The 102,467-nt window shown below is 34.6% G+C and overlaps 1 protein-coding gene across 1 annotated transcript; it reads right to left on the bottom strand.

The window, feature by feature from the left end:
- Positions 1-14,406: 14,406 nt before the first annotated feature.
- LOC136040344 (major facilitator superfamily domain-containing protein 6-A-like) lies at positions 14,407-83,924 on the bottom strand. Its single transcript, XM_065724583.1, has 8 exons — positions 83,771-83,924; positions 74,348-74,470; positions 71,200-71,670; positions 59,754-59,996; positions 53,541-53,940; positions 38,923-39,074; positions 26,768-26,932; positions 14,407-14,581 (listed from the first exon to the last, which is right to left on the bottom strand). Exons 1-8 carry the CDS (start codon positions 83,847-83,849, stop codon positions 14,472-14,474), a joined length of 1,743 nt encoding a protein of 580 aa, XP_065580655.1. The 5' UTR covers positions 83,850-83,924; the 3' UTR covers positions 14,407-14,471.
- Positions 83,925-102,467: the final 18,543 nt, after the last annotated feature.

Raw genomic sequence — 102,467 nt, 5'->3', positions numbered from 1 at the left:
AAGGAAATTGGTAAGTTCCAAAACCCATTCAAAGGTTGAAACAGATTTCAGGGCAATTGCTTCCCTTATGCTACCCTCCTCCTATGACTCCCGTAATATCAAATCAAAACTTTGAGAAAACCATTTTGGTTCAGAAATTATGACAGGTCTAATAATTATGTGCCTTCAGGGTCAAAGTATCCCCATAGCCTATGGGGCCTAACTAAATATAGGAACTAAGCCTATGGGGACTCTAATTTATATAAATTTAGCCTTTGATTACAGACACACTTTAGCAGTAATATCCATCCTGTTTATTTGGTGTTGGTTGTCTAATCAGCCAGAAGCTCTTGGAAATTCTTATCTAGGCCATAAATTCCATAGTATCTCAAAATATCCACAGAAACAACACGGGGCCCATTGGTAAATCAAAAGACACTATGCGCAGCGAAGTTTTCAGGTTATCTGCAAGATTTTGTGAATGTTCTCGGGGATGGAACTGAAACTTTTAGATGGTGCTGAGGGCTGCAATTTATCTGATGTTTTGACTTAGGGGAAGATGGGTCTAAAGAAACTATTTGTATTCACGCTATCATAATAGTAAATCTGCAACGTTCCAGGGACGGCTTAGATGATACATTTCCAACTTCTAGGGTGTGTAGGGGGGAAAAGGACTTCAAATTTTTGTTAATCGGTAGTGTTTGTCTAGCTAGTGAGGTAAATCAGAAGGTGCTACCTGGGAAATACATATTGGAATACATACAAAAACCTGATATCCACTGTACCCCTCAGCACATCTAGAGGTTTCATCTTTTGGTAAAATCTTCTGATTTACCACACCAACTAGACAAACACTCCCGATTAACAAGAAATTTGAAGTCCTTTTACCCCTACACAACCTAAAAGTTTCAAATGTATCATCTAAGCCGCTCCTGGAATGGTTTAGGTTTACTATTATGATAGCCTGAATACGAATAGTTTCTTTAGTCCCATCTTCCCCTTAAGACGGTATTTGATATGATGTTATCAAAATAGTCTCTGCAATAGATCTAGAACAGCTTGGGGTATGAAGTTGAAAGCTTGAAGGAATGTTAGGAGTGGGGGTCTAGTAGACTTCAAATTTGATCCTGGAGGGATGGTAGAAGGCTGAAAACATTTTTTTTAATAAAACTAAATCGGTTCCACTAAAAGCTCGTATGTTATCTATAGTCTGTTCGAGGTTGAGTAGCAAAGTGAATCCAAAGACAATATTGTGTTGCCGGGCGATCAAACAGGGTAGATGGAATATCATGAGAAAAGCTTTGGGAACAAGTCGAAGCCTTCAGGACATTTTTTTGGAGGTAAGGGTGGGTCAAATGGAAACCATGTCTTGATTTTGGAGGAAGGGAAGGGTGCAAAGATGCTGGTCTCTAGTCGGTTTTAAAATTTACTACGAGCCTCTGTTTGACAAGGATTTAGCCCTGGTGAAGTAGCGATGTAGACCTAAGTAAATTATATAAGCCTAGCTTCCCTAAACAGCAGATCTGCTTTATCTCAGGAACAGCCTTGGCTGTTATGATTAAAACTCTAGGGGGTGCTCGGGGACCAGGTTAGACGTATAATTTTGACCTGGGGGTTGGTTAAAATAACCCGAAACATACTTGATTTGTTTGTACAAAACAAAATAGCTTGATTACAGAAATTAAATCATGGACAGTCCAGAAATACTCACCTCTAAATAACCAAGCTCTAGTTTATTAGCAGCGTAATGGTTGCAGTAGTAGCTGCGACCTTGTAAAGAGGGAACCGCGTCCTATAGCACCCAAGAAGTTTAAAAGCGCGTTAAAAAAAGCGTGCATTGAAAGAAAAATTGCTTTTTGTAGTTGCTTCAGGAACGATAACTGTTATTTCGATAAATTTCAATATAATAGTAAAATGTTATTATGAAAACAGATTTTTAGGAATTTAGAAGCCCGGGACTCCTCAAAAATGACGCTGAAGAAGTACACTATTGGAATTACCATGGTCGAAAATCCATGTACTGTAGTTGTCAGCAAGGGTCCTACGTATGAAAGGAGGGAGACGCCCCTTCCTCAGTGTTTTTAGCCAGTCGACAAAAACTCAGGTTGGTAAAATAGTGACGAAAAACACAACTATTTCACTGGCCTTAATTTTTCTTGTTATTGCAAATGGGCTGATGACGTAAAATCCCTGAAAGAATATCAGCCTCGGTTGGTAAAGAACAAAAACAGAGGTAATTTTTGTAGCAATATTACCCGAATCAATCGGTAAAAATAACCAGCCACTTGGTAAAATCCATCACCCTCCAATCCCGAAAATTTTGGTCGTTGAAACTTATTGTCGGTAGTAGACCATGTCCACGGTAAGTAGTTAGGCTACCGGTACTTTTTGTTCCCAGCCTGTTGTCTTTGGGTCATCATAGGGTAACTCTTCCATAGTTACCACTAGTTTTATATTTCCAAATAGCTTTCTTCACCTTTTCTCTTACCATGCTAGGATAAGTCAACCCCCAAAACAAGAAAAAAAGAGTTGAAATAAATAGAAACGTAACAATTTATACTCTCGGATGTTCTACACCATACATTTTGCCTATAAATTTGAACATAGGTAGAATATTACTAAATTCCATCTTCTGTTCTTTATTTTCATTTGTAATATGCTCTCTTTTGTTGCTCAATTTTGTATGTTGAGGAAGTTTTCCGCGAGGAAGAATTCTCCACGGTGGAATTTTCCGGGGAGAGTATCCGAAGGGGCGAATTTTCTGGGGGAACACGCCCAGCCTCAGTCATTTGCATTTGTTTTAAATGATAATGCTTTCAGTTTAAATATTTTCGGAGTGATTCAGAAACAAAGTGTATACAAACACCAACTGGCTGTATTTTTGCATTCAAAATGATACAAGTTAAGCACTCATAAAACTCTAGATTAAAGAGAAGGCGCTGAGAGGGAGGGGCAAAAATCTTAATATACAAAGTATTCTTTTGATTTTGAAATTTAATGACACTCTTTTCTTTGCAATGGCAAATTTTTATTTGATATTTTGAAAATCCCTCTTTGCTTACCCTTTACTACCATCAAAATGTTGGTTATGTCTATGATCTAACTAGGCTTGCAATTAGATCTTTAATCGCTGTGGTAATAACAGAAATCTGTTATGAAGAATTTTACTCAAATTTACATTATTTCATATATTTATAAATGCTAATTACGTAACTGAAAGTTGCAGCCAAAGCAATCTGAGTCATTCAGAAGGAACAATTACGAAACTAATGCAAACTAAATAATACATGACTTTACATTTGGGCCAAAAATTCGCATGGCTTTCAGTTAGTATTAAATAAAAAAAAACTAATTTTTTTAGCTGAAAGTAAAGAGCAACATTAAAACTTAAAACGAACAGAAATTACTCCGTATATGAAATGGGTTGTCCCCTCCGCAATCCCTCGCTCTTTACGCTAAAGCTTTTAATTGTTTTAAAAAGTAGAATTGTGGCAAAAACTCAAACTTTAGCGTAAAGAGCGAGGGATTGTGGAGGGGACAACCCATTTCATATACGGAGTAATTTCTGTTCGTTTTAAGTTTTAATGTCGCTCCTTACTTTCAGCTAAAAAAATTAGTTTTTTTTTATTTAATTTCTGAACGTTTTTGAATTAATGCATGTTTGGTTTTGGCTCTCCGCACATAAATTATTAAAATGAAATTTGCATATTAATTCCTTTTTTGGCTAAATGGCTTTATCTTAGTTTTGATCAGATGATTTTGAGAAATAAGGGGTGAAGAAGGAGGCCTAGTTGCCCTGTAATTTTTCGGTTACTTAAAAAGGCAACTAGAACTTTTAATTTTAACGAAAGTTTTTATTAGTAAAAAATATGCGTAACTTAAGAATTAACTTACGTAACAAACTTTCATAACCTTATATTTTTATTATGTATACGAGGGGGTTTGTACCCTCGTTAATACCCTGCTCTTTACACTAAATCGTAAGTTTTGTCCCAATTCTTTAAGAATGACCCCTGAATCAGAAAGGCCGTAGAATAAATAGTTGAAATTACTAAAAATACTTTGGCATAAAGAGCAAGGTATTTATCTCCTCCTAAATACCTCGCTCTTTATGCTAAAGTATTTTTAGAACCCCTCATATGCGTAGTAATCTCTGTTCATTTTAAGTTTCAATGCTACTTCTTCCTTTCATTTGAAAAAACATTTTCATGTTTATTTTTCATTGTTTTCTTATAGTAATGCTAGAGAATCCTGCGTCCTTTTCATTGAATTTTTCTTCCCCCATGACAGATTCCTCCAAGGAAAAATCCTCCAACATAGCCCCCTCTCCTCAGCCCCACCCCCAAATAAAATAAAATCCCCCTGAAAACGTCTGTACACTTCTCAATAACCATTACTATATGTAAACACTGGTCAAAGTTTGTAACTTGCAGCCCCTCCCCCAGGGATTGTGGGGGAGTAAGTCATCCCCAAAGACATAGTTATTATGATTTTCGACTATGCTGAACAAAATGGCTATCTCAAAATTTTGATCCGTTCACTTTGGGAAAAAAATGAGCGTGGGAGGGGGCCTAGATGCCCTCCAATTTTTTTGGTCACTTAAAAAGGGCACTAGAACTTTTCATTTCCGTTAGAATGAGCCCTCTTGCGACATTCTAGGACCAATTGGTCGATACGATGACCCCTGGGAAAAAAAAACAAAAAAAAACAAAAAAACAAACAAATAAACACGCACCCGTGATTTGTCTTCTGGCAAAAAATACAAAATTCCACATTTTTGTAGATAGGAGCTTCAAACTTCTACAGTAGGGTTCTCTGATACGCTGAATCTGATGGTGTCATTTTCGTTAAGATCCTACGACTTTTAGGGGGTGTTTCCCCCTATTTTCATAAATAAGGCAAATTTTCTCAGGCTCGTAACTTTTGATGGGTAGGACTAAACTTGATGAAACCTATATATTTAAAATCAGCATTAAAATGCGATTCTTTTGATGTAGCTATTGATATCAAAATTCAATTCTTTAGAGTTTTGGTTACTATTGAGCCGGGTCGCTCCTTACTACAGTTCGTTACCACGAACTGTTTGAACAAACAAATAGTTCGATCAACAAGATTATATTATCATAAAAGTATTAATTTAAGAGGAAAACCAACAAATAAAATGATTTAGATAAATCAAGCTTAAATAAAACAATAAATGTCTTAGTAACAAAATGTATTTCTCACAGTCGACGGAAAGAAAACATGACATTTTTAAATACAGTGATTACAGCAACATTTAGAGATCAAACTAAAAGATAAACTGCTTAAAACCGCGTTGGAATGGTTTAATAATAATATAGTAATAGATATTTCAGTAACAGACGAAAGGGGGCGGGGCGGCGCTGGACTCAAATCTCTAGAAATACTGAATAGTTTCTTATACCACACCGCTTTTCCATTTACACAATTTATTAAAGGAAAATAAAGACTAAAAAACAAGTAATTCTTCACCAGTTTCTGGACACTTCTTATTCAAATTGTCAAAAAAATGTTTGTTGCCTTTCTACCCCCTTAGCGGAAAAAAATTCTGCATACGTGCTTGAATGATTCAATTTTTTGAATTTCATGTTTCGGGAGGGTAAAATAAATTTTTATTTTACAGAACCTCTTAAGTGTGTTTGAAATTTAATAATACAAAAAAACTAATTTTTAGTGTTCTTTAATTTTTAAGGAGTACTAACCCAAAATTATTTGCTGTTAGCGCTAAAGGTATATAAGGAGAGTTAGTGAAGATATTTTGAGAAACATATATGCTGGCAATAACTATGCAAAAAGCATGGAGTCCACAAGTCACTGTAACAGGGAAAAAATTGACATTCGTTATGAAAAAACTACAATGCACACATTTAAAGAAAGGGAGATAAGAGTTAGATAGAAATGGACGTTGAACGAGGATAGACTTTTGGTGAAAAGGGGAAGTTGTTGTTACACGAAAGAGTTTAGCGTAAAGATGGGGACGTAGCTATCGCAAGATTAAGAATAAGCCTGAACATGATGCAAAAATCAACAAAATTAAATAAAATCAGGTTTGTTTCAATTAAAAGTAAAAAGCGACATCAAAATTTAAATGACATCAATTATCAGAGGCAACTCTCTAGCGCTACCGATTTTAAAGAGAGTTCCCTCATTATATATTTATTTATTTATTTCATAAAAATATATATAGCGTGGAGTAAATACAAGCAAAAATCAATAATAACATTACAAAAAAAAAAACAAAAACAAATATAGAACAAACAAACAGCAATAAATCACCAAAAGTAACTAAACGACAATGACATTAAATCAATAATTTTAATGAAAAAAATAAATTAAGCCATGATGAGGCGACAATCACCGATACGCTGCTTCCAAAACTTATTTTGTGTAAATTAGTCAACTTTTCACTAATATCCGAAAGGTGAAACTTATTTATTATTTTCTATTCCTATACCAATTAGGAAAATAAAGAAGATATTTACTAAAACTGAAATAGGCCACCTGAATATCACTAAAATCCTTATTCCTAAGTATAGGATAAAGCCCAAAAAGGTAAAGAACAAAACCATCTGAAAAAGTAGAATACAGCTTTCCAAGGGCAATGCGATTATGGTTATCTCGATTAGCCACAATTTTAGAGTAACCAGCCTGGATCTTCTTTTTAGCATCCCAGAGTTCACGAAAAGTTTTAGATTTTTGGTAAGTGTAATAACCAACCACCGCATTAAATCTACATGAGGGATGGAAAATACCTTAGAGCTCAGAGATTTAGGAGGGGATGGAGAATTGAAAGAAAGATACTCACATTTACCAACGATAAGCGAAATACCGATATTAATAAAAGAATAAGAAACTCTATTTACCATCTGCGATAGTCTGAGTTTAGACCAGATAATAAGAAAAATATCATCAGCATAAACAAGGTATGAAATATCAGTTAACCCAACAAAACAAATAGAAGATATATTCTCAAGAATACTAGAAATACAAAATTTAAAATTACTTGGAGATAATACTCTGCCCTGCCGCACACCCCGACGAGCAAGGACAATAAAAGAAGAAAGGGTACCATTAGTTTTAATTCGAAGATTGGATTTACCATACCAGAACTTAAGAAGAAAAATCAGCGAAAGGTTAGTGCCATGACTATAAAGAGAATACAGAGCCTGGCTGTGTACAATTCTATCGAAAGCCTTAGAAAGATCAAGGGCACAAATGTGAAGACCATACCCTTCAGCAGAAGCATCTTTAGAAAGGCAAGCCATAGCACGGTGAGCGTGCTGGCAACCGATGCCAGATTAAAAACCGAGCTGATTCTCTCCAAAATTGACATTCAAATTTATGAAAGGAAGTAGGATATATTCAAGGATTTTCCTAAGATTACAATTAACCGTAATTGGCCTGTAAAAAGGACAATCCAATGGACTCTTATCTCGCTTAAGAACGGAAGTGACAGTTCCGCACAAAAAGCTATCAGGAACAAGAGAACAACGTATACACATTTGGAAAAGCAACTGTAAATGGCAAAACAAAGACGGGCGATTTACTTTAAGATGATAAAAACTAATTCCGTCAGCATCAACCGAGATTGATTTCAATTTCTGAACAGAATCACCCCATCAACAGAAACGGGTAGAACTTGTGCCTGAGTCAAGGAAGACGGGAGAACTGAATCAAGAAACTTTGAGTAAAATGCGTGCACTACATGACTAACTAAAAATATAACTGAATAATGGCTAGACCACGCAGCTGGCAAGATGGGGCAATTAAGATTTGCTGAATTATCTAATTTAGATGAATTAATCGCTTCGCCCCATTTATTCTTGTTGGTAGGGCAATCTAACCCTTTATATCGGCTTGATTGCAGACGTTTTTTAAACACACGCTTAGTTTTTTGTTTTATTTCAAATGCATTTCCAGATTGTGGTCGACCATTATCAATACATCTGCAGACACAATTTGGCTTTATTTTTTATGATTCTCAGTTCAGGGTCACACGACCATATAGGTTTCCTTGTACTTCTTCTCACTCGCTCCTGAGGGGCAAAAACCTCCTCAGCATGCTTTAAACACCACAGAATTTGGTTGTAGTACTAATTCAGTTCATAAATGCTTTTTCTAGAACGAACATTTAGCTGGAGTAAACGAAAGAGTACACGTAAGGAACCAAGGAGTATGGCTAGGGTTGAAATATATAGTGATATATTAGCATTTTTCCATTTACTCCGAACAAACCATTTAGAGGCAGGGGAATCTGCCTGGGCTGTACTATTTGTTCTAATCGAAAAGTAGAGTGATAATGGAAGGTGATCAACATCCTGCTCATCTTTGTGGACGTGCACTGTTGAAGATGTAATAAATGGAAAACAAATCATATGACCAAATATCCGATAGGCTGCCAGAATTATGGACGTACGAAAAAGATAGATCTTTCGTAATTGTGCTGTATTTAGGATGACTGTCAAGAAGGTTCATGGAACGCACAGAATCAAGCTTTATTTCAGTGCTCATATTGAAGTTCAGTGACGGTCAGTGCAGCAAAGACTTATATATTATCCAACAGCGTGTAGATAGCTTGACCAGGTCAATTTAATCCCTAGGTTAGATACTATTTATGAATTACTATTATGTATTTCGAGTGAATTGAGTGAGTCCGAGTAAATTGATCTACCTCAAATATCTCTTAGTTGATTACTCTTGGAATATTTAAGACGAGGGAAAAAATTTCTGTTCAAAGTTTAATGCTTTTTATGAGTCGGTGAAAGCGTCTATATCTGTTGTATGTGCTTCAACCCTTTCTACTTCTGTGTCAATAAGGTTTATTCCTCTTAACCCGGAAATGACCTCTAGCCTTTTTAGGAGTTGGAACAAAAAAAAATCTTTATAAAACTGAAAAGTCAGTAAAGCCATTTATGAGTGCAGCACGTCTTCAGTGATTTAAAGTCTAAAGGGATTTTTAACTCTTTGCGTTGAATGCCCAATCTCTTTATTATTATAAAAAAAATTCAGAGCAGGAAGAATATCCAAAAGACCTGGTAGGCTAATCTACTCCTTATACCTTTTTCTCGACCCATTTCTCTCCCTCCAAGTCTCACAGTTAATAGTGTGGATGTTGAGAATGTTGAGGATGTTGAGGATCTGTTTAAGATCAAATAAATAAAAACAATTTTTTAAAACTGAAAGTAAGGAGCAGCATTAAAACTCGAAAGGAATAGGAATTATCCCATATATGAAGAATTGCCCCTCCTCAAAACCTTGCTCTTTACGCTAAAGCCGCTCCTGAGCTAGGTCGAGTGAAAGTGTAGTTGAATTTGGTGTGCCCCAGAGTTCTGTTATAGGCCCCCTTTTATTCCTAGTATATATCAATGCCTTGAGCTTTTATGTAATTAATTTAATTAATCATTTTCAAAGTTTATATCCCAATTCTAAGGTCATCCTTCCAGTTTTTATGATGATACCCATTTTTACTATGGCAGCAAAGACTTCAGCTCATTTAATAGAATTAATGAAAAAGGGTATACTTTGCATAGATAAGTGGATGAGGGTAGATAAAAAAAATTTAAATCATAAGAAATCAGGATTTCTTATGTAAGGTATGTCTTCTAATTAGTACCCTTGGATCACTAATATACAAATAGATAATTATGCAGTCAAGCCTACCAGTACTAGCATCTTAATCAAGAACAAGATAGGAGAATTCAGGCGTTTGTAAACATGTACCTACGTAGACTTCTCGGCATCCATTGGACCCAGAAGGTAACGAACGAGCACACTAGAAACATCACAGGTCAACTGTCCCTCATCGAGACCATACGAAGGCGCAGGTAGAGCTACCTCGGACATGTGCTGCGCATGGACGATTCCAGAATTCCCAATTCTACTTTTTTCTGGTTAACCGAAGGCACCCGCCACAGAGGAAGACCCGAAAATACGCTCCATCGTACCTAAAACAACGACCTGCGGCACCTTCACGCCTCAATACAGCCAGAGTGGGAAGTCGTCGTCGCAACCACAAATTTCAGAGACGACTGGAGACTCTTCTTGGACGCCCTGGGCACCTCTGGAGGCACAGGAGGATCTAAGGGTAAGGTCTACCAGTAAGATAAAATACTTTGGTGTTATTGTTGATAAGCGCCTTAGTTTTATAAATCATATATCTTTTATTAGTAGCAAAATTGCAAGAAATCTCGGAATGATGAGAAAGTTAAAGAATATATTCCCAAATTATTTAATTGCAATAATTTATTTCTCTTTAGAACTGTATTTGGTTTTTGTGGTAGTATATGGTCTAATACGTTTTCAGTCCACCTGAAGCAACTACGTGTCTTGCAATTGCAGAACGTTGTGTTGAAATGCAGGCACTCCGAGTGACGACTGGAAATAGCAAAGAAACATCAGTTTAATTTCTATATATACGATTAAATATTATCCTCCTGTCAGGTTTAGCAAAGTGCTTATCATGCATTATTCATGTATAAGAATTATCCCAAATTAGTTCCTAAGTGTTTACTAAATGTATTTACTTCTGGTGGATGAAATACACAATAATCTTGCACGATATGCAAATAAAGTGAGGTAACCTCAAGTCTCTAGAACTTGATTTTTATTTTCAATACGTCACATTGGACCAAATGTTTGGAATATTTTTGCCCAAATTTTTGAAAAAGTTGGCAAGTGTGTTAGATTTATGTTGATATCTTAAAACAGTTTGTTTCCAGCTGTATGATTTTTGAAGAGAAGTTAAATTGAATTTCTTTCGCTCTCAAGTTCCTACCAAAAAAAAAACATTTAATGGAAATAAATTGTCTATTTTTTGTTGGATTGAAACAGTTTTGTTTAGTGTATTGGTAGGTTATAAGGTTTGTTGTCGCCAGGAATAGGGCAAATGCAGATTAAAAAAATCTTATTTTTTGAAATTGTATTCCTATGTTTAAGGGTTTACTACAAACAGGCGAAAGCTTACGGAGGGTTAATTTTTGTTGTATTGTTTTTTTTAGTGTTTTCTTTATGTATATTGTTGTGTACTTTCTTCAATAAACCTCGTTATCAAATCGAATGAAATCGAATGTCGATCAGTCTCCATGAAATTTACCTGCCCCTAACCCCTCACAGGAAGCTCCTCCGTAAATTTTATTAAACGTGAAGTACACCCCCCTCACCATCAAGTTCCCTCTATATAGTTCCATCCTCGCTAAAAAATCCCCTCCCCGTAAAATTTCTTGCGGACGATTTAGCCTGAAGAATTATCCTTAGCACACTTTCATTTGAAAAAGAATTTAATCTTTAATTTGCTTCTCGATCCCTCCGGAAATGCCTCCTTCCGTTGAACGTTTTTTTCTGAAATTTAAAACACGCAGAAAATAGCCCCCGATGATTCCCCCAAAACATCTCTACATGCAAAATTGAGCTGGAAAAGATAATGTAAGATAATTAACACGAATTTTGTATAGGAATTCTGTCAAATCCCCCCAATGTAAAATTTTCTCTGGAAAATAGCCCCCTGGAAATTTCTCTTCCCAAGAAAGATTACCTCAACAGAAATCCATCCTAAGCACAAAATCTCCTCTCAAAGCATGTCTGTATACTTCCCAATAACAAATGCTATACATAAACAACGGGCAACTTTCATAACATTCAGGCCTCTCACCACGGACTGTTGGGGCCCGTTTTACCCCTAAAGATATAGGTATTCAGTCTTTCAAATATACTCGGCAAAGAGTCTTTCAATAGTCCTTGAATTTCAAACCCAAGATTCCATGAATTTTAGGGGGTGTTTCCTCTATTTCAAAAATCAAGAAACTTTCTCAGTCTCGTAACTTTTGGTCGGTAAGACTAAACTTGATTGATCTTATATATTTGGAATTAGCATAACAGACCTCTTTTTTTTATTTGCCTATTGATATCAAGATTCCAATTTTTAAAGTTTCTGTTACTTTTGAGCCGAGTAGATCCCTACTTAAAGTTCGCTACCACGAACTGTTTGAAACGCTTACTTCATATTTTTTCAATGTTGGAAAAGGTGCTGCTTTTTTAGTCAGGTTTTCAACGTAGAACCTGATTACAAATTTTATCAAGTTCTGCTTTGTCTCACGTCATGGCACTGAATCCTGCTTCTAATGTTAAAATAATCAGAGTTTTCAGTCACTTGGAAGATTTTTCATCGTCTGGCCTTGATTGTATTCTTAATAAGGTAGTTACGTTCACCATTCCTCCAATTATTTCTCCATTGATGAAGCTTATAAAACTAACTTTTAAAAACTGAATTTTCTCCAATTCATTCAGGCGAGCTGGAGTCATTAATTTTTTTAAAGGTAAGCCGCGGAATGATCCAGTTAATTAAGGACCTATACCTTTGCTGTCTGTTTTTAGCAAAGGTTTTTAAAAGGCTATTCTTTTCCGTCTAGTTTGGTTTCTAGAGGCAAAAGGTTTTTTCCTTGGTTTTCAGTTTTGTTTAAAATCCAAGCAATTAACTTGACATTATAGATCTTCTTAACAAAGGTATTGGTATACAAAAATAGTGCAAATTTTGAAAATGGAGACAAAAAATCCAAAAGAGCGGTGTAATATTTATCGAAACTGTACGATACAACAGAACATGCATGGAAATCTTAAAACTACAAAGTTATGGAACCTCTTTTTTGCGGTGAAGGAGGGTGACTTGTGTGGGTCCATTTTGCTAAGGGATATGGTCCTCATCGTTTTGAATTCTCTACGCCACAAAAACCAAAAGAAAAATCTGAGAAAATTGCGGTTCAAAAAGGTCGTGGTAAAAAAAACTGAAAGTATGGAGCAACCCGGCTCTGTAGTAACCGAAACTCTAAAAAACGTTTAAAAAAAGGATTTTGATACTAATAGATATGTTAAAAGAATTGGCTACTCGTGTTGATTTCAAATATATAAAATTTATTTAGTTTAGTCTTACCCACCAAAGGTTACGAGCCTGAGAAAATTTTTCTAATTTTCCAAACAAAAGGAAGAAACACCCCCTCAAATTTAAGTGATCTCAATGAAAATCACACCATGATATTCAGCGTATCCGAGAACCCTACTGTAGATGTTCCAACCACCTATCTGTAAAGACGTGGAATTTTGTATTTTTGCCAGAAGAAAGATCTCGGATGTGTGTTTATTTATTTTATATATATTTTTTCCCCAGGGGTGATCGTGTCAACCCTGGGGTCCTAGAATCTCAGAAGATGGATCATTCGAACGGAAATCAAAAGTTCTAGTGTCCTTTTTAATTGACGAAAAAATGGAGGATAACTAGACCACCTTCCCCGCCACTTTTTCCCAAATCATCCGATCAAAATGTTGAGATAGCCATTTGGTTCATCATAGTTGAAAGACCCAATAACTATGTCTTTTGGAATAACATGATCCCCATAGCCCCAGAGAAAAGGTCCTTAAGTTAAAAAAAATTTACCCATTGTTTACGCACAGTGTTTGTTATTAGGATGCATGCATACATTATAAGGTGGGGTTACAAATTTTCTACTGAGTGTTCTTCTGCTGGGGGATTTTCTATGGAGAGGAAAGTTATCAGGGAGTGAGCTTTTCAGGGAAAACCATACACTGCGGGAATTTTCAGAATTCTTATTCAGAACTCTATTTTAATGTCTTACTTTCTCTTTTCCGTCTCAATTCAACGCGCGGAGTGGTTAAGTGTAATTGTCCGGGGTAAATTCTCAACGAGATTGAATTGTCTAGAGGATATTTCCATGGTGAGGGGGTTGTTCCATGGAGACAGGGTCAGATTTCCTGGCATTGTTTAAAAAATGATCAGAAATTAAATTAAAAAAAACAAGTTTTCTCTACTGAAAGTAAGGAGCGACATTAGAACTTAAAACGAATAGAAATTATTCCGTATATGAAAGGGGCTGTCCCCTTCTCCGTGACCCGCTCTTTACGCTAAAGTTTGACTCTTTCTCACAACTTTACTTTTTAAAACAATAAAAACTTTAGCGAGAAGAGCGAGGTGTTGAAGAGGAGACAGCCCCTTTTATATACGGAATAATTTCTGTTCGTTTTAAGTTTTAATGTCGGTCCTTACTTTCAGTAGAAGAAACTGTTTTGTCTTTTTTTTACTTAATCAATTAAAGAGGGCAGGACAATATCTGTTTGCATTTAAATTTATACTGAGCCTTTCAAATTGAAATACAAATAGAAGAGAAACAACCAAAATTATTGTGGTAGTTTTTTACGTCAATATTCCTCAAGTCTTCTTCTCTTTTACCTTCCATGAGATATAAAGAAATAAGTAAGAAATATTCTGGTATTTTTTTTTCTTTTGCAATTTTTTCTTTAGCTGCCGCACGTGAAATATAAGCAAATAAAATAAAAATGTATAAAAAAATTTGAAACAAAAGATAATAATACGGAGCGACAAGTACATTCAGGATAAAAAAATTACTTAATAAAGTGTAATATAAAAACACAAATTCAGATAATATAAAAATATGAAAATTCAGTTTTTATTTAAGTTGATTACTTTGAACATAATTTGGATCCCAAATGGTTGAGTATTGGATTTCATCTCTGTCATCTATTTTCTGGTTTTTTCTGTCAAATACAGTCGTCATTTCTAGAAGAAAAAGCAGTTAATATATCCCAGTTTCTCAAAATATAAAAAAGAAAGACTACCTCCTATCATAATACTATGAAATACCAGCGCTATTAACCCTCTTTTTATGCAAAACACACATCGTTAAACGTTTGTTTGCTGTGGACTAAATAGTCACGGACACTCTTGAGTATGCGTTATAAAAGGTTCAAGCTTCAGAGGATTTTTGTTTACGCCCACCTCATTTAATTTTAGGCTCTAATTTCTATCAAAAAGTATGGAAATCTTATAAAATTAGAACTGACTTAGGCTAACATTGAAAAAAAAACTCTCCAACATCAACTATAGTTTGGGGATTTTGTTTATTTTTCAGCCTATTCTGCTATTGTGTAATTGTCTTTTAAGGTGCTTTAGAACAAAATCAGAATGAAGAAAGCAGAATTTTTGTATTTATTCACTTACCAGATTATTCTCAACGAGCCTACCTGACCTGAGAAGATTGTATCAGGCCTACTTGCGTCTACTTTGTATAGACTAGATTTTGACAAACTAGATTATTGAAAATTCAAAAAAAAAAAAAATATATTGATTATCACTTTCAGATAAGTTTCAGCTTTAATCTCTGTAAAATTAATTACAATAATTACATTAATTACAATAATTATACAATTTATTTGAGATTTTGTTTTACAAACAAGTAGCCAGACGCAGAGGCGGATACAGAATTAATGCATGGAGGGGGAATCAACATAAATTAGTCTCTTATATTTTTATTTTTTTCTAATCTGCCCCTCCATTGAGAGAAATTTTCAATCTTCTGCGGGGTGGGCAAAAGTGCCCCTAAAACCATTCCCTGGATCAACCCCTGGCCAGAAGGTACACTATAAGTGGGGATAGTAGTTTTTAATCGTTTTTTTATTGTTTTTCTCTGCCTTTCCGTCCTTTGTATATCTATATTGAATATCTCTCAGTTAAATCACCGAAAATTCATCTCTAATATAATAATAAAATAAGAAGAGAAATCACCAGTGCAACAGCACAAATACATAAAAAAACAAGACAGAAGGAGAAAAGGAAGACTGTTTTCCTACATTAGTGATTATATAGATCAGCGCTTGAATCAGGCCTTAACCCTACTCATCCATACAATCACATAGGTCAAACACCATAGCCATACACAATCAACCATAAAGAATAATCCATGGACAGGCAGCCGTGTCGTCAGTAAGTATAAGTCGTCATTTACCAAACATAAAAAAAAGACAAGAATAATTCAGAGGCAACAACCTAACACAAGGGCTCATCAGGAGAATACACACTTGCCTATAGGGTTTCGACACTTTAAATTCTCTACCCAGGCAAGTGGCGTGCCTACCATAAATTCCCCATGGTATCCCCGTGTTAGGTATCACCCCCAAACATATGCCTATGAAAAAACAAGCAAATGTAAAACAACCGAGTAGCAGCAAAACAAGCTTATCCTACCTTAGTTCTGGCTCTCATGTATTTAAGTTTCTCAATCTATATTTCACAATCTATATTAAAACTAAACCAAATGTGATATAATGTGTAATGTGATATGAATTGAAATGGACCGAAAATCCATTTCAGTTCACATTTAGCAGTCAATGGATAAACTTGTCTCACTACTTTTGCCCGAATACAACGGTTGCTATGCTATGTTGTAGACTTAGTGAATAATATCGTGATAAGTGCTTGAATTAATTGTTACAATATAATCTTGGATACAAAGGAGTGAGTTCTACGTTCGAGATAGTTCCTGAGGAATCCGAATGGGGGTGTTAGCCGTGCCCTTTTAACGGTTTATGCAAACTGCATGCTGTAAACTAGCATGGGTAAAAATAAGTTTTTGTAAAGGTAGGTGACTTATATTATTTTGATAAAGTCAGAATGGAGAATGGGAAAGAAAGCCAGACCCTGGCACGTATGCAGGGGGGGGGTGTAGAGCCTTCGGGCCCAGTGCCCCCCTGGAATTTTAAGAAATGTATAATTTCCCCATGGTTTCTTGGGATTTCTGGCAAAAATAGGACATTTATTAAGAATCTAGACACATGTGTGAAGCCTGAGCCTAAAACTTACTTTTGAGGCTTCAGTCTTCCTTCCCCCATCCGCTACAATACTACAGATTAAAGTTATTCTGTATTTTCCGATATACGTGCTTTTTGCATTACTAAATAAAAAAAGTGCTACTTTATAACTGCTGTTTCGAAGGTTTTGCCCCCCCCCGAAAAAATTCCTGCGTAAGTGCCTGGCCAGACCCAAACGCAACTGGACAGAATCTAAGTTAGCGGATCCGGTTATGAATTCTACTTGTAATTCGGATACGAGTCTTAATGCGGAATGCCAGAAAACGAATGCACTTATGCAGAGAATATCTTTAAAATTTTGGAAATGGTCCAATCTATAAATGTGAACATGGAAACCCTAAAGAAGAGTGTACATGAAATTCAGAATGATTTGGGTACAGTTAACAGCCGTGTTATGGTGCTAGAAAATAAAAGTAGTCCAACGGACAATGAAATTGCAACAGTGAAATCGGAGCTTCTAGCTCTGCAAAGTTGTGTAAAAGTCCAGTCACAGCTGATTAAGAAATGCAATGAGGAAATGAATGTGGCTGTGTCCTGGTCTCTTGTTGATGAAAATCGGGATAAGTTGCACAATTCGCTGTTTTGGGGCCTTAATGATGCCCCCTTGAATGAGGCTGCATCTCGGGTTTCCGAGGTGATTGTAAATGGGTTTGTCACTCCCAACTGACAAGTTGCCAGCATTCACTGGGGTTCAATGTTCCAAAATTTTTGTTAAAATTAAGGTTGACAGTGTCCAGGCGCGTTTCTTGATTCTAAGCAATGCGAATATACTAAAAGGGAAAGAGTTCGGTGTCTATAAGTCTGTTTTTATTAGTGATGTCACACCGCGTGCACGGGTTTTGCGTAAAAAATTACTTGGGTTACGTAAGCGTTTCGTGGATAAAATTGTGGAATACTGGGTACCTCCTACCCTACCACCCAGAATCTCTGTTAAAAAGGAGAACCATGTTATTAAAGTGCCTTGGTACAATGCTAAGAGTTTGTTGGATTCTTAAATTTTGTTTACTGCTATTAAAATTAGTGAGTGTTTATTTGTTACTGAAAAAATTAATTAAAAAACTAATAAGAAATCAATAAAAAATAAAACTTGCTATTTTGTCGCGTTAATTATGGTTGTGTGATTATGGAAATTAGTAGCCGTTGTATTTGGTGACTTGTATATGGATTCGTTATGGGCAAACCAAAAACGGCCTGTTTCTTTTTTTGTTTGTTTTTTTCTGAGATGGAAAGTGTCACTCTTTTGTTATATTCTATTTTGTTCTTGTTTAGTTGTTGTTTTGTTCTTTTTGTTTTTGTTTTGTTGTGGAGATGAGGCCATATTACTTTGTTGTAAAACTGTATGTGTATGAATATGGTTGATGGTGATCGTGGCACCCCGGGCAACAGCCGTCTTAAAAATTTGGAAGCTTCATATGTGGATTTTGGTAGTATATTTGCGGAGCAGCTCCACCGGAATTATGATATTGAAATTGCTGGTCAATATGTTTCTTGTAATTCGAAGTACCTATTTAAAGATGGTTTGAGGTCCGGGTATAGTGGTTGTGATTCTGAAGATCTCAGAATTTTCCACCTTAACTGCCAGGGTTTGAATTCATCTTTTAATTTTTTTAAGCGAGATGTGTGAACTTTCCATCTTTCAGATTATTGGTCTCACAGAAACATGGCTAAATGAGCATAATATTGCTCTCTTGGATATTCCATGGTATACGCTTTATCTTAGGAATCGTCAATTTCGACAACATGGAGGAATTGGAGCTTATATACGGAGCGATATCGAGGTTTGGGTTAGAACTGATCAAGTGCTGTATCACGAGATGTTATTTGAGCCACTTATCCTTCAGCTCAGGCTTATGCCAAAAGATGTTTATGTTGTCGTACCATATAGACCACCATCTGGGTCTATACCGGCCTGTATGGATATTTTGGAGGAACAGTTGGATAAATTACCTACTGGTTCGCACCCACTCTCTATGCTTGGTGACTTCAATATTGACCTTAACGATATGAATTCAAATACTTCTATGGACTTCCTTCAGCTTTGCATGTCATATAGTTTGTTTTTGACTATTAATATTTGTACGCGTGTTACCACTTTAATGGCAAAGCTACTTGATAATATTTTTTCTAATTCAAAATTTCCAGATCAAAGGGATTAATGTTACTGATGTTTCTGACCATTTTGGGATTTCGGCAAGTTTTAAAGTTTTTATCCCGAGGCAGTAAGGCCCTAGACTGAAAATGAGTATGTTACCTGTGCTCGACCAGAGTAACCTAAAAAAGTTTAAATAAGAGATTTCTAATGTTGATTGGAATAATGTGGTTGAAAATCTAGATGATATAAATATTAGTTTTCAGAGATTTTATGATACATTGATCTCTATTTTGAGTAAAACTTGTATAATGAATGTGACAAGGTCAGGGAAAAAGATATCCAAAAAGCCGTGGTTGTCACCTAGTCTTCTGCGGTGCATAAAAAAGAAACACCAGTTATATAGGGATTCAATAAGGAATAAAAATGATCCAGTTTGCACTAGAATTTATAGAAAATATTGAAATGCTCTTGATAAACTTTTGAGAAATGCGAGAAAAAATATTTAGAGTGGAAATTTAAAGATGCTTGTGGTAACTCAGCTAAAACATGGAAAATTATTAAAGGCGTTATATCTTCAACCAATCAAGCTCTACCTGATGAAGTTACTACAAGTGATGGGTTGAAACCGAATGAGCCTGAAGTAATATTAAATAAAAAAAACTATTTTTTTTTTAACTGAAAGTAAGGAGCGACATTAAAACTTAAAACGAACAGAAATTACTCCGTATATTAAATGGGTTACACCCCCCACAATCCCTTGCTCTTTACACTAAAGCTTTTAATTGTTTTAAAAAGTAGAGTTGTGGCAAAGAGTCAAACTTTAGCGTAAAGAGTGAGGGATTGCGGAGGGGACAACCCATTTCATATACGGAGTGATTTCTGTTCATTTTAAGTTTTAATCTCGCTCCTTACTTTCAGTTAAAAAAAATAGTTTTTTTATTTAATTTCTGAGTGTTTTTGAATTAATGCATGTTTGATTTTGGCTCTCCGCACATAAATTATTAAAATGAAATTTGTATATTAATTCTTTTTTTGGCTAAATGGCTTTCTCTTAGTTTTGATCAGATGATTTTGGGAAATAAGGGGTGGGGAAAGAGGCCCAGTTGCCCTCCAATTTTTCGGTTACTTAAGAAGGCAACTAGAACTTTTAATTTTTAACGAACGTTTTTATTAGTAAGAAATATGCGTTACTTAAGAATTAACTTACGTAACAAACTTTTATATTCTTATATTTTTATTATGCATACGAGGGGGTTTGTACCCTCGTTAATACCTTGCTCTTTACACTAAATTGTAAGTTTTGTCCATGACCCCTGAATCAAAAAGGCCGTAGAATAAATAGTTGAAATTACTAAAAATACTTTAGCATAAAGAGCGAGGTATTTATCTCCTCCTAAATACCTCGCTCCTTATGCTAAAGTATTTTTAGAACCCCTCATATGCGTAATAATCTCGGTCCGTTTTAAGTTTCAGTGCTACTCCTTACTTTCAATTGAAAAAAACTTTTTCATGTTTGTTTTTTCATTGATTTTTTATAGTAATACTAGAAAATCCTGCACCCTTTTCATTGAATTTCTGTTCCCCCATGACATATTCCTCTAAGGAAAGATCCTCTCACAGAGCCCCATCCCTTCAACCCCACCCCCAAACCAAAAAATCCCCCTGAAAACGTCTGTACACTTCCCAATAACCATTACTATATGTAAACACTGGTCAAAGTTTGTAACTTGCAGCCCCTCCCCCAGGGATTGTGGGGGAGTAAGTCATTCCCAAAGACATAGTTGCTATGGTTTTCGAATATGTGGAACAAAATGACTATCTCAAAATTTTGATCCGTTGACTTTGGGAAAAAATGAGCGTAGGACACTTTTTTTGGTCACTTAAAAAGGGCACTAGAAATTTTCGTTTCCTTTAGAATGAGCCCTCTTGCGACACTCTAGGACCACTTGGTCGATACGATGACCCCTGAAAAAAAAAAACAAACAAATAAACACGCACCCGTGATTTGTGTTCAGGCAAAAAATAAGAAATTCCACATTTTTGTAGATAGGAGCTTGAAATTTTTGCTATAAGGTTCTCTGATACGCTGAATGCGATGGTGTGATTTTTGTTAAGATTCTATGACTTTAAGGGGATTTTTCCCCCTATTTTCCAAAATAAGGCAAATTTTCTCAGGCTCGTAACTTTTGATGACAAAGACTAAATTTAATGAAACTTATATATTTAAAATCAGCATAAAAATTCGATTCTTTTGATGTATCTTTTAGCATCAAAATTCTGTTTTTTAGAGTTTCGTTTACTTTTGAGCCGGGTCGCTCCTTACTACAGTTTGTTACCACGAACTGTTTGATGTAATGCACTTTTGGAACATTTTGCAACTATTGGGGCTCGATTTTCTCGTACTACAGTAGCTTCAGAAAATGATCCTCCGCTTGAGACTTTTATGGGTACTTTTGTCGATGTATCAATGTATCTAAAACCTGTCACTGATGATGAAATTCGTAAAATTATCTTTGAGATGAAAAGTTCTTCGGCTTGGAGTGATTCCATTAACCTTTTTGTTTTAAAAACCGCGTTTCCGAGCATTTCACATATATTTACGTTCTTCATTAATGCTTGTTTTAAGCAAGGGAAGTTTCCCAATTGTCTTAAAATCGCAAGGATAACTCCTGTGCTTAAGGGCGGTAACGAGAATGATTTGGGGAACTATAGACCCATTTCATTGTTACCTGTTGTTTCATGAGTTTTAGAAAAATATATTAATATTAGAATTTATGAGAATTTGGGACGTCATAAACTTCTACTTCCAAATTGGTTTGGTCAAACAGTCCGTGGTAACGAACTGTAGTAAGGAGCGACCCGGCTCAATAGTAAACGAAACACTAAAAAACGGAATTTTGATGCTAAGATATACATCAAAAGAATTATATTTTCATGCTAATTTTAAATATATAAGTTTCATCAAATTTAGTCTTTGTCATCAAAAGTTACGAGCCTTAAAAATTTTGCCTTATCTTAGACAATAGGAGAAAACACCCCCTAAAAGTCATAGAATCTTAACAGAAATCATACCATCGCTTTCGGCGTATCAGAAAACCCTACAGCGAAATTTTTAAGCTCCTATCTACAAAAATGTGGAATTTCGTATTTTTTGCCACAAGACAAATCACGTGTGCGTGTTTATTTGTTTGTTTGCTTTTTTTCTTTTCCCCAGGGGTCATCGTATCGACCAAGTGGTCCTAGAATGTCGCAAGAGGGCTCATTCTAACAGAAATGAAAAGTTCTAGTGCCCTTTTTAAGTGACCAAAAAATTGGAGGGCATCTAGGCCCCCTCCCGCGCTCATTTTTTTCTCTAAAGCCAACAGATCAAAATTTGGAGATAGCTATATTGTTCCGCATAGTCAAAAACTATAGTAACTATTTCAGTATAAAGAGCGAGGTATTTAGGAGGAGATAAATACCTCGCTCTCTATGCTATAGTATTTTTAGTAATTTCAACTATTTATTCTACGGCCTTTCTGATTCAGGGGTCATTCTTAAAGAATTGGGACAAAACTTACGATTTAGTGTAAAGAACGAGGTATTAACGAGGGTACAAACCCATGCATTAATTCAAAAACGTTCAGAAATTACATAAAACAAACTAGTTTTTTTAACTGAAAGTAAGGAGCGACATTGAAACTTAAAACGAACAGACATTACTCCGTATATGAAATGGGTTGTCCCCTCCGCAATCCCTCGCTCTTTACGCTTAAGTTTGACTCTTTGCCACAATTCTACTTTTTAAAACAATTAAAAGCTTTAGCGTAAAAAGCGAGGGATTGCGGAGGGGACAACCCATTTCATATACGGAGAAATTTCTGTTCGTTTTAAGTTTTAATGTCGCTCCTTGCTTTCAGTTAAAAAAACTAGTTTTTTTATGTAATTTCAGGAAGGGTAGAACAACAGAAATGGCGATTTCATTTGTTACTACTATAATTAATGATACTCTTGATAAAAAGATTAGAATAGCTGGTATATTTTTGGACTTAATTAAGACGTTTGACACTGTTCGTTTGACCATCGAATATTATTCAAAATGTGAATTTTATGGATTAAGGGGTGCTACATTGGGTTTGCTTTGCAGTTATCTTCAAAATAGACAGCAGTATGTCAATTTACAAGGAATTTTTTTTTGGTAAGAATGTTATTAATTGAGGGGTTCCCCAAGGATCCTTACAGGGTCCGACTCTGTTTTCAATGATCTGCCGCATATTGTCAAAGCTCTGCCGAGAATTGACGAATTTAATGATGACGATCCGAGTACGACCCAGGTTACTATGCGCTTATTTGCTGATGATACAACCTTGATGTGTGTTGCCCCTACGGAACAACTGATTATGTCAACGATAAATGCGGCAATGAGCAAGATATGTACATGGTTTTAAAAAAAGCACCTTGACCTGAATAAAGATAAGTCAAATTTTGTTATTTTTCTCAATCTCCGAATTTTTACCCTTGGTTTACGGAAACGATTTCGGAGCGGGGAATTATTAAACAAACAAGGTTCACCAAATACCTCGGAATCAATGTTGATACAACCCTATCATTTAAAGATCATGTGAAGTCAGTTTCGAAAATATTGACACGTAACTTAGGTATCATGCGCAAATTAAAACATATTTTCCCCCAACTGTTCTAAGATTGGTTCACTTTTCCCTGATTCACCCTTACATTTTGTATTGCTGGTCGATTTGACTTGGTACTTTCCCTTCGATAGTGTGCCCAGCCCGTGTAATCCAGAATAATACTATCCGAGATTTTTGTCGTGTTGGGAACCAGGAGTCTTTGAGGTCCGTGTATAGAAATTTAAATATAATGCCTGCAGCTGGATTACATGATTTTTATGCGCTGATTTTTATATATAAGTATTACGGTGAGAGCCTTCCTGATTGTTTTACAGGAATATTTTGTGAAAGGTCTGATGTTCACCACCACGTTGCTCGGATACGAGGAAATACTGAGGTTTTTCGACTAGTTTTGAATAGGTCTTCTTTTTCACTTAGTTACAGAGCTTCGAAACTTTGGAATAAACTTAGTATTGACATTAAGGAAATAGGTAGCTTTGGCCAGTTTAAGTCTGATTTACATGTGGAGTTGCTCGGTAGGTATACTTTTGAAACAGAATTTTAAACCGATTTTTCTATAGGTTATTCATTTGTAAAAAATTTTTGTTTGTTATTTTTTGTTTTCTTGGGGTCACGCAAGGTAATGTATTGTTTATATTTTTTTTTTATTGTTGTTGGTTCGGCATATGGTCTCATTCATTTTTAGCCCTGCCTAGCAAGCTTTCTCTTATGATCTGCTATTGATTAAGAAATATTTATTTCTAATAAAATTGTTCTACGAAAAAATAAAATAAAAATAAGTCACCAATCTCTTTAAAGTCTCTTCCTTTTCTTAGCTTAGGCAAAAATAATAAACGGTGAAATGATCAACAATTTACCAAGACGAGAAATCAAAATACAAAGCAAATATTATAAAGCAAAAAGGTACAGTAGAAGTGGATTTATGTGTAATTCAATCTTGGGTATGTTAAGTTTTTTAACATGCTACTTTATTAATAATTATACGAATCATTTTTGGAGATAATGGTTAAAACTTTTAAAAGTACACTGTTTTTTTTTCTTTTTTTTTGCATAGCAAGGGTAGTGGATTCTCTTTGACCTAAGAGATAAAGCTAAATTTTCTCATTACTTGTTTGTACAGGATTTTCTTTTCCTTTTCTTTCTTATCATTTTTTTCTTAAACATCCGTTCGTGACAATTTTGATGACTGGGACGACTTAAGCCGTACCCTGTAAGTATCGTAATACAATAAAGTAAGTATATAGTAACACACTACAGCAGTTAATCAGACAAAACACAGAGGAATTGTCCCTAGAATATTTCCCAAGAGAACTTGTGCCCAAGGAAAAAGTAACCCCAGAAAAGTAGCCCCAAAAAAGCTCTAAATTATTTCATTACTTTAAAGAGCCTCACTGTTTGCGCTAAAACAACATCAATACATTATACAACATCATTATGATTACACATCAATAAAAAAAATTACTGAGTCAGTTACTAATACAAGTAGTTGCTCTCAAATGTTAAAATTTCCAGGGAATAACCCATAGTTTCTGGCTGAATAAACCACTATAATCTCTAATTTTTATTATTACTCTCACTCAATTGGACTACCTCATGAACTATCTTGGATTATCTATGTTTATATATAGATAAGGTCGAAGACCACACTGCCTTTCTATCACGAAAGTATAACAGTTCAATATAGAGATGAAACCTTTTAATCGACAATGAACAAACATAAAATTTTTTAACTGGATATTTTAAACGCATATTCAGTGTTAATCATCAGCAGTAAAACATCAGCAGTTTTACAGCTGACGATGAACACTGTATATGTGTTCGAAATATCCAGCTAAGAATTTGTATATATGTTCACTGTCGATTTAAAGGTTTCATCCCTATTTTGATCTGTTATACTTTCATCTGTGTTTATGTTTTTTCTGGGTATGACGATCGTGAAAAAGGGCAAAAAAGCTCCAGTAAAGTCTATAAAATTACCAGAATTTTCCCTGGAAACACTTTTTACCTCATTTTCTACTCGCTAAGGCCAGCTGTTTCATGTTTAGGTAATGAATTGTCAAGTATAATCACTGACTTCACTTGGATATATAATTTAGATTTTGGACTTGATAAGTTGGTATTTATTATGAATTTCTTTATTTCGAAAAATAACAAAAGACTGTGTGAATACTACACAAGCATAATCTGCTCTCATTCCAAGAGGGGTGGTTAGCCTCTTTTCACTTTTGTGCCTCTTCCACCCGTAGTTGCCACCCTATACTCTTTTTCAACGTAGGACATTAGTTAGCAATCCATTGGTCAAACTTTATACAATTCGTTAAAAACATAACAACCTTATCTTATTTGTTTTTAGGTTAGTAGTTGGCTTTTAGTTAGTGTATTCGTTAACCCAAACCTGACTGAAATCGATAACTAAAATTTGTAGCTTTACAGCTTCTGCTACCTCTGCAACTTCTGCTATTTTTAATATATAAATTTTTTTTAGCACATGTCGTATAAATGTAAATAAAGATCGCACACAAGCAACTTCCAATCACGCCAATAAGGACCGTCTGTTGTTTTGTAGTTTTGTACCTGGGCCCTAAATATTGACTGTTTCCCACGCCTTATTTGTTTTCACGTACAATTTTGGTCTATAATTCGTAATCAAGCCTTCTTTTGCTTGTTGACCACCCAAGACATGTTTTTCTTAATACCCCCTCTCCTCTCGGTAGTACTGATATTAATATATTTAAAAACCAACCGTTGCATTTACAAACTAAGTATAAAAGCGATTAAATTTGAAATCAATTTTAAAGCAGTTATAAAATAAAGCTGGGATAATAATCCACATAATAATAACATTGTACTGTTCTTAAGCTGATGGCTTTTGATCAGTGCCAGTCCACAAATTTTTTTATAAACTAATGTTCTAGATTCTAGAGCATTAGTTCTAGAATCTTCTAGAATCAAAGCTCTAGAATCAAAGTACACACCAAGAAATTCTTTATTGTTTATGAGCTGCCAGGCAGATCAGTAATAAATTTACACTAAATAAAAAAAAAATAATCCGAGATTCAGTTTTCTGTGTTCAATCTTATACCAGTCAAAAAATACAACAATGTTTGAAACGAAGACACCTATTGGGTGCAAGAGAAGTGGAATTACCCCCATAGATTTTCAAAAATAATATTTTGAAATTTACTTTGGAAAAACAAAATAATTGCCTCCCCTCTAGCTTTAAAGAAAGAAACTTTTTTTGAATATTCATTTTTTTTGATGAAGAACCCTTGCCTCTCCCATAAATTTTTGTGAATTGTCAAACACGCTCTAAAACCAGATTTTTTTTTATACAATTTAATATGCACCCTAAAAGAAACTAAAATTTCTAATAGTTTACCTGTTTCATTATTTCTTCTCCTTTCAAATTTTCGTAAGCAAGAGAAATGAAGAGCGGCATACGTTATTCCGGCTATTGCTGAAATGGTGCCCATGTATTGAAAAGACAATCTTAATCCAAAAATCGAAATGAAATATCCGCCAAGGTAGCTCCCTGTTCCTCTTCCTATGTTAGGAGAAATATATTAAATTTTGTTGGTTTAATTTTTATTAAACTCACTCCCCTTTTTCACGATATTTATTCGCTTTTTCTAAAATCAGGCAAATTATGGAAAGTTCATAACTTTTGTTGGATAAATTTTAACTAAACGAATTGTGTATATTTGAGACAATAAAAAGGAAATTTAGCATCACAAGTTTACATCCTAAATTAGAAAAATAGATTGCTACATGTGCGTATTTCCGCCGGTATGTACATATTTTATTATTTTCTTTTTTATATTAGATCACCAGAAGATTCATATTTAGATAATTATAATGTAAATCTATAGTTTTGTTGTATAGTAATTTATACTTCCAAAGCTTTTTGGTACAAATATGATGAATATTACAAAACCTATATCTAAAATTGATAACACCTTGGGTTTTGAACCCTGAAAAACGGGTAACTCTTTTAAATGATGCATTTTGGTTTTCTTTAGCTATCTACAAATTATACGAGTTAGTCATTTGTTATAAAAAGTTCGTTATTCATATTTCTAAATGAATGCACAGATACGATAGAGAGAGAGAGAGAGAATTCATTAAAAAAAAAACAGAAAATTAAAAAAAAGAAAAATATTGCAAAAAGACTTATGGCTTGTGCGACCATTCTCGAAACTACAAAATAATTTATTTAGCAATGGATTCCCCTAAAAATCAAAAAACAAAACAAAAACAAGCAAAAAAAAGTCACCACTTGATACTACACTAACCTAATACAACAACACTTTTATGCAAAATTTTCCTACTTTCTATGTAAAAATATCATAAATCATAAGTATCAAAACAATGATCCCATAGCGCCCCGTCTGGTCCAAAATTAGAAGCAAAATGGAACTTATTTTAACAGAATACTAAGCAGTCAAATACATGCTATCTAATGCATAACTAGCTATTTGAGATACATCGATAACACTATCACTAATGTAGGAAAACAGTCTTCCTTTTCTCATTCTGTCTTCTTTTTTTTATGTGTTTGTGCTGTTGCATTGGTGATTTCTTTTTTCATTTTATATTATAGCTGCAAAAGGTTCAACTTTCAGAGCGTTAATATCTTAGTTTTTCATGAGGGAGGAAGCTTTAAGAATTTCCTATATTCTATTTATATTATATTTATATTATAATTCGCGCAAAAAAATTTCTTAGCAAATTTTGACGTTTTCTTACAAGATTTACTTTCGCACTGATGCTTGAGAAGGAAGAAGTTCCTGCTTGTAGGTTTCAGAAAATTTGCTATTTAGTAGTTGAAACTGTGTGTTCATTTTAATTCAATATTAAAAAATGACCAAGGTGTTGCAAAATATATATAGAATAACAAAGACGGACAGACAATAGATCAAAAACGTCATTGTATGAAGAAATTTACAGTAATTGGTGACCATCCCATAACCAGTGTAAACGTCGTTCTCAAATTAAAAGACCCAACGTACTAGTTTCACAGCACAATGATTCAAATTTCATAAACTCAAAAACCTGTAGGTGGTGATTCGGCAGTTAAGGCAGCTTAACTGCCGAAAAAGGCATTTTTTATTCTTAAATTGTGTATCATAAGTCTGTATGGCTTAAACTTGCATTTCCGATAAAAAAAAAACGAATAAATAAAAAAAGGTCAACGGACTGGGTAGAATTGAAAAACGCCTGAACACCAACCATTTTAAATAGTACCCTGGTTCAAATGTAGGCCAATCGTAAACAATCTTGCTGAAAAATTTCATGACAAAAAAAGCTTGTCAAAGTGATAAAATTATGCCGTTTATGATACACTGGTGGTTAGCCCAACTACAGTCTGATTGTCAAAGATGTAAAACGCTAAATTGACAAAGCTAACCAGTGGTTGTCGACTGGGGAAAAATGAGAAAAAGGCCTAACAGAAAGAAAATAATGAGTGGGAAAGTATCAGCTTTACATTCAAGATCATGCTCAATGCCTGACACACTTTAAAAGCCAGTCAAATTTCCTCTTCAATACCCCTCCTGGAATTTCCTCAATGCCCAAATTTCTTCCTGGAAGTTGACTTTAATTTTGGCAGAATGGAACGAACAGTACCCATGCTGAGACTAGGGAGTCGCACACAATTAAGAAAATAAGAACAAATACAAGAGAAAAAAAATTCATAATTTTGCTGCATTGATAAACTATGTTAATCCCAAATTAAGTAGCATTGAGATCGCTGTGAATACTGTTCAATTTAGTTCTAGAGCCATTTTTAAACGATCAGAAAAATTTCAGGGTCAATAGGACCCCTCCATGGCTCATTTTTTCCCAAAGTTTCCCGATCAAAATTTTGAGATAACCATTTTATCTAGGATAGTTGAAAAATCTAATAGCTATGTCTTTGAGGATGACTTAACGGCTCACGGTCCCTAGGGGAAGGGCTGCAAGTTATGAAATTTGCCCATTGTTTACATATAGTATTGGCTATTGGGAAATATACGGACGTTTTAAGGAGGGATATTTTTCTTGGTAGAGGGGTCAGGGATGTTAACTTACGCTGGAGGATCTTTCCATGGAGGAATTTCTTGTGTGGGTTGGAATACCCATCATTATTTAAAAAACGGTCAGAAATTAAATAGAAAAACAAGTTTTAGCAACTGAAAGTAAGGAGCAACACTAAAACTTAAAACGAACAGAAATTATTACGGCGAGGGGTTGGCGAGGGGTTTCGCCCCCTCGCCAATGCCTTGCCTTTTACGCTAAATTTTTTTAGTACTTTCAAAAGAGATATTTATTCTAATAAAACGGTCTTTATGATTCATGGATCATTTTCAAAGAATTGGAACAAAATTAAAAATTTCAATTGCGAAAACTTATTTTTTGAATGCTGTCAATGGTGACATCAAAAGCTCTGTCAAATAAACAGCAGAAGAAGTAACTACATATTAGTAAAGACTGGAGTGTGCCAAGGGAAAGTTGCAGCACCAGAACGTTTTCAATTAAGTTATAACCCAAGTGATGAAAGCGACCCTACATGACAATATTTTACACTAAATCTTTGAGAAGAGTGCTTTGTGATATAGAATCTATGTAATATATTGCCATTGTGGACAACTTAGTTAAACTCGGGGTAGTAGATTGCTAACACCGGGACCAAAAGGTATCCAAGATCGGGATAGCAGATTGTAAATTTTAGTATACTTTAAAAACAAATAAATAAAATAGATGACATTAAAATGTACCCTGCATATAAGTCATCCTAGCTGAGTGGTTAGCACGCTACACTTGAATCCCTCGTCCGTAAGGACAGGAGTTCGAATCCTGGTGTAGATGATTATCTGGTTTGGAAAGGGATTCAGTAGCGTGACTCTGTAAGCTCAGCTAGGGTTCATTCTCTTCTAAACGGCTCTCAGTAGAAATCTGGGGAAGGTAAACAGGAAAGGTGTGCGAAAGAACAGGATGGTTGGCTCCCAAACCCCAATTGCACTTCCTGAATGAAGGACCACGAAACAGAGGTCACTACCGCCGGTTTGGACTATAAGCCCCTTGCTGTATTATTTGCCTGTTTTTTACCTGCATAAAAGGTAAAGCAGCCCTCGATTACTTTTCAGCAGGAATAAATATTTAACTCTTTTTACTTTGTATTCTGACTCCTGGGGGGAGGAGCAGAAGATATTAATCAATGTTTATTGATTTTCTTGTTTCTTCTATAACGTCCATATTCGTTATGTTTATATGCTGGCAGTAATAGTTTAACCAATTAGCAAGCTGCTATCCTGACTTTATGTCTAAGCAGCCCCGGGTGACAAAAACTGGCTTGTGTTTTACCACACAAACGTCACTCTAACATTTTGGATGTTTAAGGACAGTAACATCACCCTTAATTGTGGTTAATTTGCGTCATTTTCTAGTTTGTTGTGATTTTTCATTTTAGTTTCTGCCGGTTTTGACTTTTCTTTCTTCACTTATATTAATTTTTTCTCACTTTAATTGACCCCTTATTAATGGTTATTTCTGATTCAGTCAAGGTGAAATCCCCTCCTTTATAAAAAAAACAAAATTTATTTTAATGTGAGGGGAACGTTATTGGTAAGATTGTTTACTCCCTAACAGTTCTAATGTGCAGGTTGCTTTAGAAACGATTGTCGGAATAGCACAGGTCTAAATACTTATCACCAAAAAAAATAAAAACGTTAGATGAGCACAAAGACTTAGGCTTTGATCAAGTGACACTCAGGCCCTTAAACCTGCGCTAATGCAACCTCAAAAGATCTATTTTTTCCAGTGGCGCCATTTCAGAAAACCTTAGGGGGGGGGCCAAAAATCGATTTTGGGCCCCCATCCAGCCTAAAATTTTTTAAAATTTTCGAACATGCCTTTAGGTACCGTACTACCTTTGGGGTTCGCATTTTACAGCTTATTTAGGGACCAAAAACAGTACCAAAATAGAACATTTACTGTATAAATCAGAAACTTACGTACAGTTACTTCAGCAATGGATATCTTCTTTGCTTCATTTTTGCGAAGTCGTCGACAAGCTTCTCAAAATTGAGCTCCTTCACTGCAGCTTTCTCAGAGAATATAAGCAGCAAATGCGAGAGTCGCTCGTTTTCCATCGTTGTCCGGAGGTAGTCCTTCATAAACGTCAACACAGAGAAAAAACGTTCATTTGAGCACGTTGTGAGCGGGAGTGTGAGGACTACCCTGACGACCTTAAAAAGCTCAGAATAAGCTTCTTTCAATCCTCCGAGGCGTTCAAAGACATCTAAAGCGTTTGCCGGTTTCTGTGGAAGCTGCGACACAAATGCACGAGCTATTAAAGCTTGACACTTCAGCTGCATAGTATCGATTCCTGCCTGATCGAAGTATGTCGCGATCACAAGAAATAAATCTGAGTCCATAAAATCTTTGGATTTGGGGTTAAGGCAACGTGTGGCTTCTAGCACTGGCAGCTGGACAGAAAAACGCTCTTCAAACTCATTTAACACTCTGTCCAAAACCTCGTAGAACTCTCTCCGCATTTTGCCATTTTGTTTAAATATATTTACATTTTGTTTAACAGCCATTTTGTTTAATATATTTGAAAAATCTAATAAATATGTCTTTAAAGATGTCTTAATTGTCCAAAGTCTCTGGGGGAAGGTGTTCAATTTGTGGACTTTGCCCTTTTTTATAAATAGTATAGGTAATTGCGAAGTATACAGACGTTTTCAGTTTTTTTCTGGTGGGGGGGGGGCAGCTTGAGCAGAGGAGGTTATGTAGGAGGATCTTTCCATGGAGAAACTTTTCATAGGGGAGCTGAATTTTCAATCAAGGGGGCACTGGATTTTCAAGCATTATTAAAAAAAGAATAAGAAATTAAATGAAAAAAAAGTTTCTTCAACTCAAAGTAAGGAGCAGGATTGAAACTTAAAACGAAAAGAAATTATTACATATGAGAAGGTTCACCCTTTCGTCAATACCTCGCTCTTTACGCTAAAGTTTTTTTTTTTAGTACTTTCAAAAGAGATATTTATTCTAATCAAACGGCCTTTGAGATTCAGGAGTCATTCTTAAAGAATTAGAACCAAATTTGAACAGCGTAAAGAGCGAGTATTGACAAGGGGGTGAACCCCTTCATATACTTAAAAATTGCTATCCGTTTTGAGCTTTAATGTTTCTTCTTACATTCAGTTGAAAAAACATGTCTTTTTTATTTCATTCAATTAAGTCCAATGTGCTATTCAATTTTATGTTTTGTAGGTTTTTATAGGTTTTATAGGTTTCTGTGATACACTTCTTTATTTATTTTTTTGTTTATGTAGGATTACCTTGCAAAGCTATCATTCCCTTGATTCTATATTTTAACCTAGAATCAATAAACACAAAATATGATGCACGAGTACTGCTGTCGGGTGATTAAACACTTTTTGAAGCAAGGTAAACTGAAGCTAGCCATAGTAATTCATGCGGACGAAAACTTATTAGGTTTGAAATTTCTTATCTTTGTCGCTTTTTGTTCTATCTTTCCTCTTCAAAAGAAGAAACTCAACAAGATTTGTCTGAGCATTATCTTATAAACAGTTCTTGGTAACGAGCTGTAAGTAAGGAGCGACCCGACTCAATAGAAACCGAAACTCTAAAAAACGGAATTTGATACCAATAGATACGTCAAAAGAACTAAACTTTTATGCTGATTTTAAATACATTTTGTTAAGTTTAGTCTTACCCTTCAAAGGTTACAAGCCTGAGAAATGTGCCTGATTTTCAAAAAATGGCTGAAACACCCTTAGAACTCATATAATCATAATAAAATCATACCATCAGATTCAGCGTATTAAGAGAACCCTATTGTAGAAGCTCCAAGCTCCTATCTGCAAAAATGTGGAATTTTGTACTTCATATTAGAAGAAAGATCACGGATGCGTGTTTATTTATTTATTTTTTTTTGCCCAGGGGTGATCATATCGAACCAGTGGGCCAAGACATCGGGAGAGGGCTTATTCTAACGGAAATTCAAAGTTCTAGTGCCCTTTTTAAGTTACCAAAAAAATTGGAGGGCAACTAGGCCCCCTCCCACGCCATTTTTCCCCAAATTCCCCTGACCAAAAATCTGAGATAGCTATTTTGTTCAACATCGTTGAAAGGCCTAATAATAATGTCTTGGGAGATAACATGAAACCCCAAAGCTCTTTGGAAAAGTTCTTCAAGTTAAAAAATGTGACCATTGTTTACATATAGTATTTCTTATTCGGAAGCATGCATACATTTCTAGGGTGGGAAGGGGAGGACGATTTTTTTGGCTGGGGCTCGGGGAGAATTTTCTATGGAAAATGAATTTTCTAGGGGATGAACTTTTCAGGGGAAATTGTGTACTGGAAAAATTTTCCAGAATTCCTATACAAAATTTCTTTATATATCTTGCTTTCTATTTACTGGCTCAATTTCACGCTTGGAAGTGTTAAGGGTAATTGTCCCAGTAAATTTTAACCAGGATTGTATTGTTCAGAGGATGTTTCCAAGGGGGATTTCTCCGTGGAGGTGAAGCCAGATTTCCTGGCTTTATTTAAAAAATGATCAGAAATTAAATAGAAAAACACTCGTAACAAGTGCCATATGAGCTCGTAGCTTTGTTTCTGGTTCGTTCAGTAAGATTGGTCGACGAAACAAAATTTAAAATGTGGTAGATTTACTTACAGTCGGTTTGAAAAACGAAGCCAATCGTCGTTGCATCTTTATTTCTTCTTCTTTCCTTTGGGCTTTTATTTTCCTTTTTTTTGCACCACTCGCACCGGATGAACTCATGTTTCAATAATCCGATTTGAACTTGAACACAACTCAACTCTGTTTCACGGTTCTTTATTTGATGAAGGGTAACGAGAAACTAAATACAAAACTGGAATGACACCCTGGTCTGGATACCCTCTTTTCCAGATGTTAGCCTACACATAAATGTGCCGACTGACGGGATTCATTAATCACTGGAGAGACTTCAATGTCACAGAAGTACTCCGAGCCCAGAAAGGACTTTACAGACCCCTGCCAAAAGGGTGACCATAAATTAATTAGGGAGAACGGCAAAAACAGGATACTTTCTTGAAATGCAATAATCATCGAGTATCTTGAATTTGCTATTTAGTAATAATTCACAGTAGAAATACGGTAAAAAAAAGAGAAAAAAGTAGAACAAGGACGAATAAACAAAGAATTACGTGGTTGAAATTGGGCCCCTCCAGAAATCAGGGGGGGGGGCATGCCCCCCCTGCCCCCCCAAATGGCGCCACTGTTTTTTCTTCCCTTATGGAGCTGCATATTTGCATAAAAAAAATACATTAGGTAATGCTTACCACCAGTCTCTTGTTTTTCAAATGAATCGTATTAATAAAAAATGCATTTTGTAGCAATACAAAGAGCATCAGTAACAAAAGAAAGGTGGTATGAAGAGAAATCCCTCCTCCCAGACTAATCCAAGGGACTTTTTGGAAATTTAGGAAATTTGGCTCTGGTGCGTGTTGTTTCACTGTTTGACTCCTTTCTAAAAAAAAATTCACTGGTTTTGATTCTCTATTAGGTAAAGTAAACATAATAGTTACTGATACGGTTTTTTATTGTTAACATAAAAAACGCGCATTTTGCTAGAGATTGTAAAAAAAACCATGTGCTCCAGTTTTGGTCCCCAATTAGCTAAAATGCGTGATTCGTAGAAATTGGTGTTGATCTAAATCTGCTAAGCTTCGTTTCGCAATGTTTATCAAGTTAAGGTCAGGTGTCCCAATATATATTTATTTCCTGTGCTTTAACAAGCTTCTTATCTTGTTGTTATGCTAATTAGGAAAGCTAAGTGTATAAACCTTTAGACAAAACTAAACAACTTAACCACTTAATTACGGGGTAAATTTACACAGAAAACTTGATTTACCAGAATGAAGAATTGCCTTTCTAAATATCTACGAGCCTTTATTTTGAAGAAGCTGTATAACTGATTGTTAGTAAAAATACATTTCTTTACTTAAGAAAAACTCAACAAAGTTATGACTTTAGCAGAATCTGAACTGAAAATCTCTTTACATAATTTCCATTCAAATTGTAATACGAACCCAAATTAGACCCCATCCCTAGCTCTGGATAGAGCCACTTGAAGAAAATTGACAGTACTGTCAACCCGTTCCATATACACAAGCTAGCCTACTGAGCAAGATCATTCAGTCAATAAAGTCATTACGCAAAATGTGCTTCAGAGAAGAAAGGTAGTATTCAGACAGTTTGAAACTCAGGGAAGGTTGGTGAAATTGACCACATATCTCACTCACTCTGAAACTGTCTTTGACGGAGGATTCGAGTATTTTTTTTAAACTGAATGTCTAGTTCAGTTGAGGCACTTAATCTAAAGCCCGACTGAAAGTTTTTACTGACAAATACAGACCCCTCATGTTTCTTACTGTCAATTAAATAAAAAAACTACTTTTTTTTAACTGAAAGTAAGGAGCGACATTAAAACTTGAAACGAACAGAAATTGCTCCGTATATAAAATGGGTTGTCCCCTCCACAATCCCTCGCTCTTTACGCTAAAGCTTTTAATTTTTTTTTAAAAGTAGAATTGTGGCAAAGAGTTAAACTTTAGCGTAAAGAGCAAGGGATTGCGGAGGGGACAACCCATTTCATATGAAATGGGTTGTCCTTCGAACCAGCAGAAAGTCCTTCGAACCACCTTCGAAACAGCAAATATAAAGTAACACTTTTTTATTTAGTAGTGCAAAAAGCAGGTATATCGGATAATACAGATCCTGTAGTATTGTAGCGGATGGGGGAGGGGGAGTAAGAAGACTGAAGCCTCAACAGTATGGTTTAGGCTCAGGTTATGTTCATAGCGATTTAGAATCAGTGATTAATCTATTATCCCACTGAAAGGGAAATTTTAGGGTTAACAGTGCAATATGGATTCTCTGGGGGGTAGTTCTTTTATTGCAAAAACGTAGATTTTGATGAAAAATGATAGTTTCCAAAATTGACGCATTAAAAGCTGTACTTTATCCTGAAAGGGGGGGGGGGGTAAACGCCCTAATATACAGGATAATTCTATTTTGCTGTGGAAAGCAAACTCTCTTTACAAAAAAAAATAACAGCACAATTTCTAATTACTTCAAAGAGGGTAAAAAGTAAGACAGAAAATGAGTTAATAATTGGGCAGTGACTTGACCGGATAATTGTATGCTGTAAAATCCCCCAAAAAAGGCTTCATGCATGTATCTAGATTCTTAATAAATGTCCTACTTTTGCCAGAAATCCCAAGAAACCATGGGGAAATTAAACATTTCACAAAGTTTTGGGGGGGCCAGGCCCGAAGGCCCCCACCCTGCGTACGTGCCAGCTTACGTAACACACTTTTATATTCTTATATTTTTATTATGTATACGAAGGGGTTTGTACCCTCGTCAATACCTCGCTCTTTACACTAAATCGTAAGTTTTGTTCCAATTCTTTAAGAATGACCCCTGAATAAGAAAGGCCGTAGAATAAATAGTTGAAATTACTAAAAATACTTTAGCATAAAGAGTGAGGTATTTATCTCCTTCTAAATACCTTTGTCTTTAGGCTAAAGTATTTTTAGAACCCCTCATATGCGTAATGATCTCTGTTCGTTTAACGTTTCAATGCTACTCCTTACTTTCAATTGAAAAAACGTTTTCATGTTTATTTTTTCTTTGTTTTTTTTTATAGTAATGTTAGAAAATCCTGCGCCCTTTTCATTGAATTTTTCTTCCTCCATGACATATTTCTCGAAGGAAAGATTCTCCCACGTAGCCCCTTCTCCTCAACCCTACCCCCCAAACCAAAAAAGCCCCCTGAAAACGTCTATATACTTCCCAATAACTATTACTGTATGTAAACACTGGTCAAAGTTTGTAACTTGCAGCCCCTCCCCCAGGTATTATGGGGAGTAAGTCATTACTAAAGACATAGTTGTTATGGTTTTCGACTATGTGGAACAAAATGGCTATCTCAAAATTTTGATGCGTTGACTTTGGGAAACAAATGAGCGTGGAAGGGGGCCTAGGTGCCCACAAATTTTTTTGGTCACTTAAAAAGGGCACTAGAACTTTTCTTATCCGTTAGAATGAGCCCTCTTGCGACATTCTAGGACCACTTGGTCGATACGATGACCAAGGGAAAAAAACAAATAAACACGCACCCGTGATTTGTCTTCTGGCAAAAAATACGAAATTCTACATTTTTTAGAGAGGAGCTTGAAATTTTCGCTATAGGGTTCTCTGATACGCTGAATGCGATGGTGTGATTTTCGATTCTATGACTCTATGATTCATAGACTATTAAGATTCTATGACTTTTAGGGGGTGTTTCCCCCTTTCTTCCAAAATAAGGCCAATTTTTTCAGGCTCGTAACTTTTGATGACAAATACTAAATTTGATGAAACTTATATATTTAGAATCAGCATAAAAATCTGATTCTTTTGATGTATCTCTTAGCATTTTTTTTTAGAGGTAGCATGTTTTTTAGAGTTTCGTTTACTATTGAGCCGGGTCGCTCCTTACTACAGTTCGTTACCACGAACTGTTTGAACAGTATATATGTCAGCTTTTCATATATTTTTGACCACTTTTTAATGATTACAGCAATGCTAGAAACCTCGTTAAAGAAACTAATTGTTCAGGAGTTATCATTTTATTTCATTTCGAATCGCTATATACTTTTTAGTGTGCATGTTTTACTTTTTATCAGCATAAAGGTGAATTCTCCCAGACTTAAGTTTTACTCGTCTTTTTTTTATATCTGATCGAAAAAATTAACATCCTTATAATACAAAAGGAAATATATATTCAAATTCATTTGACTCGTTCTATACTTTAATCCTGCAACGGCGAGTCATGCTGTGGGGAACAAGAAGCCTGAATCATCTTGGTGCTGCTCTTTTAGAAAAAAGAATCGTTGAAAGTTTCTGGTTTCTTAGAAGTTATTTCTGTTTCTTCTTTTCACTTTTTTTGCGCAGGATTCATCGGAATCTTTTTAATCTATTCAATTTATATAATCTATTTCATTTCATTTCTTGTGCTCCATATTTTTTTCTCTCTGTTAATAATTAGTATCTTTGAAGTGTCTAATAATCTTTGAATAAGAGACTCGTATATCTCCCCCCTACTATAGAGGATTAGTATGATATGTCACTGTATAAGAAATAAGCGAGCATCCTGAGAATAGAAATGAGACGCCTCTAAACTCTGGCGACACTATGATAAAGTTTAACAATCTTGGAAAGTAATCTCAAAAGACATTTACCGAAATTGATAAGTTTGGAGAGAGAGAGGGGGGATCCCTAAATCTTCAATACTGATAATCTAGAAAAAAAAAAATAGAAAAGTAACAAGTGAAAGATGGCACCTATATTGTAATGAGCTCCTCCAACAAAGGAGAGCTCGGAGAGCTAAGCTTGGAGAGAGAGAGAGAGGGAGGAATCCCTAAATCTTCAATATTGATAATCTAGAAAAAAGGAGTAAGAAAAGTAAAAACAAGTGAAATATGGCACCTATATTGTAATGTGCTCCTCCAACTAGTCCTGTCAATGTTGCAAGAAGTCCAACAGGAGCAGCGGCAGCACAGTATGTTGCGCTGGCAGTTGCCATCAAGTGTTGCGTAATAATCTCCATAATCTCAAATGGAAAACAGAGCCATGGATTGCTGAAAATTAGAGTTCAGATGTATTATAATCTACGTATAGTTGTTTCATAGTGCCAAATAAAGACAATTTGAGCAAAAAGCACAAACAACAGCTACTTTTATATATAGCCTAAAACTATATCTAGACTAGTTAAGAGGGGGGATTAGGCGCTATTACGATGGCAGTGATGGTTATATTTGGAGAGAAAATTAGAGACGACTCGAATAGTATTTTTTTCTAACTGGTGTTTTAGTTTTATAAACAAAAAAAAAATGTGAAAGAAGGTGTAAGTTTAAGTTTCCTTTTAAGATAAAAAAAATGGGATTCATAATTATAACAGTTTTTGTATTTGGAAAGAACGGTTAAAAAACGCATCGAGCGATAAGTTCATCTTGTAACAAGTGCCCTGCATCTTCGATCTTGTTCACTGCATATTTGAAGCCTAATCTTTCTTCAAAAACTACTATATCCTAATAACAGTAAAAAATTGCAGACCATTTTGCTCAGTTATTCACACTCCTTTAATATATTTGTTGATATAAGATACCATAAAAACAAATTTCTGTCCTTCCGTTTGAAATTAAAAGAATAAAAACACAGAAAAGCGGGTATAATATCAAACAGTTCGTGGTAACGAATTGTAGTAAGGGGCGACCCGGCTCAATAGTAAACAAAACTCTAAAAAACGGAATTTCGATGCTAAAAGATATATCAAAAGAATCAGATTTTTATGCTGATTTTAAATATATAAGTTTCATCAAATTTAGTCTTTGTCATCAAAAGTTACGAGCCTGAGAAAATTTGCCTTATTTTGGAAAATAGGGGGTAACACCCCCTAAAAGTCATAGGATCTAAACGAAAATCGCACCATCGCATTCAGCGTATCAGAGAACCCTATAGAAACAATTTCAAGGTCCAATCTACAAAAATGTGGAATTTCGTATTTTTTGCCAGAAGACAAATCACGGGTGTGTGTTTATTTGTTTTTTTGTTTGTTTGTTTTTTTTTCCCAGGGGTCATCGTATCGACCAAGTGGTCCTAGAGTGTTGCAAGAGGGCTCATTCTAACGGAAATAAAAAGTTCTAGTGCCCTTTTTAAGTGACCAAAATATTGGAGGGCACCTAGGCCCCCTCCCACGCTCATTTTTTTCCCAAAGTCAACGGATCAAAATTTCGAGATAGCCATTTTGTTCCGCATAGTCGAAAACCATAATAACTATGTCTTTGGGGATGACTTACCCCCACAGTCCCTGGGAGAGGGGCTGCAAGTTACAAACTTTGACCAATGTTTACATACAGTAATAGTTACTGGGAAGTGTACCGACGTTATCAGGGGGATTTTTTTGGTTTGGGTGTGGGGTTCAGGGAGGGGGCTATATGGTAGGATCTTTCCTTGGAGGAATATTTCATGGGGGAAGAGAAGTTCAATGAAAAGGGGGCATGACTTTCTAGCATTACTATAAAAAAAACAAACAATGAAAATATAAACATAAAAAGTTTTTTCAATTGAAAGTAAGGAGAAGCATTAAAACTTAAAACGAACAGAGATTATTACGCATATGAGGGGTTCTAAAAATACTTTAGCATAAAGAGCGAGGTATTTAGGAGGAGATAAATACTTCGCTCTTTATGCAAAAATTTTTTAAGTAATTTCAGCTATTTATTCTACGGCCTTTCTGATTCAGGGGTCATTTTTAAAGAATTGGGACAAAACAAGATTTAGTGTGAAGAGCAAGGTATTAACGAGGGGACCAACCCTCTCATATATATAATCAAAAATATAAGAATATAAAAGTTTGTTACGTATGTTAATTCTAAAGTTATGTATTTTTTTTACTAATAAAACGTTCGTTAAAAATTAAAAGATCTAGTTGCCTTTTTAAGTAACCGAAAAATTGGAGGGCAACGAGGCCTCCTTCTCCACCCCTTATTTCTCAAAATCGTCTGATCAAACTAAGAGAAAGCCATTTAGCCAAAAAAAAGAATTAATATGTAAATTGCATTTTAATAGTTTATGTACGGAGAGCCAAAATCAGACATGCATTAATTCAAAAACTTTCTGAAATTAAATAAAAAAACAAGTTTTTTGAAATGAAAGTAAGGAGTGACATTAAAATTTAAAACGAACAGAAATTACTCCGTATATGAAAGGGGCTTTTCCTCCTCGACACCCCGCTCCTTGCGCTAAAGTTTGATTCTTTCTCGCAACTCTACTTTTTAAAACAATAAAAACTTTAGCGTAAGGAGCGGGGTGTCGAGGAGGAAAAGCCCCTTTTATATACGGAGTAATTTCTGTTCGTTTTAAGTTTTAACGTCGCTCCTTACTTTCATTTCAAAAAACTTGTTTTTTTTATTTAATTTTTGCTAAGACAGTGGACAAACTAGGAAAAACATACCCTAATAAAAGAACATTCAAATGTAGCTTGGTTCTGCTAACGAAAAAAGGAAGGTAAACAAGGCGAAACTTTAGTCGTCCTTTTAAGGGCCCAAAATGGAATTCGCAACGATAACATTTATTGTATTTGGAGAGAACGCTAAAAAGTACAGCGAACAATAACTTCTATTTTCAACAAGCAAATTACTTGAAACGTCAAAACATTAACCAAGTTAAGAATTTGTTACGTAACAAATAAAGCAGTTAGGCAGACTATACATCTATCATAATCAAAATGCTACTAAAATTCAACAATAAAAACTTAAGTAAAGTTTAAGCTGTTAAAATGGAAAATCTGTTAATTTGAACAGACTAGAGGAAATAAAAAAAAACACCTTTAGTAAATAAGACTTAGTTTTTATTATGTGGAGCTACTAAAAAGGAAGTAAAGAGCAAAGTCACGTGGCAGTATTAATCCAATTAACGGCCCAACTGAAATTTGAAAGAAACCATACCTTAATTACTTTTATTATTTTATCAGAATCATTATAAATTAGATTAAAAATTAACTTTTCCAAGAACTAATTTACTTTTCCGTATAACAAGCCAGATAGTAATGAACGTTGTTGGTTCGAGATTTGATGAGTGAAAATGATACCCCAACCTCCATTAGGTGCACATTTAAAAGCATCACTTGTTCCATATAACAAGCCAGATAGAAAAAAAACTTCGTTGGTTTGAGATTTAACGATTAAAAAGGGATACCCAACCATCAACTTTGTGCACGTTTAAAAGCGTCACTTGCTCCACGATACGCATCCCGCTTTCACCGCTTCGCGCTTAATCGAATAAACCGTGACTCAGTGGCAAAACACGTGGCACGTGCCACATGCCTCATACAATTTCTTAAATTTTGCATTCTGGTGCACGAGTCATAAAATCAAAATGTCCCAGGATTTTAGACATTTGTTTAGTTTGAGAAGTGCTTACAGAATCACCCGAAATTTTTATTTGAATTTGTATGAGCAATAAGTCGGTCGGCTCTACTAATTAAAAAAATTTTATGTACGTTTTTTAAATAACGTTCCACTTCTCAAAAAAGTTCCGAACAAAAATTTTTCCATTTTTCCTTCCCATTCGGGTTTAAGAATATGCCTAGATAATTAGTTTTTTTTACCTATTTACATGAAAATCTTTTTCACTGTATCTTTGTAGTCTAATCTTTTTTTAAGAACAACTGTTTCCTAGTAAGAGTAAAAAAAGGAGGAAAATTAACTCCCGATATTTTACTCAATTTCCCCAAAGTCCTCTAAGGTTTATGTTGCTGTAACATACCATAAATACTTTCTTAGACCACATAGTCTTTCCATTTACAAAATAAATGTCAATACAGAAAACAAATATTATATTTTAACTAAGACAGTAGACGAAACAAGAGGAAACAAACAAACATTTAATAAAAAACAAATTCTCAAATATTTTGCATTAACGATCGGAAACCTTTTAAACAAAAAATAGAAAACTAAAATAAATTAAAAGGAACACATAAATAAAATAAAAAGCAAAAGGAGTATCTTATTTTTAAATTAATCCATTTGGTTTAATTTGGAAATTTTTTTTAGATAATTTCCCTATATGTTTCTATTTCATGCCAAAAACTCACAGAAGAATTAAAAAAAAACTATATAAAAACTGTTTTTAAATGCCAACTACCAAGGAATCTTTACTAAATAGTGGAAAAGATGAGATTCGAAAAACGTAGAAAGCAGGGTATACAGAATCTCTTTTTTTGGGAAATTTTTATGTTAGCAGAACACACTAAAATTTAGAAAATGGATAACAACAGCAAAAAATTGCAATAGATTATTCCTTATAATATAATAAATACCAGAGACACTTGAATCAGCAGTAGCAGAGCATTTGTTTGAATTTACACACCATAGTATACTATTTGATCAATTAAAATAACTGATACTCCTCCTGGACTCTTTCTAAGTTTTTGAGAAATAATAGAAATAGAAATAAAAAATAAATATTGATGGCAGCATTATCATAAATAGAGATGAAGGAGGAGAAATATTAGTTGAATCAATTTTATCATAAGCTAATTAAAAGAAAGGTTAAAATTTCAAGTACCTTAGTCAATGATATGTTGCATAATCGGCCCCGAGCAAGTTTTACCTTTATTAAGAAAGGACAAAACGATAAAAAAGAAAACTCTGGAACGAGTTAACATTCTTCAACTAGAATAGCAAATGAAAAGAATAGCAATTGAAAGAAAAAATATAGAATAGCCAATGAATAGCAATAGCAAATGAAAAGAATAGCAAATTGAAATAGAAAAGATTTATTATAATAGCAAATGAGCTAGAATAGCAAATGAAAAGATCCAATATGATACGCAATGAAGTATTCATGACCTGTATTCAATTATAGCTAATGGCATCAGCATCGAAATTTTTATATAAAATTACTTTTTCATGCTATTAGATCTTATTTACATATAAAAAAGAAACAATGTCTCTGCTGCTAGTTATCGGGATTTTGTTCGTTTCTCGTACTATCTAAAACGACGAATAGTTGACAAATCGGATGTGATTAGTATGGGAGTTTTTTTGGTTTTCGCCTGTGTTTATTTTTTTCTTTTTCTTTTTATTTTACTTATATGTTTTGATTAATTTAGTTTAGCTGTTTTTTATGCTTTTTGTGCTAAAAGTGGCTTCCAGAAGGGAAGTCATCAGACTAAGACCTGTTTCTATTTTTATTTATTTTTTTTTATTATTACAGGCTTCGTTACTACATCAGATCTGATGACGTGCCGCTAGTCCTGGTTATTACCTCATTCTCCACTATTGAGGTATCTGTTATACCACTCTTGAACGTGTCAAGGGAAGGATTTTTCGAGATTACCTCTGCCGGCAATCTATTCCATGTGGCAACCGGTCGCTAGGTGAAACTCGTTTTCAGGTATTCTGGGCGGGGAGAACCCTGCTCAAGCCTGGCAAGCTGTACTTCAGCGAATTGATCATAAGGGCTTTGCTCCAGCAGGGACGAGCTTCGATAGCTCCCCTGAAGGAGGGCTATACATTTACTTTTAGAAAACCGACATGGACGCCACGTCAAAGCGTTCCTGGATCAACTGTGGGGTTTTAGCTTTCGTGTTGTCAGAAATTGCTGTACGAACTCCAAGATTATGAATTTGTTGGAATGGAGCGATTTGGCCTTTTGTTGCAACAGCGAAGAGAGGACATGCATATTCCATGACAGGTCTGGTGCACGAAATGAAAAGCGGCAGAATAGACTCATCAGGGAGGATACTTTCTTTGTTCAGAAGTAAGACAAGAACTCGATTTTCTTGTTCTTTTAATATAAAACAATTCGTAGTAACGAACTGTAAGTAAGAAGCGACCCGGCTTAATAGCAGCCGAAAATATAAAAAAAAACGCCTGAGAAAATTTGGCTGAGTTTTGAAAAAAGGGGAATGTACCCTTTAAAAGTCATAGAATATTTATGAAAATCACATCGTCAGAATCAGCGTATCAGAGAACCCTATTGTAGCGGTTTCAAGGTCTTTTCTGCAGAAATGTGAGATATTGTATTTTTTGGCGGAAGAGAGATTACTGATGCGTGTTTATTTGTTTTGTATTTTTTAGTTTTTTCTCTCAAGGGTGATCGTTTCGACCAAGGAGCTCTTGAATGTCGGGTGAGAGCTCATTCAAACGAAAATTAAAAGTTCTTGCACCTCTTTTAAACGACCCGAAAATTGGAAGGCAACTAGACCCACTCCGTATTTTCGACGTAACACCTTAAAATGGGTATTCTTTCCTTAGACAACCCTGCCGTTCTATGACAAACAATAAAATTTTCAAATGGGGATAAATTCATCCATTTAGACTGTGAAAAAAATTGCTGTATACGTGATCGAAATATCTGGACTTCTGTACCTGCTTTTTTAACTGCCTCAATAAATGGATTTATCCCCATTTGAAAAATTTATTTGTTCGTCATAGAAGGGCAGAGTAGTCTAAGAAAAAAATAAAATCGACATTTCGTTTGCAAGACACGGAAAACTTTTCAGTGAACTCTTTCTGAATATAATACAGTGAATAATCTGGAAATTCATTATTTTGTAAAATACCCGTAACGTTATTTATTTGTTTTGTGCATAAATATGCTAATTTCAATTATATTATTATAGTAATTCTATAGATGACGATCACCGTATAGGTGATAAAAATTTTTGGACTTCTGTACCTGTTTTTTTTTTTTTCAGTGTCTAAAGCAATGGATTTATCCCTATTAGAAAATTTCTTTGTTAGACCCCCTTCCACGCCCCTTTTTTCTGAAAATCGTTCGATTAGAATCTTTAGATAGTCATTTTATTCAGCATAGTTGAAAGGCTGATCAACAATATGTCTGGAGATATCAAGACACCCCCCAGGCCCTGGGGAAGGGTTCTTAAGTTTTAAAATTTTCCCAACGTTTACGTATAGTAATTGTTATTGGGAAGTATGCATATCTTTCTTGGGTTTGGAGGGGGAATTTTCTACAGATGGGATTTTTCATGGGGATAATTTTCCATGGGGAGGGGAGTTTCCAGGGGTGAATTAATCTAGGGAAATTTTGCACTGGGGAAATTTGCCAGAATTCCTATATGAAATTCTTCTTATGTCTTGCTTTCTCTTTGCAGACTCAAAATCTGCCGACATAAGTTTGAATTCTGTTCCAATTCTTTAAGAACAACTCCTGAAGCACTATATTCGTTTAATTAGAACAATAAGAAGCTTTTGTAAAAAGTATTTAAAACTTTAACATAAATAGTGAGCAGCCCTTCTCATATATGTAATAATTCATTTTATTTTTTTATTTTTTTCATTTTAATTTTTAACGTTACTACTTACTTTCAGTTGAATTTTTTTTATTTGCTATTAAAATTCTATTTTTAGAACCATCACTTTTGATGAACTTTGATCTAATTTTTCTTGTGAACCCTCACCTTTGTGAATTTTAATCAAATTTAAAACTAAATTTATGTAAAATTATGTTTAAAGTTATTTTAAATATTAATTAAATCCAAAATTAAATATATATTAGGATTTGATCAAGCGCTGTGATATTATAGCCTAAATCGCAATTATCTTCTTTTCAATTGGGAGACTTTTTGAAAAGTAGTCTGCCTTTTAGGACTTCATTACTAGCTTCACTACTAACTTCTCCCTCGATTTGTTTCCAATTAATAACAACTTCCATGATAATCAACTGGCTAGGTGGTTCCTAAGCTTGTTAATACTATTAGAAAATAAGTTCCATTTTATAATTAATTGATTATTTATTATAAACAAAATTCTGAGGTGTTTAAGATATAATTAAGTTTCTAAGCATTAGAGCAGAGTAGGCTATACGTGCAGATGACAGTTTGGTCACATGTCCTCTACTCCAACGATCTCCAAATTATCACAATATTCCTTATGTCTCTTGTTTTCCATAAGGTTATGCTATATTTAGATGTTTTTCACAATATCGGCCCTCCTACAAGTGCCCCATTTCCTCTAAAACAAAGCCTATGTGCACCTAATTAGAGCATAAGATTTCAAAACAGTCTAGGAGACTAGTATACCATATAAAGGATTCAGTTTTTTTCTGTTTCGGCGAATTCGCCCACTCCCTTAAAGAATCAACAGTTCGTGGTAACGAACTGTAGTAAGGAGCGACCCGGCTCAATAGTAACCAAAACTCTAAAAAATGGAATTTTGATACCAATAGCTACATCAAAAGAATCGCATTTTAATGCTGGTTTTAAATATATAAGTTTCATCCAGTTTAGTCTTACCTATCAAAAGTTACTAGGGGGAAAATAGGGGGAAACACCCCCTTAAAAGTCATAGAATCTTAACGAAAATCACACCATCAGATTCAGCGTATCAGAGAACCCTACTGTAGAAGTTTCGAGCTCCTATCTACAAAAATGTGGAATTTTGCATTTTTTGCCAGAAGGCAGATCATGGATGCGTGTTCATGATCACGGAAGAGGCTGCTTCCTCATCAGCGCCCTGCTCTTTACGCTAAAGTTTTTTAATGTTTTAAAAAGAAGAATTGAGAGAAAGAGTCAAACTTTAGCGTAAAGAACGGGGCGTTGATGAGCCAGCAGCCTCTTTCATATACGAAGTAATTTCTGTGCGTTTTAATGTCGCTCTTTACTTTCAGTTAAAAAAACTTGTTTTTTTAATTTAATCCCATGAAAATAGTAAGCTTTATTATTGCAGAAGATGACTTCCCCCTAATCAAATCTAGATGCAAGGAAATAAATTACCCTTTTTAAGTGAAAAATAAAATTTGGATTGATATTTGTACAACCTGGTATAGCTAGTTCGAAACTTAAATCAAGTTTTTGCTAGTTTCTTAGAAAAGTCATGTTCATTCAAAAAATAAAACTTGTATCGTGATGGAACTTAATCAACTGGTACTATCTTTCTTTGGAAATCAACAATATTTCTTATATCTTATGAGTATATGGACGTAGATTGTGTAGAATCAACGTGGATTTTACGCACGTAGATACTGGTGGGGGTGTTGGCCTAAAAATTGTTATAGAACAATTTTTAAGTTATTTTTCGAGTATGTTTCGTATTTTGGAAAAAATACATTTCCTGCAACTTTTATATAACTTGCTCCCTTTTGGTGTTCAGGCAGTTAGCCCTTCCCAACCTAACATTCGTGGTAACAAAGTCCAAGCAAGGAGTGAATTGCGATTATTGTAACTGAAATTCAAAAAGAAAGTTTGATAATAATACATACGTACAACGAGAACGACTTTATGGTGATTTTAAGTAAATTAAGAAAAAACAAGTTTTTTCACTGAAAGTAGGAAGCAGCATTAAGAATTGTGACGAACAAAAGATATCACGTATATGAGGATTGTTGCTCCCTCCTCAATTCCTGGCTCTTTACGCTAAAGTTTGAGTTTTGTTTCCAATTATTTAAGAATGACTTCTGAAACACTAGGGCTGCTAAATTAGAATAAAAAGGTTTTTTAAAAGTTCAAAAAAAAGTATAGCTAATGGAGCGAGGTTATGAAGAGGAGGCAACCCCCCTTATACACGTAATACCTTCTGTTATTTAAGTTATGTAAGTTATGTTCATTTTAAGTTTTAACATTTTTTTTCTTTCAGTTGAAAAAAAAACTTGTTTTTATTTAATTTCTAATCGTTTTTTTAACGCATGCTGGGAAGTTCAGCTCCCCTCCATGGAAAATAACTTTCCCCCACAAAAATCCTTGCACGGAAAAAGACTCCCTTATAAACCCCTCTCTCCCTTAAGAAAATACAAGTTTATAGCTTGCACACCTTCCTCTGGGAGCTCAATTCATCCTTAAAGACATTATAAATAGATCTCTTGAGTTTAAGGAAAAAATGAATGTTTTAATGTTTTGGGGTCGTTTTTTCCCGTTTTCTGAAACTGGACAAATTTTTCACAGGCTTGCAACTTTTGATGGGTTCATTAGACCTGATCAATTTTCTTTATTTTTTGAATAAGCATCAAAGTTTGGTTCTTTTGATGCGTCCATTATTATTGAGCCTTTCTTTCTTAGAGTTTCGGTTACTATTGAACCACATCACTCCTTACTTATAGTTCATTACCACGAACTGCTTTATGAAATTCCCTCAATTTCAAAACCACTAACCAAAAACTAAGATTCTGAGAAACTTTTCCTAGTTTTGGAAAAAGAGGGATAAAAGGGAATCGGGGTTAGGGAGAATTAATACCCCATCAAATTCATGAGATCAAAGAGCCTCATTACATAGGTTTCAAACTCTCATTATAAAAAAAAATAAGGCATTTCATTTTTTGGACTATGACGATAATGGGTACGAATTTATTCTAACGGAAATTAAAAGCTCTAGTTCCCTTTTTAAGTGATCAAAAAATTTGGATTGCCCCTAGGCCCCCTCCCACGCTCATTTTTTCCCCAAATTCACCAGATCAAAATTACGAGATAGCCATTTTATTCACCGTAGTCGAAAAACCTAATAACTATGTCTTTGGGGACGACTTACTCCCCCAAAGTCCCCGTGGGAGGGGCTGCAAGTTACAAACTTTGACCGTTGTTTACATCTACTAATAGCTAATGGGAAGTGTACAGACGTTTTCAGGGGTATTTGTTTGGTTTGAGGGGGAGGGGAGAAGCTGATGGGGGCTGTACGTGGGAGGATCTTTTCATGGAAGAATTTATCATCGGGGAAGAGAATTTCAATGAAGGGGGCGCAGGACTTTCTAGTATTTAAAAAAAAACAATGAAAAATAAATAAATGAAAAGTTTCTTCAACTGAAAGTAAGGAGCAGAATTAAAACTTAAGACGAACAGAAATTATTACACATATAAGTGGTTCGCCTCCTCGGAATACCTTGCTCTTTACGCTAAAGTATTTTTAGTAATTAAACTATTTATTCTTCGGCCTTTGTGATTCAAGGGTAATTCTTAAGGAATTGGGACAAAAATCAAAGTTTTAGTGCAATGACCGAGGTATTGACGAGGGGGTGAACCCCCTCATATATATAATAAAAACGTACGATAGAAGTTCTTTACATAAGTTAACCCGTAAGCTACGTATACCACTTACTAATGAAAACGTTCGTAAAAAATTAAAAGTTTTAGTTGCCTTTTTAAGCATTAAAAAACTTGGAGGGCAACTAGGCCTCCTCCCCCACTCCTTTTTTTCAAAATCTTCCGATTAAAACTATGACAAAGCCATATAACCAAAAAATAATAATGTGCAAATTTCGTTTTAATTATTTATGTGCGGAGAGCCAAAATCAAAACATGCATTAATTCAAAAACGTTCAGAAATTAAATAAAAATAAAACGAGTTTTTTTTTTACTGAAAGTAAGGAGCGACATTAAACTTAAAACGAACAGAAATTACTCCGTATATGAAAGGGGCTTCCCCTCTTCAATGCCCCACTCTTTACGCTAAAGTTTTTTACTGTTTTAAAATGTAGAGTTAAGAGAAAGAGTCAAACTTTAGCGTAAAGAGTGGGGTGTATTATGACAGCTTAGATGTAGAGGGTGCCAAATTATTATGAAGTGGCTACTTCATAGTGGCTACTTAATACTAAATTGCTTCTAAATTGCTATTAAATTAACTACTAAATTGCTTGAAGTGGCTTCTTAGACAGATAATAAATTTAACAGAATTGAAAAATGTATTTCCCCTTTCCGGTTTCAAAAACCAGAATGAAACCGTGAGGTTGAAGAAAAAACCCATGGTTTTGTGAGGTTGAGGCAAAGAAGCACTATACAACTTTTATTTTCAATCTTCATTTCACTCTTCATGAAATTATCAAACAGTTCGTGGTAACGAACTGTAGTAAGGAGCGACCCGGCTCAATAGTAACCGAAACTCTAAAAAATGGAATTTTGATACCAATAGTTACATCAAAAAAATTACATTTTAATTCTGATTTTAAATATATAGCTTTCATCAAGATTAGTCTTATCTATCAAAAGTTACGAGCCTGAGAATATTTGCCTGATTTTAGAAAATAGGGGAAAACACCCCCCTAAAAGTCATACAATCTTAACGAAAATCACACCATCATATTCAGCGTATCAGAGAACCTTATTTTAGAAGTTTCAAGCTCCTATCTACAAAAATGTGGAATTTGGCATTTTTTGCCAGAATACAAATCACGGATGCGTGTTTATTTGTTTGTTGTTTTTTTTGTTTTTTTTTTTCAGGGGTGATCGTATCGACCCAGTCGTCCTAGAATGTCGTTAGAGGGCTCATTCTAAAGGAAATGAAAAGTTCTAGTGCCCTTTTTAAGTGACCAAAAAAATTGGAGGGCACCTAGGCCACCTCCCACGCTCATTTTTCCCAAAAGTTACCGCCTCAAAATTCTGAGACAGCCATTTTATTCACCATATCCGAAAAATCTAATAACTATGTCTTTGGGGATGACTTACTACCCCGCAGTCCCCGTGGGAGGGGTTGCAAGTTACAAACTTTGACCTGTGTTTACATATAGTAATGGTTACTGGGAAGCGTACGGACGTTTTCTGAGTTTTTTTTTGGTTTGGGAGGGAGAGTTGAGGTGGGGGGGGGGGGGGTTTACGTGGGAGGATCTTTCCATGGAAAAACTTCTCACGGGGGAAGAGACTTTAAATGAAGGGGGCGCAGGATTTTTTTGCATTATTTAAAAAAAACAATGAAAAAATAAATATGAAAAGCTTTTTTCTACTGAAAGTCAGGAGCAGCATTAAAACTTAAAACGAGCAGAAATTATTGCGCATATGAGGGGCTTACCTCTTCGTAATACCTCGCTCTTTACGCTAAAGTATTTTTAATGATTTCAACTATTTATTCTACAGCGTTTGTGATTCAAGGATCATTCTTAAGGATTTGGGACAGAATTTAAGCTTTAGTGTAAAGAGCGAGGTATCCGCGAGGGGTGAACTTCCTCATATACGCAATAAATATATACGAACATAGAATTTTGTTACGTAAGTTAATTCGTAAAATACGTATATTTTTTACTAATGAAAATGTTCGTAAAACAATTTTAAGTTCTAGTTGCCTTTTTAAGTGATCAAAAAATCGGAGGGCAACTAGGCTTCCTCCCTCTCTCCTTTTTTCTCAAAATCTTCCGATTACAACTATGAGAAAGTCATTTAGCCAATAAGAAAATTAATATGGAAATTTCGGTTTAATTATTTATGTGCGGAGAGCCACGATCAAAACATGCATGAATTAAAAAATGTCCAGAAATTAAATAAAAAAACAAGTTTTTTTAAACGAAAGTAAGGAGCGACATTAAAACTTAAATTGAACAAAAATTACTCCGTATATGAAAAGGGCTTTTCCTCCTCAACGCCCCGGTCCTTACGCTAAAGTTTTATACTTTTTTAAACAGTAGAGTTAAGAGAAAGAGTCAAACTTTAGCGTAAAGAGGGAGGCGTTGAGGAGGAAAAGCCCTTTTCATATACGGAGTACTTTCTGTTCGTTTTAAGTTTTAATGTCGCTCCTTACTTTCATTTAAAAAAAAACTTGTTTTTTTATTTAATTCAGTGGTATAGAACTGCACATCAGCTGCAATGAAGGAGGACTAATGGATTTTATTGTGTTGGGGAGTATTTGTAAATCCTTCTAAAATTCCATTTTTATACCAAATCTTCAAACTTTCAGTGAGTCCCCATATAAACATATAAGGGGCGGGAAGAAGATGGTAGAATTTACCCAAAATTTCCATTCATGCTCAGGAACGTTTTTGCACTAAATTTGTCACAGGAATGTTGCAGGGTGACAGCTCTCCTCTTACTGTAGAAACATTTTAATCATAATGATCATAATTTAATCATAATGTCCTTTTTGGCCAACCGTCTGGAGCTACATGGAAAGTAGGTCGTCCTCTTCTGAGATGAGAGGATGTCATAAGTAAAGATTTAAAGGAATTGGGAACTTCATGGGAGGGTGTGAAGAGGGAGGCCTCTAATAGATTGAGTTGGAGGAGGGTGCGTAGCTGTGTTGACCTCAGGCAGCTTAGTGCTGCAGTGAGTTATTAGTAGTAATAGCAGTATTTTAATCATAAGACACATTTTTGCCTTATTAATACAAAATAGGAGAAGTATAAAGGGAAGCATGACGAGCAACATAAAAAAAAATTGGAAGGGAAGGGGTAAGTGCTACTATGAGCTATGCTTTACGTGGATTTAAATGGGAGTGATTCTCATTTGTCTTCTTTAATAAATTTTTAATGTCTTCTTAATTCCCAGGGCTATGTGTATGTGTGGGGAGGGGGCGGATCCAAGAAAGGAAACATCATGAAAAAATTAGCAAATTTACCGTGTGCGAGAAAGACTCACATTGTCTGCGGTTAGAAGAAAAGCAACAATGAGAATCAATATATAACAACCTGCAACGTAGCTGCGCCGTACAGTATATATATATATATATATATATATATATATATATATATATATATATATATATATATATATATATATATATATATATATATTTTTTTTATATATATATATATATATATATATATATATATATATATATATATATATATATATATATATAAATATATGTATTTTATAAATAATTCACACTTACTGAATGAGGGAATATCCAACAAGTCTCACAGCATACGTCAAAAATGCCAAAATTATAAGATTAATTTCACCAACTTTGTTCATGATCCACTTGGAAGAATACATAAATGGTATTCCAGTGATAGAACTTGCAGTTACCGTTAAGCCAAGCAAATAAGTTGGAGATTCCAAATCTTTCAGGAAAATAAAGAGGAAGGATTCAATGAATCCCCACATAGAGCCAAGAACTATCATCATTACAATAAAAACATCAACATCGGGTAGTTTTATTAGTCTTTGAACATTTTTCACAAATTTGTCCTCGGCCTTTTCAATAAGAAGCTCAACTTTGAAGAGGCTCAACATCGTCAAAAGAATGAGAAAGTCACTAATGTAGAATGTGATGGAATAGTCTGCAAAACCTAAAATAAAAATCATATGGTCGCTACTTCGTATTGTTGCAAAAAATATAATTTGAAAAAGATCTTATTTTTTTCTTTTTTTTACTTGTTTTCTTGTGATTTTCAAAGGAGCTTAATAATGTTACTCAGCAAAAAAAAACCTAAAATACCGTGTTTGAACCATTGAATTTGTTGAAGTTTTTACTTTTAATCAAGCGATATGAAAATTATAAAATAAAAAAATATTATGTTTATAAAATATAGTGTAAAAATATAGAAATATAAAAAAGACCATAAAATATCATAAAATACATAATATTATAAAAATATAATGTAAAAAAGATCTTTATATTTTTTAGATTTATTACTTGTTTTCTTGTGATTTTTAAAATAGCTTCATAATGTTCCTCAGCAAAAAAAAATCTTAAAAACCCCTGTTTGAACCATTGGATTTTTTGAAGTTTTTACTTTTAACCAAGTGATAATATACGCAAGGACTTAGGATGAAAAATAGATTCGTTTCTCGCGGAAAATATAGTTTCGCTGTATTTTATTCTGAAACTTTATTAAAAAAAAAAAACAAAGAAATCAGTTTCATCTTTTAACAGTTTGAAAATCTCATTCTTAGCCCACTATTTTAATCAAACAGTTCGTGTTAACGAACTGTAAGAAGGAGCGACCCGGCTCAATAGTAACCAAAAGTCTAAAACATGGAATTTTGATACCAATAGCTACATCAAAAGAATTGCATTTTAATGCTGATTTTAGATATATAAGTTTCATCTAGTTTAGTCTTATTCATCAAAAGTTACGAGCCTGGGAAAATTTGCCCTATTTTAGAAATAGGGGGAAACACCCCCTAAAAGTCATACAATCTTAACGAAAATCACACCACAGATTAAGCGTATCAGAGAACCCTATTGTAGAAGTTTCAAGCTCCTATCTGCAAAAATGTGGAATTTTGTATTTTTTGCCAGAAGGCAGATCAAGGATGTGTGTTTATTTGTTTGTTTTTTTTTTTGTTTTTTCCTAGGGGTGATCGTATCGACCAAGTGGTCCTAGAATGTTGAGAAAGGGCTCATTCTAACGGAAATGAAAAGTTCTAGTGCACTGTTTAAATGACCAAAAAAATGGAGGGCACCTAGGTCCCCTCCCCCCTAATTATTTTCCCAAATAACTGGTAAAAATTCTGAGATATCCATTTTATTCATCGTAGTCGAAAAACCTTATAACTATGTCTTTGGGGACGACTTACTCCCCCACAGTCCCCGTGGGAGGGGCTACAAGTTACAAACTTTGACCAGTGCTTACATATAGTAATGGTTATTGGGAAGTGGGCAGACGTTTTCAGGGGGATCTTTTGGTTGGGGGAGGGGTTGAGAAGAGGGGAATATGTTGGGGGAACTGTCCATCGAGGATTATGTCATGGAGGAAGAAAATTTCCATGAAGGGAGCGCAGGATTTTCTAGCATTATTAAAAAAAAACAATTAAAAAATAAATGTGAAAAGGTTTTTCAACTGGAAGTAAGGAGCAGTATTAAAACTTAAAACGAGCAGAAATTATTACCCATATGAGGGGTTCACCTCCTCCTAATACCTCGCTCTTTACGCTAAAGTACTTTTAGTAATTTCAACAATTTATTATACGGCTTTTGTGATTCAGGGGTCATTTTTAATGAATTGGGACAAAATTTAAGCTTTAGTGTAAAGAGCGAGGTACTGACGAGGGGGTGAACTCCGTCATATATGTAACAGAAACATGAGAATACAAAAGTTCGTTACGTAAGCTAATTTATAAGTTATGCATATTTTTTACAAATAAAAACATTCGTAAAAAACTAAAAGTTCTAGTTGCCTTTTTAAGTAGCCAAAAAATCGGAGGGCAATTAGGCTTCCTCCTCCGCTCCTTCTTTTCTCAAAATCATTCGATCAAAACAATGAGAAAGCCATTAAGCCAAAAAAAATGGAAATTTTCTTTTAATTATTCCTCTGCGGAGAGCCAAAATCAAAACATGCATTGATTCAAAAACGTCCAGAAATTAAATAAAAAAAACAAGTTTTTTTAACTGAAAGTAAGGAGCGACATTAAAACTTAAAACGAACAGAAATTACCTCGTATATTAAAGGGGCTGCTTCCTCATCAATGCCCCGCTCTTTACGCTAAAATTTTGTACTGTTTTATAAAGAAGAGTTGAGAGAAAGAGTCGAACTTTAGCGTAAAAAGCGGGGCGTTGATGAGGAAGCAGCCCCTTTCATATACGAAGTAATTTCTGTTCGTTTTAAGTTTTATGTCGCTCCTTACTTTCAGTTAAAAAAACCTTTTTTTTTATATTTAATACTACATTCAAAGGCTAGAGAAAAATGCAAAAAACAATAGCGTAGAAAATACTTCTTTAAGGTCTACTTTAAAAGACAATATAGTCTTCAAGTAGAGTAGTATTCACGTAGTCTATTGAGTAGTCTACAAGTAGAATACTTCAAGTAGAATACCAGTTGCTATTCAGTCTCTGACCTGTTAAGACCAATTTATTCTCTTAAAAGAATTAATAACCAGTTTTTGAACAAGCGTGGAAAAACGATTATATTCTGAATCAATTAGAGACTAAATTTATTATGTTGTAACAAAATATTACCTGAATGAATTCGACCTAACGCGCGTCCGTACCTGCCTTGATGTACTTTTTGTTCATATATTAGCCAAGATTGATTGGAAGATTAAAAATTGTAGTGAGTTTTCTATGACAAATTAAAAAAAAAAAGGGAAAATAAAAATTGAAGCTTTTATGACAGTAGTGCTGGACTGAGTAGTGATTGATTAAAGCTGTTTGTCGTGGTTATGTTAAAGCTTAGATAAAAGCTTTTTAAGTAGGCGATTTGCAATTTTTGGTTCCCCTTCCACCCCTTTTTGGTGCTGTATGGAAAAAGGAAGAAGGTCAAACGGGGAGATGAACCTATGGGGATTACATCGGCATCTGATAATTCAATGTTGAATGACTCCAGCTCGTCTGATTCAAGAAGAGTAGAAACTATTTCGCTGAGGTTATTTCGCTGAGGTTCAGTTTTTCTGAACGAAAAAGTGAATCTTCATTGCCCATTTAGAGCTACATACCGGAAAAGAAACTCACCCAAAAAACCTTGAATAAGTTTATCGCTTTTAAAATCTATCAAGGAAAAAAATCGACTCTATAAGATAAAAATGAAATACTGCTCAGCTCATAATGTACAGCGATTCAAAAATAATAAAAATTTGCTGGTTAAAATTCTTAGAACAAATGAACAAATTTATTATGAAAATTCATTTAAAAAATTCGGATTTACCTCGGACTACATGGAAATCAAACAAGCAAAAATTTGAAACAATACTAAGACATCACACCCTGAAGTGATCATAAATGAAAGTGGTGTTGAATTGAAGGGGAAGGATGTTGTTGCAGATTATTTTTGTAATTACTTTTCCCATTTTTGTGCTACTGCTGATCTGGAATCCCCTGAGTCTTTTTTTGGTTCATATAAAGATTATACACCGTCATCCAAAAATTCTAGTATGTTCCTGGCCCCTGTTACTTTCGGTGAATTTCAGAAAGTAATTACGAATTTAAAACGTGGCAATTCCCTATGTCTAGATGGACTCTCCATAAATATTCTGAAAGAACTTGCTTGTGTAATACATGTCCCATTGCTTCGTATTTTAAACGTATCTATATCATCAGGGATCTATCCAGAAGTATGGAAATCTGCACGAGTTATTCCAACTCATAAGAAAGGTGATAAGACAGATATAGGCAACTATCACTCAATAGCTATTCTTTCTCCAATATCTAAGGTTCTAGAAAAAATTATTCAAAAGAGAATCGTATCCTATCTTAATAAAAGGAATTTATTTACTAAAAATCAGTTTGGATTCAGGTCGTGTCGTTCCATTGAACAAGCTATTGCTGCGCTAATCTTAGAGATTAATGATTCACTAAATGATGATAATCATGTGTCTACTCTCTTCTATGATATAGAAAATGCATTTGATACGCTAAACCATGAAATCTTGACGGAAAAAATTAATAAAACAGGTATTAGAGGTAAATGCCTAGATCTAATAAAATCTTACGTGCATGATCGAAAAATTCAGATAGAAATAAATGGACATCTGTCAAGCCATATCGTTATTGATGATATTGGAGTCCCTCAGGGATCAGTATTGGGGCCATTACTATTTTTGATCTATATAAATGACCTCCCAAGGTTTTTACCCCAAGATAATAGCTTAGCAGTAATTTTTTCAGATGATACGGCTGTGACAGTAAAAGCTAAAACCCCATTTTTGTTGGTTGAGAAAATGGTGACAGGAATTAAATCTTTGAAGAATGGTTTGGATGTAACTGCCTAGCTCCGAACTTTTCTAACTGAATTCATGATTTTCGGGTGGTCACAGCGGGCGATAAACAAAATTACCATAGATGAGTTAATTGTAAATCAAAGTAGGATAAAAAGAGTACATTCATTTCGTTACCTTAGGATTATTCTTGATGAGCTTTTATCTTTCCGTAAGCATTCTGATTATTTGAGATTGAAACTTGCCCATCACTTAGGTTGTCTTCATAGATTGAACAGGTGTTTCCTTTTTACATCCTTAAAATTTTATACCATTTTCTAATTGAATCATACCTTAATTATAGCCCCATGGTTTATCTCAAAGCATTTATGGTCCATCGGCAACCTCTTCAGATAAATTCAAAATAAGGCAATTAGGATTCTGGGTGCTTTTGTTCATCGCCCTGCGAGACTTCAAAATCTGTCAGAAACCCAAACTTTATATTTTTATTCAATATACTAAATCTCAAACAATTGAAGGACGTGCATACAGCAATGTGGTATTATGATATCCAATCCTCGGCAAATTATTTCCATGATTTGGGTATAATTGGGACTCCCACTTCTCTTGACCACTGCATCCGCTCCAAGAAGTATCGCCCTCTGCCAATCAAACCAGAAAGAGCTAGATTCTCAATCAGATACCAGATTCCTTATATTGTAAATAAACTTAACTTAGTAGAAATGTCCCAAAGTTTCACAGGTCGATTTTCTTTGAAACAAAAATATTTCAAAAATAATTCTTTGCCTGGATGTCGGGATTGATTAATAATAGATTTTAGTATGTATTTTGATGTGGTGTTCTAACGCTGGGATGGCCTCCTCTATTATCTCCTACCTTGTATGTTTTTTGTCTTATTTTTTTTCTCTCTTTGGAATTATTAGTATGACGAGACGTTGTGTTTTTTTTCTATGCATTTGTACTGCCCCAGCCTTACAAGCTCTGCTCTCTGTTGGGGCATAATATTGTTTTTGTATATTTTTAATTTGAATTAATAAATATTGATTGATTGACTGATTGATTGAAGTATAGATGTTTCAGATCAAACCTTAAGGCATGATGGAAAATATTTCTTCCTTTGGATGGCAAAAACAAAATTTCTTGAATTAGATGGTATGTTATACCTTAAAAATTATTTTTGAAGATTCCTAAAATTAAAATACCACTTCAATTCTTTATTTTTGCATAATAATGCCTTTTATTGCAATTTTTTTTTAATTATAAAATAAAAAGTGTAGAAATCCAATTTCAACCCCAACAACTTTGCTCGGGTTGCTCAGATGTGTCTCCTTTTTATTTTATTTTTTCCCTGAGCTGATCATACTGTTTCAATGACCTTAGAATAGTGGGAAAGGACTTATTTTGACTATAACTGAGATATTTACTGCCCCTTTTAAGCAACGATCTCTGATACAAAATCAAGAAACGCCTAGTGGAAACAAATTCACATTTCAATTTTAAAAGGTACCTCTCCATCGGCTCATAAGGTCGACCAGACCACCTGTCAAAGGTGATGCAATTGCAGATCCTAGTGTTGCCCATAATCTCTGCCTACCATATTGACCACCTGTTTCTCGTACTTTACAAAGAGTTGTTGAATCCAGCATTGAGAAGTTGACACCGGTAAATAGTGTTGCGATGGTTCGAAGAAAAAAATATTGCCAGAATCCACGGTTGTGAGCTTTTTCGTCGAAATATGGGTGGTTCAAATCTAAAAAAAAGGAAAGAGATATTAGTTTTGATTTTAACTTCTTATTTCTTCTATTTTTATATCGAAGCTATACAAAGCCATATAAAATATACCACAGCTAAAAAAAGGAAGACATTCGTAATGGCTACATTGCATTACATTAAATTAAAAAACTAGTTTTTTTAACTGAAAGTAAGGAGCGACATTAAAACTTAAAACGAAAAAAAAAATTACTCCGTATATGAAATAGGTTTTCCCCTCCACAATCCCTCGCTCTTTACGCTAAAGCTTTTAATTGTTTTAAAAAGTAGAATTGTGGCAAAGAGTCAAACTTTAGCGTAAAGAGCGAGGGATTGTGGAGGGGAAAAACCCATTTGATATACGGAGTAATTTCTGTTCGTTTTAATGTCGCTCCTTACTTTCAGTTACAAAAATTATTTTTTTTTATTTAATTTCTGAACGTTTTTGAATTAATGCATGTTTGATTTTGGCTCTCCGCACATAAACTATTAAAATGAAATTTGTATATTAATTCTTTTTTTGGCTAAATGGCTTTCACTTAGTTTTAATCAGACGATTTTGAGAAATAAGAGGTGGGGAAGGAGGCTTAGTTGCCCTCTAATTTTTTGGTTACTTGAAAAGGCAACTAGAACTTTTAATTTTTAACGAACGTTTTTATTAGTAAAAAATATACGTAACTTAAGAATTAACTTACGTAACAAACTTTTATATTCTTATATTTTTATTATGTATACGAGGGGGTTTGTACCCTCGTCAATACCTCGCTCTTTACACTAAATCATAAGTTTTGTCCCAATTCTTTAAGAATGACCCCTGAATCAGAAAGACCGTAGAATAGATAGTTGAAATTACTAAAAATACTTTAGCATAAAGAGCAAGGTATTTATCTCCTCCTAAATACCTCGCTCTTTATGCTTAAGTATTTTTAGAACCCCTCATATGCGTAATAATCTCTGTTCGTTTTAAGTTTCAATGCTACTCCTTATTTTCAATTGAAAAAACGTTTTCATGTTTATTTTTTCATTGTTTTTTTATAGTAATGCTAGAAAATCCTTCGCCCTTTTCGTTGAATTTTTCTTCCCCCATGACATATTTCTCCAAGGAAAGATCCTCCCACAAAGCCCCCTCTCCTCAACCCCAACCCCAAACCAAAAAAATCCCTCTGAAGACGTCTGTACACTTCCCAATAACCATTACTATATGTAAACACTGGTCAAATTTTGTAACTTGCAGCCCCTTCCCCAGGGATTGTGGGGGAGTAAGTCACTCCCAAAGACATAGTTAATATGATTTTCGACTACGCGGAACAAAACGGCTATCTCAAAACTTTGATCTGTTGATTTTGGGAAAAAAAATGAGCGTGGGAGGGGGCCTAGCTGCCCTCCAATTTTTTTGGTCACTTAAAAAGGGCACTAGAGCTTTTTTCCCGTTAGAATTAGCCCTCTTGAGACATTCTAGGACCATTTGGTCGATACGATGACCCCTGAGAAAAAGAAAAAAATAAAACAAATAAACACGCACCCGTGATTTATCTTCTGGCAAAAAATACGAAATTCCACATTTTTGTAGATATGAGCTTGAAATTTTCGCTATAGGGTTCTCTGATACGCCAAATGCGATGGTGTGATTTTCGTTAAGATTCTATTATTTTAGAGGGTGTTTCTCCCTATTTTCAAAAATAAGGCAAATTGTCTCAGGCTCACTTGATGACAAAGACTAAATTTGATGAAACGTACATATTTAGAGTCAGCATGAAAATTCGATTCTTTTGATGTATCTTTTAGCATCAAAATTCCGTTTTTTAGAGTTTTGTTTACTATTGAGCCGGGTCGCTCCTTACTACAGTTCGTTACCACGAACTGTTTGATTACTTATTGGCTACATCCAATTTTTTTTATATCTATTTATATAGTTAGCTGTAACGAACTATATATAAATGCTGACTCATAATATTTTATTTATTCGTTCATTTATTTATCAGAGACAACGCTCTAGCGTTGCCCGTAGTGTTAGCCGCTTTAAGCGAAGGGGATGGTCTTAGGAGCTTCAGAAGTGGCTCATTCGATTGAAAATTTGAAGTTCTAGTGTATTATTAAGAGTTAGAAGTTACAGGAGGTGAGTAGTCCCTTCTCCTTTGCCTTTTTTGTTACATGCCTCCTCCTATCTCTCCCAGAGATACCCAGATGGAAGGGATTACATGACCCCACAAGTCTTAAGACACGGGCCGTAAATGACGTAAAAAATGAAACTGCTCAAATTTGTGTTTAATATTGGAAGGGGGACTCGAGAAAATCTCAAGACGTTAAAGGACGTTAAAAGTATTAAGTTTAAATTCTCAGAGATTTCTGAGGGGAATAATAAGCTCAGTCAAAAAATACAATGTGAATTCACGCTGTCAGAAGGGGGCATTTGTTATTCCTAAGGAACAGTAAACGTTATTAAGGTAAAACTTTCAGAGGATATGGTGTCATTGAACTAAATGAACAGAAGCTAAGTTCACCCAGGTTGTCAAGATAGTGTTTTAATTGGAATATTGAATTAAATCCAAAGATGCTATGTATATCCACGTTTTCACAAGGGCGTATCTGAAATATTTTGGCAGTGTCTAATTGTGTTAGGTTGATATTTCTAAAGAACGGCCATGGATGTTAGTTTGACATTTCCGCGGAAAATTGAGGGAAATTTTTGGTCTGTATCGATGAACATTTTATGCATCCAGGCTGTCAAAATAGCGTATCTGTAATATTTCCTGAGCGGGTGAAAGTATTAAAATGAATTTTTTGGCCATGTTGAAGGAAATAATGGAATAAATTCAAAACACTATGAGCATCCATGTTTTCAAAATGACTCCTTTTCCATGCCGTAACTTGCATATGCCAACGTCGGAAGTAAAACAATAAACGTATTGTAAGAGTTAAGACACCTAAAAAACTAAAAAAAAAAAAAATCTTTATATGAGCCAATCATAAAACCTTGACAATCAAAAAGAACCAAAACTAGTAAAAAAAAGGCTCTACTAAAAAAGAAATTGTTCGAAGAAAATTTAAGAACCATGTTAAAACCTAAGATGTACAGAATTAAAATCATATAATAGTTGAAAGTTATTATTGCCAGTAAAATAGCATAAATCAATAGAAAGAACCCCCCTCCCCAAAAAAAATGGAAATGAATAGAGTACATCAAACACAAAGGTGACAGACGCCGATATAAATGGATACATAATCTTAAAACGATTATAAACTAAAATGAAGGATTTATCGAACTTAAAACGAACTGAAATTATTGCAGGTTCTAGTAGTGCTATTAATTAAGTATCATATTAAAACCTAAGATGAGCATAAATCATAAAATAGTTCAAACTTAAAACTGCCAAAAATTAGTATCGACAAATAAATTAAAGGCAAAACGAACATAAGTGATAGAAAACACTAACATAGATTAATAAATAAATCCTAAAACAAGCACAAATGAAAATACAAAAAATATTATTAGTAGTCGTTCAAACTATAAACTAAGATTATCTTACCGAGTTAGGGGTCGAACACGGTAAAAGAGATCGAGCAAAAGCATTTAGGCCTTTTCTGTCCCTTTGTGGCACAAATCAATAATTGCAGCTAGAAGAGGTTCACTGTTTGCTTAGCTTTACGGTCTTAGAGATCACAAAACCACGCCATGGAAATTTGACTCAGTTACTAATTGTAATTTTGATTCGTTTTGGGTTTCATTTATTTATTGATGTTGATATGTCGTAGTTTTACGATTGAAAAATTGTTTTTCTTTATCTATACTCATTTAGGGTTTAATGTAGCTCCTTACTTTTCTTGGGAAAACTTCTTTTATGGAGTGAAATTTTCAAAATCAATTTCTGTTCGTATTTCATTACCATGGTTTTTCATTGGTAAATAAAATATAATTTTTACTATTTTTGCTCTTTCTATAAGAATCCATATTTTGGCTTACTATTTATATGTTGGAAAAAAATTTCAACTATTTTTAATAATATACGCCCTTCTGAAAAGCTGGTGACTCACAGTTTCTTTTGATTTAGTTTTACACCTCCTCAAGTTTGAAAGAAAATAAAACTTAACACCTTCCTAAAACATTATATCTATGTTATCGTGATAACATGGATAAACTTATACTCTTTTCATTTAATTTAATTGTAAGAACAGAAGTAGTAATAGAGTAACCCTTGAATGTTTCAATTTAATAACCTCAGTCTTTCCTGAGATATTGCTGAGAGGTCTTATTGATATCTTGTATGCACATTGTGTCTTTTGATTTAGTTTTAAACTAACATAAACTTTACGTGAGAGTTTCTACTTTATGCCCTATTCTATTCCTAAGGTATATAACCTAGACATTTTCACATCCTGGATTCATTTAATCGATTTGATTTAGTTTAACAGTGCTAGTAGTAGTAGCAGCATAAGGAGCAAAGTGGTCGTTCTGCTGGCATGCCTGGGAGTTTAAGCTTTTCAGCTTAAGCCGTAGCTGGGATACTGATAATACACCCCTTGATAACTCATATGTACATAGTTTTTTACAATTCAGCTCTCTCTTTTCTCTGAAAGTTTAACTAGTACACTTAACAATAGCAATAGTAGTCGGCATATCAGTCGAAGTAATAGTAGTAGCAATAGGAGCAGTATTAGTGATAGCAGCATTAGTGATAGCAGTATTAGTATCAGTAGCAAGCAGTAATAGTATTTACATTGTGCTTTTTTAGTCTAGTACAATGTAACTTCTTCATGCCATGAGCGTTTCAGCTTGATACTTTAAGCCGTTTATGATATATTGCTGATATATCCTGTCGATAACCTGTATGCACATGATTTGTTTTCATTTAGCCCAATACCCACCTTGGCAATTCCAAATTAGTATCGTTAGCCTTAGTAATATTACTACTGACAGCAGTATTAGTATGCAGATATTGCATTTTTATTAGTTCAACATACCCCTAAACATTCCTTTAAGTTAAAACCTAATAATCTAAGCCTTTCTTGATGTACTGCTTATACAGGGCTTTTGACAGCCTGCACAAGCACGTTGTGCTTCAATTTATTTCAATATATTCCTCCACATCAGCTGAAAATTCCTCCTTCATACCCCTAGCCTTAGAGGTTAGTTTTAGCAGAAGTAGTAGTAGAAATAGTAGCTGTAGTACGTATATACTATGGTTTGGTTGGTTTAACATCCTCCTCAGTATGTACTAAGAGTTTCAGCTTAATTTTCCAAGCTGTTCCTGAGATATACCTGTTACACCCTTCTAATCCTGAATCTAAATAGTGGGTTTCAGTTTAGTTCACTATCCTCTTCAACATTCCCCAAAAGTTTTATCGTAATATTGTTAGCTTCAGTAATACTAGCAGTTGTCTTTGTAGACGTTGTGGCAGTTGTAGTAGTGGCTGTACTAGCAGTAGTAGTACTAGTAACAGAAGTAGCAGTATCCATAGTATGCACATTTTGAATTTTGTCCAGTTCAAAAGTCCCTTTATTATGCCCTACAAGTTCCAATTTAATAGCCTAGACCATTCCTGGAGTATTGCTGATTCACCCTTTTTACAACCTCCAAGCACAGAGTATATTTTGATTTATTTTAACATCACGTTAAACAACCCCTGAAAGTGTTACCTCCCTACCCGTAGACTCAGTAATAGGGGTAGTCGCAGAAGTTGGTAGGAGTTGTAGTAGTAGCTGTAATTGCAGTAGTAGTAGTAGTACCAGTCGTAGCAGTTGTATTAGTATGCAGATTTTGCATTTTGCCCAGTTCAGAACTCCCCTCCTAGACAATCCCTGGGATATTGCTGACACAGCCTTTTCCCAACCTGCACGCACAGAGAGTGTGTTGTGATTCAGTTCAACATTCCTCCAAGCATTTGCTGAATGTTTCATCTTTGTACCCTTGGACTCAGTAGTAGTAGTGGCAGTAACAGTAGTAATAGTAGCAGAAGCAATAGCAGCAGTAGCAGTGTACAAATGCGCCTTTTGGTTAATTAAAAATCCTTCTCAACACACCATGAAAGTTTTAGCTTTAAAAAAAAACTTTAAGTTTGACTCTTTCTCTTAACTCTACTCTTTAAAACGGCAAAACTTTAGCGTAAAGAGTGGGGCGTTGAGGAGTAAAAGACCCTTTCATATTCGGAGTAATTTCTGTTCTTTTCAAGTTTTAATGTTGCTCCTTACCTCCATTAAAAAGAACTTACTTTCATTTATTTAATTTCTGGACGTTTTTGAATTAATGCATGTTTTGATTTTGGCTCTCCGCACATAAATAATTAAAATCAAATTTGCACATTAATTTTTTTTTGTTAAATGGCTTTCGCATAGTTTTAATCAGAAGATTTTGAGAAAAAAGGAGCTAGGGAGGAGGCCTAGTTGCCCTACAATTTTTTATTACTTAAAAAGGCAACTAGAACTTTTAATTTCTTACGAACGTCTTCATTAGTATAAAATATACGAAACTTACGAATCAACTGACGTAACGAACTTCTATATTCGTATGTTTTTATTGCTTATATGAGTGGGTTCACCTCTCGTCGATACTTCGCTCTTTACACTAAAGCTTAAATTTTGTCCCAATTCCTGAACAATAAACTCTGAATTACAAAGGCCTTAGAATAAAAAGTTGAAATTACTTAAAATCTTTAGCGTAAAGAGTGAGGTATTACGAGGAGGTAAACTACTCATATGCTTAATAATTTTGTCCGTTTTAAGTTTTAAATCTGCTCCTTACTTTCAGTAGAAAAAACTTTTCATAGTTATTTTTTCATTATTTTTTCAAACAATTCTAGAAAATCCTGCGCCCCCTTCACTCGACTATGGTGAATAAAATGGCTATCTCAAAATTTTGATTTGGTGACTTTGGGGAAAAACTGAGTGTGGCAGGGGGCCTAGGTGCCCTCCAATTTTTTCAGTCACTTAAAAAGAGCACTAGAAACTTTAATTTCCATTAGAATGAGCCCTCTTGCGACATTCTAGGATCATTGAGTCGATACAATCACCCATGGAAAAAAAACAACAAGAAAACGAATAAACACGCATCCGTGATCTGTCTTCCGACAAAAAATGAGAAATTTGTAGATAGGAGCTTGAAACTTCTACAATAAGGTTTTCTGATACGCAGAATCTGATGTAATTTTCGATAAAATTGTGTGATTTTTAGCGGGTGTTTCCCCCTAGTTTCTAAAATGAAGCAAGTTTCTCAGACTCGTAACTTTTGATGGGTAAGACTAATCCTGATGAAACTTATATATTTAAAATCAGCATTAAAATGTAGTTCTTTGGATGTAACTATCGGTATCAATATACCATTTTTTAGAGTTTCAGTCACTATTGAGCCGGGTCGCTCCGTACTAGAATTCATTGCCACGAACTGTTTGATCTGACTAAATACTCCCTCAAAGCTTAATCTTAACCCTTAGCCTCAGTAGAGGTAGTAGTTGTAGCAGTTGCAATAGTAGCTCTAGTGGTAGTATGTACATAGCAACTTTTGGTTAGTTGAACATCCCCCTTTACATGCCCTTAGAGTATAGCCTTATGGATATACTCTTATGAAAAGCCCTTATGAAAACCTCAATCGTTTGTTTTGATTTTGGTGAAACTCCCCCCGAACATTCCCAGAAAGTTTCACCGTACCACAATTAGCCTCACTTTTTGCAGTAATCGTAGTAATAGCGATAGTACCATGGACATAGTACCTTTTAGTTTTTCCCAAATCCACCTCAACATACCTTGAAATTTTCTCCTTAATAATGTAAGTCGTTCCTTAGATATTGTTGGTACACCCTTTTGACAATCTGTATGCTCATGGTGTGTTTTGATATAGTTGAACATCCCCCTAAAAATTTCCTGAAAGCTTCACTCTAACAACTTGAGCTTTAGTGGTAGCAATAGTCGTAGTAGCATTAGTAGCAGGGTGCATATAGCTGCTTCTTTTTTTCAACACCCCCCCCCCCCAAAAAAAACCTGAAAGACAGAACTTGTTTCCGTAAAATGTTGTTGAAGCATTGCTGATGTATTTTTTGATAGCCTGCATGTACTATATGTGTTTAGATTCACTTCAACACTTTTTCAACATTTTTTGAAATTGTCACTTTAATAACCATAGCTTTGGTTGCAATATTAGCTGTAGCAGCAGCAATATTAGTTGCAGTCGCAGTAGTAGTACTATTTTTACTTGGGGTAGAAGCAGCATGCTAATATTTCCTTTTGTTTAGTGCACCATTCCCTGCAACAAGCCATGAACTTGTCACCTTTACCCATTTCTGAATTTTTACCCCTATCTTTCTTTTGCCGATTTTTTGAAGACTTAAATTCTTTATTTATTTCCCATTTCTTCCCCAATCCTTCATTTCCCATTTCTGTATTTTATCCCTATCTTTCTTCTGCCAATTTTTTGAAGACTTAAATTCTTTATTTATTTCCCATTTCCTCCCCAGTTCTATATTTCCCATTTCCGTATTTTACCCCTATCTTTCTTCTGCCAATCTTTTGAAGACTTAAATTCTTTATTTATTTCCCATTTCCTCCCCAGTTTTATATTTCCCATTTCCGTATTTTACCCCTATCTTTCTTCTGCCAATTTTTTGAAGACTTAAATTCTTTATTTATTTCCCATTTCCTCCCCAGTTCTATATTTCCCATTTCTGTATTTTATCCCTATCTTTCTTCTGCCAATTTTTTGAAGACTTAAATTCTTTATTTATTTTCCATTTCCTCCCCAGTTCTATATTTCCCATTTCCGTATTTTACCCCTATCTTTCTTCTGCCAATTTTTTGAAGACTTAAATTCTTTATTTATTTCCCATTTCCTCCCCAGTTCTATATTTCCCATTTCTGTATTTTATCCCTATCTTTCTTCTGCCAATTTTTTGAAGACTTAAATTCTTTATTTATTTCCCATTTCCTCTCCAGTTCTATATTTCCCATTCCCGTATTTTTATCCCTATCTTTCTTCTGCCAATTTTTCGAAGACTTAAATTCTTTATTTATTTCCCATTTCTTCCCTAATTCTTTATTTCCCATTTCTGTGTTTTTATTCCTATCTTTCTTCTGTTAATTTTTTTGAAGACTTAAAATTCTTTATTTATTTATTCCCTCAAATCCTGCCTCCAGGAAAGAAAGGGATTAGTGTTATTCATTTTCCATCTGTTTAGTAGAACAAATTGATTTATTTTTGAACTTTGCATATAAATCTTAAATTATTGTTAAATATAATGTTGGCCCACTGTAGTGATAGTTAGTGACCATCTAGAGGGTGGTGAAACCCGATTCTACTAAAAATGAAAAAATAAAAATTTCAACTAAAGAAAGGAATGAGATTAGAAGATAAACGAACAAAAACTATTTCACTTATGAGGGGGTTGCACCCCCTTTCAATGCGTCTCTCTTCAAGCTAAAGTTTTTTTCACTAATTAAAAAACCTTCTTATTCTAATTAAATTGTCCTTGTGTTTCAAGAGTCGTTCTTAAAGAAATGAGACAAAAAGAGTCAGACTCTAGCGTAAAAAATGAGGTATTGAGGATGGAATGGCCCCTCATATACGGAATAATGTAGGTTTGTTTTAAGTTTTAATGTTGTTCCTTACCTTCAATTGAAAAAAATCGTTTTTTTTTCTTATTAAATTTTTGATCATTTTTCAAAAAATGCCGGGAAATCTGGCTCCGGCTCATGGAAACTTCCTTCCCTCATGAGAAACTCCTCCGTGGAAGGTTTCTCACGCGTACAATATCCTCCCTTCGGACTATTCCATCCTCTCTGAAAATTCCGCCTAAAAACTTCTCGTTGGCATACTTTCATGTGAAAACAGATTTTAATTTCTAATCATTTTTCAAACCATGTCGTAAATCCCCTCCCGTGGAAATTTTTCCCGGAAATCATCCCCCAACCCTGCGGGAAGTTGCTCCTGCAAAAAATCCCTATTGAGAATTTCGCTTGCAGAAAATTCCCCGTGAAGAATCCTCCAGGAGGACGATTCCTCCCCTGAAAAATCCTCTGAAGAATTCCAATCACTATGAATTTCCCCCCGTACAATTCCTAGAACTTTGTCACCTGTAAAATTAGGTCAGCAAAGAGAAAGTAAGACAAATAAAAATAGTTTCCAATAGTAACTCTGTCAAACTTCTCTACCGTAAAATTTTCCCAGGCAAGTTAACCACTGGAAACTTCCCTCTCAACGGAAAATTCTCTCCAGGTAGCTTGTATGTCCCACGGGCCTATCTCATGTCTATTCGGCCCTAAACATTGTGTTTTTCTAAAGTTTTGAATTTCCTAAGGCATGAAGACATTTTGTTAGTTTTGTCAGGTTGAACCGTTGAAAAAACAAACAAAATTGAATCGTTCAATCTGATCAGACTATTTTAAGCTATTTAATGCCCTACTTTTTTAGCTAAATTTTGCACCCATGCTACTTTTTTTCAACTTTGCCCTGCTACTATCACAAACTACATATTATGAACTTTTTTCTTTAAAAATTGAACTTCCGATTTTCATGATTTTGCGTAATTTTGTAAGTTTTTACTTAACCATTTCGAAGAATAAGATTAAATTTCTTTGTTTGCGGTACTTTAAACGAAGAAGAGATGCGGTGGCTATTTACCCTTAAGTTAAAAATTTGGCATCAAGTTTATTCAACTGGGGTGTCTGACATTCAAACAACTTCTGGATTTTCCTGCTTATAACGAAGAGCTTGGGTAACTTACAAAAGTCAAAACGGGAGCTAACATCGAGCAATAAAATGAATACCATCTAGCATTCGGCAGGCCTTGGGAATTTTATATGATTTGCAATCAAGTTTTCTGCCAGAAACTGAGGTTGGACACTTCTTACTACACTAATTTTACCAAATAAAACCAATTAAATTAATTTGTTGTTATAATTCTAATAAAAAAAAATGCAAAGCAAGGCCAAACGCTAGAATGCCTTGGTTTTTTTTTTCGGTCGATACTAGCACCAGCTTCCAATCATATAAGTTACCCCTTCTCTTTAGCCTGGAGTTTGTAAACTGAACAATTTTTGATTATCTTATCAAAAATTAAGCAGGCTTTTTATAATCTAGGCATAGCTTTGTTTGTTCACAGCAGATAACAAATGAAATCATCAAATGAGCTATATATTCGGCATCTTTTGTTTATCTTAATCATTTCTCGACATGCCCCAAATGTACTAACTGATGAATATGAGCCAAAAATTTCAATATTACCTATAGACATCCTTGTACTTTCTGGGCAATCGAATCCGTCCAGAACCGCTTGGCATTTTTTGAAGCAAGTACATTGCAACTCTTCCAACAATGAGAATTTTGGGACAATGTCTCCTCTGCAGGTCCCATTTTGGTCATATTGTTTTAGCAGTACGAATTCTATTCGTGAGCTATTACTCAAGAACTTGGTGTTATCTGAAGTCATAGTGTCAGTTGGGCATTCTGAATGGCAAGTCTCCATAAGAAGAGTCAAATTTAACTCCGTACTTAGGTCACAACTATTTTCGCATTTACTCCATATTAACTCGGTTGTATTTTGTGAACATTGGAATGTTGCCATGGTTGTGTTAGTCATGTTTCTCGGCAGACCTTTGGCATCTACCATAAGAAGCAGAGTATAAAACAACCCAGTGAAGAATAAGGAAATATGAAGAACAAGTTTGTAGTTTCCAATGTAATCTGCTATCATGCCTGAAAAGGGATAATAGACATTATAATTAAGAGTATATTAGCAAAGCTAAATAAATTTACATAAATAATTCCTTAAAAATTACGGCATATTATCGTACTATTAGTAATAATGAATATTTAGTAAAGAATGACCGGTATCAATAGGAACCTTCGTCATCAACGCCCCGCTCTTTACGCTAAAGTTTGACTCTTTCTCTCATCTCTTCTTTTTAAAACAGTGAATCAAATGCATGTTTTGATTTTGGCTCTCCGCAAAGGAATAATTAAAACAAAATTTTCTTCTTTTTTTTTTTTTTGGTTAAATGGCCTTCTCATAATTTTGATCGAATGATTTTGAGAGAAAAAGAGCAGGAGAGGAAGCCTAGTTCCTCTCCGATTATTTGGTAAATTAAGAAGGCAACTAGAACTTTCAATTTTTTACGAATCTTTTTATTAGAAAAAGATAAACGTAGCTTGTAAATTAGCTTATGTAAAGAACTTACGTATTCTCCTGTTTTTATTACATATATGAGGGGGTTCGCCCCCTCGTCAGCATCTCGCTCTTTACACTAAAGCTTAAGTTTTGTCCCAATTCATTAAGAATGACCCCTGAATCACAAAAGCCGTAGAATAAATAGCTAAAATTACTAAAAATACTTTAGCATAAAGAGCAAGGTATTAGGAGGGGGTGAGCCCCTCATATGGGTAATAATTTCTGTTTGTTTTAAGTTTTAATGCCGCTTCTTACTTCCAGCTGAAAAAAATTTCATATTTCATATGTGAAAACTTTTTCATATTTATTTTTTCATTTTTTTTTTTTAATAATGCTAGTAAATCCTGCGCTCCCTTCATGGAAATTTTCTTCCCCCATGACAAACTCCTCGATGGAAAGTTCCCCCAGCGTATCCCGCTCTTCTAAACCCCTCCCCCAACCAAAAAGTCCTCCTGAAATTGCCTGTACACTTCCCAATAACCATTACTATATGCAAGCACTGTTCAAAGTTTTTAACTTGTAGCCCCTCCCACTGGGACTGTGAGGGAGTAAATCGTCCCCAAAGACATAGTTATAAGGTTTTTTGACTACGCTGAATAAAATGGCTATCTCAGAATTTTGATCCATCGACTTTGGGAAAAGAATTAGCATGGGAGGGGGCCTGTGTGCCCTCCAATTTTTTCGTCACTTAAAAAGGGCACTAGAACTTTTCATTTCTGTTAGAATGAGCCCTCTCGTAACATTTTAAGACAACTGGGTCGATACGATCACCCCTGGGGAAAAAAACAAAAAACAAACAAACAAATAAACACGCATCCGTGATCTGCCTTCTGGCAAATAAAATGGCTATCTCAGAATTTTGATCCGTCAACTTTGGGAAAAGAATTAGCATGGGAGGGGGCCTAGGTGCCCTCCAATTTTTGGTCACTTAAAAAGGGCACTAGAACTTTTCATTTATGTTAGAATGAGCCCTCTCGTAACATTCTAGGACAACTGGGTCGATAAGATCACCCCTGGGGAAAAAACAAACAAACAAATAAACACGCATCCGTGATCTGCCTTCTGGCAAAAAAATATAAAATTCCGCATTTTTGTAGATAGGAGCTTGAAACTTTCTATGAATTTAAGGGGTGTTTCCCCCTATTTTCTAAAATAAATCAAATTTTCTAAGGCTCGTAACTTTTGATTGGTGAGACTAAACTTAATGAAACTTATATATTTAAAATCAGCATTAAAATGCGATTCTTTTGATGTAGCTATTGTTATCTAAATTCCATTTTTTAGAGTTTTGGTTACTATTGAGCCGGGTCGCCCCTCACTACAGTTCGTTACCACGAACTGTTTGATACAGTAATGAAGAATTTCACTTGTAAGGACTGGTCAAGAAACTAGTTAGGCTCTAACAATAGACCAGTCTAGATAGAACAGTAGAGTAAGAAGTATAACAAGACATATATGTAAAGAAAACAAAGCGAAAAATTAGGTTTTATATTAAACAAGTTTGTAGCTACCCAGGTAATCTGATAACATGCCTGAAAAGTAATTAGAGGCATACTATTTAGGGTATGTTAGCACAGGTTAAAAAGTTTATATGATTCCTTTAAGATAATGAAGAACTATGAAACTGAGCAAGGTAATGAATGGCGGGTAAAGAGTGACCCTTGTAGATGAGGTTCCAAACAAAACAAAAACGGGATTTGGACCTGGTGTTACTCCATAGTTTTGAGAAAAGCACAGAAATGAAGAACACAATCTGTCAGAGGGGATGACCAGGCTAATTAAAGCAAAAATAGTAGAAGAATCAAAGCAGAAATTATAGCAGCGGGAGACAAGATCGAAGTATAGCATAAGATCGAGAAGTCAAACAAAAGAAATGTCCCCCCTAAGGAGGTAGGAAGAAGTTGTAAAAAACAATCTAAAGGAAATGGAACTTCTTGAGACGGTGTAAAGAGAGAATTTTTGAATAGGTTTGGAATAAGGGGGGAGTGTATGCAGCTGTATTTGTCTCATGCGGCACGGTGCTGCAGTTAATTGTTAGCAATAGTGATAGTAGAAAAATTTTATTAAAAATAATTAATTGTTTTCTTTATTTTTATTTCATTTTTCTATTTATCCGTGTATATCTTCAGTTATTTACTAGCTTTATTTTCAAGAGGTTACTGAGAAGAGAAATAGAAAAATATTACAAAATAGATTTGATAATACCTGCTATAGGGGGGCCAGCAAATGAAGCAAATGGCAGCACAGCGTATATCAGACCGATTTCTTCAATACTTAATCCAACTTCAACCATATGTATTGTTAGATAAGGTAGCAAGGCATACATAGCTGAAAAACAAATATTTTTGAATATGATCTGCTGAAAACAGAATGGGCTATGATCATTAAATTGAAATGCCAAGTCAAAAACACATTAGGAATACTAATTGGAAAAATAAAATATATTTATTCCTCATTTTTAGTATCTAGTTAACGAAAAAAAGGACAGAAATGGTAATATATCGAATGGTAATAATTTCTAATATATTGAATGGTATATTGAATGCTAAGTGATTAGTGCTATGTACGATAACAAAATTGCTGCCGCTAAGGTAGGAATGAGATTAATAATTGGTTTGATACTAAACTAGGAGTTAATCTGGGTAATGCCCTATACCAATTTACATCAATTATTTCAATGGACTCTGTGCTAAGGAGTAGAGCGAAAAATGGGAGGGCGCGGATTCGATTGGGGAAGTAAAAATCTCCAACACTGAGATTAAGCTGATGATTTAAGCATCTTAGTTGAAATTATTAGCAAAATGAACTGATTTTTGGAGGTTTCGAGCGATCAAGGTGCAAGAATAAGTTCGAAAATTCATTTTTTGAAGAGTAAGTCGCTAATACTAGGAATAGGTGAAGGTGAAGAAGTGATGTCTAGTAGCAGGAACATCAATCAAGTAGACAGCTTCACTTTTTTAGGTAGTGTTGTTAATAAATACGGTTGGTGCAGTAAAGGTGTCAAAGCGGTGCAGTGAAAGTGCAGTTGTTAAAGCGGTGCAGTAAAGGTGTTAATAGCGAAGGCCTGAGGTGTTTTTTATGGTTGAAAAAAGTTAGAAAGATAAGTCTGTGAACCACAATTAGAATATTAGAAGCTAAAATGATGGCAGTGGTTAAGTTTGGTTCCGAAGTTTGAGCTCCCCAAAAGACAGAAAAGGATTTCCTAGATTTTTGCCATAGAAATGCCCTCGTATTGCTTTGGCACCCGAATGACTGACTGTATTTGGAAGAGTAAGCTTTGCAATGAACGTGGTTCTTGTCAGACGACCGTCAAGGGCCAAACGAAAACCAGGCTGTCTCCGAATGGGGTGGGATGATTTCATAAGGAAAGGTTTAAGGGAAATGGGAGCCTCCTTAGAGGGTATAAAAAGAGTAGCTTTTAATAGATTGGGATTGAGGAGAAGTTTGCGTAGCTGTTGGTGGCTTGGTGATGCAGTGATTTCTGATGCACTGATTTCTACCACCATGTGAATATCATGTTAGCTTATGGGTCATTTTATGCTCAAATACTGTATTGGCTTTAACAAAATTGTTATACCAACAAAATTGCGGGTGTCTGCAGCCATCACTGTTTTCTTTTCCTATGCCAAATTTAACCAGGCTAAGATACATCTCTCCTAATTTCTACAAGCCTGTGCATTATATCCACTAATAAAAAATACTATTTTTCAAGCTGTAGATGTAAATAAAATTCAGCAGAGTCGCTACTATCTCATCGGTCGGTTCTATAGGGGCATACACTACAATTACTAATAGCCTGCACTTTTTAATCATAAAATGAGCAAGAAGCATTCTATTAATGATACCTTCCTAGCCTAAACAAGCCTTATCAGCATCCTTATTCATTGTGAGCCCTATGCAAGGCCTATGCAGCCCTTCTATCATACCTGAACAAATAAATTCTTTGTCACCTAATTTTTATTTTTCCTATCCCTGGGATAAAAGTTTCTGAAACTCCTAGCAAGTTCAGTTTGATGGGTCTGAATTCGTCAGTCAAAACTTTGACTGAAGTTGTTTTTTAACGTTGCAATATTCCAAGGAGGTATATTTATGTTTTTAAATCATAAAAATTATTATGACCTTAGGAAAAGTAATGGTCCTAGAAACATTGTAGGACAGGGACTAACACATATTCTCAAACCCATAAGAAGTGCTTAAGCTGACTTAGTACCTGACAGTACTTGGGCCTTCAATGGAATGAAAGCCTTTTGTAAAACTGCGTTCATCTTCATCATAACATGGATTTCAATACTTTGCATTGCTCCTCTGTCAAAAAGAGTGAAAATCACGCATAGACAATCTCGAAACTATTACCTCTAACTTATTACATTTTCTTGTTTAAAAATTTAATTTTACTACAGGAGGCAATGCATAATGGATAAATTAGCATAAAAACCAACCTCTCGGTGTGTATTTTCATTACATAAAAGCCCATTTTTTTTTCATAAAAGCCCATTAAAACAGGATAACCCAGAAGAATTGTTCATCTACCAGAATTCAGTCTAGTAGACTATATTATAATGTATAGTCTATGCTATAATACCTAGTAAACTCTCGTTTACTAGACTATAATGGCCTAAAGGTGCAGCTTTCCTCAAGGTCATCCTGCAGTGCTCTAAGCATTCGCAGTTCTGGTTTTTGAAAAGTCGTTAAGAAGCTTGGTTGAGGAGGAGGAAAGGAACCATATATATATATATATATATATATATATATATATATATATATATATATATATATATATATATATATATATATATATATATATATATATATATATATAGGTAAAGGATACGGCATTAGACTTAACAGTCTGCACCGGCGGTGTTGATTTCCGTTTCTTGGCCCTTCAGCCAGGAAGTGCAATGGGGGGTTGGGGGCCAGCCATCCTGTGCTTTCGCACACCCTTCCTGTTTACCTTCCCCAGATTTCTCCATGTCCCCCTAAAAGTCATAGAATCTTAGCGAAAATCACACCGACGTATTCAGGGTATCAGAGAACCCTATAGCGAAAATTTCAAGCTCTTATCTACAAAAATGTGGAATTTCGTATTTTTTGCCAGAAGACAGATCACGAGTGCGTGTTTATTTGTTTTGTTTTTTTTTTTTTTTTTTTTTTTTTTTTTTTTTTTTTTTTTTTCAGGAGTCATCGACCAAGTGGTCTTAGAATGCCGCAAGAGGGCTCATTCTAATGGAAATGAAAAGTTCTAGTGCCCTTTTTAAGTGACCAAAAAATTAGAGAGCACCTAGGCCCCCTCCTACGGTCATTTTTTTCCCAAAGTCGACGGATCAAAATTTTGAGATAGCCATTTTGTTCTGCATAGTCAAAAACCATAATAACTATGTCTTTGGGGATGACTTACTTCCCCACAGTCCCTGGGGGAGGGGATGCAAGTTACAAACTTTGACTTGTGTTTACACATAGTAATGGTTATTGTGAAGTGTACAGACGTTTTCAGGGGGATTTTTTTGGCTTAGGGGTGGGGTTGCGGGGAGAACCTATGTGGGAGGATCTTTCTTTGGAGGAACATGTCATGGGGGAAGAGAAATTCAATGAAAAGGGCCCGGGATTTTCTAGCATTACTACAAAAAAAAACAATGAAAAAATAAACATGAAAAAGTTTTTTCAATTGAAAGTAAGGAGTAGCATTAAAACTTAAAACGAACAGAGATTATTACGCATATTATGGGTTCTAAAATACTTTAGCATAAAGAACGAGGTATTTAGGAGGAAATAAATACCTCTCTCTTTATGCTAAAGTATTTTTTATAATTTCAGCAATTTATTCAACGGCCTTTCTGATTCAGGGGTCATTCTTAAATAATTGGGACCAAACTTAAGATTTAGTCTAAAGAGCGAGGTTTTAACGATGGGATAAACCCCCTCATATACATAATGAAAAAATAAAATATAAAAGTTTGCTACGTAAGTTAATTTTTAAGTTCAATCAATAAATTAATACTAAAGAAAACTATTACAAAAGTAAATCAATCAATAGGCCCAATAAGCTATGCTTGTAATATTTAATAAAAATATTCGTTAAAAATTAAAAGTTCTAGTTGTCTTTTTAAGTAACCGAAAAATTGGAGGGCAACTAGGCCTCCTTCCCCACCCCTTATTTCTCAAAATCGTCTGATAAAAACTAAGAGAAAGCCATTTAGCCAAAAAAAAAGAATTAATATACAAATTTCATTTTAATAATGTATGTGCGGAGAGCCAAAAATCAAACATGTATTAATTCAAAAACGTTCAAAAATTAAATAAAAAAAACTACTTTTTTTCACTGAAAGTAAGGAGCGACATTAAAACTTAAAACGAACAGAAATTACTCCTTATATGAAATGGGTTGTCACCTTCGCAATCCCTCGCTCTTTACGCTAAAGTTTGACTCTTTGCCACAATTCTACTTTTTAAAACAATTAAAAACTTTAGCGTACAGAGCGAGGGATTGCGTAAGTGACAACCCATTTCATATACGGAGTAATGTTTGTTCGTTTTAAGTTTTAAAATCGCTCCTTACTTTCAGTTAGAAAAACTAGTTTTTTTATTTATTAAATATAAATGAGCAGTAATTGTGAGTATACTTATTTACGTATATTTTCGAGCAAAAAACGATCTAGATAGATCAGAAGTCTGAGAAAACTCGTCAAGAGCCTTAATCTGGTTTTGTAAATGACGTCATGTATTATGTAAGTAAATATTAAAATCATTTCTTATGACATTCCTAGCTGTTGGGTCATTACTAGCAGATTACTAGCAGATGACATTGCTCATCTGTTTCAAACAGTTCGTGGTTACGAACTGTAGAAAGGAGCGACCCGGCTCAATAGTAACCAAAACTCTAAAGAATTGAATTTTGATACCAATAGCTAAATCAAAAGAATTGCATTTTAATGCTGATTTTAAATATATAAGTTTCATCAAGTTTTGTCTTACCCATGAAAAGTTACAAGCCTGAGAAAATTTGCATTCTTTTAAAAAATAGGGGGAAACACCCCCTAAAAGTCATATAATCTTAACGAATATCATACCATCAGATTCAGCGTATCAGAGAACCCTACTGTAGAAAAAAAATTTGGAATTTTGTTTTTTTTTTCCAGAAGGCAGATAATGGATGCGTGTTTATTTGTTTTTTTTTTGTTTTTTTCTTTTTTTCCCAGGGGTCATCGACCAAGTGGTCTTAGAATGCCACAAGATGGCTCATTCTAACGGAAATGAAAAGTTCTAGTGCCCTTTTTAAGTGATCAAAAAAATTAGAGAGCACCTAGGCCCCCTCCCAAGGTCATTTTTTTCCCAAAGTCAACGGATCAAAATTTTGAGATAGCCATTTTGTTCCGCATAGTCAAAAGCCATAATAACTATGTCTTTGGGGATGAGTTACTCCCCCACAGTCCCTGGGGGAGGGGCTGCAAGTTACAAACTTTGACTTGTGTTTTCATATAGTAATGGTTATTGGGAAGTGTACAGACGTTTTCAGGGGGATTTTTTTGGCTTAGGGGTGGGGTTGAGGGGAGGAGCCTATTTGGGAGGATCTTTCCTCGGAGGAAAATGTCATGGGGGAAGAGAAATTCAATGAAAAGGGTGCGGGATTTTCTAGCATTACTACAAAAAAAAACAATGAAAAAATAAACATGAAAAAGTTTTTTCAATTGAAAGTAAGGAGTAGGTTTAAAACTTAAAACAAACAGAAATTATTACGCATATGAGGGGTTCTAAAAATACTTTAGCATAAAGAGCGAGGTATTTAGGAAGAAATAAATACCTCGCTCTTAATGCTAAAGTATTTTTAGTAATTTTAACTATTTATTTTGTGATTTTTTTGTGATTTATTTTGTACGGCTTTTGTGATTCAGGGGTCTTTCTTAAAGAATTGGGACCAAACTTAAGATTTAATGTAAAGAGCGAGGTAAAACGAGGTTACAAACCCCCTCATATACATAATAAAAAAATAAAAATATAAAAGTTTGTTACGTAAGTTAATTCTTAAACTAAGTATATTTTTTAGTAATAAAAATGTTCGTTAAAAATTAAAAGTTCTAGTTTTCTTTTTAAGTAACCGAAAAATTGGAGGGCAACTAGGCCTCCTTCCCCACCCCTTATTTCTCAAAATCGTCTGATCAAAACTAAGAGAAAGCCATTTAGCCAAAAAGAAAAAGAATTAATAAACAAATTTCATTTTAATAATGTATGTGGGGAGAGCCAAAATCAAACATGTATTAATTCAAAAACTTTCAAAAATTAAATAAAGAAAAACTATTTTTTTTAAACTGAAAGTAAGGAGCGACATTAAAACTTAAAACGAACAAAAATTACTCCGTATATGAAATGGGTTGTCACATCCGCAATCCCTCGCTCTCTACAACAATTAAAAACTTTTAGTTTTTTACTGTTTTAAAAAGTAGATTTAAGATAAAAAGTCAAACTTTAGCGTAAAGAGCAGGGCGTTGATGTGGAAGCAGCCCCTTTCATATATGAAGTAATTTCTGTTCGTTTTAAGTTTTAATGTCGCTCCTTACTTTCAGTTAAATAAACTTGTTTTTTCATTTAATCGTAAGAAAGATCGACCTGCTGTACGTACAGCTTATTTAGAAATTGCAAATTCCTCCTCTGGCTTCCTAGATGGCACCAAAACAAAAAAAAAATTGCTCAATTTGGTTTAATTGATGTGCCTTCTCGGATTCGGTCTTCCAGTGATGATTTATGTAAAAATACTATCAACTTTATTCACGTTTATGACCCTCTGTGGCCTTTTTTCCATATTGATACTGGTTAATTAGTTCATGTTGCCTTTTGTTAGTTTGCTTTTTTTTCAAACTAATATATATATAGACAATGCACCGGGACACAAATATTTGTGTCCCGGTGCATTGTCTGCGCATTTATATGCACAGACAATGGGATAGCGAAGAATGTTGTATATTCGCAAGATATAAGTATATAAGGCTTTGTATATGACGTCATTATAAGATGACACTACAGACCGGGACACAAATGACGACCGGAACACAAGAAATAATAAATGCAACCGGGACACTCAAAGAGAAATTACAGACCAAGACACCGGGACACAAATGACGACAGGGACACCGGGAATATAAATGGACACAGGGAATATAAATGACGACCAGGACACTCAAAGAGAAATTACAGACTGGGACACCGGGACACAAATGATGACCGGGACACAGGAAATATAAATGACGACCGGGACACAGGGACACAACTACTACGGGGACGCCGGGGGCACAGGGGGATATATAAATGACGACTGGGACACAGGGAATGTTCGATTAGCAATCACCATCAACAAACCTCAAGGGCAATCATTAGAATAATGAGGTATAGATCTGAATACGGATTGTTTTTCCCATGGACAATTATATGTTGCATGTTCAAGAGTCGGTAAACCTGACAATCTATTTATATGCACAGACAATGGGACAGCGAAGAATGTTGTATATTCGCAAGTTTTACGTAGTTAAAAACATATATATCAATTTATATTCACAGGTGGGACACAGGGACAAAACTACAATGGCGCGCAAGTAATATGGTGCGTAACGAATTACGCACGCGGAGGGGCTTGGTGGGGGGGCGCGAAGCACCCCAGCAATTAGGTGTTTGGGGGGCGCGAAGCGCCACCCCAACAGATAGGATATATATATAATAGAAGATATAAGCATTTGTTTTATATGATGTTATGAATAGTTTCAGTAAGACTGTCGAGTTTCCAACGTATCAATTATTTATCAAATATAATGTCTGTTGGAACGCCCGAAAAACGATAATTTTTAGTTGCAGTTACTATAAATGATTATTCTTCTGAACTTACCCCTGAATTATCAAACGTGATAAGATGTGAAAATTGACGACCTGGACTATCAATTGCAACAACACTAATATGGACAGCTAAAGTAAACGCCATTGCTAAATTGTCTGAAGTAACCCAAATCCAAAAACGTGCCAAAATTAAAATGAAGAGATCAGTCTAGTTGACTATACTATAATGTATTGTATATAGTATAAATATAGACTATATGTATTGTCTAACAGACGGTTAGAGGATATGCGCAAACGACAATTGGAGCTTGTCAAAATGAAAATGAAGAGCAAAGACACACGTAGTCAGAAAACATGCCACACCAAGCACATGAGCGATTCAAAAATGAAAATGAAGAGCAAAGACACATGTGGTTAGAAGACATATGACACAGAGCATGTCAGCAAGTCAAAAATTATTCTGAAAAGCAAAGAAACAAGCGGTTAGAAGACTTGCGATACCAAACATGTGACCGAGTCAATGAAAATCGACCGGGACAGTGAGAATCGAAACATGTCAATACGATGACAACTGGGTTTGGGATTTTGACATGCATGAGCTCATCAATGCCAACGATACTTTTGTAAAAAATACAAAGCTTCAGTGGAACGTGTTCCATAATTACGAAAGATAAACCAAGGTCAAACAAACCGAACAAATTGAAAATGGTGGCGATGACTATTAGGTTTTGAGTTATGACATGGATAAGGTCATCAACGCCTATCATACCTTTGAAAATAAAAAACCTAGACTATTAAACCGTTAGAAGAAAAAAAAAGTTTTTTGTCCCACCACCTTAGCACTAAAAAGAAACAAAGGTTCGACAATATGTCTTTCATAAAGACAAAAGACAAGCCGAGGCAAAAGACAAAGTTTTTGTCAAACCACTTGAACAATTAAAAGAAACAAAGGCTTGGCGATATGTCTGTCATAGTGACAAACAACAAGCCGAGACGAAAGAAGAAGGTTTTGTACCATCACCTGAAGAATTAAAAGAAATGAAGGTTCGGTGACACGTCTTACATAATGACAAAAAAAATGTCTGTATGATTCCCAATAACAAATACTATACGTAAACAATTGAAAACTTTTATAGATTAGAGACCTATTTCCACGGGCTGGGGGGAGGGTGAAATTATCTCCAAAGGCATATTGTTAAAAATTTTCAACTATTCTGAAAAAATGGGTATCACAAAATTTTGATCGAGGGTGTGAGAGGAAGGCTTGCTGCCCACCAATCTTTTTGGTCACTTAAAAAAGGAACTTTAAGTTTTAAGTTTCATTCGAATGAGCCATTTCTTGACATTTTAGGACCACTGGTTCGACAAAAAAAAAAACTATAAAAAAAAGAAAAAATGCGCATCCGTGATCTTTTTTCTGACAAAAAAAATACAAAACTCCATATATAGAAGCTTGAAATCAGTATTGTAAGGTTCTCCAAACCGCTCAATCTGATGGTTTGATTTTCATCAAGATTCATTTACTTTTATGAGGTGTTTTACGCTTTTTAAAAATCAGGCAAATTTTCTCAGGTACGTGGTTTTATGGGTATCGCTAAAATAAATCTTACAGATTTAAAATCAGCATAATAGGCCAATTCTTTTAAGAGATTTATTAATTTCAAATTCCATTTTTTGAGCAATGTTGAGCTGTGTCTCAGCTACAGTTCGCTACTACAAACGGTTTGATCTGAAAATAAATATTGTTGCAGCATTGCTAATAAAAATGTAATTTTCAAAAATTGCCTAAAAAACTGAGATAGAAAAGCTTGCCTCCATAGAATAAAAACAACGTGGCTTTCAAAGAAACAGTTTCTTTATCCACGGTAAAAATCTTCTTCATCTTCCCCATGTCGAAGAGGGTTATCTTATTCCTTCAGGTTGTTATTACATACTAGTATTCAACTGAAAGTTCATCAAGAAAATTAGACCTTGATAAGAAACTGCATTAATTACAAACTTGCGAAACACTCAAAAATAGTTCTAAGTATATTGTTCATAATGTCCTTAATGACTATAATATATTTTAAGCTCTTTATTGGCCAATTATTTTGTTTATCTTAGGATTAGACATGAGTTTTTGAATTAAATTTTATGGCATGTGCGTTAATAAATGCACTGAATTAATTACTTTTCCAAGGATAAAAGTCATTGTAATCACTCAACCGGCTCTAACCTGAAGCGACATAATCAGATTATGTAAGCCTTAAAAATATGTGGGGCATATTTCATAATATTTGCACGTAAAGTCAACCCTTAATAAGGAAAAAAACAGGGAGGGAGATTAAAACAAGAATAAAGATTAGTGAAGAAACAGTTAACTCAAGCAGGTCCATTATTTTTCGATTGCTATGGATTATAATTAGTTCTTTACTAAGTTGCAGCTGGTGCAGCAACCATGATATGTTAAAAACAGAAAATATTTATGCCCATTTAAATAACATTCCATTTCATCGCTAGTATCCCTCGATGGCAGTTCAAGAGACTTTGGATTGTGTCCAAATCGAGGATATTGGCGAATGACTCGCTTTTTGTTTGTAAGATATTTGGTTTCAATTCTTCTAATTTTTGGTTTTATTGAATTTTATTCATTTTTTAATTTTGGTCTTTCATTGGTATTTATCACTTTTTTTCATACGTTTATCTTTGTTTTTTTTTTGTTTGCCTCTTCTTGGCATTTTCCTTAAATTTTTATTTTCGCGCTGAAAAAGATGGGTGGATACCCTCTCCAAATATTTGTTTTGTGTTTTTTCTGTATTTTTATTAACCCCATTTTTGATCGTTTCTTCTTTATATTATAAACATTTATATGTATAATACAAAAATAATCGATACATTTATATCATCATTGTATATAATATGAATATTTTTATTCTAACGTATTTTATTTAGTATGATGCTGCTTGTGCAATAAAATCAGAACCCTGAATAGTCAAGTATCACTCTTTAACAGATTGAATTAACTGTGAAACGGTTGAAACGAGACAACTTCCAGTAATTCTCTGTTGGGCATGTTTAGTACATAAAATGCATAGATATACCGTCGTCAAGTGGGTATCTATTTGGATAAGGAACTTTTACTTTCTGTTGACAACCTGCATGCCCATAATGTACATTGTTTACACCAACATCCCCCTCAACAGTCCCTGAAAGTTCCACATTAACACCATTATCCTTGATGATATTAGTAATAACCGCAGTATTAATGCTACTGCAACTGGTAGTAGTACCTTGTACACAGTGCATTTTTTTTGCTCAGTATACCCCTCAGCATGCTCTGAAAGTTTCAATCTAACACGCTAAGCTGTTCTTGATATACTACTGATACGGTATTTTGATAGTCTGCATACTTACAGCGTGTTTCAGTTTAATATGCCATACCTTTCAACATTATTTGAAAATGCCTTTTTAACACCCTTAGCCTTAATAGTAGCATTAGTTGTAAAAACAGAAGTATTTTTCCTGGAAGCTATAATACCCTTTCCATCAGTACGAGTTGCAGTCATAACAGGCGTAATAACAGCAATAGTGGATTGTGCCTTTTGGTTAGTTCAGCATCCCGTTTAAAATGAATTTTCTGAACATCTCCCTCGTCATTCTCTTAAAGTTCCTTCATCAAACAGTTCGTGGTAACAAACTGTAAGTAAGGAGTGACGCGGCTCAATAGTAACCGGATGTCTATAAAATGGATTTTTGTTACCAATAGATACATCAAAAGAATAGACTTATTATGCTGTTTCCAAATACACAAGTTACATTAAGTTTAGTACCGGCAATAGAGCCATGACAAACCCCCATTTCCAAGATTCACCAATCCACGGGAGATACAAGAAGAGTTTCATTCCTGCTTTTGTAAACATTATTAATCAGTGAATTTGTTGTAATTATTCAGTTTTTAGTTGATAATCGGTTGTTTTAATCTGACAAGTGTCTGTCTGACGCTTTGTGACTGTGTCTGTGTTTTTGTCTTTTTTTTTTGATTTGACAAGTTGTATCTGACTGTAATATCTGACGTAAAGCGCTGATTCGGTGCCACGTGCTATGAAAGTCCTTTTTAAAATAAAAATCTCTCTCTCTCTCAATAGTTTTTATTTTAAGCTGTTGACATTTCTTCGGTTTTCTATAAACTGGACACTCCAGAAATTAACACGTTTGTGAGGGCGGCAACCCCACTTCTATTTGTAGCAGTTTTGATTATTCTGACCACTGCCTAGCTAGGATCTGAAAACGGAAATGCCATCTATTATTTATTACTGTATAATAAATATCTCCAATTTCCACTAATAAGACTGCTGTCTAGCTAGGTTCTGAAAAAGGAAACACCATCTAATATTTGTTCCTGTTAAATAATTCATATTTCTGTTAATATATTGAAGAAAAGAAAAGAAATCAGTTTTGCCATTTGAAATATTAGGTGCTTATTAGTAAACCATATTCTTAAGCTATATTCTTAAGGTAACTGCAAAATCCCACAGTTTTTAAATTAATTATTGCAGTGCATCACTTTTTGAAAAGTTTATTCAAAATCACCACAACGATTGAGACGGATAACAAAAGATATTTCTATTCCTGTTGTAGCTTTATTTTCTTCGTTGTACATTTTTTCTGTGTTATTGCTACCTCTATCCTTTTTAAATATCTAGGGCTTGGAAAATTGCGTTGATAAACTTGTATATTTTAGCAAAGATGAAAGTGAATGCATCATTTGATTTTTTTTATGCTCTTTCCGTACCCAAGGCTTTCAACAGCACATAATTAAAAGAGATTTATGTGCATAACTGTAAAAACTGTCTTCTGAAAAAATAAATTGCCAATTGTACCTGATTCAAGAATGGTAATTGTCAATTTCATTAGTATTAATTGTGAAATGTGTATATTACCTTAGATTCTACTTGCTGGCGATAGGGACAAATAATAAAGATGCTGGTCAAAGATCAAAAGATAAAAAATAAATGATGGTCAAAGATAAAAAAAAAAATTTCCTGAAGGAAGTAAAGAGCGAAGTTGAAACTTAAAATGAACAAAAATTACTGCTTCACAGTCTATTTAACATATATCAACACAAGTAGCGCAAATAAACCAACTGATAATATTTTCCTGTGTTCTTATGATTATAGAAAACTGGAGCTTTACTGAAAACTCAAAACAATTTAGAAGTTTTCGGTACAATAGAAATAAATCGATTAAGGATATTTGAAAAAACACATTTTAGGAATTTTGCTTTATTTATTATTATTTTTTCTGTAATTTGGCATCGCTTCTACACAATGAGCTGAGTTCAATGATCGTATCTTGGTATGGCTCTGAAAAAGACATTTCATGATTTGTCTGTACACATGTTAGGAGTGAAGCCATCCTTATAGTATTAGCACTAGATATACCCTAGATATACTATAGGCTATCTTTAGAAAGTGTATTATAATGAAATATACTGTGTCTCCAGGAGCATCTTCTCACTGCTTCAAGTTTAAATTTTTTGCGTCGAAGTCAGCATTATATTGCGTTATTGATTCCAGCAAAAGGTACTGGTGATCGCCCTTCCGGTGGACTAGCCTATGTATTTAAACAGAAAATTCATCTACCCTTTTCAGTAATCTTCTACCCCGACGAATATATTGGCTGTGTATGTTGGCAGTATTTTATTTATAAACTCATATCCCTAATATGAAGGAGACTCGATCAGACCCTCGTCTAAATTCGCAAAGGCTTCTGGTTCGCTGAAGAATCTTGTGAATCAGTTACTGTCAAACTACTTACAGCATATAATAATTGGGGACCACAAAACGGACATTAATCGATCTTCTGTGAGAGGTATTTCGCTTTTTGAGTATCCTCCATCGTACCACGTTATGCCCAAATCCCACAAATTTTCACATGTTCATCATTCTGGAAGTACAAGTGATATTGAAACACACTATTTGCTCGCTTTGTATTATCTCTTCTTCTGCTTCCCTTCATGTTAACGAGCAAGATACTGACCACATGCCAATTTCAGCGACATTTACAATGGACATTGATCTATCAGAAACCAATTCCTATTGCAAAAATCGAACTGGTTCCAGAAAGCAACTGGAAAAAAGCAAATATACAGCACTACATCTCTACCTTAACAGCACTTCTTTCTACCATACGTGTTCGATATCATCTTCTTAAGCACCAGGTGCCTACGAATGGTAAAGTCGATATTGACTGTTATTATAACCAACTCGTCATGTGTATAGAAAAGGAAGAAGAAGCTGCCGTACCTTGGCAACGTATTCGTAAAAGAACACAAAAACCTATCTGCCCAATGGATCCTTGTTTAAAGTCGATAAGAAATAAAGCGAATCTATAGTTCCAGATATGGAATGAATGTGGTCGGCCAAGTTTTGGGTGTGTTGCTAAACTCAAGCGTAACACAAAAACAAAAATATAAACGTTATATGAGGTCAGCACGTTACCACAGTATGGACTTCCCTGTGAGTAGGACAGATTGGTGAAAAGTGATCAGTTCTGACAAGTTAAATGATGATACTATGACCTATAATTCCCTTCCACCTTCAGCTTAGCATTAACATTATTCTTCGTTTTATTCGGTGATCAACTATTCAGTGCATTCTGTATATACTCGCATTCCTACTCCCTTCTTTAGTATAACGCTTTCGCAAAGCCATGTAGTGCCCATATCTTTTTCTTCCGTAACTGATGCTGTGAAAAGTTTAAAATCTGATTCAATAGATAAGGATGGTATTTCTAAGATGCATATGCTGATTGATTGCACCCCCTTGTATCTTGCTTTCAGCTTCTTTTTAGAATGTGTCTAAGTACTTCAAGCGTACCTGAGAGTTTTGTGTGTGGCACTGTTTTTTCAATTTTAAAAAGGGGAATGTCATCAACTGATCGACTGTTATTGACCTATTACTGTCGCTTGTAATATTAGCAAGGTTTTTGAGTATATCCTTCTACTGTTTTTGACTAAAAATATTGATGAGGGTGAGAACCAATTTGGTTTTCGGCATGAAGTGGGTTGTCATCATGCATATAAGATTCTGTCTTCTTTACTGGCTGATAATTTTTCCAAGGAAAATAGTCCTTGTATTTGTGCTTTGTATCTTCCGAAAGCGTTTGATAGTAAGGTCCATAGTCAGCTCCTTTTTTCTGTATAATTCTGGGGTCAATGTCTCTATTATAATGTTTCATTAGGTTTTGGTATTCAAATTCTTTTCTTCGATTAAGATCTGCACCAGACAATATTATAAGTATGTGTAGAGGAATTAGGTAGGGCGGTGTTCTGTCTCCTACAGTTTTTAAGATTTGTGTTTCTAGAGTGCTGCCTAAGATTCAGGTATACACCTTTCTGGTCTTGTGGATGTTTCTTATCTCGCGTATGCTGACGACTTGCCTCTGATTAGCCGTTCCAAAAAGGGTCTTTCCCAAATGGTCTCTATAGTTTCTGATCCTTTATCTGATATGGCCTGTCATTTAATGTAGATGAATGTGAGTTTCTTCCCTGTAACTGTACTACTGCTACTCCCCTTCACTGTAATAACTTCACTATCCCTGTTGTTGGTTTTATTCGTTGACTTTGCATGTCTATTACTAACAATGTTTCGAGCTTACGTCATCGTACTGTTTGTGATATAATTGAAACGATTCTGATTGGCTCTGCAAAGATTGTTGGAAACAGAGGGAAGTATAATAGACGTGCGCTGGTCAAACTTTATTCCACTTTCTGTGATCATTCTTTCTTGTATGCTTCAGGTCTTTTCCCCCTTATTAATAATGATGATTTAAAAAGAATTCGGATAAACTATTTAAAATTTTACATATTTCTTTGGTATCTTCTATCTTCGACAAAAAACTGGACTCTTGTTAGAAAGTTTTTTGTTCCTTATATAGCTTTAAAGTAAGAGATCCTAAAGTTGGAGTTGGAGATATCCATTTTTCGTTAATTTTATGTGTGTATTCGCTTTTCTCTTTGTGTTTTTTTGTATATTTATTGTTACTCCACCATATTTACTTTATGTATCGTGTGGATTAAAAATAAGGTAATAATAATAATTCTGTTGTATAAAGAAAAATAATCGGGTTTCTTAAGTTCATATTATGATTTATTTGTTCTTCATTTTGAATAATGCTAAACGTATCCTCTACAATTTAAAATTGTATATTTATCACTATTAGTGTTATAGCTGTTGAGACCAAAATGTTACCTGATTAATTAATCCAGTATTTATTTCTGCTGCTTAATAACTTTGTAGCTGTTAAAATAATGTTTATTTCTATGCTTGAGATTTAAAATAATTTTAATTGTATTCTGAATTGTATACTGAATTGTATACAGTCATATAAAGTGATATAAATTAGTGTGGTGTTGTTCGGCTATGTACTCACATTTGACTCTTTAATCAATATTCTTGCTTTTTTATACTTGGGTTTGCGTGTTTTTAGTAAGTTGCTAGTTTTCTATAATAATACAAACATAGGGAAATTTTATTGGTTCGTTTATTTGCACTAGTTTGATCAACATATGTTAGATAAACTGTGAATAAATAGTTCTTTTTCCTTTCAAGTTCCAACTTGGCTCTTCACTTCTCTTAATATAATTTGTTTATTTTTTTTTATTTATTTATTTAAACCTAATACAAAGTGACGGTTCTTTAATCAGTAATGAATAGCTCAGGTCTGTATGACAATCACGAACCACCCCCGGACACGTTTTCTGATAATAGAACAGCTCTTTTGCCTTTCGTTTTGGTACGTAAGGACTGTTAACCATGGTGACCAGCCTGGCCACATAGAGGGTCTAATAAAAACCCTACCGACATATAAGCCAGGCATAGCAGTCTTATCAGAAGCCAGACTCACAAACTTTGGGTATCTGCATTTTGACAGGTATTAAGTCTTTTATTCTAGGAAAGAAGAAGAGGCGTGAAGCTGGAGTTGGCCTATTTTTAAGCGAATCAGCAAAGAAATCACTGTTTGAGCTCATGCAGAAAAGTAAAAGGATGCTGCAAGGTTGTTTGCTAGCTCTCATTCTAAATTGACAGCCCGAGATGCTTAAACCCCGACAAATGAGGCTGATAATCTAGTCAAATCAGTACCTGAATATGATATTCGCGTTTTATGTTGTGAATTTAATTCCAAAATTGGTGGTAACTATTATTATGTACCATAAATGATTGGCTGGAATGGTCTTCTTTAATTGAACTTTAATGGAGTGCGTTTAATTTACCTTTGGGCTAGTCTTAGCCTAATTGTTGGTGGATCCTGGGTCCCACAGCACGATGTACACAAGCATACATGGACGTCATCTGACGGGAATACATGGTCAGTTGGCCTATTTCTTATTAGAAAGTAGCATAGCCGATGTCTAGAAGATTTTCAAACTTTGTGTAGTGCCGATATGGGCTCTGATCAATAACCGCTGATTGTTAGGCTTAAATTTAAGCTAAACACTGTTGCCAATTACACAAGGAATAAGAAATTGTTGACGTTTAAAACGTCTGTGATAAAAAAATTAATTGATAAACAAATTTTAACTCGTAAAATATGATGAATCATTCATTTCAGTAGGAGTGAAGTGGAGCATATTTGTGGGCTCTATAAGAGGCCATGGAAGAATAAATTGGCTACGGGAGAAACAAGAGGGAACAATGAATATGTGATGGCTACTGGAAATTCGTACAAAAAGGAAAAAAATAAAGAGCCATCTAGAATGTAACAATAATAATGTCACCTCATACTATAAAAACCACATCAAGGGACAATTTACACAAACCCACAAAACTATAAAGGAATCGACAAGGAATGGCAGATTTTGCTTCTTGGAAACAGGGGTAGCCAAAGCTGAATCAGCTGCTAGCAAAAGTGATAGTAGAAATTCGTGCAGAATAACAAGGGGAGATTACTGGCGACTTTTAAAAATCAGTATGTGCTGTTGAAAATGAAATAGGTGAACTACTGTGTGAAATATTCTAGTGTTGGAAGAAATTTGACAGTTTAAAAGTGACAACAGAATCTCTCTGTTGTCTTAAAATTACTTTTATGTGAATAGGCTGCGTGGTAGCAAAATACACTTGGCACTTTGACGATAAATAACATGGTCCAGTTTTTATTAAGAAAAAAATCCCTCAATGATACTTTATTGCACCCCTGGCATTGTGTGCCTCTAGTCTGGATTTAGTCGGCCTATAGGTAAATCCAGACCTGCACAATCCCCAGAGCAAAGGCTGTAAGTTAGGCAATTCTTTCACCGCTTACATATAGTATATTTTATTGAGAAAACTATGTATTTTTGAACTTTACTTTCCAATAAGAAAGGGCATTACAGAGGGCATTAACGTGAGCCTTTCAGAGAAGGTTGAAGGGAGTGTAGAAAAAAATGTAAACACCTTTTGTGTATACAGGCTGACTGAGAATATTAATTTTGAACTCTCAGGAAATGATAAGGGAGATGATCAATTGGCAAAAAGGTAATACTTTTACGCTACTACTCAGTGCTGCAACAAGTACTCCAAAGTTTTACTTAAGTATCAAGTATTAAGTACTCATTGTTTTTTTACTTAAATATCAAGTAATAAGTACTTTGCAAATTCTTACTTAAGTATCAAATATCAAGTACTTGCCAAAATTGTACTTAAGTATTACTTCAAGAACTACTTCAAGTATTTATTTTGTATATATATATATATATATATATATATATATATATATATATATATATATATATATATATATATATATATATATGTTATATTATATTATATTATATAATGAAAAGAGGAATCACCAGTGCAAACAGCACAAACACATAAGAAAAAGACAAATAATCCACTGGCAACAACCCAACACAAGGACTCATTAGGAGAATACACACTTGCCTATAGGGTTTCGGCACTTTAAATTCTCTACAGTGGCGTACCTACTATAAATTCCCTATGGTATCCCCGTGTTAGGTATCACCCTGAAAATATATACGTAAGAAAAAACAAGCAAATGTAGAACAACCAAGTAACACCAAAACTAGCTTATCCTACCTTAGTTCTGGCTCTCATGTATTTAAGTTACCAATTCACAATCTATATTAAAACTAAAAAATTATTCAAACTTTTTAAAACAATGAAGTGTAGTCATAGTGCATATATATATATATATATATATATATATATATATATATATATATATATATATATATATATATATATATATATATATATATATATATATATATATATATATGCATATATATATATATATATATATATATATATATATATATATATATATATATATATATATATATATATATATATATATATATATATATATATATATATATATATATATATATATATATATATATATATATATATATATATATATATATATATATATATATATATATATATATATATATATATATATATATATATATATATATATCATGAAAAGAGAAATCACCAATGCAACAGCACAAACACACACACAAAAAAAAGAGAGACAGAAGGAGAAAAGGAAGACTGTTTTCCTAAATTAGTGATTAATATAGACCAGGACTTGAATGAGGCCTTAACCCTACTCATCCATACAATCAAATAGGTCAAACAGCATAGCCATACAGAATCAACCATAAAGAATAATCCATGGACAGGCAGTCATCTCGTCAATAAGTATAAGTCGTCATTTACCAAACAATAGAAAAAATAATAAAGACAAATAATTCAGAGGCAACAACCCAACACAAGGGCTCATCAGGAGAATACACTGGCCTATAGAGTTTCGCCACTTTAAATTCTCTACCCAGCCAAGTGTTGTGGCTACCACAGAATATTCATGGCATCCCCGTGTCAAGTGTCACCCCCAAAATACATGCCTATGAAAGAAAAAAAAAACAACAGCAAATGTAAATAACCAAGTAACGCCAAAACAAACTTATCCTAACTATTACAGTAAGCTATGTCTACAGCAATATTCCCATTGTTTTTAATTGGTAGTAAATGTATTTAATTTTAAATAGTGAACTATACCTTGTATCCATGTAGTTAGCCAAAATACGAAAGAACCCAAAGAAAACACCTTGAAAACCGATTGGATCTGAATTTCAGGGGACTTCCATGGGTGCAACATATATAGGCTTGGATCTTAAAATAGAAACACCATTGAGATTTATGTAGATCATTAAGTAATTAAGTAGATCATAAAGTAAAATATGTACAATCATAAAAAAAATTGTCAAGGTAGCCTGGGTTAAGGGGCCTAAAGAATTTCCTTAAGTTCTTTCTGAAATATTTTTCTTGATTAGCTGCAACATCAAAATACAAACAAATGAATGAAAACATCGAACAAAATATAAAACAAAATAAAAACATTTTTTCCCCTGGAACCATCTTAGGTCTATTAAATTTTTTTTAAAATTTCTCGTAGTTTTTTCATTATTATGAAATTTTTAGGACATTACATCAGTTCTGTCAGTGCTGCCACGTTGAACCATGAATAAAAATGAGTCGAACTAATTATTTTAATTTGACAACGAACGGAAGGATTCTTATGATATTTTTTTTTTATTTTACACCAGAACTTATATTTGGATTGGTGTGACACATTGTTTATGGGAAAACTCAACGTTAAAGAAAAACACACAAAAAGTTTAAAACCCCCAATGTACCAATAATTCTTGAAAACCGTAATTTTATGGCATTTGTAAAGACACTTTTGTATTCCACAAAAGAAAATACATTGGGACAGATTTACCACATGGTAGATAGAGGAAGCCTACAACGGCCAATAAAAAGGAAGTTCCGTAACAACCATAAGTTAAGAAGCAATTATAAAGGCTTTTTATCGAGGGACGTAACATAGCTGTAATCACGTAAAGAGCAAACCCCGGCCCATAGTAACCGAAAAAAAAACTTGTTTTGAAAATTTATAGATTAAGATTGAATAACTAGTATCCTGAAATAGTTACTCTCAAATGAACAACACAAGATAATATTAAAAAAATATTGAGTTTTAATAATTAATTATTCAAATTAACAGTAATTTAATCTATAATTCTATACATAGAATTTTAGAGTTCTATATAAAGTCCTATAAAACTATATAAAGTTGAAAATTTCACTAGAACGGTCATTATAAAACATGAGAATCAGATAATTCTTCCTTGGTTAGAATAATCAGGGTAGGGCTAGTGTAAGATATCAGAAGTCAAATGACCAATGTTGCAGTTTTTGTTGATACCAAATGTTTCAGGGTATTAGAAAGAAGATACAAATTAATAAGTTGGGAATTCAAGCGTGTTTAAAACAAAACTGTTTAACAAAACGTGTTTAAAACTAAATTTGAAAGCTAATAACATATTTATAGCCTAGTACATCTTTAGTCATCTTTATTCTTATATTTACTATATACCCTTACATTGTTCTCTATAGCCAAGTCCTCTTTATTCTTTCCAACCGCACGGCCCGATGCATTTGTCGAATTCTTTTAGTTATAAGATAATATAATATGGGACGGTTTTGAAACAGAACAAAAATGTAGGAAGTCAAAATAGGTTGCCAAAGTAATTTTATGAGATTCAGATCTTTTATAGGATAACAAGACGAGGCAAAACTACATATCCAGATCTTTTTGACAATTTTTTGATAGTTTTGTCATGTTCAATATATTACTGGTTCAAATTAAGTCCCATGTCCGAACAATTTTTGTGATATTTTTTTGGCTTTCCAAAATTATTCAAAAAAGAAAAGAAAACGATTACAGTGGCTTATTAATTACAACAACACCAGCATAGCTCCGTCCACTAATCATATGTGCAGTAAGTAGGGTCCACGAATCCAAAGCAGGATCGTATACTTCAACAGAAGAAATATTTGACGAGCCATCATCTCCGCCAATGACATATAACAGACCGTCATGAGCAATAACTCCTACAAGAAACTGTAATGATTAAAGTAATATAACAGAAAATCTAAACAGGTTAATAAACCTTTTTATTTCTAAATATGTTTCCTGCTGTAGGTAGTACCAGGACCTCTAAATTACACCAAAAACTGGCAATAGTACTGTTTTGACAACACTGGGAGTAATATGGGTCTTTGGCACACCAGAAAATACAAAACCTGACGCAATGTATGAATACCGAAAGGACCGATATGTCGATGAGAGGGTTAAATATGAAAGTATTATATTACATCTGGATACTATAATCTCTACTGTATCAATTGACGAAGTTCAACATTTTCAATTATTTCTTATTCAAATTTACTTTGTAGCATTATTTTCAGCATAATCGGGAAAGTTGTAACTACAATACATAGATGCTTTTTTTTTCATAAAGCAGTGCATAAAGCAGTCTGGTCATTAGTTTGTGGATAAAAAAACCATCAAAAAAATAAATAAATTCAACAGAAGAAAAAAACAGATAAATAGAGAAAACACGATTCGATTCGGAGTTTAAGGCTCAGTTTTTGATTTTCAAGTTCAGTTTTGTAAAAAAAAAAAAAAAAAAAAAAGTCATTCTTTTTCAAAAAAGAAAAGTCATTTGACTGAATCCGAGAACATCAATTCTTATTCATTATCTGTATTGTTCAACTTTGAACTACACGCAAGATATATTACTATAAACTCTACATTGCCAATTGATGAAGTTTGAGAAATCCAAATAATTTTCCTTTTTTCTAATTCATTTCAATTCAAAGCTTAATAAATAATTTTCAATAGAACCCAGAAACTTTAAGCTCAAAATCTTAAGTCAAAGTTTTATTTCAAAATAATTGACAATTATCGTGGACATCTTACTTAGCTCATTCTTAGCATTCCTAGTTCAAAACCTAGATCAAAATTGGTCACCTGATTAATCTTTTCGTTACCCAATGTCACCTTTTCATCTTCACTAATTCCTAGCCTTAGTGACTTAGTCTTATTAACATCACTTGTTAAACCTATTCTAGCATCCTGAACCCTCAAAACCTCTAAACATTCATTCATTTTGGTCACACTTTCATCAAGAATGCTTAAATCATTAGCATAATCTAAATGTACGAATGTTTTCCCTTCCCATTTGATTCCATGCTCTCCCATTGCCTTTCCCATACTCCTTAAGAAAAGTCCATCCAAACGATCAACATGAAGGGGGATAGAACTAAAGGGGGATAGAATACAACCCTGCTTAACTCCTAATCTAATACAAATCAGCTGCTAACCTCATTTCCTACCTTAACTGCAGCAGTGTTATTCTCGTGCATAGAACTAATCACTTTAATGTATTTGTCTGGTATACCATACAATGATATGACCTTTGCTAAAGCTCTTCTATCAACAGAATTGAATGCTTGCTCATCTATCTATATATATAAAAATAAGTTGTCAGTCCGTTACGCCAGATTATATCTTATCTATATATAAAAAACTGGGAATTGCATAAATATTTCTATATATTTTGACAATAAATTAAAGTAATTCAAAAACCTTATAACAGATATTTATAATTTTGAGGTTTATTATAAATTGTTGAGTGTTAGCAAGCTTGGCACGTAAAAATTTTTCTAAGAGTCAATGTTAGAATGAACAATTTGAAAAACATTGAAAAAGATAGAAAGTTACCATAAAGCAAAACCAGGCTTGCGGTTCAAAGAGAAAGGGCCAGATTAAAATGTGCAATTTACGTCAACGAAGGCGTGTCGAGGAACTTCCAGAGCAACGCGAAACCAGACTTGCTTCTAAAAGAGAAAGTAAAAAAAGAAGGCGTGCCGAGGAATCACAACAACAGCAAGAAAACAGGCTTGCGGCTGATAGAGAAAGTAAGAAAAGAAAACGTGCCGAGGAATAACAAGAGCAACCTGAAAATTATCGCCTGGCATTCAGGTACAGCCCAGTCGATGATTATAGTAGATGTGTTCAAATTGGGACTATGTCTAAAATTTGTCCCTATTGCAGGGCCTTGAAATTCAATAGTGAAACAATGGGAATGTGTTGTGCCTCAGGAAAAGTTAAACTTCCTCTATTGGCTGTACCACCAGAGCCATTGAAAACTTTGCTTACTGGAACTACGTCAGAGTCTAAGCGTTTTTTATCACAGATTAGAAAATATAACTCATGTTTTCAAATGACGTCGTTTGGTTCCCAGATCGAAAATCCAGATCAATTTATGCCTACTTTCAAAGTAAAAGGGCAAATTTATCATAAAGCAGTGTCCCTTCTACCATTCTCAGGCGAGAATCATAATTTTTTACAATTGTACTTCAGCAGTGATAGAAATTCTGAATTGAATGCACGTTGCGAAATTTCTTCCAACGTTGAAAGGACAATCGTTTCCCAATTGCAACATCTTTTCCACGAAAATAATATTTTAGTGCGTCTGTGCAAAACAGCCATCGATTTGATGCCTACTAATACCCCTAAAATTGTTATTTCCGCTGACAAAACGCCTCCTGGCCAACATGTGCGTAGATACAATGCTCCAACTATCGACGAAGTGGCGATCGTTATGGTCGGTGATCAGTTTTTACCTCGAGATATTATTCTTCATAAGCGAAACGCTCAGTTGGTAAGAATTTGTGAAACTCATCGATGCTACGATGCCCTACAATATTCTATCATTTTGCGGGATGGAGCCGACGGCTATCACTTTAATATTAAATTGATGAATCCAGCCACTAACAAAGAAATGAATAAGAAATGCAGTGCAATGCATTATTATTCCTATAGACTAAAGATTCGGTAGGATGAAGAGAATTATATTTTAAAATGCCGTCAATTGTTTCACCAATATGTCGTTGATATGTATGCAAAAATTGAATCAGAACGTTTGCTATATATCCGCCTGAATCAGACCAAGCTCCGCTCTGAATAATACTTTCATTTGCGAGATGCAGATGTAAATGATGGTAATACCACAAACGTTGGAAGATTAACGATTTTACCTTCGTCATATGCTGGCAGTCCCCGTCATATGCATGAATATGCTCAAGATGCTATTGCGTATGTTCTTCTCTATGGTCGTCCAGATTTATTTATTACACTTACATGTAATCAATCTTGGGACGAGATACAGCAGCTTTTACTTCAAGGACAATCGGCGGTTCATAGAAATGACATTACGGCCCGTGTCTTCCGGCAAAAGTTGAAATCACTGATAAACCACATAGTAAAACTTGAAGTGTTTGGGTCAGTGGGATGCTGGATGTACTCAGTGGAATGCCAAAATCGAGGTTCGCCACACGCACATAAACTAATCTGGCTACATAATAAAATTACGTCTAACGAAATTGATGATGTGATTTCCGCTGAAATACCTGATGAAACTGTCGATAAGGGGTTATATGATATTGTTGTAAAAAATATGATACATGGACCTTGCGGTGCATTGAACGAAAATTCACCATGCATGTCCAAAGGAAGGTGCAAAAAGCAATATCCTCGACTTTTAGTATCCAACACAATTACTGGCAATGATGGTTACCCACAATATAGAAGAAGATCTACTGAAGATGACGGTAAAACAGCAATAATAAAGAAGCGTAACGGTACCACCATCGAAGTAAATAACCAGTGGGTTGTTCCGTATTCCCCATTATTATCAAAAACATTTAATGCACGCATAAACGTTGAATACTGTAACTCCGTAAAGGCAATCAAATACATATGTAAATACGTCAACAAAGGCAGTGACATGGCAGTTTTTGGCTTGCAGTCCGAAATCAAAGATATCGACAAAATCGTACAATATCAGGCTGGAAGATACATAAGCAGTAATGAAGCTGTTTGGCAAATTCTTTCATTTCCGATACATGAACGTAGTCCAGCTGTTGTTCACTTAGTGGTACATTTACAGAATGGTCAACGTGTTTATTTCTCGGACACCAACGTGCAACAAAGAGCCCTGAATCCACCGGATACAAAGTTAACTGCTTTCTTTTCGCTATGCAAAAATGATTCTTTTGCAAAAAAAACTGCTGTATACTGAAGTGCCTTCGTATTACACGTCGAATACTAAAAATAAAGTATTTGAACGTCGAAAACAGGGTAAGTCAGTCGACGGCCAACCTACCATCTTCAAAGATACCACGATAGAAAGACTCTACACCGTTCACCCCAATCAACATGAATGCTTCTTTCTACGCCCGCTTTTGGTGAATGTACCTGGTCCGACGTTCTTTGAGTATTTGAGAACTGTAAACGGTACTATACATGACACTTACCGTAGTGCATGCCAAGCTCTGAATTTATTGGAGAATGACCAACACTGAGATAACTGCATCAATGACGCGTGCGAAACGTCAACTCCAAGTCAAATTCGTGCATTGTTTGGCATCATACTAACAACTTGCTCTCCATCAGCTCCTACAGAGTTATGGGGAAAATATAAATCAAAAATTTCCGAAGATATACTCCATCGAAAACGGTTAGAGACGTCAGATATGACTTTTGATTTTACATCAGAAATTTATAACTACACTTTAGTTATTATAGAAGATTTGTGCGTATGTATGGCAAACAAACCTCTTCAGGATTTGGGAAGGCATTCACCTAATCGTACCACTGCTGTTTCGACATGTGTAGAATTGGATTGTGAACAAAGTTACAATACGAGTGATCTATTGTTGTATCTACAAAATAACATTTCCAAGATAACGTCAGAACAAAAAGACATTTATGATACGATAATGCATTGTGTCGATAACAATGTTGGAGAAATTTTCTTTTTGGATGAGCCAGGAGGTACTGGTAAAAAATTTGTGATAAAACTGATTCAGTCATCAATTCGATCAAAAAATTATATAGCGTTGGCAAATACGTCGTCCGGAATAGCCGCAACGTTGCTGCCTCGTGGAAGAACTGCTCATTCCGCTTTGAAATTGCCTCTGAATTTGTATTCTACAGAAACTCCCACGTGCAATATTTCCAAATCATCTGGGATGGGTAAAGTATTGCAGCAATGCAAACTTATTATTTGGGACGAGTGCACAGTGGCAGACAAAAAATCGCTCCAGGCTCTGGATCAATGTTTGAAAGATTTGCGAGGGAATTCGAAACCCTTTCGCAGCACATTAATATTGCTTGCGGGAGATTTCAGGCAAACATTACCTATAATACCTAGATCAACCCCTGCAGACGAAATGAATGCTTGCCTGAAAAATTAAAATTTATGGGCACACGTAAAAACATTAAAATTAACTACAAATATGCGTGTCCGATTGCAAAACGATGACTCTGGTCAAACATTTCAGATCAATTACTGGCAATTGGAAACGGAAAGCTCCCAGTAGACTCAATTTCAGGACGTATACAACTACCTGCTGAATTCTGTAATTTAGTGACGTCCAAAAATGAATTGATTGAAAAAGTATTTCCGAATATTCTAAACAATTATAAAAATAATAAATGGCTAAGTGGAAGAGCGATTCTTGCAACCAAAAATATAGACGTCCACGAAATCAACAATATTGTTTTGACCAAGATTCGAGACCAGGCAGTCCTTTACAACTCAGTCGACACAGTTTTAGGTCAAATGAGGCGGTTTATTATCCATCTGAATTTTTAATTTCCGTGGATCTTTCAGGGTTTCCAACACACGTGCTACAACTAAAAATAGGTGTACCAATAATACTGTTAAGAAACATCAACCCACCAAAGCTTTGCAATGGCACGCGACTTGCCGTAAAAAAACAATGGAAAACGTAATAGAGGCCACAATCTTGACAGGGCTTTTTGAGGGCGAGGCTGTTCTTATTCCTCGCATTCCCATGATTCCAACGGGTCTGCCTTTTCAATTTAAAAGATTGCAATTCCCATTTCGATTAGCATTTGCAATCACCATCAACAAAGATCAAGGTCAATCATTAGAAAAATTTCGTATTGATCTTAATACTGATTGATTTTCCCATGGACAATTGTACGTTGCATGTTCGAGGGTCGGTAAACCTGACAATCTATTTATATGCAGCGACAATTGGACAGCGAAGAATGCTGTATATTCGCAAGTTTTACGCAGTTAATTTGTATTGTATCTATCTATCTATCTATCTATATAAAAACGAGTTGTGTGTATGCATGTTTGTTTGTTTGTAAAAAGAACGTTTGCATATGACGTCGCTATTAGTACATAAGGCTTTGTATATGCACAGACAATGGGAAAGCCAAGAATGTTGTATATTTGCAAGTTTATATAGTTCAAAACACATTTATAAATATATCTATAGTCATAGGTGGTACACAGGGACGCAACTACAATGGCGCGTAACTAATATGGCGCGTAATGACTTACGCGCGCGGGGGGGCTTGGGGGGGGCGCAAAGCGCCACCCCAACAGCTAGTAATCTATAAAACTGAGGACCAAAGGTGTTTGTTAACTCAGACCCTTCTTAATTATTAACCTAAGAGTGAAATTTGGTCTACAAATCCTCTAACCGTTTTAAAACAGCAGTGTTCTCCTCTTACAACTTTGTCTACAGCATCTTTCAGTCTAAAAAGTATCATATTACTAAGTAAT

Source organism: Artemia franciscana, chromosome 20 (assembly GCF_032884065.1).
Source record: "Artemia franciscana chromosome 20, ASM3288406v1, whole genome shotgun sequence".
Taxonomy (NCBI): Eukaryota; Metazoa; Arthropoda; class Branchiopoda; order Anostraca; family Artemiidae; genus Artemia; species Artemia franciscana.
Note: the sequence above shows the minus strand (reverse complement) of the source record. Positions and strands in the feature narration are given on the sequence as shown.

Bases quoted from the DNA above. Each gene is read 5' to 3' on its own strand.
- LOC136040344 (XM_065724583.1), bottom strand. From the start codon at position 83,849: ATGGGGAAGATGAAGAAGATTTTTACCGTGGATAAAGAAACTGTTTCT. The intron at 74,471-83,770 runs GCAAGCTTTTCT...TTTGTTTTTCAG, and splicing joins GTTGTTTTTATTCTATGGAG to CTATGTATGCCTTGCTACCT. The intron at 26,933-38,922 runs GTGCCATATTTC...CTCCTAACATAG, and splicing joins AGGAGCACATTACAATATAG to GAAGAGGAACAGGGAGCTAC.